This window comes from Callionymus lyra, chromosome 2, assembly GCF_982586985.1.
Source record: "Callionymus lyra chromosome 2, fCalLyr1.hap1.1, whole genome shotgun sequence".
Classification (NCBI taxonomy): domain Eukaryota; kingdom Metazoa; phylum Chordata; class Actinopteri; order Syngnathiformes; family Callionymidae; genus Callionymus; species Callionymus lyra.
Genome location: NC_141819.1, coordinates 13,711,171 through 13,855,349, shown reverse-complemented (window position 1 = coordinate 13,855,349; position 144,179 = coordinate 13,711,171).

The window sequence follows — 144,179 nt, the reverse complement described above, 5'->3', positions numbered from 1 at the left end:
TTTTCCGGAGGGGTCTCGTAACCTTTGTGAAATCCAATCATAGCCCTTTGTATTATCTTGGATCAAATGAGCAGTAGAGCTGGATGTCATCTGCAAAAATGTGGCAAAGAAACGTCAGGTAATCTCTGAATGATTTTACCCAGGGGTACCAAGTCCAGCAAAATTAATAATGGACCCAAAACAGATGCTTGAGGGACTCCACACAACAGATCGGTTGATTCAGACCTTATTTAATTAATAATTGTGCGGAAAAAGAGACCTTTTCACACAAACCAGATAATATACCAGAGATATTTTTAGATTCATTTTCAATGTATTCATCTGTGTGCACCTGAAATGCAGTGATCTTTGCGGTAGACAACCACTAGTCTTTAGAAACCTAGTGTCACCTCATGTACTTTGAAGGACAATGTTTTGACTCAATAATGCAAATTGTCCCCAAATGACAGGGATTTACGTGAGGCAAAGGATTATAAGCGAGACCAGGTCAGTAGGAAAAAAATACTTTTCCAAATTCCCTTTTACCTTGACGGACAATAATAGAAATCAGCTTTATTAGTGAACTGTGCAGAGGATAATCTGTATGCCTTAATGCCCTCTAGAATGAGCCCAAACACCTTCAATTGTTCCCTCTAATGAAGATGAGTGCGACACCGGAGAGACGGTGGAAAAATACGTGACCTCATCAGTCCCTTCAGATGTCAATAATCTTTTAGGATAATTGCCTGAAAATTTAATTGAAGCAAAATCTTGCTTAAGCATTCATCATAGTGGACGGACATCCCTGCCTTTAATTTGGCATTCCGATTAATTCGGCTAATTTAAAACTAACTGCTTTGTGCAAGTATAAAGGAACACAATTATAAGTTTTAAGTACATATAGCTTATTTCCATAAAACATTACTGCTTTAAAAACAGAGGGCTGCTCACCAAGGCATAAAAATGGTACTGGTTATTGCTGCGGATGTTTGAGACTATTACTTTGAATCAACAACGCGCCCTGAAGCTTGTTTAAGAAGCTTTGGAAAAAATAAGGAAGGAACTGGTTTTGAAGGCTTGTTTCTGTCTTTATTTTCATATATATTTGTCCTTGGGTGAATGTTTCAAGAGACATAGCAAACAGTGAACCATGAGTAACAAGTATTATTGCGAGTCCAAAATGAGCTGGAGTAGTATATTAATGATATAACAATAACAGTAACTTATTTCTGGCATTAACTGGAGATTTGAAAAGAAAAATAATCACGGGTGCTTTGATATCGAGTATGTTAGAAGACCTCCATTTCTTTTGTGACCATGTGAATGTGTCGGTCGATTTCTTGTTGATACATCCTCTCAAGTTTTCCCTTCATACGGCAGCACTGTGAGTAAATTACTGTTTTGTGTGGAGAGTGATGGAGTGGTGACCCGGTGCTCGAACGAATGGACAGACACCTTTTACTAAGTGAATCTCTTCAGCTCTGATCTGTATCTGAATCCAAAAAACGAATGCTTTTAATACAAAGACAGTAACGCTGAGTTCAGATCCATCTTCCCTTCTTTTCCCCGCACTTATCCAAGGTCGGCATCTTGAGTAGCAGCCCTGATGGTGTTCCTCTATATATTCTTGTGGAGGTGTTCCCACGACAACCGCGTTCAGGAAGCATCTTGACGAAATGACCAGACCTCAAGAGTTCAGCAGTGGAAATCTGAGATCATTCAAGACGCCGAAGACACGATCCTTCTCCTCCATCTTTCCCTCGCCCACCAGAAGACTAGAAACCTGTGTTGGCTGAAAAACTAGTTGAAGGGCAACTCATGTGAACAACTCTCCTGACTCTCATGTCTCAAATGTTGAAGTATTCCTCTCCAAGATAGAGTAAGTCCCTCATCATGACCATGTTTTAAAGGTATTACTTTATAAAGTTCTCGTCTGAAATCTGGTCGAACGAGAGGTAACATAGAACAATATGGTGGTCTACATCACCAGCATAGGAATGAGAATGATTTGACACCACGGACTGGAACCGGGGAGCTTAGTTAGAAGTTGTAAGGATGTTGATTTCAGATTGGTTCCACACGTATGACATTACCTAATTTCCTGAATCACTGTCATGTTTCAAATATTAAAGTCTTCCTCTCCAAGATGCAGTAAGTCTCTCATCATGACCATGTTTTCAACTTATTACTTTATAAAGTTCTCGTCTGAAATCTGGGCGAACGAGAAGTTACAAGAGTGGAGTCCATTATGACGTAATAAGGTCTTCACTCCTCCCCCAGCCAGCTTTAATCAAACCCGCTTTGTTTATATACAACAAGTGCCTTGGAGTTGGAGACTCTCGGGATTGATAGCGCGCGGTGACAAACCTTGATGTTTGACCAATCACAGCAGAGTGGGCGTGGTTATGGTAAACAAGATTTAATCTCCAGAAAAACCAAGTGCTTTCAGTGGGCGGGGTTTAAGGACATTTATGTAAATATTTCAATGAAAAGAGAGTTTTGTACAAACAGACACTGATGATACAATAGAGTCCAACATCTATTTAAGACACACTTGAAGTTAGTGAACTTTATTATTTTCCCTTTAAATACTTCAGGAGGCTGTTATACAGTCAACCAATGGCGAATTTCAACAGCTTCACTCTCTATACTTAATTATGTACAATGTTGGTTTCTGCTTTATCTGTTTAGAGTTTTTTTCTTCTTCACATTCCTCCAAACTGACCTGACGTTGGCAATATATTTGGAATGACAACAGAACTACAACGCCTCCAAAAGGCAGTCACAGTCAAGAGGTCGTGAACTGAAAAAACCTTATCAAAACTCCACACATAAAATTAAACAAACCCCACAGAGTCCGATCCTCGAAACGGGTCCACTCTGGAACACAAACCAGACTCTTGACTCTGGTTGAATGGTGGTTCAAAGCCCACATGAGAGTCACCAGAGGGGGCACTTTACGGCACTTCATCCGCTCTGAATCGTCGAGTCCTAATATTCCTCTTTTTTTTTCTTTTTTTTCCTCACAGTGTTTACGTTAGTTAAACTATGATGAACTCCCCGACTACAAGCATTTTCATCACAGGCTCGTACTGTATTTGTGTTTTTTTCTGTGGCGCTCCGTGCTTCTGCGCTTTTGGAGCTCGCTAAAAAGAGGAAATTAGTTAGATGAAGATGAGAAGTCAGCCAGGACGTACAGTAAATACCTTTGTGAAAGAAGCTGATTAAACAGCGCAACGGCATAATAAACGCGACCAACGCTGGGCCCGGTGAGAGGAAATGGAAAAATCAAATCAGTCAATGGATCCCATCCATATTTCAGAAGACATGATAGGCTTGCCATGTTTAACCAAACACACTGATGTTTGATTAACAGTGTTAATCATTTCCCATCTGCACCGGGCTCCTGTCTCTTCCCTTTCATTAAATCCCGAAACGAGTGTTGTGTGTTCACGTCAAAGAAGTATCGAGTTCTCATTAAAAGAAAAAAAAAAAAAAAAAAAATAGGTCTCCTTAAATCTTGATAAGTGTGTACGAAAATATGTTCCCTCCACTCGTACTCTCATGAATTCATAATCGCTTGGTAATCATAACAAATACAGAGCCAAACATCTTTCTTTGATGCTATCTTCAACTCAAGAAACTTCTAGACAAACACTTTCCATTCTCTCATTGTGAGCGCGCACTGTGGATACTTTACTCAAGTCGACGCTGTTGGAAACGTTTTGGGATATAAAACAGCACAAACAATGTTGCAGCAAAGTGCTTTTATCTTTGTTAAAATGTTCTGAAGCAGGCAAATTATCGTCACCACAAACTTCCTTATGAACTAGAAGTGGACGATTAAAAATGTCTGATTTAGAAACTGTTGGATTTGAATTCATTGCAGAAGACACTTGTTTTTGAAGGAAACAATGGATGGTCTTTATTCGCTGGAGTAATTGGTGCCTCTAATGGATCTTTGATGTGAATGTCTTAAAATGCAAGATCATTATTTTCTTATAGAAATAAAATTTAAGTCATAAAATATTTGTTACAAACTGTGAGATCGTGGAAAAAATGTGAACCACATGTGCCTTTAGTTTAAGGCAAACTTAACTTGAACCTTTCGTGTCAAGTCTCCTACTATATACAGGTAAATAAACAAAATACTTTAATAGCAACTAATGTGTTCATGTAAGTGTGTCTTAAATAGATGTTGGACTCTATTGTATCATCAGTGTCTGTTTGTACAAAACTCTCTTTTCATTGAAATATTTACATAATAAATAATATTAAGCCCCGCCCACTTAAAACATATCATATACACTAACCACGACCACTCTGCTGTGATTGGTCAAGCATCAAGGTTTGTCACTGAGCATCATCAATCCCAGAAGTTTCCACCTCCAAGGGACTCGTTGTATAAACAAAGCGGTGCGTGATTACATCTGTGCAGGAGGAGAAGTGAAGACATTAATACGTCATAATGGACTTCGCTCTCGTATCCTCTCGTTCGCCCAGATTTCACACGGGGGAGAACTTTATAGAGTAATAAGTTGAAAACATGGTCATGATGAGGGACTTACTGCATCTTGGAGAGGAAGACTTCAACATTTGAAACACGTGGGTGACTCAGGAAATTAGATAATGTCATACGCGTGGAACCAATCTGAAGTCAACATCCTTACAGCTTCTACCTAAGCACCCCGGTTCCAGTCCGTGGTGTCAAATCATTCTGATTCCTTTGCTGGTGATGTAGACCACGAATCGTACCATGTTACCCGTTGCGTTTCCCTTTTCGCACTGAGCTGATTTAGGTCTGTGGCTCGCTTTCAGTTTCGCCATCTAGTGTTTCCTTGAGTGCCATACGCTTGTGATTCGAGTCACCACTGGCATATGGGTCTTGTTAGCCCCTGGTATGCAACGTATATATATCTTTTTTGACACAATCTCTCTGATATATAATGGTTTTAAAACCGCGATCTATCATTTTTGTTATACTATTTGCCAGACGACGCTTTTTGTTCTGCATGAAATATTTTGTGTGTAAGTAAAGTTGAATGTTTTTACGATAAATACATATGTTGATACTAGAAAACAGACTTCCCACTTGCTTTTTATTAATCATTCTTCCTTAGAAATTGACTTACAATCCCAGGATACACCCATAAAGCACGCAATATTTTAGCAAAAACATATTGCAACTGTGTTTTAATTAAATTAAACTCAAACAGCATTTCTGAAGTATTTTATTCCATAGTATGACTTTATCTTCCATGAATAGAAATGTAACGTGTTCGACTCTGAGCAATCCTTAATATATTATTCTTCTACACCATTGTAAGCAGACACTGTTGTGTAACAATAATCCTCTATGCTGCGTAAATGTACAGCATTCATATCACACACAACAAGCCATGTCGTGTTTCAATCCCGAACGCTAACCTGATTTTTAATCCAAAGTGAGTCAAATCATAAAGCTGTCACCATCTCTTCAAACCAACAGCCATGCCGAGATAATGATACCTGACTTAAATGACAGCGGCGTGCTGCGCTCTTCCTGGGGTTAAAGTGTCTGTGACTCCAGGCACTTCGCAGCGTTTTTTGCTTCCAGCTCTTCACACAGTCTTGTTTGTGTAGACTTTAATAAAGAAGCGCATCACTTTATATGCAGCAGGAGGAGACAAACAAGTCGCACAATTCCAAGTACCCCCTTGATCTCGGAGTGGTTAGATAGTTGGTCAGAAATGGTTAGTTAGCAACGGAATACTAGGTGTTTGAATCCTTTGTTGGTCGATTATATCCCGGTGACGTCCATTCATCTCTTAAGGTTGGAATATGAATATCAAAGTGGTGCTATTTTTTTCTGACTCACGGATACAAAGCACAAATGTGTTTAATTAATGATGAAGAATTGTGTATTCATTTGGATTTCTATGGCAACACATTAGATGGCTGATGTGGCCATGAAGGCAGCGCAGATGCTTTTATTGGGTCTTATCTTATCTTTTTTTTTTTTTTAGCCAAACAGTCCATTTCAGAAGGAAAAAGCATAAAAGCATATTGCATTAAAACCCTGGAATAGACTCATGTATAGACACGTGAATCAAACCTTTTAGGACTATATGGACTCAAATGCAGCTGACCTCCCTATAGTATCTCCACCTCTTCATCTTGTCTTTCATTTCACTCACACCGCTGACCACGAGAAAAAAGAAGATGCAAGTACACAGATGTTCCTTTAGCAACATCCATGTGGATATAGTTTCATCTTCTATCAGCTGTAATACACGTATTACGTAACAAATGCTTCTATATTACTGTATATACAACAAAACCTCTGCAACTTCTCAATCGGTTCATTATCTTGAATAATACTCACCTATAGTTCAGCAAGAACTTTCCATTTTTCTTGTTGAATTATTGCCGATTTTATTTGGTCTTATCTTATCTTTTTTGGCTAAACAGTCCATTTCAGGAGGAAAAGCATAAACCCTGGAAGGACCAGCTTTAGTAAAGCTCAAATAGACTCATGTATAGACACAATCTTGTAGGACCTTATAGTATTTCTACCTCTTCGTTTTGAACTTATTTTCATTTTATTCATCTATTTACTCCACGTGGAAATCAGAAGGTTTTGGGCAAATCAGACTCATTTGCAATAAAGTGCAATAAAAATGGGTTCATATTCGAGGTGGTTCCATTGTGTGCGGTACGTCCTCGGTAAATTACTTGAGTTGAACCTATGGGTCACCAGTTTGTCATGGTAAACGTAAGCTGTTGGAATTGATTTCGGGAGCTTTCCCACCATTACTCCGAGGTGGCAAATGCTCAGCCACCGCCGCATTCTTGTGCGTCTTTCTATTAAGAAGCAGTGAATGCGGCGGCCACAATGGTCATGTGGTCAAAGTGGAGGCTGCGGTGGAAGCGGCTCAGACGTGGCCAAAGGTTCAGGGCTTTGGAATAGACTCATTAAGTCACAGCTGTTGTGTGGCGAACAATGGGCTCTGAATCTTCTCTAACATCCAAACATTGACACCAGCTAAAGAAGCTACTGAGAGAAAAAGAAGATAGAAGTACACAGATGTTCCTTTAGCAACGTCCATGTGAAAATAGTTTCATCTTCTATCGGCGGCAATACACTTATTTTGTAACAAATGTTGCTTCTATATTTCTGTATATAAAACAAAACCTCTGCAACTTCTTAATAAGTAAATTATCTTGAATAATACTGACCTAAACTTCAGCAAGAACTTTCAATTTGACTTGTTGAATTATTGCTGCTTGTATTGAAACTATTGGCAATTAATAAACTATTTAATTTTCTATTTCTTAATTTATATTTTGTAAAACATTTGTGGTATATTTTGAATAATTCACGTTATATGTGGATCAATGGTATTTTCAATTTAAAACACATTTTCTAATCAATATGATCATTTTAAATTGTTGTCTGAAAGTATCCAGAGATTTTTTAAAGGTGTGCTTACTTTGAAATTATTTATTACATTTTTCTTTGTGCGTTTGATGTCATAGTTTAGTATAATAAAATCTTTATTTTTAAAATGACACCTTGTCGTTTTAGGTCGTACACTAAACTTAATAAAAACAATAAAACCAAATAATAATAAAAACTATATTAATATATACAATATAATTCATAATAATAATGCTGATAATAATAATCATAAACATCATAATATTTATAACAACAATCATCAATAAATATTATAATAAAAAAACATAAAATAAAAAAGTTCATAATATAAAAAATATATTGTGAAAATATTACACAATTAATAAAATTAATTATATAAACCACAATAAAAATGTATAAGAAAACAAAAACTACTAGTACTAGATTTTTTTAAATGCACAACCAGTACAAGCAATAATTATAAACTATTTAATTTTAGAATATCCATAGTGCTTTTTATGAAATTATTTATGAATTTTTCTTTGTGTGTTTGATGTCATAGTTTAGTATAATATAATCTTTATACACTTCACATATTGAAAATAATAAAACCAAATCAAAAGTATAAAGTATTAAAAAATAATAGTAAAAATATCATTACAATTAATAATAATAACAAGAACAATAATGAAAAAAGATTATAATAAAAAACATAAAATAATAAAGATAATAATTAAAAAAATGAATATTGAACTAAAAATAGCATTTATATAAATATAATAACATAAACAACAATTAACATTTATAACAAGAAAAAAATGAATAGTACTAGATACTACATACAGTACAGAAAAGGGGAGTAAAAAAAAGAATAAAAAAAAATTACATTTTTTTTAAAATTAAAAGCGAAACCCTTCCTTCCCACTGAGCTTGCTATGTTAACCTTAAAGGATTTTGTAAGATGTATTTTGTGAACTGTCTACTCTGAGGTCAGCAGCAAGCCGTGTCCCACCCATGGCGTCGTCACAGTTGGAGGATGTCCACGGTCACAACGCCGCTGACCTCCCTGTGGTACAAGGATCCCCAAATCTACCAGTGTCCTCGTCCTCACAAAGCAGACCCCTGCTGCTGTAGCCCCAGTACTGCAATGCCAGCGCCGTCGGACTAGATTGGATTAGAGACAGCTCACTGTGCGGTGGAGCCCTGGCTCGACACCAGTCCTCTTTTTCATGTAAATGCCAGTTCATAGCTCCCAACACAATGGAACACAATAGAAGGTCCTTTTGTGAAAAAAAAACAAAAACAAATCCGAGATCACTTGAAGTCCTTCATTCAATTTGGTGTTTATACGTCTGACAAAAGATAAATCGTCCGAGCCAATGTTTGACCTAAATTCAATGAATCTTTACCGACTCAACTGGATCCAGATAGTAAAGAAAAATAAAAAGATCTTGAGGATTCACTGAGACTGAAGAAGGTTTCTCATGAGTGTCTTTATAAGCCAAAAACACAACAAAAAAACATTGTAAAGTCAGGAGTTGATTGACAGCCATTATTTGAGCCATTCTTTTTTTTAAAAAAACTCACAAGATAAGAAGCTCGACAACAGCTGAGTCGATAAACAAGAATAGAATCTGAGAGATTCATTGTCCGGACCGTTCAAAACAAGAAGAGCACAAAGTCTTTTTGTTTATCTCGTGTTCTTAAAAAACTCGTCTGTGCTTTACAAAGACCTTTGTTTAACTCCTAAGAGATTTATTGCATGATGAAAAATGATGTTTTTTTTTATGTCTGCTGCTGCTGTATCTCTTACATGAGCAGTCTTACATATCAGCGCTCAAAAAGTTGGCCAAAGAAAACCAAAATAACTTGTGTCTGTCTGGCTACCTGTGACATTGAAGCCCACTCAGGGTTTTCTCGCCGCACTAAACCGTGGATTTGTCCGCCGTTTCCTTTTCCTGTCCGTCCGGCAGTGGGTTTTTTGTTTTCTTTGGAGCTGACGGTTGACAACCGAGGATTCCGGAAGCCGGCCCCACCGCAGGCCTGAAATCTAAACCTGTAACAACAGAGTCGGAATTTATTCTGCTGGCAACAATGACGACTTTGACGTTGGAATCCGAGCCGGGACGGAAAAAAGTGTAACACAGTGTTTTAACCTCTGGAGAAAAGTATTTTTTGAATCAATCTGTCGACAAACGTGCAAATCTTTGGTGTCACATGTTGAGCCATAAAATGTCTTGTAATGTTGTAAACCTGCAAGTGGCGTTCTTCAAGGTGCTGTCAAAATATTCACCATATTAGTTAAGGTAAAATAGAAAAGTTTATATTTAAAACAAATCTTTTGGTTACATTACCTTAAAATATGTTTAAAAAGGTGAAAAAAGTTTTATTATTAACATTAACTATTGTCTATTGTAAATTTGCTAGCATATCTAACTTAACAAGAATGAATTGAACAGCAATGAATAGAATTATACCGCCAAAAAAGTTGCTAGAATTAACTTTAACTTGACTTACTTATTTACTTTTATAACAGACATTAACTATACTGTACTATACTATCTTTTTTCGCTGGTGTAATCGGTGGCTCTAATTGATCTTAGATGTGAATTCCTTATATCCAAGATCATGTTTTTTTCTTGATATTAAATTGAAGTCATAAAATATTTGTTACAAACTGTGAGATCAAAGGTAAAAGAAGCCAGTAACTTGTACCTTGTCGTGTCAACTTTCCCATTATATACGGGGAAAACAATTCAAATTAGAACTACACAGCACCGTATTTGCTTCTATCAGCTTCTAACCAAGCTCCCCAGTTCCAGTCCGTGGTGTCAGAACATTCTCATTCCTATGCTGGTGATGTAAACCACCCTATTGTTCATGTTACCTCTTGTGCACTCAGCTCATTTTGGTCTGATGTTCTCTTTCAGTATCGTCATCCATCGTTTCCTTGGTGTCATACGCTTCACAGGTACATGACTTTTAAATAAAATAAAATAAAATATTTTTGTTCTAATTTCTGTTCAAATCATATCAATTAGTTAAAAAACACAGGACCACAAAATAGCAAATCAAGTTTATTTAAAAGACACAAATCTAGGGACATGATATGGTAATAAAAAAATGTTCACTTAGTATTTAGTGGCCATAACTTAATTAAAATCCTTTAATTCATGGATCGTAGTTTACACCATTTAAATCATCAGTGTATTTAGCTAATGCAGGCGTGGCCAACCCGGTCCTCAAAGAGCCGCAGTGGCTGCAGGTTTTTGTTCCAACCGATCCAGCATGACCAGTTTAACCAATGAGGTTTTACCTCAACACCTGACTGACAATCAACTGATTAAACTCCTGATGAAGCTTCACGAAACAGTGTCATGTTGTTTAGAGGTCAGTTGGTGGCGCCCTCAGTTTGAAAATGATGTTTCATTAGAGCAGTTGTACAAAACAAAGGAAAATAGTGCAGAGACCGCCATCTAGTGGACTCTGAAAATAATGACACTGTTTCATGAAGCTTCGTCTACTACTCTGAACCCAACCCCCCTGGGTTCGATACCCGATCTGGTAATGCTGTGAATACTATTATTTTGTGGTAACAAAATACCTTCATTTTTTTAAATATTTGATGTGTCTGGGGCTCCATACAAATCAAAGCACGTTGTCTTGAATTTAAAAAAATGTACAACTGACCCAAAATCAACAACTACATTTGGTCTTTTCGGTCAAAAAATACCATCAACTGTTGCATTATAAAAACCCCAAACACTGCCATCAATGTCCTTCAACATAACTTTTTATCTTAACTTTGTATAATTGTTAAAATCCATAATCAATATTCCTTATCTCATCTCAAACACTGGTATCTTTAGACATAACCATGATCAACATCAGCATTAATCTACTTGATCCAACCCTCCCGTGGTCCACATATAATATTGAAGATTAAGACCCTGGGCCTTTAAAAAATCCTACATTTAAACATAATCTATTTAAATTAAAGTCATATACAGTTAAGCTATTATTATAACATGGGTAATAGCCTGAGTATAAATAGGGTAACAAGTCTAAAAGGGGCGGCTCAAGAATCAGCTCTTTAAAATATCAACGCCAGTCTCGAAGCAGTCTTTAAAAAAGCAATTAAGTGCCGAAAGAGTCAGAGGTTCAAGTGCGGTTCATAAAACCCGTGACTTCACACCTTGTCACCTCCAAAGTGGAGAGTAAGAAACCCAACGTTCGAGCCGATGGAAAGCCCGCTTAAATATTTATTTGGGTTTACACTGTTGCAGCGTTCCTCTCCTCTCCTCCCCTTCCAGAGTGCCATGAGATCATGAGTGCACATCTTCACATGACCCCTCCGTCACTCTACCAGCCCTCCTCCCATCCCCCCCTAATAAGTTCCACCTGGATCCTATCACCAGAAGTCACCAGAGCGGTTTGTCTGGGCAAAAATGTAATTAAACTTAGTGGTCTCACATGTAATTATCACAACAAAGTTCCGGGGCCTCGTGCACCCCGAGCACTTTGTTGTAAAAAGAAACTAATGTTTGTGTTTATCTTCTTAAATTAACCAGAACCGTCGCTGAGATGAAGTCGGACCTCCGAGAGTCGGAGTGAACAGATGTTCTTTCTTTATTGCTGGAGTTTGTTTAAAATAAAGCTGCATTATAATACAATTTAAAAGAATTGTTTTTTTCTTAAGTGATATTTAATATAGTGTTGCTTCTTATATCTGTATTGATTTCACTCTTACTGCAAATAAAATGACCAGAAACGGTTCCTTCAACTGAGAAAAATCTCTAAACTTAGGAAAATGTTGTCACAACACGATCTGGAGTTTATAATCCATTGCGTCTTCTCGTCTGGACTATTGTAACAGTTTATTTTGGTGTCTAAACAAGAAGCAGCTGTCTCGCCTGCAGTTCATACAAAACTCTGCAGCGAGAATTCTGAGCCGCTCTAGTAGAAGAACTTACATTTCCCCTGATCCTTAAAACTGTTCACTGGCTGCCAGTTTCTTTCAGGATCAACTTTAAAATTTTGGTTCTTACTTTCATAGCTATTCATGGTCAGACTCCTTCAAGAAACAACTTAAGACCTTTCATTTGTGGGTTTTGGGACTCCTGTGTTTGTCTTATATCTAGACCTTTTTACAGTTTTTAAATGTGTAGGTATTAATAAATGTGTATTGCTTTTGAATTTTAAAGCGCATTGCGACCCTGGTCTAGAAAGGCGCTTTACAAATAACTGTTACTTACTTACTTACTCTGATCTTTAGACTTTTTGTGAGTTTTCTTAAGCATATCTAAAGGAAAAAAAAAGAAGTTTTTGTCAATTTAACTTTATTAAAAATACAACAGATGGATGTAAAACTGTGTCTTCTGGCCGCTTCTCTTTCAGTTAAGTGCAGCGGTGCGTATGAGTCAAGCTGGTGGTGGACCATCTCAAATGTGCTGCTTGGTGTCAAATAAATGCAACCCCCCCCCACCATCCCTGTGTAACACACACTCTCTCTCTGAGCACAGCACCCGGCACAGCTGTCTCGCTCCTGTGGGAGAGCGAAGGCCAACTGTGCAGCCACTGAAATGAGCTGCTAATCCCCGTACAGGCTCCCAAACACATTACAATGCACAGAGACTTGGGTCCGGTGGCCTCAGTGTTAGCGTGCAACAGCTCCCGGGCCTCCCTGTGCATGCATGTCTGTGTTAAGGCGTGTCAATCTGTCGGAGTGCCAGCTGCATATATAGCGCTACAGCTGCACGTGAAGGTGAAAATGATTGCGCTGACCTCCGAAAATACCTAAACATCTCCTCCTTAAGAGCAGTTTTTTTTTTTTTTTGCAAATGAAAAACAATCACGCCAGCCGAGGCCAGAAAAGACTCACCGGCGAGAATTCAGAGCGAACGGAATTATTCAGCAGCACATACTGAGGTTAGATGTTGAGGATGTGCTGCAGATTACAAGTATTTGTGTCAGTAAACGCTACATTACTTGAGCAAGTTATTGTGTATATTAAGGGTTGACTAACTATTTCTTCTTCTTAGCTGAAGGATCGTTAATAGTCTATTTAAAGATCAACTAATGTGTTGATTTAAGTGTGTCTTAAATAGATGTTGGACTCTATTGTATCATCAGTGTCTGTTTGTACAAAACTGGCTTTTCATTGAAATATTGACATTAGAAAATGACCTTAAGCCCCGCCCCCTTTTTTCTGGAGATTAAATCTTGTTTACCATAACCACACCCACTCTGCTGTGATTGGTCAAGCATTGAGGTTTGTCACTGCGCGTCATCAATCCCAAAAGTTTACACCTCCATGGTCCTTGTTGTATAAACAAATGGGGCGTAATTACAGCTTGCTGGAGGAGGAGTGAAGTAATAAAATGTTTGCTTATATATGAGTTAAGCAACATGTGAAGAAAATGGTAAAATATTAGTTTTGCTTTATTTACGGAAGAGCGAGTTTCTACCTTTAAGTAAAATAAAGGAAAGATATAAAGTTTAGTTTGTATATCACACTGAAAATATTGCTTTGCTTTATTATATTTTGGAAATAATAGTAAATGGCTCTTATATATATATATATATTTATAAATAGCACTTTATTATGTTTTTTTTTAGCTTCAGAAGCGCTCAACACTTCAGGCTTCACAGCTTCAGCTGTGAGTGTCTTGCTCAGGGACACAACGTCTCAATCTCATCATGAGCTGGGATTGAACCAACAACTTCCCTATGCAAAGCCAGTTCCATGAAAGCACAAACTTTTATTTAAAGCACATGTGTGAAATAAATATAACGTTTTAGTTGTTTTAACTATGTATTAGAGTAGAATTAAAAGACATTTTCTAAAAGGCAATATTGGGATTGGAATAGTTTGACCTACAGACCTGAGAGGAACATCAACCCTCAGTGACAATAATAGGACAGGATAAGAACTGTCAGTGAGATGACCTCCAGTGGGAGGGGTCAACCCATTCACAAACTGTCTCCTCCTGCTGTTGTGTCCATGGAATGTTGCTTCATCAGTGGGCTATGCTACTTCCTGGTGTCTTTGCCAAAAAGGAAAGAAAATAACAAAATACAGCGTCTAAAAGATTACAATCAGAACAAATGGAAAAAGTATTAACTGATTTTAGTGTTGGTGTTGGTGTTGGTACATCACCAACATTTAAAAGTGTTCAAATTTAAATTTCAAAGCATTTAGAGTAAAAATATACACAAAAGACATTGTTCCACTTGTTGAAGTCGTCCAGTTAAGTCGTCTTTTCATCTTTTTGTGAAAATATTTGAAAGGACGCTAAAGTACCATTCAGTATTAATGTGCTGATGAAGCTTCATGAAACACTGCATGTTATTTAGAGGTCAGTAGGTGGCGCCATCAGTTTAAAAATGATGTTTCATTAGAACAGTTGTTCAAAACAAAGGAAAATAGTGCAGAGACTGCCATCTAGTGGACTCTGAAAATAATGACAATGCTTCATGAAGCTTCATCAGACCATCACTACCATTCAGGTCATTGCTAAGTGGTTAAAAATTAACTATGTCTCAGTTAGTGAAAAGATAAATGAAAGATACCAATTAAGTCAACAATTTCCTTTTTTAGAAGACATAACTTTTTAAATTTAGACATTCCTTAAAAGGAAACTTGAAATCTATTTTAATATATTTAATATTTTAATAAAAAGAGATGAGGGTAAATGATATGGATGGTCTGATGAAGCTTCATGAAACAGTGCCATGTAGTTTAGAGGTCAATAGGTGGCGCCATCAGTTAAAAAATGATGTGAGCTTTTATTAGAAACTAGCGGGAGACCGCCATCTAGTGGGCTCTGAAGATAATGACACTGCTTCACGAATGATAAAGTTAGATATATGATATTTTTGGAGAATATCAAGAGAAAAAAAACGTAATCATAAGAGGATCCAGTGCTGTGTTTAGAAAGTGGGATTAACCTCCGAAAAGAGTCTTGAGCAGTTGCTTCCGTTATCATTCCACTGTTTGCCTCTGAGTGACAGGAAAATAAATATATCCCAAAGTGTTCCACCATCTATTTCGGTGGAGCAAAGTCACAACTGTCCCATATGAAAGTGAAATGAATGAGAGTGTAATAGGGTGGACGGAAGGTCATGGCTTCAGGGGTTGTACGGATGCATAAACTCATCACCTGCTCCTGATGGAGGAGGAACGTCGCCACCGTCGCCATCACTATCAACCGCCGTGCCCTCGACGCCGCCTCTCGCTTCCCATCCTCGTCGCTTAGGCGCCAGGGTTGCAGGGAGGAGCAATTTTCTTTTTCAAAATGAGCTTCACACGCACGTGAATTGCACGTTTTGAAAGCAACTGATAAACCGAAGTCACCGGGACGGAGAGAAGCTAACGCTCGATCGTGATCTGAAATCGCTCGCAATTATCGCGATTGTTCAAGCTAGCATGGGAACAAATGGGTTAATCCTCTATCGCTGTGGAAGAGTTAAAAAACTGTCAACATCTTAAGTTCGCTAGATCGACCTTAAAAATGTCATTGACTCTTTTGTTTATTTAAGTATCAATTATTTAGCACTTACTCTTACTTACTTCCTCTCTCTTTGCGCTTGATGGATCTACTGACTCCTTTAAGAAACATCTTAAGACGTTTCTATTTGTTCAGGCTTTTCCTTGATTTTCTGGAACTCCTGTGTTTTTCTCAGTATTATCTTGATCTTTAAAGTATGTACTTTTTTGAGTATTGTTTTGATTGTTTAAGCGCTTTGTGACCCTGGTCTCAAAAAGCGCTATATAAATAAATATTACTTACTTACTTACTTACTTAAAGGGCAACTTATGTTGATTTAATTTTGTCTTAAATTAATGTTGAACCTTTATTTGTTTGGAGGGCAAAACAATATATTTAATGGAAATATTGTCATTAGAAAATGTACTTAAACCCCGCCCATTGAAAACACTTTGTTTTTCAGTACATGAATCTTGTTTAGTATAACCACACCCACTCTGCTGTGATTGGTCAAGCATCAAAGTTTGTCACAGCACGTCATCAATCCCGGAAGTCTACACCTCCAAGGAACTCCTTGTATAAACAAAGCGGGGCGTGATTGCAGCTGGCGGGAGGAGGAGTGAAGACGTTATTACGTCATAATGGACTGCGCTCTCGTAACCTCTCGTTCGCCCAGATTTCAGACAAACTTTATAAAGTAATAAGTTTAAAACATGGTCATGATGAGGGACTTACTGCATCTTGGAGAGGAAGACTTCAACATTTGAAACATGAGAGAGGGTCAGGAGGGATGGAGTTTGAAATTAGTTACTGTTTAACCAGCAGCAAATATTTGTTAAAAGCATAAAAATTGGTTAAAATATAAATTAGTTTGCAAATTGGATTCGGTAAAGACCATAAACCGACAATTTATCGTCTCCTCTCGGATGTTCTCCTGCCGGCAATAGAACACAACAATCTCAATTTATGCCGTTATGTTGTTCACTGAGCAAGACGAGGCTGTCAAATAAAATCCGTCACACATAATAAAGAATCTGCGAGGATCTCCTGCCACTTTGATTTTCTTTTTCTTTTTTTTTTTTCCCTTCATAACCCCGCGTGGGCTATTTTATTAAGCTACCTGTCCGTGACACCGCGTCCACTTCCTCCATCAGCAGATTCGAGAAGTGTGCCGGGTCATCTCCCTCGTGTCCTGACATTCAAATCACATTTAAAGCGTAAAGAGTGAATAAATCAAGAGCCCCGGATTCAGATGAGTTAATGGCGGTGTTTGACGAGCGGCCGCGGATTGATGCGTGTCCTGGGTGGGACAAACGTGCATGTGAGCGGCAATTACGGTAATGACGGCGCTGACGTACGTGCTGGTGTTGGGTTCAATTTAGTACACGAGCAGAACGCACTTATTGGATGGAGTCTGTTGAAAGAGCCTGTTGGTGTCTTGTCAACAGAATACTATTGTTACAGAGTAGAGTAGCTGCAGCAGGGTCGTCTACTCAGACCCCACATGTTGTGCAGCGGAACTCCAGGAGTCCGGTTGTCATTCATGAGCTCAGCTCTTGTGGTGCCCTGAATATGACATGGTTAAAAAAAACAATATACTACATGAATACACAAAATACTAATTAACAAAATACTTTATATTTTGATTTATGTTTTAGAATCCAAGCACTGACATTTTTATTCTTATTTTAGAGATATTTTTGTCCGATTCTTCTTTCTTTCTTTGGTAAAGGCCTGTACTCTGGGTACACAACTTATGTACTTACTATGTAATTGGATTTTAATAGTGTATTATGCATCAAGATTGATTTTTGGATCCCAACAACCCATTCATGAAAATAGGATCCATTTTCAAGGTTGGGTTCTCACAACCTGCCAATGGACAATATGACTTGTGAAACTAGATGATGACGCTGATGATGATGATGATGATGATGATGATGATGATGATGATGATAGTGATGATGATGAAGAAGATGATGATGAGGCTGATGATTACGATGATTACGATGATGATGATATAGATGATGATGATGAAGATGCTGATCCTGATGATGATAATGAAGAGGATTAGGATAATGATGATGATTATGATGATGATAACTGATGATGAGGATGATGATGAAGATGATGAAGATAATGAAGATGATGAAGATGATGATATAGATGATGATGAAGATGAGGATGATGATGATAAGGATGATGATGAAGATGATGATAAAGCTGATGATGTTGAAGATGATGATAAAGATGATGATGATGAAGATGATGAAGATGATGAAGATGATGAAGATGATGAAGATGATGAAGATGATGAAGATGATGATGCTTATGATAACAGATGCTAATGATGCTGATCCTGATGATGCCAATGATAATGATGATGATGATGAGGAAGAGGATGATGATAAAGAAGAAGGTGATGATGAAGATGATGATGATAACTGATGATGAGGATGATGATGATGATAAGAATGATGATGATGAGGACAAGAATTATGATGAAGAAGAAGGTGATGATGATGATGATGATGATGATGATGACGAGGATGAGGATTATGATGCTGATGATGATGATGATGATGACGAAGAAGATGCTGATGACGAAGAAGATGCTGATGACGAAGAAGATGATGATGATGATGATGATGATGATGATAATGACAACAACAACAACGATGATTCAGAAATAGCAGCAGTCACAATTTTTCATTTACAACATTATGGTTCATTTTTATTGTAGTGGACGCACTGAGCGAACCTTTGCTCTGCTGCAGCATCAAATGCACGACTGTAATCGAGCCTGTCAAAGGAACACTTCACTGTTTTTTCCCTCTCCCTCTTTAACCATGACAGAAAGAAAAATAATAACCATCGGTCCTTGTCAGAGACACTCATATTAGAGCCTTTGAAAAACACATGTTGTTTTTATACCACCCGTTGACAAGTGTTTCAACAGGGAAATAAATATATTCTCTTCAATTTCAAGCGCTCAGAGCAATGAAACGTTGTTAGCAAACAACAAGCTATTTATGAACGTTTGCCGTGTTTCAATTAAGGTGATAATGAAAAGTGGTGATTGTGTAGCAGGAAAAAAAAACAAGTGATGTAGTGTTCGGTAGAAAAGCAAACTCTTGTAACTGTTTTGCATTTGTGGAAAAATATGATGAGACACGACTTGATGCCTTCAGGAATCTCTCTTTTTTTTGTGTGAGTCATCTATTCAACTTCTTCATCTTCCCGGAGGATATTTGATCTGATAGCATCGAGAGAAGTGGAAAAAAACAAAAACTTGAAAAAAGAGAGAGACACCTGCTTCTCATCGTGACCTCTAATTGGATTCTTCCTGCTTTTAATTGAGAGATTTCTTCATGAGTTTCTTCAATTGTTCTGAGATCACGTTCAGCTTTTCCAGTGGTGTCTGGACATACAAGTTCTCGATGAAGGTCACACAGAAGTCATGGTTGTTTTGTGCATTTGATTGAACTTTATTTTGTAAAATCATGTTTTCCTTTTGTCATTTTTTATTGTTTTATTTGCTCAGTGCCCATTATTTTGTGTGGAAAAGATTGTTACATCGTACGATCAAAAAAAGTGTGTCCTATGATATTACAGTCCGAGAACTTCTCAGACATCTGAAGTTAAAAAAAAGAAGGAATTAATATAAATATATAAGATAAAAAATACCTCAAAAATCTCAAAGTACTTCAGTCCAGAAAACTCTTTTATTCACCGCCGTAAAACAATATTAAACAAATGATTATTAGATCGTACGATCAAAAAAAGTGCGTCCTATGATATTACAGTCCGAGAACTTCTAAGACATCTTAAGTAAAAAAAAAAGAAGGAATTAATATAAATACATAAGATAAAAATACCTCAAAAAGTCTCAAAGTACTTCAGTCAAGAAAACTCTCTCTCTAGTTCACCGCCGTGAAACAATATTAAACAAATGATTATTAGATCGTACGATCAAAAAAAGTGTGTCCTATGATACTACAGTCCGAGAACTTCTAAGACATCTGAAGTAAAAAAAAAAGGAATTAATATAAATATATAAGATACAAATACCTGAAAAAGTCTCAAAGTACTTCAGTCAAGAAAACTCTTTCTCTTATTCACCACCGTAGAACAATTTTAAACAAATGATTATTGGATCGTACGATCAAAAAAAGTGCGTCCTATGATACTACAGTCCGAGAACTTCTTAGAAATCTGAAGTTAAAAAAAAGGAATGATTATAAATACATAAAATAAAAATACCTCAAAAAGTCTCAAAGTACTTCAGTCAAGAAAACTCTCTCTTATTTACCGCCGTAAAACAATATTAAGCAAACGATTATTAGATCGTACGATCAAAAAAAGTGCGTCCTATGATATTACAGTCCGAGAACTTCTCAGACATCTGAAATAAAAAAAGGAAGGAATTAACATAAATACATAAGATAAAAATACCTAAAAAAGTCTCAAAGTACTTCAGTCAAGAAAACTCTTTCTCTTATTCACCGCCATAAAACAATATTAAACAAATGATTATTAGATCAAAAAAAGTGCGTCCTATGATATTACAGTACGAGAAGTTCTCCGACATCTGAAGAAAAAAAGAAGAAGGAATTAATATAAATACATACGATAAAAATACCTCAAAAAATCTCAAAGTACTTTAGTCAAGAAAACTCTCTCTTATTCACCGCCGTAGAACAATTTTAAACAAATGATTATTGGATCGTACGATCAAAAAAAGTGCGTCCTATGATACTACAGTCCGAGAACTTCTTAGAAATCTGAAGTTAAAAAAAAGGAATGATTATAAATACATAAAATAAAAATACCTCAAAAAGTCTCAAAGTACTTCAGTCAAGAAAACTCTCTCTTATTTACCGCCGTAAAACAATATTAAGCAAACGATTATTAGATCGTACGATCAAAAAAAGTGCGTCCTATGATATTACAGTCCGAGAACTTCTCAGACATCTGAAATAAAAAAAGGAAGGAATTAACATAAATACATAAGATAAAAATACCTAAAAAAGTCTCAAAGTACTTCAGTCAAGAAAACTCTTTCTCTTATTCACCGCCATAAAACAATATTAAACAAATGATTATTAGATCAAAAAAAGTGCGTCCTATGATATTACAGTACGAGAAGTTCTCCGACATCTGAAGAAAAAAAGAAGAAGGAATTAATATAAATACATACGATAAAAATACCTCAAAAAATCTCAAAGTACTTTAGTCAAGAAAACTCTCTCTTATTCACCGCCGTAAAACAATATTAAACAAGTGATTATTAGATCGTACGATCAAAAAAAGTGCGTCCTATGATATAACAGTCCGATATATTCTCCGACATCTGAAGTAAAAAAAAAAAGGAATTAATATAAATACATAAGATAAAAATACCTCAAAAAGTCTCAAAGTACTTCAGTCCAGAAAACTCTTTTATTCACCGCCGTAAAACAATATTAAACAAATGATTATTAGATCGTACGATCAAAAAAAGTGTGTCCTATGATATTACAGTCCGAGAACTTCTCCGACATCTGAAGTAAAAAAAGAGAAGGAATTAATATAAATACATAAGATAAAAATACCACAAAGTACTTCAGTCAAGAAAACTTTCTCTCTTATTCACCGCTGTAAAACAATATTAAACAAATGATTATTAGATCGTGCGATCAAAAAAATTGCGTACCATGATATTACAGTCCGAGAACTTCTAAGACATCTGAAGTAAAATAAAAGAAGGAATTAATATGAATACATAAGATAAAAATACCTCAAAAAGTCTCAAAGTACTTTGGTCAAGAAAACTCTCTCTCTTATTCACCGCCGTAAAACAATATTAAACATGTGATTATTAGATTATACTATCAAAAAAAGTGCGTCCTATGATATAACAGTCCGATAACTTCTCCGACATCTGAAGTAAAAAAAAAAAGAAGGAATTAATTTAAATACATAACATAAAAATACCTGAAAAAGTCTCCAAGTACTTCGGTCAAGAAAACTCTCTCTTATTCACCGCCGTAAAACAATATTAAACAAATTGTTATTAGATCGTACGATCAAAAAAAGTGCGTCCTATGATATTACAGTCCGAGAACTTCTAAGACATCTGAAGTAAAATAATATAAGGAATTAATATAAATACATAAGATAAAAATACCTCAAAAATCTCAAAGTACTTTGGTCAAGAAAACTCTCTCTCTTATTCACCGCCGTAAAACAATATTAAACATGTGATTATTAGATCGTACGATCAAAAAAGTGCGTCCTATGATATAACAATCCGATAACTTCTCCGACATCTGAAGTAAAAAAAAAAAAGAAGGAATTAATTTAAATACATAAGATAAAAATACCTCAAAAAGTCTCCAAGTACTTTGGTCAAGAAAACTCTCTCTCTTATTCACCGCCGTAAAACAATATTAAACAAATGATTATTAGATCGTACGATCTAAAAAAGTGCATACTATGATATTACAGTCCGAGAACTTCTAAGACATCTGAAGTAAAATAAAAGAAGGAATTAATATAAATACATAAGATAAAAATACCTCAAAAAGTCTCAAAGTACTTCAGTCCAGAAAACTCTCTCCCTTTTTCACCACCGTGACAAACAATATTAAACAAATGATAATAATTTCAAAATGTGTTGCTTTAATAAAATAAAATAGTAAAAATAATAAAAATAAATAATTTGTTACATCCTAGTAGGTTGATATGTTTGGATTAGATCTGTGGTATATGTTGGTGCTGGACCATGTTGAGCTTTAAGAGAAGGATTTTCAATTCTAAGTCAACGTAAGGAGGACAGCGCGGGAGAGAAGAGATCTCGCCTCTCGGAACAAGAGCTGCAGACTTCTGAATGAGCTGACGGGTGACGTAAGAGTCAGCTGCGTCTCCACCCGACTTCTTTCAAGAGGACTCATGATTTTCCACTCTGTAACCAGGGTGGACACACACACATGGAAAACAAACAAAAGACAAAGATAATGGAACGAAAGTCGCTCCAAACCCAGATTCCTCCCACATCCTAGGGAACTGATCAAGGAAAATTAAGGCTGACAGACACGAGGAGGACGTCGAATACGATTAGTTTTTATTGGTTATTCAACGATAAGATTGGATACAATATACATTTAGTGTCTTATATTTAGGATTCAGTTACAGGATGTGTATCTTAAAACCAGTTACAGCAATAACAGAGGGAGAAACGAACATTATTTGTGCTTCATTAAAGACCAACTTTAATTCATTCCAGTCTGTGTTTTTCCTGTTTCCTCTCGGATATTCAATAACTTACGATAGACTATTAAGTCGTAACCGAAACAGATCTTACGTCAGAGTTAAAATGGGACATTGCATAAGAAGGTTCTGTATTAATCTCTCCTTGCAAGTAAAACGGTTGTGACTCCAGACTCATTCTGATGTATTTTCTTGGTTCACAGCCTTAAGTCAGATTCCTAACCTGACGTTTAATATTGAGGGTTTTCTATTAGACTTTCATCAGCGGCACAGAAATAAACGACTTGAGGATACGACGTTATCGCAGAGTGTCGTATTAAATATTCCACTTAAATGCTTATTAAATGGATGGAAAGGCAACACCTGGCAATCGAGTTATTCCACCCTTTGATATTTGTCAAGTGTCTATTTCTCATGACTCTTTAAACCACATGAGGGTTAGATTAATTCAAACAATGCGACTTAAACCGCGGCTCCGAAAAATGTTAATACACGTTGGAATGATTGGAATGATTTGTATTACACATCACATCTGTTGTTTTTGGAGCAGTGACATCCAGGGTTTAGTTTTTTTTCTTCTCTTTTTTTTTTCATTTGTTTGTTTGATATTGAAATATTTCTCCAGTGAGTCAGTAAATGAACTCCAGACTCTGCCCTCTTGCATGTCATTTGAAGTGCATGCCCCGCCAAACATAATATGATGTGCACTCGCTTTTTTTCGAATCCACATTCCAGCGAGTGACAAAACGCCTCATTCTGTGGTCATTTGCGATAAAAGCGCATTTCTTTCCTTTTATCACAGCTCTTTGCTGTGAACAAATCAACGTGACACCAGTCTAACGTCTGAATTATTCATCGACGGTTATTAGGGATTTCATTTACATGCCCTAATTGGCGCCACTGCTGCTCATGTGCCTTTATGGTGATAGTTATGCTTACGCTGTCAAGTGTTTATTATGGTCGATGGATTCCTCAAACTTTGGATTTTATTTGCGAGCGCGTGACTCTGTGATGACTTAAATGATGTGTCAAAGCTCAGAATGCATTGATTACCGAGCGGCAAATGAGTTCACATCACAGAGGATTGTTTCTTTTCACTCTTTCACACAGTTTTTTTTTTCTGACACCACGTTCAAATGACTTAATTAAGCTTGAGATAAGCCCACGATGACATCCGCAATTACTGTACATTCCGCTGGACTTCTATGGATGAGTGTAAGTGTGGGGTTTTGATCCTAGAGTGTAGACATCGTACACACCAGGGAGTGATGATTATAATCTGGCGCCTGTTGCTGCTGGAGAGGTGGCTTTAAGCTCTGCTGCCAAGGTGGTGAGTGCTAGACGAGCTGCAGCTGCTGATAGAGCAACAGGCGTCGTGGAACTCAGGAAGGACAAAAAAAAAAAAAACAAGCTTCAAAATAAAATCAGACATGACAGCAAGAGTTGGATCATGGTTGGCTTTGACAACTTGGTGTTTTTTAGGAAGAACATGAATTTATTTGAGATAAATTAATTAAAAAATATGAAATTAATTGCTTTAAAATTATAATTATATTTTTATTTTGAATACATAGAATTTCTGTTGAAGTTTATATCAACAAAACCCATACTAGCAAGACCCTTGTTGTCTGTATGCCTTTTCTCTTTAAAACACATATTTGTTACTCTAAAGAAGCAGTATATAAAATTAAGAGTTTTCGGTGTCAGAATTTTGTAGCCGTGGTGTTGTTGCAAGAAAAAGGCCATATTTGTGTCTGTTTCTTATTTGATCTTACCGTTACCTCCAAAAGACTTTCAGTACCTCAGTCATATGAAACAAATATATAAAGTAAACATTAAAAGTATAAAGTTGTAATAAAGTGCATAATTTATTTAAATATAAATGAATAAATGAACGAATGAATGAAAGAAATCATTTATTTCTGACCTTTTCAAACAAAAAATGTGTTAATTATTAGTACATACAAAATAACAAAATAGCAATTAAACAAAAAAAAGCAGAATAATAAACATAACAAAACCCTGTAGTTTGGAAAAGGAGTAGAAAGAAAGAAAGAAGTGAAGTACTACAGCTCGATATGCAGAAGGGCTTCAAAATAAATAAAAACATTTTATAAATAATGTTCATATGTAGTTACAATTTAAGGATTTTCAAGCATCAAGCTTTGTCACGTCATAATAGACTCCGCTCTTGTAACCTCTCGTTCACCCAGAACTTTATTAAGTAATGAGTTCATGAGGGACTTACTGCATATTGGAGAGGAAAACTTCAACACTTGAAACATGGGAGTCAAGACAAACGTTTTTGAAAACCATATAGCGTTAAGCAAATATTTACAAGAGGAAATCCTCCTCCTCCATCTTCAACGGCCAAACTACGCCATCACCACCAACACACTGGAGAATAATTCCGATTAGAAACGAGTGAAGGGGAAAAGCTCCTACAGCATGAAAGACCCCAACCACCATATCGCTGGCCAGATAAGCCTCCTCCAGCTTATCAGCCGTTGAGTAATTTCAATTAAAGAGGTTTTGCAAGACAAGTGGTTAAATACCTCAGAGGGAACCTGTCACCACATGAGCGGTGGTTGTTCTTCCTGAGCGAGACGGCGAGAGGAGGGGCCCTTCAGAAAGAGCCCGACTCGGCCCCGACACGTGATCTATGTCATTGCATTAACTTCCAATCGCATAATGAACTCGCCGCGCAACCGAAGACACAAGTCCTCGCCGCACCCGGGAAGCAAGAAGAATGTCGGGATTAACGAAGAAGGAAAACCCAAAGGGATAGCGAGGGAGAGGCCTTTTTTTTTTTTTTTTTTTTTTGCCGAAACGGGAGATAGGACGATTCGGGAGCTTAGCTGTCGTCAAATGTTTTATTCAGCCATGACCGCGAGTAGCGCCAAACAGATTAGCTTGTTTACCACAGGTTCTCGTTTTCGAGCAGACAGATCAGACGTGGGCTGTGACACAAGGGGAAGTGTAGCATCGATGTCACACCAAGTGGGTAACAATGGGAGTCAGAAATAAAACTTCTCATTAGACTCTCACTCGTCCTATAATGACAGCAGACAAGGATCAGTGATGCCTTTGCTACATCGCCATGAAATGAAGAACCAGCCATCGTCAAATCTGTTGAAGGGAAAGATGGAGTGATGTAAGGGGGGGGGGGTGAAGGGTGAAGACTCTTTTCTTTGTTGGAGCTCGGGCGAAACTCTCGCCTCCCCAGGTCCCTTTGTTCTCGTCTATTACGTGGAGGGTGATGATGTTCCCCTGGGCGTGTTTCGGCGACAGAAGCCCGATCTGACGGAATAATCGTCTTCGGCATAACATCAACAGGGTGCTCGCGATTTTTTTGAGGCGACCGGGGGAAGAAGACGGAGCGACGTGGAGATGTAAACGGAGAAGAGTTAAAAATAAACAACGTCGTTTATGCCGGCTTGTATCCTAGATGGAGCATAACTGGTTTATAAAAAGAAGCGTGACTATTAGAATGATATTGCATGAGAAAATGTGTTGCTAGGCAATGTTTATGATACTGTTTGGAAGTGGAAAATTAAATGGAAGAATGTACCGCCAGGAAGAATCCATTTTTATAATATGGTTAAACCAGGGTATGTTGAAACTCTTTCGTCATTAAAGTCATAAAGTTAATTTTAAATGATTATACATTCGTAGAAGATTAACTATAACATTAAATATTAAAGTCAAATACTGTCAAAGGTATTAGTGCAAACCATAAGAACAACAATGATTACAATATTTTCTTTATTCTTTATTTAAAGATTAGCAAAAAAGCTAAATTCAGCTAAATGTTGACAAAACTGAAACTCTGGTGATTGCTTCTGATGATAAGGTTTCAGGGTTGAGTCAGTACTAGGGTGACTTAGGTCAGTCTGTCAAACTGAGCCTGAGAAACCTGGGTGTTGTATTTGACAACGACATGTCTCTAGTTCAACACAGCAGAAAACTAGCCTGAAACTGTTTCCTTCAACTGAGAAAAATCCCTTAACTCAAGAAAATGGTGCTTATAATCCATGTGTTTGTGTCATTTAGACTATTGTAAATTATTTCCCTGTCCAAACAAGAAGGAACTGTCTCGCCTGCAGTTGATACAAAACTCTGCAGCGAGAATTCTTACCTGCTCCAATAGGAGAACTCACATTTCTCCGATCCTTAAAACTCTTCACTGGCTGCAAGTTTCTTTCAGGATCAACTTTAAAATTCTGGTTCTTACTTTCAGAGCTATTCATGGTCAGACTCCTCCTTCCATCAGTGATGTGATCCAGCCTTACACCCCAGCTCGGGCTCTGAATTCTTTGGATCAGAATCTACTGATGGTTCCTGAACATGCTTCCGGACCAGAGGAGATAATTCCTTCCTGGTTAGGGGGGAGAAATAAATGATTAGCAAACCTAATCAATGATAACCTAATTTGTATTGAAGTCATGTTTTGTGTTGGTGAACTGTTGGGAATGTTGAGCAACTCCAGCTCGAACTACAAAACAGGCAGGGGACACCATGGAAAGCCCACTAATAATTAAAAAAAAGTAGAAGCAAGTGACTTAACGTCTGACCATTACACTAATTATTTCAAGATATGACCATTTTTATCTCAGGGGAGATTTGATTATTCACAGGCCTCCCTGGGATAACCACACCCCCTGATTTACATACAAGAACATGAACTAAAGAGCCTCTTTTACTTCACAGAGCTTTTGTTATCACTCAGACTCAGAAAGTGAGTGGCATAATGAGAGGAAAAGGCACAGACGGAGCGAAAGAAGGACGACAAAAATGAATGCGTAGAATATAAGAACAGTTTGAGATTACACTTGAACTCAAAATGATTTTATATTATTATGAGGAAAGTTATCTGAAGAATAGAATTATTTTTAAATTTTGCTTCTTCTTTTTAAATAATTAAAAAATCTCTAGAAGTCTCTGCATGTACTACTTCAAAGATTACATTTTCTTTTATCTTAAATGTCCAAATTCATTAAAAATATATATATATTTGTTTGTTTATTTAGGTATTTCTTTTATCTCAGGATGCTTGCAAAACATAAAATAAAACTTCCAAATTCCAAATTACTTTTAAGGTTACCTACGCACATCTAAAAATATTATTAATACAAACAACCTTTGACTCACACCGCAATTTTGAGTTTTCAATCAAACTCCTGTTGTTTTTGGACAGTGGGGGTAATCCAGAGAGAACATATAAACTCCAGAAGGTTGCCACAACCTGAAAGCAAATGGTAAAATCAGTATTTACTTGAGGTTCCAACTGAACATAAGCATGTTTTTTCACTCTTTTCTCTCTCATATTTTGCAGATCTGAGAGTGAGTTGCTCTGTTTATCATTAATTTGAATTAGATTAAGCGGAATAAACTGTAAAAACATTTATTTAATTATCGCTCATAGCAATATCTTTCATGGCACTCGACTATTTGCAACAAAGTAGACGTGGTCAGGGGAGTCAGACTACCTCTCTAAAATACCAAAGATACATTTCTTCCTCAAATATTTTAGTAATTTAGTGTTTTGTCTGTAAAAACTGACTACATTTCTTCATAAGGATCCAACATCAATTTAAAAGCCCATGAAATAAGCTTAATAAGTGACTTTTTCACGATTTTAATTGTGTACATCTCATAGATGGAAATATTGGGGATATGTGGATGGATAGAACCATGATAGAAAGATAGATGGATGATAGAAGGATGGATGAATCTATATAAGGATCGAAATATGGAGGGATATAAGGATGGATGGATAGAACCATAATAGAAAGATAGATGGATGATAGATGGATGAATGAATCTATATAATGATCGAAATATGGAGGGATATAAGGATGGATGGATAGAACCATAATAGAAAGATAGATGGATGATAGAAGGATGGATGAATCTATATAAGGATCGAAATATGGAGGGATATAAGGATGGGATAGAACCATAATAGAAAGATAGATGGATGATAGATGGATGGATGAATCTATATAATGATCGAAATATGGAGGGATATAAGGATGGATGGATAGAACCATAATAGAAAGATAGATGGATGATAGATGGATGGATGAATCTATATAAGGATCGAAATATGGAGGGATATAAGGATGGATGGATAGAACCATAATAGAAAGATAGATGGATGATAGAAGGATGGATGAATATATAAAAGAATGGAAATATTGAGGGATATAAGGATGGATAGAACCAAGATAGAAAGATAGATGGATGATAGATGGATGGATGAATATATAAAAGACTGGAAACAGGAGGGATATATGGATGGATAGAACCATGACAGAAAGATTGAAGTAAAAGATTGAAGTAAAAGGATGGATGGATGGTGTTTGGATTAAGGATTAAAGGATCATAAAAGAATGGCTTGGTGGATGTATAGATACATTTTTTCCATAGATAAACATGAAAATAAAAACAAATGAGTGTGAAAACATTATAAAGTATCGATGTAAAGAGTAAAGTATCCACTAAAGGAACTTATTTGAATGAAAATACAGAAGAATCCACCTGATCTTCCATGAAATAAGCTTAATAAGTGACTTTTTTCATGATTTTAATTGTGTACATCACATAGATTCAATCTAAACGATTGAAAAAATGTTTACAATTCGTCTTGTGATGCTGCGATTCATCCTGTCTCTGCATCGGCTATAAGAACCTGTTTGGTTGTAAAAAAGGTTCACGGCCACTTTGTTGGAACACGGTCAAGTCAAGTGTTGCGTACCATTGCAATTAATGATGCAGCTCTTGGCAGCAAAGTAGTAAATGACCACTGGGAGGGTCATTTCATCCCCCAAGATGAAGCCTACTCTGCTTCTCTAAAGAATTGATAAGGACTCTTTTCTATATGACCCACTTTCTTTCTAATGAGGGGTCATCAGATGCTGGATGCATTCAGGGGGAATATCCTGTCACTTCTGCGTGGCGATACTTCTTCTGCCTTATTGACCTACAGGGACGGAGTGTGTCCTCTCGGCGAGTGGCAGGTGGATGAGTTAGCGACACAGAAGCACAAACTACTGTAGGGCAACTTTTAATGGAGCCAATGAGACTTGTGTGTGTGTGTGTGTGTGTGTGGGGGGGGGGGGGGTTTGTGTGTATTTATCCGGCTGCTCCGTCCTCAACAACAATAAAAGATAGCGTGTGGCTGATGCTAATAATGTGAAAGGGAATGATTGACAGCCGAATTGTGATGCTGAGTAGCTGTGGCTCTAACTCACCATGACGTCTCCGAATACTCAACTGTCATTCCCTCCTCAGACAGAATTATCAATGCGCGGAAAAACAACAGCATCCCGGCTAAAATCCCACCGGCCACCTGCTATCTTGTTCGAATCGATATCATCTCAAACTATCACAGCTGCAGCTTGAGTGACCCTTCAAAAATGGCAGCCATATGTCGGTGAAAAAAAAAAAGAAAAAAAGTTTTTAAATCTCCATCAAGCATGTGTCTGAACCGAGTCCTGCACTGCACCAATATTTTTTTTGTTGCAGTGGGCTTGCAGCTGTCAAATTGGGCCCTCGGAGCGTTCAAAATTGGAGGTAGAGAAGTTAAAGAGTTTCAAGTAGGCTCAAATTTGCAAATCCCAGAATTAAAATAGGTCTTGACATGGAATAGCAGGGAGTTGTCACAGAGGATCATGAATATTCAAGCTCGTGACCCAGTTTGATAAGCTACAGCAGGACAGAAGGGTGCAGCGTAAAACCCATCCGAACTCCAACACCGCATTGTAGGGAAATGAACCAACGTGACACCTATTACATTTTTATCTGTTTTTTTTTTTTTTTTTAATGAACTGTTTAATAACTCATATTGTTCCCTGATCATCATAAAATCAGGTTTCAACAAACCTGGAAAAAAAAAGGTTTGACAGCAAAGAATCACATTTTTAAGTCTCCATTGCACTTGACTAGCTATGTATCCTGTAACACGTTTGCAAAAGAGCGCATGAAACCAATCAACCAATGATTAACACGAAGTGAGACCAATAAATTCTTTGACTACAGTTGAACATATAAATTGGATTTGTGCAAGTACAGGAAAAACACATTAAACAGGTTGTTGTTTGTTGTTAGCAAACTAACTCAAAAACGGATGTATAGGTGGGTTGAAGGATAAAAGGATGGGTAAATGAATGGTTGGATGGATGGGCAAATTGGTAGATTAATGCATAGTTGGATGGATAGATAAGTAATTAATGAACGGATTCAAGGAAATGTAGATGATTGAATTGATGGATGATAGAAGGATGGATGAATCTATATAAGAATGGAAATATGGAGGGATATAAGCATGGATAGAACCATGATAGAGAGATAGATGGATGATAGAAGGATGGTTGAATCTATATAAGAATGAAAATATGGAGGGATATAAGGATGGATGGATAGAACAATGATAGAAAGATTGATGGATGATAGAAGGATGGATGAATATATATAAAGATGGAAATATGGAGGGATATATGGATGGATAGAACCATGATAGAAATATAGATGGATAATAGAAGGATGGATGAATATATAAAAGAATGGAAATAAAGAGGGATATAAGGATAGATGAATCTATATAAGGACGGAAATATGGAGGGATATATGGTTTGATAGAACCATGATAGAAAGATTGATGGATGATAGAAGGATGGATGAATATATATATAATGAAAATATGGAGGGATATAAGGATAGATGGATAGAACCATGATAGAAAGATTGATGGATGATAGAAGGATGGATGAATATATATAAAGATGGAAATATGGAGGGATATATGGATGGATGGAACCAGGATAGAAATATAGATGGATGATAGAAGGATGGATGAATCTATATAAGGATGGAAATATGGAGGGATATAAGGATGGATGGATAGAACCATAATAGAAAGATAGATGGATGATAGAAAGATGGATGAAGATATAAAAGAATGGAAATATGGAGGGATATAAAGATGGATGGGTAGAACCATGATAGAAAGATTGATGGATGATAGAAGGATGGATGATGGATGGATGGTGTTTGGATTAAGGATTAAAGGATCATAAAAGAATGGCTTGATGGATGTATAGATACATTTTTTCCATGGATAAACATGACAATAAAAACAAACGAGTGTGAAAACATTATAAATGAAACTAAGTATCGACGTAAAGAATAAAGTATCCACTAAAGGAACTAATTTAAATGAAAATATAGAAGAATCCACCTGATCTTCGTTCTCAACACTGAACCTTCACTCCTGGCTCAACTCTTTTCCTGGCACCGGCGACTCGTAAAAAAAAACCTACTGCAGCTCCTGGTCGTCTGATAAATCTCACGCCACGTGTTAATAACATACAATCAAAATTTACGAGCCGGTGGTTAAAAACCTCTTATACGACATTTATTACAACACGTGTACACACATGATGTCATGATGGAGGCTTTTTAGATTCCCATGTTTTTGTGTCCGGCGCCCTAATTGAGCAGCCACTGGCGAAGACGTACGTCGGCGCCAAGTTGAGTTTGAACACCCTTCCTCTGAATCCTGGAGCAACATACTGAAGTACACAAATGAAAAGTGTTTCATTCTTCCCAGACCATAAGTTAATAAAAAATCCACTCTGTTGGCACCAGACTGTCTGACACAAACTCAAATTGATTCATAATTGGGTTTGTATAGATTTTTATCCAGCTTTTGCTGGTTACATTAGGGCTTGACTAGTCTCATTTTGCAGTGAAGTGTACAGCAAATGCACGCCGTGCTCCAGGTTCACTGTGCAGCGTGCATCGCAATAGCTCGCTCAAATAATAACAGGCTCTGAAGGACAATTTGGCTTCCTTCCCACTCATCAACGTGCATCTGCTGAAGGATGTATTTAGGGTCACCTTTTTTTTTTTTTTACCCACCCCCCCCCACTGACAGAAGCTTCTTTGGCAATTAGGATTTCCGGAGTCTGTCGAATAAGAGACAAAAGGCTTGGTTGAATTTTTACTTAAACACTGAATCTATTGACGAATGTTTGCTTATATCATCTGCACACATTAAACAGATAACATGCTTTTTTTTGTGTGTTAAATCCTTGTGCAAATAAAAGTGTTTTAGGACGTCATATAAAACTAGTGATGTTCTGAAGCTTCATGAAACAGTGTCATTATTTTCAGAGTCCATTAGATGGCGGTCTCTTTTACTTTGTTTTGAACAACTGTTCTAATGAAACATCATTTTTAAACTGATGGCGCCACCTATTGACCTCTAAACAACATGACACTGTTTCATGAAGCTTCTTTAGACCATCATGATTAAAAAACTCAATATGACGTTATATATATTTTGTGGATAAAATTGTATTAACACGGCAAGTGTGTAGCTTTTATTTGTGTATTCGTTTTATGCCCTGTTTTTGGTCTCAAATAGGAAAAGTTTCTTGATCCTGACACTCTCACACTGGTTCTGGTCTCAGCTGAGTCTGAGACTAGTAATGGGCTGATGAAGCTTCATGAAACAGTGTCATGTTGTTTAGAGGTCAGTAGGTGGCGCCATCAGTTTATAAATGATGTTTCATTAGAACAGTTTTTGAAAATAGTTCAGAGACCGCCATTTAGTAGACTCTGAAAATAATGACATTGTTTCATGAAGCTTCATCAGACCATCACTACCTGAGTCCTATTTTTTTAAGTAAATAAATCAACAAGAATCAGTCATGAGCTGGTGATGCTTCATGAACCATTGTCCTCATTTTCTTTTTTAAATAGGGGAGGTTCGTTGCTTAGAAATCATCTGACGTGTCAATAAAATAGTGAAATATTATGGAGTAAGTAGTAGCATGGATAGCTTTGATGCTGAGGCCAATGTTTCATGAAGCTTCACCAGCCCTTCACTGATACACAAAAGTACATGGAGGGTTTCTAAAATGTTTTCAAGTTGTACTGTGTTTGGGCTGTTTGGTAGTGATGGTCATTATTTTCAGAGTCTACTAAATGGCGGTCTCTGCACTATTTTCAAAAACTGTTCTAATGAAACATCATATCATTTATAAACTGATGGCGCCACCTACTGACCTCTAAACAACATGACACTGTTTTAATGAAGCTTCATAAAACAGTGTCATGTTGTTTAGAGGTCAGTAGGTGGTGCCACCAGTTTAAAAGATCTGATGTTTCATTAGAAAACAATTAAGGAATTAAACAAGGAGACCTCCTGAGGGATCAATAAAGTTTGACCTTACCTTACCTTACCTTAGAACCGTTGTTCAAAACAAAGGAAAATAGTGCAGAGACCGCCATCTAGTGGACTCTGAAAATAATGGGACTGCTTCATGAAGCTTCATCAGAACAAGAAATTCTAAAATGTCATTCAAGTTGTACTGTGTTTGAGCTATGTTTAGGATATATTGATTATTTTAATCTTCTAAAATGTGGCTGATAAATACAGGCATGGAAGAAGTTTTTCCTGAACTTTGTCTTTCAAACTGAGTGGCTTACTAAACCTTTTGTTAAAATGCTTCATATTTATGTGGTAGTAATACTTTTTTCACAGTTATGTGCAAACTGAGCAGTTTTAAATATGAAACTTCTGAAACTAACATGCATCGTCGCGTGAGTCGAGGTATATACAGGTTTGACAGAAGAAGTTCTGGAAATTATGAGGATATGGATGAGAGTTGAAGCAGAATAGGACAGTGAGGAATGGAGCCGAGCCATGTTTACATTCTGGAGATATGATGCAGAGTTATGGACTATGTGGGTGGACTTGATTGCGGTTAAGCAGACATGATTTGTGGCTCCTGTTCTCTTTTTCGAACTTTAATGACTGTATTCATGCCAAGTCAGGGAAAAGGTGAATGATCATCTTCATTAAAAAAAAAAAATCTTCACATGAAATAAAATAAAAAATCCCATTTAAATCTGATTTTCCTCATGTTGATCAGTGTTATTGTCAAAAGAGACACTGTGTCATGAAACAGTGTCTACATTTTAGAAGAAAACTAAATACAACTTTGTAATCTTTGTCTCTTATATACCAATTCAATGAAACCTGGCATCATTTTGAAAGTAAGGGTGCCATCTGGTGGTCTTCATGAGTGTCATTATTTTCAGAGTCCACTAGATGGTGGTCTCTGCACTATTTTCTAGTGAAACATCACATGATTTTTAAACTGATGGCGCCACCTACTGACCTCTAAACAACATGACACTGTTTCACGAAGCTTCATCAGACCATCACTAATTAAGACACTGTATCATGATACACTGTCTTCACTACAAACTGTTTCATGAGGCCTCATCAACCCATCACTAATGTTTATGTGTATTTAGATATATAGACTTCATGTCACTAGTAAAGGGATATCAATAAAAACTAATAATAATAATAACTATATGACATTTTTTTTGTGCAAAAGTTGAAATATCTTTATAAAAAATATCTTGTCAAAATAAAACTTATTTTTACTTTGTTCCTTCTGTCTTTTAGCATGAACACCCCTCGCAACATTCATTAATCTAGGGCTTATCCCAGCTAGCTAGGGGAAGAGACTAGGGAGACCTTGCAACGGTCACCAGTAGTAGAATGGGTCATGAAACAGTGTCATGTTGTTCAGAGGTCAGTAGGTGGCACCATCCGTCTAAAAATGATGTTTCATTAGAACACTTGTTCAAAACAAAGGAAAATAGTGCAGAGACTGCCATCTAGTGGACTAGGAAAATAATGACACTGTTTCATGAAGCTTCGTGAGACCATCACTAGTCACGAGCCAACCACAGTACACAAATACAACCCCACAATTTAGAAGGATTGATATCATTGGGAGGAAAGCATAGTGACTGGAATTGAAATCCAAGAGTTGTCTCAAATTGGATTCAAACCGGCAACCTTCCCTACATAACCATGCTGTACACCCCTCATAACTGTCGCCGTATATAATGTGGCCCCTGGGAAATGTAATTAGCCACCCCTGTACTTGACTTTTAGGATCTGCCCTTAGTTAAGTATTTATTTAAGCACTTAAGTACTTAATTGATACACATTAAAATGCACTCAAGACATTTTTTTTAGAAGCGTACGAAACGGTCTTCACGGCTCGAGCAGATTTACATCCATCCGATCGTTCCTTCCACTCGTCAATAGATTGTTTGCTGAAGTATTTTATAGAAGAAATAAATAATCTCTTTCTCAGTCGCCATCAATTTCCTTAAACTGCCTTAAACAGGACATTGGTGTGAAACACGCGACAAGAAGTTTGACGCGTTTCCCCGAAATTTATATCAGTTCCGACCCCCGACTTTTCGGTCTCACTCGGAGCAAGCGCTTTGTGATTAAGAAGGAGTCGGACCATCCATCAGACAGCGCTGTCCGTTCGGGCCTCTGTGGGGTCCGTCATACTGGTCTCAGCCCTAGCCCGGAGACACGGTCAATCTTTTCCGCCAGACAGCAAACCTTCCTCTGCGATTAAAAAAAAAAAGAAAAGAGAAAGAAAGTTGGGATTTATTGCGGACTTGCAACAGGGCCCGGACGTCTCCTCGGGGGAGCACATAAAACACTGAGGAAAACAGAGTGTGCGCGGCAACACGCATTCGTCTTTTATAGCTCGATGCTCTGATAATGATGTTTGATTTTCCATTATGTTCCGGTGAAAGGTGAGAGAAATCAAGACTCGACGCTGTGATGTCCTGACACGTCCGTGTCCATCTTCATAACGTTAATGTTTCCCAATTCCAATGAGATTACGCATCGTGAATAAGATAAGTTACACCCCCCCGCCCCCCAACTCGCTCCCCAGGTGCTCATCACCCCCGCCGCCGAGCAACACCGTTATAAAGAGGATGTACTAGAACTATCTGTAGGCAGCGCTGTTGTTTACTCGAAGCGGCTCTTGGGTTGTAAAAGCCCGAGTCAGCTGTCGTCGCTTGTACACCTTCCTCTCGGTCTCGTAGAGTGAGTATGTGCATATTAAAATCAGGGCGCTTCATTAAAAGACTGAAATACCCCATGTTTCGTCGGGAGAATCCCACAGCGCCCGCCTTTATCGGGGGTCCCTGGTTATTCACTATAAAGTAAATGAACATCATTCAGGCCCGTGAGATAATTAGGCAGCATATCACAGAGGAGACGCCACACGAAACATAAATTGAATTAATCAGCTATATATTGGTTTAAGGGGCTGGATTTATTTATTTATTTTTTTCAAACGCCCACAGTGGCCCCGGCGTGGCAAACACACAAAGTTGTGACATTTGCATTTTGATGGATTTAGTCTATTCGGGAAACAGGATAAAAGTTATTAGTGAATCCACCTACATCTCTTCACCTGATGAAAGCTTTTTACCTCACATCAAGGATTGCTTTTCAAATAAAAACGGTAACATATCGCCCCTGAGCTTCAAATCTCTCCTTGTCTGGCATGCATTTTATGAGCCAAAATAAAAGGCATTTTTTACTAATTATTTCCACTCACATTTCCCTGTTAAACCCCCTAAAGAGTGTTAATTTTGGGAATTTTTTACCCTCCAATAAAATCACATTTTCCTCCTCTGTTGTGTGCTAATGGCTCATGAAATGGTGGTTTAGTGAAGCTTGACTGCTTGAATAGAAAGATGGATGAAAAGAACTCTCATTCAGAACCAGGGTTTTGACTCCATATAACAAAAACGAAATGGAAATTTAAGAAGCAAAGACAGAACTTCAACTTTTCAAGAAATATTTGAGTTGAGTTAAAAGATCCAAATATATTTTTCTTATTTATATGGAAGCTACTTCTTATTTATATATAGACTTTAAATACATAGAGTCATGGTGATTTAAATAAAATGTTTGTATTTTTTTGTTCATCAGGAGTATTTTTATTGATTAAGCTTAAATTTAAATGTTAAAGGCTGATTTCAATCATAATATAATAAATATTTAAAGTGTTTCTGTCCATGATCTAGGCTATAGAAGTTATAGTTAGGTTAAGTTATCATTATATTAAGCAATAAATTAAATATTATTTCATAAATTATGGGACTTCATAGTCCCAAATCAGATACTAAACTTCCAATGATTTGTTTACGTTACTAACTAGATAACAATCGGGGTTAGCTTAACAGCAAGTCTGTGGTATCTTAACACAAATAAGATCTGAATATTTATTTATAATATATATATATATACATATACATATATATAGCTAGAAATAGTACAAAGTCAAAAATAAAACAATACTATTTTTTCATTTTAAGTCAGCCATCTGTCCTGATTTTGTAGATGCTAAGTTGGTTAGCATCATAGCTATTCTTTAGCTAGAACGTAGACATTATAAAACAAAAAGTTAAGTAAATGAAATACATAATAAATAAGTAATAAATGAAGAAAGAAAATATTAAAAATTAAGGAATAGAACCGATGAGCTAATGCACTTAACCCTTGTCAGGGTCAAGAGGACCCGAAGGCCCCAAAACAAATGTGTTTTTGGTATCCCTTGTGTTGTCTCTGGGTCAAGGTGAACGACCTCCACCACTGCATATGTATTTACGGAAGCCAGGGAGGTCGTTCACCTTGACCCAGAGACAACACAAGGGATACCAAAAACACATTTGTTTTGGGGCCTTCGGGTCAGATTGACCCTGAGATAACACAAGGGTTAAAGCTAATGTAATCCACTTTTCAAAGTTTAAATAATCTACTGTTAAATATCAATTTAAATCCCAAAAAATGGTTATTAATTACCATAGAAAAGGTTTTAAAATGCTACTGAAACAGACTCTCAATGTTTAACTACTTCATGGTTTCTTTAAAAGACAATGTTTCTTCAGTGCAAGTATGTTGTGTTTCTGATCATTTAATTTCAGTCTTTTTATAACATGTTTATGTAACATTTTATATAAAAAGTCCTGTGTGGGATTCATCAGAAGAGATTCGGATGCTTATTATTCCTACTATTCCAGTTCCAGTTCAATATTCCTGCAGCGTCACACAACAAGAGTCGAAAGCTGCTCGATTCAATCCACTTGAGTTCCTAGTTGTTATTCCCGCGGCACACGTTCGGATAATATTATGACATCTGCATGTTGAAATGCGCAGGAGTGCTCCATTTGTCTTGAAGGAACTTTTTAAACATCTTTGTTGCCAGGTACAATTATCTGGCAGTCTTCAGTCTAAACAATCTAAACAGATCCGGCCCAATTACTGCTGGAAACAGCAGCCTCTCTTATACCAGTGCATGTAAACACAGACTGCCAGCAATGATTAAACAGCAGTCGCATTTGAGGAAAAAAAAAAAGCCTCACAGTCCTTAAAGAAAACCGCTGCCACCTCTATGAAAAACGACAAGACTCCATTGATCAGAGTTCAAGAGCGAAAAACTTCTCCGCTCGGTTTGTAGGATGTCGAAAAAGTTATAATTCCACCAATTATTTGTGAGTTTTTTTTTCCTGGAGCAGGAGAGAATCCTAGCGAGCAGAGATGGAACACCGGTTGAAGACTGTGAAATATAGACTGGAGTATTCGGAGGAGACCTGTGAAAGCATAGCTACTCCCACATTTTTTATCCTATGTATCAACGTAACTGAACCATACCTGATAAAAATGTGTTTTTGTAGAAAAAATACACAATTGAAATTGTGTATCAATGGGTATTGGGTGTTATTTAAAGGAGAGAAGGTAAAAATACACGTTTTTAACTTTTAAAAACTTCACAAATCTTCATTTTTTAATGAGTATTTTTCTTACAAGCTCATGAACACCACAAACTGAAATGTCAATACTTATGTCTTTAAAACCTTATTCCTGACCGTAAGTGAAGACGTTCTTAATTTTGTGTTGAACTCGACAAAGGATACTTTTTTCATCTTCTAATCTAGAATAATAGTAATTTAATGGTAATTTTAATGGTTCATACCAGTTAATAGTAATATTACATATCACTATAAATGAAGAGATTCTTCCAATGCAATGATCAATATGTTTAATTCTTAAGTATAATGTTAAAAATTTTAGTTGGAATCAAAAATAATTTTCTTATTTTTATTCTATTTTACAAAACATACATTTTCACTAGAGTTATTCGTAAAGTGAAAGTGGTTTTATAAATTTTGTTCAATTGTGCTTTTTCTATTAGAGGTTGTTTTTGGTAGGAGCATCTTAACTCAATCAAAAGTCGTTAAGTTGTCGTTAAATGAGGACTTATTACATTATACATTTCTCCACAGTCTGAAATCTGAGCGAACGAGAGGTTACGAGAGCAGAGTCCATTATGATATAATAATGGTTTCACTCCTCCTCCGGCCAGCAGTAATCACACCCCGCTTTGTTTATACAACGAGTTCCTTTGAGGTGGAGAATTCTGGGATTGATGACGCACAGTGACAAACTTTGATGTTTGTTAGTAAACAAGATTTAAACTCCAGAAAAAAAAACTGTTTTCAGTGGGCGGGGCTTAAGATCATTTTCTAATGTCAATACTTCAATAAAAAGAGAGTTTTGTACAAACAGGCACTGATGATACAATAGAGTCCAACATCTATTTAAGACACACTTAAATTTAATTGGATGACTGGAATTTTCCAAAGATATGGAATTGTTCTGTCACGACAAGCCATGTATGGATAGTACTGCAGTATAATTTAAATAAAAATGTATTTTTAAAATGTAATAAAAATGACTAAACACAAAAATAATTAAAATGAAGGTAAACAGTAACTGTAATTGTAACTGTAACAAATACGATAATAATTAAACATTCAATGAATTTAATGGGGCTCCTCAATTTATCCTATTTCTAAAAAATAAATAAAAGAAGAAAGTGCTTTACAAAAACAAGAATCATGGACACAATAAATAAGACCATAGTGAGTAAGTAAGAGGAGGAATTCCGGAGGGTTGAATCTATTCTCTCCAAAAAGACAATTGCATTTTCATTCCTGTTCAACACTATTCTTTATTTGCTAAAAAAAAACAAAAACATCTAGAATTACCAGAATAATGAAAATCAAAGTGAATGTTTTCACATGTGGTTAGGGCAAATCTTTAAAAGCATATTTATAAATAATATCCAATAGCAATATTAAAAATATGTCCTTGGAAAAAGTGTTTTGTATCAGATTTAAATACATATGAAGGAAGGACACGATACGGGAGAGCATAGTGAGTAAGAAGGATCTTCTGAGTTTTTCACCCAGTGGTGAAAGATTCTCCCTTTTTAAAACCCATCGGAAAGCGAGTCTTGAGGGCAGATTCCCACTCCTCTAAATCAGGCAATCGTGCCGTGACGAGATTATGACCCATAATTTACGTAATCTGGTAAATTTGGGGTGACAATGCTCTCCTCGCCGTCAGTCTCAGAGTGAAGCCGCACTGTTCCCCAGACACAGCACCAAACAAATCTCCTCCGAGAAGACGGCCTGGCTGTCGTCCCGCGCTGTCGACGGCTGCCGATGGGAAGATAAAGCTCTGCCAACTGATTTCTTCCTCTGTGGTGACACTTCTAATTGGACGAGCGCTCGGGGAGACAACAAGTCTTGTCTTTTTTTCTTTTTTTTTCCTCTTCTTCCTGAAGTGGAAGTAAATGAACCTTCGGTATAATTGTGACAAGCTGCTGACCTCTGTGCCGGGGTCAGATTTCCTCTGGACGGGGGCCACTTCCTGCCCCTAAAACAAACTGCCCAATAAAGAATTACAACCATTAGCTCCCATTTACATGATGAGCTCCGTCCCGAGGGAATCGTTTCATTATCAGTTTCCTCTGTCAGATAAACATTTGCAAACAAGCTGTGATAGTGCGGGAACGACAGGGCGCTGAAAAGACGGCATGCGTGTCCAGATATCTGTCTGTTTGTTTGGACTCCTGGAGATCCTGGAGGGCGGAAACACTTTAAGAAAGACGACTGCATTTCCACTCCTGTTCAAAACTATTCTTTCTGTCATTCACTAAAAAAGTCATCTCAAATTACCTGAGATACCTGAGACACCTGGGCGGATCAGATACAAACTAACCGTTTTATTTGTTTATGTATATTTTTTAATCAACTAGTTAAACTTTAAACATGACTACATTTTTCTTTTTTTTAATAACTTTTATCCTCTGTTTTTTTTTTGTCATTTTTCTAAGTAATTTTTCCCCTGAGAAAGATAAATGTGCTTTTCTTAAGATCAACAAAAAAAATTAATCAAATTCAAAACAAAACAAAAAACTATACATCTTATTTAAATAATAATTTATATATTATTAAAGCGGATTTTATTCGATTTTCTTTTTTAGAATGTATTTCTCCATTATATTTCAGCTTTTCTATCGTCATCGTCATCCTCATCATCCTCATCATCCTCATCATCATCATCATCATCATCATCATCATCATCCTCATCATCTTCCTCATCTTCCTCATCCTCTTCCTCTTGCTCTTGCTCTTCCTCTTCCTCTTCCTCATCATCATCCTCATCATCTTCCTCATCCTCTTCCTCTTCCTCTTCCTCTTCCTCTTCCTCTTCCTCTTCATCCTCATCCTCATCCTCATCCTCATCATCTTCCTCATCCTCTTCCTGATCCTCTTCATCATCATCATCATCATCCTCATCATCATCTTCCTCATCCTCATCCTCATCCTCACCCTTTTACTCTTCATCATCATCATCATCATCCTCTTCCTCTTCCGCTTCCTCTTCCTCTTCCTCTTCATCCTCATCCTCATCCTCATCCTCATCCTCATCCTCATAATCTTCCTCATCCTCATCCTGATCCTCTTCATCATCATCATCATCATCTTCCTCATCCTCATCATCATCCTCTTCCTCTTCATCATCATCATCATCATCATCATCATCATCTTCCTCATCCTCATCCTCATCCTCTTCCTCTTCATCATCATCATCATCATCATCCTCATCCTCATCCTCATCCTCTTCCTCTTCCTCTTCCTCTTCCTCTTCATTCTCATCCTCATCCTCATCCTGATCCTCTTCATCATCATCATCATCATCATCTTCCTCATCCTCTTCCTCTTCCTCTTCATCATCATCATCATCATCATCATCATCATCATCATCATCATCTTCCTCTTCCTCTTCCTCTTCATCATCATCATCATCATCATCATCATCCTCATCCTCATCCTCATCCTAATCCTCATCCTCATCCTCATCCTCATCCTCATCATCATCATCTTCATCCTTCCTGTTTCCTGATTGATCGAGCCTGTCCGATAACATCTGACTCTTTCTAATCCTGGACTCAAACCAAAAGTTATTTTTAAATCCTGCGGCAGATGCTCAGTGATCCTCAGATCGCAGTGACCTTCAACCAAACTTTTTACGAAGAGGGCCACAATTGATGATGTGAATAAGAGTGAGGGCCAAACAGCGTGTAAAGCATCTTTATTTTTCATCCTGTTCAACTACATGCTTCACCTTGTGGTGCTTTTAATCGACTCCTGATCCTGTTTCGTCTTTAAAAAGTTTTATTGTTTAGATTTTTATTTTATTTTTTATTTTACATTGAAGTAGATCTGCTAACACTCAACTGCGGCATATGGCCCCTGTTTACCTTGAACCAAAAGTGGTTTTCTGTCCAAAGAGCTTCAAGGCTGCACATAGATAAGTTAATTGAGTAGTACAGGGGAAAAAGAAAATGTTTTTTAAAAGGAATACAAACAAAAGTTTATGTTATTAATAGCAGGGTAGTCTGTTGTTTATAGTTTCACTCCGAATACAAAGAAAATCTGAACAGAAACACAGTTGCCTATAGTTCAACATTTATCGAGATTCCTGAAAATAACCCTTAATATTCCAAAATAAAAAATATAATCTTATAACTGTGAGTATTATTCCATGATTAATAACATGTTTTGGACCATAAACGATTATACCACAAGCTACTAGAATCTGTAGGATCCAAATGATTAAAGAATTATATTTATTATGGTCAATTTAACACCATCTAAATCACTGCAAGAAAAAAACTTTTTTTACAGTTTCGACTTTATTTCAGTGCACTACTTTTGTATCTCCTACTTGAACCATGAAGTCATCTTTCCTCTGATGTGATTTTCAAAACGAATTTCATATATAATACCATTAAAAATTGAGATTGTTATCCGAAAGTCTTTGCATCTAAAGTCTGAATTTCTGGACAAGAATTAAAGAGCTACCATAAGTAGTGGTTTTGAGCGCCCCCTCTAGATTTATACGTTATTTCGATTCATTAGAAGCGACCGTAGAAAAATAAAGATAGTTAAAAAAATGGGAGTCATTTTATATTCCTTTTTTTCCTATATTCTAACATTTTTGACAGTTGCTCTCATGACATTCAATGTCCTCCATCAATATTAACATCCACCTGTACGAGTCTCACCGCGGGAAATGCTTTGAACCGGCTACAGTCTCCAAATGATCTCCATCGATGGGAATAAAGGGAATTAAGTCTTTCGTGGCTGTGGGCAATAAAACAATGGCGGCAAAATGAAGCCGAAGAGCTGAGTGGATTTGCAGTAAGTCTCTCTGGGTTGATCACAGCAAGCTTTTTAATATTTGATCCTGTTTGATCAATGGTTTGTGTGAAGAAAAACATTGATAAAGAACGGCTCACATAGAGAGAGAGGAACACAAACTGCATTTGTTTGCAATAAAGCTCAAGGTTTAGTCTCCTATTATAGTTTACACTTAATAAAAGACGCGAGAGCAATAAGAGCTGTTGGGTTTTTTAATCACAGTAGGATGAAACTTTTTCATCTCACACTTGTGTGGGTCTCAAGACCTTCTCTAGTAGTGATGGTCTGATGAAGCTTCATGAAGCAGTGTCATGTTGTTTAGAGGCCAGGAGGTGGCGCCATCAGATGATGTGATGTTGTTGTCAACAGTTGTTGAAAAGAAAGGAAAATAGTGCAGAGACCGCCATAAATATCCAGTTCTTCTAAGGTACTCGACAACTTCTGGCCTTATAAAAACACCACCTATGTACAATAATGGGGAATTGGTTTTCCTGTACACTGTAATCCCTACTAGCTAATAAAGTTTAATACCCAACCATTTATAATAACAATATTTATAATAAAAATAATTTAAACCCTGATAATGTATATCTTTATCAGCATTGTAAATTTCATAATTAATTTAAAGTGGACTTTGAGACCACTTAGAAAGTAATAATGATAATAATAATAATAATTCGATTTATTTAGCACATTTAAAACATTCAACATAACAATGTGCTTTACATTGACAAAAAAATAAAATGTGATTTATTTAAAGAATATAGAAATAGTAAAAAGTATATAGAATAGAATAGAAATATAATTTAAGAGTAAAACAGTGAAATTATTGAAAGAAAGATATTGAATCCGGTAACAAGTTTAAAGGCAACTTCACATAAATAAAAGCTGATTTTGAAAAGTGTACTTTCAGTATCTTTTAATATAACATATGAAAAGTACTTATATTTCAATATACTAGTAATGGTCTGATGAAGCTTCATGAAACAGTGTCATGTTGTTTAGAGGTCAGTAGGTGGCGCCATCAGTTTAAAAATGATGTTTCATTAGAACAGTTGTTCAAAACAAAGGAAAATAGTGCAGAGACCGCCATCTAGTGGACTCTGAAAATAACGACACTGTTTCATGATGCTTCGTCAGACCATCACTATTAATTCAGGATCTTCTATTCTAAATCTAAAGATACACTGAAGGTCACCTTGTATATTTGTGGATATTTACGACCCAAAATGTTGTTTTTTTTTAAATATTTTGAAGAAAATTGTTGGAATATATATTTCATTGTTTATTTAATTGTTCAAACACTTCATGGATGCATTTGTACCCACTTGATGCTTCGAAAACGTATCCATGAATCGCACCTTTGCTCACTAACGTGGGAGGAGATGATGAATTAGAGCCAGAGACTCTCAACAGATCTAATGTTTCTCCATCAAAGTATATCGTCACTAAAAAAAAAACCCAGATGAGTGGACTGCGATGAGTCAGCGGTTTCATCCGTAGCAAGACTCTTTTTTTTCTTCTTCCTCCTCCTGATGCGTCTCCATCCGACAAGTATTAAAGTCACTGATGAAACTGCTGCTCCGCCAGCATTAAAACTGTTGGAACGAATGAAGAGTTGCGACCCTTTTACACTTCATCTCACCGTTTCCTGACGGAAGCCGATCTCTTGCTGACTGACATCACTCGTCACGTGAAGATCTTTAGTCATATTCATTAATTTCTCTGTAATCATCACCTCCTGCTCGAAACACAACGCTTGATCAAATCTCTCCGTTAATTACAACCACCGTTTTTTTTTTTTTAATTGCTTTTGGAGCAGAATCTGTTTCCTAAATGTGTTCAATTTATGCACGTCTGCCCGTGAACTATTCTGTAATCCTTCATGTGTTTAATACCGACGTTCTGATTCATCTGCGCCTGATCCGCTCACACAAACATGTCCAGCATATTAGTTTAAGAGACTGCAGTATATATTTAAAAAAATAATGTTTTCTTAAAATAATTGTTGAAAAACCAGAAGGAAACAAGTCTTAAGATAATGGAATTGTACTCTCGGTCTCTGGTGGCCGAGTTTAAAATTGCTTTTTCCGCCGCCGTGTTGACTGGGACGCGGCGCTATTATTGGAAAGTATTTAAAATGGCATCAACTTATAAAGTGTGGAAAAAAATTAGCGAACGACTGGGAGGGTTCAATTTGTTCCGAGAGGATAAAAAGATGGTCTGAAATAAATGGCAATTAAACTCAAGCCAAGCAAAGAGGACGAGTGGTTCCTTTATTATATATTGTAGTCTCATTTGGAATTTTTTTTTTGCAGCGACGTCGCCCCTGACACCAACTTTTTTTTGAAGTCGGCATCACTCGTTGCCGCCATCAGTTAAAACGAGGCCGGACGTGTGTGACGCTGCCAAGATGTTGAACTAGCCGCGGAAAGATCGCGAGCGCATTAGCCTCCAAAACAAACCGTTCTTTGATAAATCACCTGTTAACATCCTTGTGTTTGGCAAGAGATGTGTTTGTGTCGGTGTCAGCGGGTGGTCCGCTGTACACTGGATTAATGGTCTCGCCGATCGAAAACCTCAAGCTCGTTTTGGAAGTCAGATCAGATGAAAAATGATCTGATGTCATGGTTGAAGTAGAAAATACAATAAATATATCATGATGGACTGAAATAATGTCGTGACTGTAAAGAAAGCTTTTTTTTTTTGTTGTTGATAATTTCTGACTCATAAATATTCCGTGAAAAATGGACTTGACTAGTGATGTGTTGATGAAGCTTCATGAAACAGTGTCATGTTGTTTAGAGGTCAGTAGGTGGCGCCATCACTTTAAAAATGATGTTTCATTAAAACGGTTGTTCAAAACAAAGGAAAATAGTGCAGAGACCACCATCTAGTGGACTCTGAAAATAATGACACTGTTTCATGAAGCTTCATCAGTCATGAGGAGCTGATGAAGCTTCATGAAACAGTGTCATGTTGTTTAAAGGTCAGTAGGTGGCGCCATCAGTTTAAAAATGATGTGATGTTTCATTAGAACAGTTCCAAACAAAGAAATCTAGAGCAGAGACCGCCATCTAGTGGACTCTGAAAATAATGATACTGTTTCATGAAGCTTCATCAGACCATCACTGGACTCAACTATCATTTTGATTTAATCTGCGCTCAACGTTTAATCATGACTTTTCGCAGCTTCTCATTTAAAACAATTTGTTGTTGTTCTTTTTTGAACACAAATCACTTCTGCTCTGTAAATATTTGAAGAGGAACAGATGGGACTGGATCCAGAGGTCATGTTGTCGTATCACAAATGGACTTACGATGGTGACATATGCGGCGGCTCTTTAGAGCTTATGACTCACATTATCTTGGGTGGCATGAGAGAGAGCCTGCCAGGCTGGAAACGTTCAGCTTCCTGTGGGCGATACAATAAAACATCACCTTGTCCTCACACTTTAGCAACACCTGCTTTCTTACACGACGACTTCGTAACCTTTTCCAGGCTGGTGGACAACATGGTCCGAGAGATTTTAACTCCAGTCACAAGAAGATTTATTGGCCAAACAATGTTTTTATAGAAGGAAAATCATTGTTGTTTTAGGACTAAATCAAAGGTTTGCAACAATATGTTCAAATTTAACTGAAGATTTCCACCATGAAGCTTCTTCAGACCATCACTACCTTTCAGTGTTTACAATATTCTTACATTTTTATTTTAATATATTGCAATATAAGAGTGATACAATTGATAAAGCATGTGTAGCAGCTCTGAAAGGGGAGTTGTGAGTATTAAAAACTGAATGATTTCAAATGTTTTTAATAGTGATGCTTTGATGAAGCTTCATGAAACAGTGTCATTATTTTCAGAGTCTACTAGATGGCGGTCTCTGCACTTTTTTCCTTAAACAACTGTTTTATTTAAACTTATTTTTAAAGTGATGGCGCCAGCTACTGACCTCTAAATAACATGACAGTGTTTCATGAAGCTTCATCAGAACATCACTACTTTTTACTTGGGTGGTTATTTTTTTATGACACTGTTCATTTAAAATGAAGATATTTTATTAGAGTTTACAAAGAGAAGTGTATCAAAGAATTGTCTTGAAAACAAAAACGACCACAAAACAATACTTTTCATCTATTATGTTTTTTTTAAATATATCAATTTTATTACAACATTTATAATCATCATATACATCAACAATGTAGGAGCGATTCACCAAAACATGCTCCTCTATAATTTAAAAAAAAAAGGACATAATAATTTAAGACATTCACATAATGTTTGACTAAAATCACAAAAAAAAAAGAATTCACAACTGAGAAATAAATCATCATTACAATAAGCACCAGTAAGTTTCAAATGAAAATTAAACTTTACATTGAATATGAAAAGGAATATTTACTTTACATTACCGTTGAAAAAAAACAAAAAACGACTGTATATATTTACAAAAGGGTAAACTAAAAAAAAACAAATACTGTGGAAACTTTCTTTCTTTGAAGCCTTGCCTCTCAAGAAAATAATAACTAGAACATGTACTTCAATTATAAAATAACAAACACTTTAGTATCAAGGGCATCATTTCAACAACCATTCAATGAAAACTTGGTTCAAAAATGCTTCGTGTCCTGGTAGTCTGGGTATTTCTTTCTGGCACACCAGGTCCATTAATTACCTTTTTTTTTTTTTTTAAGTGCTGTTTTTTGCAATGTTTTGAACACGTTTGTTATCTCATGAAATGGACCGAATACAGAGGTTAGCAATAGCATAATTAATCGGATTGTGTTGTGATTCATTGGAAAAAAAAACTTAAGTGTGATAAATGTTATCACATTTGTTTGTTCTGAATAATTGCCTGGTGAGATGAAGCTATAAATATCTGGGAATTTATAGCAAGTGATTTTGAACTTTTCCTCTGGGTGCTATTTTTCTACCAATGTCCTAAGACATAAAGCTCAGGAGGACTGGAGACTCATGATTGCCTCTAGGTGTGTGTGTGTGTGTGTGTGTGTGTGTTTTGTTGTGATAGACTAGCAGGTGTTTCCTTTTTGTCTTTCAACGCACGTGTACTGAAATCAACTTTTACCTTGTATGACCTGACAGCTGGGTGAAGGGAAAGGGATTGGAGAGAAGAGATAATGGACAGGATAAACCAGGGAATTAATGTGGATGCGAGAGAAGAAGAAGAAGAAGAAGGAGAAAGTGTGTTATGTAGAGTAGAGTATATTGTGTTAAGGGATGATGGAAAACAAAACAGAAAACCGCTGGAAGGTAAAGCCGCCCTCCCTGTTGTGTATAACTGTATAGAAGTGAAGAATTCGGCAGGAATTACACCTCAATCTTTTCAAATACAGCACAAAAAAACACTCAACGCAAGACTTTTTATTTAAGGGTCCAAAGCAAATGAGGTCGAAAAAAAGTGCCTCATTCGACAGGAATACATGAATGAAATAGAATTGGTGTTGAATATGAGAAAAAAAACCCTGATACAATACTTGTAGAATGTACACATGGCAAAATATGAATAGTTTATTCATGATGTTCTTTTCCTATAGAAATACAGACAAGGTCACATAAAGTCTCTTTATTTATCAGGAACATCTATCAAACTGTAGGCTCATGTGCAAAATCAAGCCCTTCAAGTCATTTTTTAATCACACAAAAGATGGTTTGCTCAAAATAAAGGTAATTTCAAAGAGATATCGTGACCTATGGACATAAACTACAATGGAAATCAATAATGGTAACAATTATATGGAAAATTCCCCAAAACAACTAGATGTGCACATTAAAATACATTTTTAATTTGAGAAAATATGTGCTTCTTTTTTTGTGTGATTAATTATGAAGACTTGCGAAAGAGGAAAAACATATCCAGGCGCTTTACAAATATAAATAACTTACTTACTGACTTATTAAAATGCATTATTGAAATGCATTACAATAATTAAAAAAGTTAATTTTCTTATGACATTAAAAGTGTTCATCCCTTGTGTTATCTCACGGTCACACGGAAACATTTGTTTTCAGGTCGGGTCACATTGACCCTGAGCTAACACAAGGGTAAAGAGAGTGTGTTTGAGTCTCTTGATCAGGAAGACTTTAACAAAGAGAAAGAGGGGTACGGTCAAGAGATTTAGAAAATGATGTGAGGGTTGTGAAGGACATATATGAGGACAGTGAAAAAGTGGTGAAAAAATCTTATATTAAACTTGGACAATATTAATTACATGTGGAAATCAACACTTTAAACGCTATTGATGGATAATTATTTTTATTGTGCTTCTTGTTTAGATACGTATGAAAACACATTTTAATTATAGTATAAAATACATCATACAAAATAGACCAAATGATTTGAAAAACTAAAGGAAAGCTTTTAACAACCTAACCAATAACAAACAATAATTTAAATAACAAATAACTCATAGTCCGTGACAACGCTTCTCTGTTACCTTTGCAGCTAGTATGATTCGCTAAGTTAAATAAATAAACCTTCAAAAAGTGAACCCGGATACGACGAATGACTACACAAACAGAATGTGAATCAGAGCAGATACAGTTTATCTTCTACAAGTTCCACAAACATACGAAATTATCACTGGCGATGATTCTTTTTTAACCAAAATAGAATCAAAACTAATAATAATAATAAAAAATCAAATATAAAAAGATAAAGAAATAAAAAAAACACCATATCTGTGGGAGTGCGACGCCGCAGCGCCCTCTATAGGCCAGCTGCCACTGGGTGAGGTGTTCGATAAACTGGATTCAAAGTGAGAGTAGAATAAGGTTAGGCATCAGCTCTTCTTGGTTCGTATAGTGATGGACAGATCAGGAGGTTGTAAGGAGGAGTCTCCATGGACCATGATGTTCGTTGATGATATGGTGATTTTTTCAGTATAGATAAGTCGTGGGAGGAGCCAGTGAAGTAAAGACATAGCGTGGTCAAGGGAAGTGAAGAAGAGAATGCAGACAGTGTGAAGAAAAGGATGATAACTTTTGATGGATGATCTGCGACAGAAGAATAGGAGCAAGTTTTTTTTTGTAGATGTGACTCTTGGTTCTGGACAAGAAAATGCATTGTGGGACAAAGAATGATTGAGATCAACCAAAAAAAGTATCATGGAAGTCATAAAGGCGGAATAACTCTTTTATTCCCACGCACAAAAGAAAAACGTCCTTAAAAGTCATTCCCAGTTTAATCCACAAATACGTTTTTTTTTCCCAGAATCACTATTTTTTCTCCGTAACTGATTACATGTTTATTCCTACATCTATTTGGTTAATTTGCAGTTTCCTGATTAACTGTTCCCCAAGTAATTATGCTCAACTAATTACATCATAAATCTTTAGTGTTTACTTTTCCCATCTAATACCTTTTTACTGAATATTGACTCGGTGACAAAGATGACATTAAACCGCAGATGAAATATGGCCCTGGGTCGAAAAAAACGGGTGTTCGCGGGAGATTTTCGGCTCCTGGGTGACAGGAATTGGCAAGAAATGATAGGTTGGGAAATGAGGGCAAAACCTCTGCTGCTCGGCGTACAAGCTCAGATGGTCAAGGAGGATAAAAGCTCCCAATGGGGGTCTCTGTGTGTGAGAAGTCATTTCGGGACTATCAGAAAAATGGCCAAAAAAAAAAAAGGAGGTCTGTCGGGGCTCATTTGCATTCCCCTGACACCATGTGGGGACCCCTGAAGGACCGGAGAGGACGTGAGAAACCCAAAATGATTCTCATAGAACTGCAGGTCTTTACCTGCTCTGCAGAACGGCGGAGAGATAAAAGCAAAGAGCCTTGAGAGTCTGCTGAGATTCTGCCATAAAAAAAAAAGGGTGATGGAGAGAATTGTATAGAACCAGGTATTTTGGGGGATATTAAACCTTAACTTTCTGGTCAAAAGACGTCTCGGGAAAAGTTGAGATCCGTGACTCAGAGGAAGTATTTTAAAAGCTAATGCTAAACCGAAGCTATCGATACCAAAGCTTTTATTTACCATGGACCGGTTACATTTCAGGATTATATTCACGGATCGACGTCCAGATAAAAAACAAGTACAAACACAATAGCATGACCTGCAAAAAACTCCCACAATTAATTACATTAAACACATATCATCATAACGCTGAATCAGAAAGAACTCCGAACTGGTTACAACAAGTTGTTTGTGTATTTGCATCGATTAATATTTGATTGTATGCTGATGATGGTGTTCTGTATGTGTGCAAGCTTTTAGAGTCTTTAGAGAGTTTAGAGTTTTTGTTTAAAGTTATTTATATACAATGAAGACTCTGAAAACAAGGTTTTGTCTAGTAATGGTCTGATGAAGCTTCATGAAACAGTGTCATGTCGTTCAGAGTTCAGTAGGTGGCGCCATCAGTTTAAAAATGACACATTTCATTAGAAACAAAGGAAAAAAGTGCAGAGACTGCCATCTGGTGGATAATAATGACACTGTTTCATGAAGCTTCACCAGACCATCACTACTTTAAGGATAATAATAATAGATAGATCTTTTTTCTTTCTTTCTCTGCAGCCCATTTAAATCCATACAGTAAACCTATCACTACATTTGACGTTATTCAAGGATGTTGTGGCTTCTTTTCTTCTAGAAAGACAAGGCTTAATAACGGTTGAACAAACTTTTGGATGTAATCACAGACATATTTTATTCATGTAATGATATACAATAATTGCAGAATACTTCGTTGTCAGCACTTCTCCAAACACAGCATCCGGTAACTGAATAGCTAAAGAGATAGAACTCGTCCTAATACAAGAAACTGAAAAAACTAAAAACGTGTCTGTCTTTCCTCAAAGACATTTTGTCCATAATGATAATTAAACAACTATTTATGTGTTCATTTTTTAAGAGGTGAAAAGCTAAGCTTTAGTCAAACGAATCAAATATGTGTCCGTTTGTTGGACTGTATTTAAATTCTTGTTATTCAAGTCATTTTTCCCCTAAATAAAAAAAATAAAAAAAAATAAAAATAACTATTCTTTATTATAGTTGAATCAATGAACACATGTGTTTATTTGTACACGTAAAGTAACATTTAAAAAACACAAAAATACAAATTGTATCAGAGCAAAGTAAACCTTGATTTATCAATTAATCACCCTATAATTTTCAGAGTTATAATTGTATAAAGATCAGTTGCAAATACATCAAATCCAAATTAATAAATATAATAATAAAAGCTCTAACAAAAAACATCTGAATCATTAATTCTGTTTAAATAATTTTGATTTATTATTAAATACATTATATTTTTGCATGAAAAAATTAAAATACTAAATTGTCATTTAAACTTATATTTTATATTTGTAACAAAGTAATCATCATTTTTTTGTCAATAATTTCAGAAATTTTCTTCTAATAATATCTATTTTTGTAATAAAACTAAACTTATTTAGCAGAAAAAAAAAAGTTTATTCTAAACATGAAGTAACATTTTTAGAAAAGTTTTTCTTTATGATTAAATAACCCTTTCTTACTTATCAATAAATAATGTTTTGATTGTTTTCTTTAGTTTCCTTTCATCATTTAGCGTGTTCATCATTTCATTTAATATTGAATTATTCCTTTTTTGTGTGTAATAAAATGTAAATACTTATTTGTAAGTAAGTAAGTAAGTAAGTAAGTCATTTTTATTTATATAGCACTTTTCCAGACCAGGGTCACAAAGCGCTTAAACAATCAAAACAACAATTCAATAAAGTATATACTTTTAAGATCAAGATAAAACTGACAACACAACAGGAGTTCCAGAAAATCAAGGAAAAGCCTGAACAAATAGAAACGTCTTAAGTTTCCTTTCATCATTTAGTGTGTTCATCATTTCATTTAATATTGAATTATTTCCTTTTTTGTGTGTAAAAAAATGTAAATGCCTATTTGTCCTTTAATCTTTAGTTTCCTTCCATCATTTCATTTAATATTGAATTATCTCCTTTTTTGTGTGTAATAAAATAAAAATGTTTTTTTGTCCCTTAATCTTTTATGGTTTTCTTTGTTCTTTTACATTCATCATATTCAATACATAACTGATCATATTCTATATTTTTATATATTTCTATCTAATTTTGTAATACAAATAAACAGATTGAGCAGAAATGCATTTGTTGGGTCTAATCCCCGTCACGGACACAGGAAGTCGCGATCAAAGATCAAAGGCCGGGGACACCCTGGAGGGGTCAGCCGTCCACCGCAGGACACATGTAGAAGAATTGCTTCTTGAAGAATGAGTCCCTCACGAGGGTCTCTGGCCGCGGCCCCCCTAATAACAGCCGCGGGTCTGCGGTCGCGCCGCCATGGTTCATGTATTACGCATTAATTGCAGACGTGCATGAGCAGCGGTTTCTAGAAAAGCTCCAGAAAACATCCATCTTCGGGAAACTTGAACTGCCGTCGGAGCCATTAGGGGTCACGTAATCCGCTGCTCGAGCAAATATTTTTGAAACGGGGAAAGAATGGAACTTTGACAGCTTATCACTTAACAAGAAGCCCAATCATTTTTGTTTTCTTCTTGTCTTTTTATCTGCCCGGGGAAAGTGGAACATGTGACTTTTATTACACAGACGTTCGGAGTACTTACACATGTCTGCACCAATGAAACACAACGTTTAAGATCATGTCGACTTCCTTTAAATACAGCCTTGTTTTAATGTATATTATCAAATGGCTATTATATAAACATTAAATATAATGTTAGCACACATCTATTGATAGAGTTCAGTTATAGTTCATACAAAGTAACTGCTAACTAAGTCAAATAATGAGTCCAGATTCATCTTAAATTACATTTATAATCTAACATTTGTGAATAAAGAGCTTAATAAATCATATATTTACTTTCCTTGTTCACCCAATAATAATGTGTTTAAGTTGAGTTTTTAAGTGCAATTTTAATTTAATGAATTACCTTTTAATAATATATATAATAATATATAAATATATTTGATTACCTTAGTCATGCTGTTGTAACAAATTTTAAACAAACAACCAAAATTCCTTCTTTTTACCTTAGATGTTATCTTTAAATAAACACTTGATTTCCAAAGTCAGTTTTTATTTTTTATTTTATTTTTATTTTTATGATTATTTGAATTGTTAATTAGCAAAAGTCTTAACTATTTTACTAGTTACATTAGTTTTGGTTCATTCATTTGTACTCAAACAGTTCATACAAAGTCATCTGTAACTGAGTCAAATCACTAGTTTAGATCAATCTGATTTAGGTTCATTAAAAGTTAGTTGTTTCTGAGAACTGTCTGTTAATTAAATTAATAACTTTTTTATTGAGACTTGTTAAAGTATTTTTCTAATAATAAACAATATATATATTTGATAACTTTAGTCATAGTGTTTGATCAACATACCATTTTTTTTAGGGATTTTTAAACGGAAAATCAAAATTCTTTCTTTATTCCATATATCTTTATATTATAAACACTTGTTTTGTCAGTAAATTTTCATTATTATTACTTTTTCATTTAATGATTATTGATTGAACTTTTACTAGTTGAATAGTTTATTCCTTTGTTGGTACTCAGTCATTACTAACTAAGTCAAACCATTAGTTAAGATGAATCTGATTTAAGTCCATTAACAACAGCTTGTTAATAAATCATGTTAATAACCTCAATGGCTGTTATTTAAACTCCTTTATCACTCAATGATTTTGCATTTAGGGTCGATAGTAGAAATGCACTTTTAATTTAATATTTAATATTACATTTTTGTATTTTTCCAATAATAAACAAAACATATAATTTGTTATTTTAATCATAGTGTTTCAATTTATAGATTTTGTTAAACAGACCAATTAGAATTACTTCTTGAAAACTTTTTATCTTTATAAAAACACAATGTTTTTATTTATGTTATTTTTATAAATGGTACTAAAACATATAATCCCTGTATTTATGTGTGTTTTTCTTCATATTTATATGGTTTATAAGCCCCTCCTTAAATGCTTTAGTTTTTCAGAAGATAAACTATCATAAAAACTTCTTATTTTTTATTATTTAAGACTGATTATTCATTTATTTATCCTATTTGATGTAAAATCAATTAATATTTACTCTTTTCTTTAACAAAATGAAGTGGATTAATAAATGATGGAACTTGAATGTCTCTATATGGAGTTTAAACTTTGATACTCGTTAAATATCTCTCTGATACAACTCAACTTCTGGAGAAAAACACTTGTGTCCACATTGAAAACGGAGGCCATTACTCACAGTCTCTCTCCGAGTGTCTATTTTGAGTTTGACCACTAAACTCAATGACTCCCGGGATGACTAATGTGTTGCCGGGATGGAGGCTCCGCTATGTGCGCCGGGGTCTCCCGGGGCCTTTGTGGCCCTCACATGCTGCACGTCCCCATTGAGACAGTAAAGAATAGGTGGCCACTAGGTGCGGACACAATGAAACAGAACTCAGACGCTGCAACAATGGCAGGAGCTGTCAGCGAGTGACAGAAACTGTAATTAATGATATTTCCTATTTTCACGGAGGAGAATGAGTGTTTGACACGAGCATTATTAATGAGCGCAGCCTTGTTGGAGGGAATAATGGCAGTTTATTAGCAGCGCGACAGATTCTACGGATTCTTCTCACACAAAGGCTTTAGACGTCTTGAAAAATGGAGACAATCTGCCCCGAAGATCCAACGTTCAATACAACAAAATCTTGGTATTGTGATCATATTCTTTTATCTGCTCCCCAAACCATCTGTTAGCAGAGCTGAAGGCAAACGTCTGTTTCTCCCACACATCTATCTATCTATCCATCCATCCATCCATCCATCCATCCATCCATCTATCTATCTATCTATCTATCTATCTATCTATCTATCTATCTATCCATTTATCCATCATCTATATATCCATCTATCCTTTTATCCATCCATCCATCTATTTATCCATCCATCCATCTATATATCCATCTATCCATTTATCCATCCACCCATCTTTTTATCCATCCATCCATCTATATATCCATCTATCCATTTATCCATCCATCCATCTATATATCCATCTATCCATCCATCCATCTATCATTTATCCATCTATACATCCATCCATCTATCATCTATCATCCATCCATCCATCCATTTATCCATCCACCCATCTATCCATCCATCTATCCATCTATCTATTTATCCTCCTATCTATTTATCCACCTATCCATCTATTTATCCATCTATCAATCTATTTATCCATCCACCCATCCATCCATCTATCTATCCACCCACCCATCTATCCACCTATCCATCTATTTATCCATCCATCCATCCATCCATCTATTTATCCTCCTATCTATTTATCCACCTATCCATCTATTTATCCATCTATCAATCTATTTATCCATCCATCCATCTATTTATCCACCCACCCATCTATCAATACATATAAACAAAATACCAATTATCTTACAATTAGACAAAACAGTTATACATCAGTCATAATAGAAATAATGTAATACAATTTGAAAGTAAAAAACAATGAATTTTAAACTTAAGTAAGCTTTTTATTTACATGAATACATTTGACTTAATTTCCCATCATCATTCACTTTTAACATCTTATGAATGAAATGGTTCATATAAATGTTTATTGACCTATGAATCGATTGTGCATGTTTGCTTGTTAATGGTAAATAATATAGAACCTAAATATTTGGTTCTTCACTTAATAAAACTGTACTCCTTTATTTTTTTATTTCTAAATAAATGTATTTTATTTATTATTGAAGATAATCTTTACAATAATATAGTTTATTGTATAGAATATTCTAAATATTCTATTCAGTGAAATAAAAACGTATTAAAGAAAAGTTTTTAATAACAAAATAAAATAAAACTTACTATTTAAATATGCTGAATATTGAATTACCCAACATGCTCCTGTGGCTACTGTGTCGTCACTAAATCTGGCTCCAGTTCCCACCAGTTTAATCGACCAAAAATGATTATATTTTAAGGAATTCGCCTCGAACTCGTATGAAAGAAAGTCTTGCCGCCGCATCTTCCCTCCACCGTCCTCAAATCCCACGTGACTCCACAAAAAAATGTATTAAAAAAAAAAACATATTTCTCTTCAGCTCATTGATTCCGCTCCAGCAAGTTCCCAGAGCATTATGTTTGTTTGAAAAGTTAAAAGAATCCGTCTAATTTCCGCGATACTTCCCAGGATCAGAGTGGCCACTTCAAGCTTTGTTGATGCTTCCAAGTGTGGCAGGGCAGCCCAGCTGCACGGGCTGATCAAAAGCGAGAGGGGGAATGTGATATTAGCATCAAGAGCCTCTCCGAGTGTGTCAGACAAAAACATGGAAAGAAACATCATTTTGCGACACTTCCTTCACCCATGTTTGCAAGTGAATTATATCTGTCAAGCAGCTGTGTGCATCCATACATGCCATTGATTTCTACTTTAACCAGTGTTATAAAGCCATCCCTCTCTTCCCCGCTCGCATCCGTTATTGGTAATATGCTAATGACATCCGCTGTGATTAGTGATTTTCTTCTAATCTTTATTCCCGGGTGGCCTTTAGCAATCATAGAGTTTGAGCTTTAAGATTTGCAGTAGCGGCTTCTCCTCGGCGCTCTCTCTCTCTCTCCCCCCTGCCCTGGCTTGATTTGCCATGAATGATAGCCCGATAAATGATCAATTGAATGACGTTTAGCGTTTAAGGAATTCATCTTTTAAAAAATAAATAAATGTATTTCCAAAAATAAAAAAGCCTGTTTTTGTCTCTCTTTTTGTAACCTGCGTTTTCGTAAAAGAGGAAGTTCATATACAAACTTGATTATGAATAATTTTTTCACTAATAGAAATCTTTCCACTCACTTGATTTAACACGTTTATTCATTCCCGGCATCAGCTGCGACTGTCAGGTTTGGTACGAAGGTGGTTTTGCAAAGTGATACTTGGTCCAAAAAACAAAAGGGTGTCCATCGGAGAAGTTGATCTGACATAAGAGACTAAATCCTTAATGAGACAATATTTACACGGTATTAACATGGGGTCTGAGAGCTGGTCAGGGGGCCCCTAAAGGTAGATTCTTGATAAGACTGGGTCACAGGGTAGGGTAAGGGTTTTTCTGTGTTTATAAATAATCATAAACATCCTTGATATAACTATGTATTTGTTGCATTCATTATAGTTTAGCTCAAATTGGTCTCCGTCTCTTTTTTAGGGTCTTGGTCTCGTCTCTGTATCCAATGAATATTTCCTCGGCCTTGTCTCAGGCCGGGACTGGGTGGACTCAGGGTTTCGCCCTAGAAAACAGTTCAAAGAAAATAATTAAAAACCTTTTAGATACATTGCTGTTGCATTTAAGTCAGAGCAAAATAGGTAAAAGAAAGATACTGTCTTCATGTTGAGTTTTGTTTTTGTCTTTGATATGTATATAAGGGGTCTTTAACTATATGTAGACTTGGTCTTGGTCTCGACCTCACACTGTCTTGATGTCGTCTCTGTATCGATCTCCAACTGTTTTGGTCTTGGCTGGGTCTTGTCCTCTGAATGTCTCGGCCTCGACCAGAAAACGTCTTGGTGTTGTCTTGGTCTCAACCTCCAAATGTCTTCATGTTGTCTCTGTCTCAACATATCTTGGTCTTGTCTCTGCCTCGTCCTCTAAATGTCTTGTTTCCTGACCTCCAACTGTCTTGGTCTTGTCTCAGTCTAGACCTCCAAATGTCTTTCTGTTGTCTCTGTCTCCACCTCCAACTATCTTGGTTTTGTCCCGACCTCTAACCGTCTTGGTGTTGTCTCTGTCTCGACCTCCAAACGTCTTGGTTTTGTCTCGACCTCTAATCGCTTGGTGTTGTCTCTGTCTCGACCTCCAAACGTCTTGGTTTTGTCTCGACCTCTAACCGTCTTGGTGTTGTCTCTGTCTCGACCTCCAAACGTCTTGGTTTTGTCTCGACCTCTAACTGTCTTGGTGTTGTCTCTGTCTTGACCTCCAAACGTCTTGGTGTTGTCTCAGTTTTGACCTCCAACTGTATAGGTGATGTCTCGGCCTCGACCAGCAAACGCCTTGGTCTCGACCTCTAACTATCTTGGTGTCGCGTCTGTGTCGATCTACAGCTGTCTTGGACTTGTCTCTGCCTTGTCATCTAAATGTCTTGGTCTCGACCTTCACCCATTCCTGGTGTTGTCTCGGTCCTGACCTCCAAATGTCTTTGTCTTGTCTCAGTATAGACCTCCAACTGTCTTGGTCTTGTCTCGGTCCTGACCTCCAAATGTCTTTGTCTTGTCTCAGTATAGACCTCCAACTGTCTTGGTCTTGTCTCGGTCCTGACCTCCAAATGTCTTTGTCTTGTCTCAGCCTCAACCTCCACATGTCTTAGTTGTCCTGGTCTCGATACTGTTTGGTCTCGGTTAACATGGAATAAGTTGGAGCTATAATCTATAAGTTTATCGACGTCACGTTTCTTTGTCCAGGATTTATTCAACAGTTCCAACAGTTGCGCAGAACTTTAGTGGGTCCTAAGTTACGCGTGTATTCCTGCGCTCCTGCGGAGATCAGGGTCGCAGCAAACGATTGAACAGTAAAGCCCTGAAAAACCCTTGAAAAATCTACTTTTAATCAAAGGGAAAACTGGTTACTCGTTCACTTTAGTGGCGACAAGTCAATTAAGCCCTTTGCTCAGAACATTTGCTGCGACATCCATCCCCACCCGCTGCGAAGCATTTCAAGAGCTCTGTCATTTATTCACTTCTTTAATAAGTTTGTGTTGAAGTCGCGCCATAAAGTGCATTTGAACGGGCGACACTACGGGGTGCAGTTAGCGGCGCGGCGTTTTGCATTGAAATGCACCTGCGAGCGCCCGCTAATTGGCAGCCATCTCATTTGGCGGCGATACCGCGTCCCATCATCTGCATGAGCGCGAAAGAAAAGCCCATTGTCGAGGGAGGGAGAGTCTCCGAATAAAAAAAAGGCTAATCGCAGAAGACAAGACTCGGAGTGCCAGGATGAAGCGGGAATGGCGTCAATTACGGCTCTGAAGGACGCCGTAATGTCCCTCGCCGGGAACTTTGATGAATAAAGTGCTAATGTGGACGGTAAAACTCCAGTTCAGGCTTTCTAATTAAGAGTGCCATCTGAGGAGGAGCGTGTGGAGGGATGTAATGGTGAGTGACCACGCGTGTTATTTACCTACGGCGTGTTTTATCTAGCAGTTCGCCGCTCGACGGGAGAGCGGACCTCCCGGTCTGCTGCTTTACTGCTGAGATATGGTCGAAGACACGCGGTCCAAGTCATGGACCGTGATAACAAATTATCGCCAGAGTGTCCATGCTAGGTTTCACAAACATCATCGTGGACGCTTCCAGGTCTGGTATATACTCGTGTCTCTTCACAGGGCGAAGCAATTGAACACACGCCCCCCACGGATGTGAAGAAGACCTCCCGCGTCCTTCAGTGATGGGGAAAAAGGGTATCATTCATAGTGTCCTCTGTTTTGAGGTAAATCTCACAGAGAGGTGCTAATAACAAACAGGAACTTGAGAATGGAGATGGCAAAAATAAACATATTTTTTGGAATTTGGTACGTGAAATCAGGGTTTTTTGCCATTTTAGGACAAATGTACAGTACTTGTAACTGTTCCTCGCTCGTAAATGTCCTTCTGCAAAAACTAGTAATCTGGTCATCGACTTTTAGATCAAACTTATTGACTAAAAGGGCCAAAATCTTCTGTTTAAGTTTCAGGCCAAACTGTCTTTTACAGGAAGGATTAAAATTGTGATTTTGTCTTTTCATTCTTGAAGACTAGATCTATTTTAAAGTTTAAACTAATGTGTTGATTTAAGTGTGTCTTAAATAGATGTTGGACTCTATTGTATCATCAGTGTCTGTTTGTACAAAAATCTCTTTTCATTGAAATATTTACATTAGAAAATGATCCTAAGCCCCGCCCACTGAAAACACTTATTTCTGGAGATGAAATCTTGTTTACCATAACCCCACCCACTATGTAGTGATTGGTCAAGATGTAACAATAGTCATTGCGCATCATCAAGCCATGGAAGTCTCCACCTCCAAGGGACTCGTTGTATAAACAAAGCGGGCGTGATTACAGCTGGGCAGAGGAGTGAAGCCATTATTACGTTATAATGCTCTCGTAACCTCTCATTTGTCCAGATTTCAGTGGAGTGAGAACTTTACAAAGTAATAAGTTCAAAACATGGTCATGATGAGGGATTTACTGCATCTTGGAGAAGAAGATTCAACATTTGAAACATGAGAGTGAGTCAGGAGAGTTGGGTTTCACGTTAGTTGTCCATTAATTTTCTGCCTGTTTATTTCAATTCACCAAACATTCCTTTTCTTTAACATCACATTTCTTTTTAATCTAGGACATCCATAATCTCTGTTTCTTATCTTAAACATTGGTATCTTTTTAGTAGTGATGGTCTGATGAAGCTTCATGAAACAGTGTCATGTTGTTTAGAGGTCAGTAGGTGGCGCCATCAGTTTAAAAATGATGTTTCATTAGAACAGTTGTTCAAAACAAAGGAAAATAGTGCGGAGACCGCCATCTAGCGAAAATAATGACACTGTTTCATGAAGCTTGGACCACATAAAATGAATAAGCTTGCACATGTTGTGGCATATCCCACCTGAGTTCTTGTACTGGTCTAGAGAAGAAACATCTCCATTTTAGAGAAGGTCCTGAAATCAATGTACCTTTTCCCACGAAATTCCGGTGATCTCAGCCACTTGTTCTCCGAACAGGTCTTGTCTAGAAGGTGATCTATGATTATGTAAAGGGTTTTTATTTTAATTCAGGCATTAACAAGTGCTGCAGAGACACAGCAAGTAACTTATTAACCTCGTCCTCCTTCATTCAGGAACAAGTAGTACTCTCCAAAAGTGTTTAACGTTAACAAAGTAGTTTCCAGCTCAAGGAACATGAATCTATGTCGTTGTAAAAAACATTGGATTTCTTTTATATCATCTTGTCTTCATCCATCCCTCAATGCCAAACTTTATAGCCTCACCAAATATAATCCACTGATCTCGTCACATGGCAATAAACACATTTCTAGTTCAGATTTTGGGAGCCTCAATACCTCAACCAATGAACACCATATTTAAAAACATTATTTCTGGTCCATTTAGGATCCATCATAACCTTTTAGTGTCGAAAAGTCTACTTTCGGTCAAAAAGGAAATTTGCAAATTATATATTTCTGCGACTTTCTTGCAATAAATCACCTGCTTTTCTCACTTTTTCCAACTATAACTTTTAACTAGACAGTTAAAACTTGCACGTGAAAATGTTGAACAGCGGTCACACCATTCTTTATAATTTAACAATAGTCTGTTTCGTGACAAAACATGTAATAAAGACGAACTGGGAGGCAGCATTAGAGGCAGTTAATGACATTTAAACAAATGAATTAATGATTGAATAAGCAGCATACATCTTTCATCATCATCGTCCATGTGCTGGAATCCACCAGGAGTCCATAGCAAATATAAATGTGCTTCTCGTCATTGTATAATTAATATTAATGTTTATTTTACTCCGATTATCAATCATTGTTAAACAGCAGTGATGGGTTGTTGAGGCTTTATGAAACAGCTGTTTAGAGAAGAAACTGTATCATGACACATTGAAAAGACCACTAGATGTCACTCTAATTTAAAAAAAAACAATGCCAGGTTTTATTAAATGAGTAGATCAGAGCGAAAGATTATAAAGCAGAGAGTGCCATCTAGTGGCCTGTTGAAATGAAGACACTGTATCATGATACATAACTAGTATTTAGGGACTTAATAAGTGCTTCAGAATGCAAGTTAATGCAGAAATAAAAACACTTAAAAACATCCATAATGCTTGTCTATAACGTCCATCTTGTATTGAAGCCTCAACATTAGGAATTGTTCTGAAAAAAAATGTCTATAGTCTACCAGTTTATATTTAAGATAGTTTTTAGCGATAGATAGTACGCCATCTTGTGCACTGATACTTGCAATGTGTTTGAATGAGGATAAACTTGTAGCTGGAGCTGAGAGACTGATAATTTCAACTACAAATGAACTTTAAATATAAAGACTTGCTTAAGATTTTCCAGAAAAAATTCTTTATGTTGAGGCTTCAATAAAAGATGGACGTTACAGACGAGCAGTATGGAGGTATTTGGATGTTTTTAAGTGTCTTTTTGAACAAAGAAGAAGACGGAGACAACTGAGCTTCAGTCGCTACATTAAAATGAACAAACATTTTTGTCTACAACTCTAAAAAGAAACAGATTACTCTTAAAATAATCAAAACCCTGAGAAGAAAATTAGTGAAATATGAATTTTTTATATCTTCAACAATGAATTATATTCTTTCTTTTAACCGAAGCTTGTGCAAAAATAATGAATAGAACATAAATTACTTAAAATTTGCTAGTTTACAGTTGATATTCACATGATTTTCTGAATAAATAAGATGTTTTTCTAATTTAGAAAATTGTAGCATTTGTTTTCCTTGAAAAATGCTTCACGATAAATTAGAGAAATCGAAGTTAATAACAGTAATCGCAGCAGTTAAAAGGACAGAAAAAAAAGAGTAGCTGAAGATTGTACAACAACAAAGTCCCCGGCGTGATTTCCATGTGATGTCATGTGACTATGATTTATAAGGTCCATTTGGCCTGTTTACATTTCCCCCGAACGTTCCCCCAACTTCTTATGAGCAGTAATTGTTTTAAGTCGGCAAATGAATAATGGCATAAATAAAGGGAAACAAAATACTCTCCATTACTCTAAACCTGCGGATCTGTTGAAAAATAAACTTGGGGAAAAAGAAGGTTGCAGCCGCCACTGCATCAGCGTGACGTGCCTCTTCTCACAGTTGAAAAATGGATTTAGTTAAGTGCAGGAAGTATTACGTTTAGCTCAGGGCGTTCTGTTGAGCTAGAACGCTAGAATACCCACCGCTCAGGTCCGCGGGATATTTGTTTACACCGAAGGAAATGAAACTATTTCCATTTAAGTGGCAGGATTATTGACCTCCTTTGCATCATTCCTCAATACATCTGATAGGTATCCTACTGTTACCATGAATATTTCTGCTTTTTCTGCACCGGGCTGGAAAAAAAACCAAAAAAAAAACCCTCAGCCGAGGAAATAAAAAATGTGCATTACATGAAGCATTGCAGAGAAATCCTGTTTCCTATTAAGTTTTCACATCTGACTGAGTTTTTATGCAGAGGTGCTGATGCAATTAGCCGCTCTCATCCTAAGCGTGTTCCAGATCATGCTCACATATCAAAGAGTCGGTGAAACACAATCTTGCCTCACTTCCAGTGGGACCCGGGCTTAATTCCGCTTCCTTTATCGAATAGAAAATGTTCTTTTTGGAACGGCCTGTGTTGTGTGCTGGAGGTCCAATCCAAACACTGGACCGCGGCGCTCGGGCCGCAAGAGTCGGTTAACTGATGCCTTAATTATTCTGGCACGTTTTTTTTATATTTTTTAAGCCTTAAGAAGATTATCCCCGGGAATCCCCAGTAGTGCCGAGATGATTATCAAGGTTTCCGTTCGGAATATGAAAAAGATGTCTTGTGGCAGAAACCGAGGATCCAGTTGGAGAAAACGCTCGACTTCCTTCCTGACTTGATGTTTTTATCTGATGACTTTCTTGGACAGTGAAGTGGGATCTTAATTCCCAACACCCGTGAAAGTTTTCTTAGCGTTCAGCCTTCTTAAAGTGACAGGAAGGGTTTTTTTTTTTAACTACAAAACACACAAGGAAATTTAATTTAGCTTAACATGTGCAATTTCTATCATTATTATGGTTACTTATCTCAACTCTAACATCAACTCTGAGCAGAAAGAATATACATTAAAAAATGTCTTGTTGTAAAACTATCCACGAAGAATACAGTTATTACATAATTAGTGAATTTCTCTGTGAGATGAATAAAGTATCTATCTAACTAATAATCATTGCCATGACATAATCAAATATTGGATCCAATTATTATTATTATTATTTTTTTTTCGTTAATAACTTGGTTGACAACAAGTCTATTATGAATTGTCTGACAGTTGTCACTAAAACTAAAACCATAATGCACTGCAACATCTTAAGGGTCAACTAATGTGAAACTCAACTCTCCTGACTCACTCACATGTTGTAAATGTTGAAGTCTTCCTCTCCAAGATGCAGTAAGTCTCTCATCATGACCATGTTTTGAACTTATTACTTTATAAAGTTCTCCCCCGTCTGAAATCTGGGCGAACGAGAGGTTACGAGAGCAGAGCCCATTAAGATGTAATAATGGCTTTACTCTTCATCCAGCCAGCTGTAATCACACCTTGCTTTGTTTATACAATGAGTCTCTTGGATGTGGAGTCTTCCAAGATTGATGACACGTGGTGACAAACCTCAATGCTTGACTTATCACAGCAGAGTGGGTGTGGTTATGGTAAACAAGATTGAATGTATTGTTGCCCTTGTATTGTGATCCAAGTATTTTTGGAGGTAACAAAATTTTGGTTGATTTATATAATATCTTCTTCTTTTGTTCGTAAGTTAAAAAGCACACAGACACAGCAATCATGCAATGGCGCAACAGAGATTTTATGACATTGCAGTTACACTTTTCTGACCCTAGGGGAGGCCAGAAACAATGTTTTCAAACCGAAATATCGTTGCTTTAACTAACGTTAGGCCATATTTTAGCTGATATACGTCACGGTTGAAATGTCCAATGTCAAGGTAAATATTTAACCATATTCACTCTTTTTGAACAGACTTTGTTGCTTTAAATAAGGAATTTCCCCCCAAATCATCGTGTCGCAGAAACACGATTCCAACGTCGCCTTTGTAGCAGATATTCCGGGAAAAACCGCTGCAATTCACCCGATATTAAATTGTCACCCACAGATGCTCCTCCCAATCGGCAGCTGGTGCGTCGTATATATCCGATAATATTTCACATTAGCCAGTAGCACGACATAATACCAGATGATTGCTTGTCTGTTATGCTATATGATGAGGAGTGTTGCGGGCCGCTAATGTGAGACGTCTCTGTTTACTACGGTGATGGATGGCCTTCCTGATAGAGCCTGAGCCACGTTTGGGGGTGTCACAGGAAAAAGATGACAGATGGGGCCAGCTGTTGAAGATATCGACACTTTGACCGGACGGTGAGGACATTAATCACAGCCGAGCCGACCGGCACTCTGGGAGGAAAAAAAAAAGGCCGACGTCTCGTATGAAGGTGTCGACGGTGGGATCGTCATTGACCGTTTGACGAAGAAAAAAGAGTGACATTAAAACAAGTCTTTAAATGTCAAACGTGTGAGATTATGGAAGAAACGACTAATCGATCTGATCAAGACAAATTGATTTTCAAAGAAGACGAATGGAAGAACTAATATCAGTCTCGTTTTCCCCCCAAAAAAGCAGCAAATTCCGCAGAAAAAAGGCAGTAGTACAAACTTGAGTTTGATAAAACAAAACAAAACTTTCAACTGTTTAAAAACTATTAAAATAATACCTTTTTAATTGCTTTTCCCTACTAGGTACATACATTCCTTCAAGATAATAACTAGTGGTGTGTATCACGATACAGTGGCAACAATACATCGTGATACTGTAGAACAAGGATATATTTGTAGTATTGTCGAGTACTTGACTCTGGTGTTGCAGAATTTACAGACCACATGACTCTTGACGAAGTCGTAACTGCTTTCATTGTTTTTAAATCAAAATATGTCCAAACGTTAGATTTAAAAGCACACTGTATCCTCTCATCCTCAGTCATCACGTGATCTTATGGGATTTCATTGTGGAGGATAGAATAACTTCTGCAATCTAGCGTCTCGAAGTTTAATTGCAATGTGAAAATGAACAAACACTGCTACTTTTTTGCCTGTCAACTGTAAATAAAAACAATTTAATTATTTGATTTAAGGCACAATTTATTGAAGCATTAACTATAAAATAACTTTGATACGAATACAAATTGTACACAAATTAATTAATACATTTTTGGGAATAAAACGGTAAAGTGCGGTTTAATATCGACACAGTATCGTATAAGAAAATATTGCAATGTATTGGCGTATCAATATTTTCTTACATCCCTAATGATAATACAAAACAAGTTAAGTTGTCATAATGTATCGTGATGGTAAAACTAGTGGTCACTCTACGAGATAATGCAGGTTAACTTCTTAAAACTCTGTATAGATGTGGCCCTCATGAGGTCACAGGTCATGTTGAAAGTTATCATTTTATTTTGTATTTCTTTCTAATATTCATTACTTGTCTATACATAGGACTTCGTTTTTTTTTTGGTTTTAGGACTTTTGTAATTTTGCAAACATTTTTTAAGTCAATATAAAAACAAACATGGATTAAAATAACTTTTATATGAGGTTTTAAAATAAATAAAAGTGATGTAAAAAAAAATACAATTTAAATATATTTAGCTCGATTCTATGTCTTGATTCTCTAGTTTTGGATTCTTTATTTTTGCTTGATGGCCCCTAAAAACAGCAACTGTATAAATGGTGGCCCTTGAGAACAACTAAAAACTCTAAGACTAGTTAAGACCAAGTATAGATTGTTTAGTAAATGTGAATTTAGTTCTGCCCGTTAATATATCTACAGTATTTTATTGAGTGACATCTCTGTTTCAAATGTGATGCTTTAACAAAACAATATCTCTTTGTAAAGCAGAAATTAGAAATTTGAACATCCTACGACTCACTTAGGAGTTTGTTACAGAAAATGTAAGCAAAAATAATAATAAAGCTGACATTAAGTGCAAAAATGAAAGAGAACAAAGTTAAATTGTTTTTGTCTACAGTTAACTTTTGTGCATTCGTTTGTTGATTTTCATGTTGAAAATAATCCTCCGGATGCTATTTAGCAGCAGTTATTCTTTCCTCCACAATGAAATCCCACAAAATCACTGCCATGACTGAGTACGAGAGGAAACAGTTATTATCAGCAGCTTTTAAAGCGAATGTTTTAACATATTTTGGTTACAAAACAAATAAAAGCAGTTGCAACTTTGTGGAGATAACGAGTTTTACTTTGATGATGAATTTTTGGTTGATTTGTATTATATTATTTTATTTTGTTCTTAAGTTAAATAAAACATAAAGACACAGTAGTGATGCAATGGCGCAACAGAGATTTTAGGACATCGCAGTTACCCTTTTCTGACACTGGGGGAGGCCAGAAACAACGTTTTCAAACGTACATATCGTTGCTTTAACTAACATAGCCATATTTTAGCTGGTCAGGGTTATTTACTTTTTTCATAAGACTAGTTAACACCACGTATGGATTGTTTGGTAAATGTGAATTTAGTTCTGCTCAGTAATATATCTATACACTATTTCATTTAGTTTGACATCTCTGGTTCAAATGTGATGCTTTATTTGATTTGATAAATTATTAAAAACTAACTGTCAGAGTGATGAATCCAATCATCCAAAGTTAATAATAATTCAAGACTTTTTAACATTATAGAGAAGGTTGAGGGCGAATCCATAGATGTTTGTCCACGTCAGAGCTTTAAAAATTCAAGAGATTGGCAGAAATCAAACGGTGGGGAAAAAAAAAAAAAAACTCAATTCGTGATGAAGTCGTTCTGAGAGAAAACATTTAGAGAAAAAGAAGAAAGAACAGCAGCACCTGCTCGATTAGCAAACAAGTGGATGTTGTCAGAGGCGCCTCATGAATAAAAGATCCGTTGTCTTGAACTATTAGCGCTCTTATTTCGCTTGATAAAGAAGTTTTGCTTCTGCTGTGCAATGTATCACAAGCGGTTTCCAAGATGACAGTGTGCGAGTAAATGAAAAAGAGAGGAGGGGGAGGAGGGAGGAGGGAGGAGAGGAAGATCACGCTGCATACAAAGACGAGTCATTATTTCAGCACTGCAGGGGAGACAGTTAAACACTGCTTTGTTCGCTTCACTTCGACTCTGTTGCAACATTACACGGAACTGTCCAAGTGTAAACCAGCATATACCTTTTTTTTTTTTTTTTCCTCACCCGGGTTTATGCATCTCAAGGGTACGACTGTTTGACTTCCCGCAGATGTGTTTATCCTCAGCACAGCAGGGGCGTCCATGGAAATCTCTGGATTTGTATCAGTCATTGTTGTAAACAGCCAATGGAGGAACTATACACAGACGTGGAAGAAACGATTAAAGTCAGCAACACGTCGTTCTTTATTGACCAACCGAATAAAAAATAAAAAAAGAAACATAAAACCTCGTCGCTATACGAAATATTCAATTAAATCAAAATGCCGTTCCGGGACGGAAGCATCTGTGGATTGTTCGGTTATATTGGCCTTTACAAAGTTTACACAAACATCTTCACTCCATTAAAAAGTCAATGAATAGACAGAGAAATAAGAAACAAACTTGGCGATTAACTCCAGCTGGCTTTGTTTAGAGAGAAACTTCTTGAATTATCTCGTATCACTTTTCAACTGATTTCAACACATTTTCTTTTAAATTTAATTTCATTAAATATTTTTTTGTTTTTGTAAGTTATTTTCCTGCTCAGTCTACTTTTTGTTCCCCGTCTTTACAGAGTCATACACACTTAGTGAAGGAAAATAATCCTTAAATCTCTTGTTTTATTTCAATGTATTGTATTTTTTAGGTTATTATTTAATTATTTTATAATGTCACCACAAAAAAACATGTGTTGTGTTAACAACACTAGCAATCAAAGTTTTTGATTCTGAATATTTTCTATATTTTCTTTTACTAATTAACTTGTCCAAAAGACTCATATTTAAAACGTAAACTAATATCCAGTATTAAACATAAATTAAAATATTAAAATATAAATGTATATTTCTTATATAAACGTAATTATTTAACTGCCCTTAAACATTCTCACAAAGACACTTTATTGAAGCGACAGATATCAGAGTGTATCTCTTATCCCTTGTGTTATCTCAGGGTCAAGGTGACCCGAAGGCCTGAAAACAAATACGCTTGTCTTATCCCTTGTGTTGTCTCTGGGTCAAGGACCCTGGTTTCCATAAATACATACACAGTGGTAGAGGTGGTTCACCTTGACCCAGCGACAACACAAGGGATACCACAGACACATTTAATTTGGGGGCCTTTGGGTCACCTTGACCCTAAGATAACACAAGGGTTAATCCCCTCCAGAAGCAAAGGTCTAAAGCAGGCAAGTATGGAAACAAATTCTATATAGTTTATTTGATTTATTTGGGCTTTTTTTAATTTGAAAATGTTTAATATTATCACTTTATATCTCATAATAGATCTAGAATGAAGTTGTTTTTTATTTTTTTACTCAACTCTTACATGAAGAAAATGTTGAAGTGAATGCTACACTAGCTAGCTTAGCTAGTTGTACGTTAGACTATAAGAAAAATAGTTTGAGGATTTGAGGAAATTATTTAAATCTTTAATTTAGTAACAAAATAATAATTTATTTTATCAATTTCAAGAATTTTTTCGGACAGGAAAACATTAAGTATTATGGAAAAAAGTAAGTAATTATTTGTAACAAAACAATACACAGTTAAAACACATGTTTTAAAAGGTCAGTCTGTGTAAAATGTCCTAAATGGAAAACACGGGATAGTTTAAATGAATCGCATCATCCAAAATAAATATAAAAGTACAATGTTCACTGAAATTAATCTTTTTTCTTGCAGGTAATTTGTGTCTCACGTGGTATGAATTAGTTAAAATTAAAGATAACGTTAAATAAATGGAAAGTAGAAATGTCATGGCTTCATGAACAACCGAAATATAATATATTATGGTGGAAATATTAAAACCATTTCAGAACCTTACATAGAAATTAATAAACGTGTATAGTTTAGCAAAAATCTTAAACTTAAGTCATAATAAAAATCAAAAATAACATCTTTAATCTGTGATTATCTCTTAAACATTTGGGAATTCTATCTAAAAAATATACTTTACATGCTAAAGTAAAATCTAAAGTAGCAAACCAACTCGGATTTATTTTTATTGGAGATTTCAAACGCGACTCTGTCATACCTGCACCAATCCTACCATCCCGTTATTCCAGAGTGTCTTCTTCCAGCAGTGGGAGGTGGAATCAATACGTGGAAGACTTTTCCCGTCTGGAATATATTCTCCGTCTGCAGCCACGTTGAACCCTGGGAGATAAAAAAGAGTAGGAGCGAGAGAAAGCCTCGCTGACAGCTGCTGTCTCCATGTTTCTCCATGTTGTAAAGATGTTACTGTACCGACACAGCCGCCCATTGTTCCCGCCGTAATTAAAGAGACCACAGCTGAAGACGCGAGGACACATGGCAAAAGGGGCTTTCCTCACTTATTCACCCGACTATCAATTGGCCGACTATAAAAGTCATTGGCCTCGAATATCAAAATAGTTTTCCTGACCCTTGAAATGTTAGTCGCCATCATTTTTTTTTTTTTTTAACCGACATTGTTCGCCTCGTACAGAAGCCCATTCATGGTGGAGTTGTAGCTCCGGTCGGCTCTCAGTGTTAATAGCAGTGTAATTACACATGTATGTATAATAGTTAATAGTGTAATTAAAAACGTTTATTGTTTCATTAATGTCAAACACTCCTTACATTATGGAAAATACAGTAGTTATCTAAAAAAAGGATAAAAATACATATCAGATTTAAAAAATATATATACGTATATATACAGTGCCTTGCGAAAGTATTCGGCCCCCTTGAACCTTTCTGCATTTCGCCACATTTCAGGCTTCAAACATAAAGATATAAAATTTTAATTTTTTGTCATGAATCAACAACAAGTGGGACACAATCGTGAAGTGGAACGAAATTTATTGGATAATTTAAACTTTTTTAACAAATAAAAAACTGAAAAGTGGGGCGTGCAATATTATTCGGCCCCTTTACTTTCAGTGCAGCAAACTCACTCCAGAAGTTCAGTGAGGATCTTTGAATGATCCAATGTTGTCCTAAATGACTGATGATGATAAATAGAATGCACCTGTGTGTAATCAAGTCTCCGTATAAATGCACCTGCTCTTTGATAGTCTCAGGGTTCTGTTTAAAGCGCAGAGAGAACCATGAAGACAAAGGAACACACCAGGCAGGTCCGAGATACTGTTGTGGAGAAGTTTAAAGCCGGATTTGGATAAAAAAAGATTTCCCAAGCTTTAAACATCTCAAGGAGCACTGTGCAAGCAATTATATTGAAATGGAAGGAGTATCAGACCACTGCAAATCTACCAAGACCCGGCCGTCCCTCCAAACTTTCATCTCAAACAAGGAGAAGACTGATCAAAGATGCAGCCAAGAGGCCCATGATCACTCTGGATGAACTGCAGATAACTACAGCTAAGGTGGGAGAGTCTGTCCATAGCACAACAATCAGTCGTGCACTGCACAAATCTGGCCTTTATGGAAGAGTGGCAAGAAGAAAGCCATTTCTCAAAGATATCCATAAAAAGTCTCGTTTAAAGTTTGCCACAAGCCACCTGGGAGACACACCAAACATGTGGAAGAAGGTGCTCTGGTCAGATGAAACCAAAATCGAACTTTTTGGCCACAATGCAAAACGATATGTTTGGCGTAAAAGCAACACAGCTCATCACCCTGAACACACCATCCCCACTGTCAAACATGGTGGTGGCAGCATCATGGTTTGGGCCTGCTTTTCTTCAGCAGGGACAGGGAAGATGGCTAAAATTGATGGGAAGATGGATGGAGCCAAATACAGGACCATTCTGGAAGAAAACCTGTTGGAGTCTGCAAAAGACCTGAGACTGGGACGGAGATTTATCTTCCAACAGGACAATGATCCAAAACATAAAGCCAAATCTACAATGGAATGGTTCACAAATAGACGTATCCAGGTGTTAGAATGGCCAAGTCAAAGTCCAGACCTGAATCCAATCGAGAATCTGTGGAAAGAGCTGAAGACTGCTGTTCACAAACGCTCCCCATCCAACCTCACTGAGCTCAAGCTGTTTTGCAAGGAAGAATGGGCAAGAATTCCAGTCTCTCGATGTGCAAAACTGATAGAGACATACCCCAAGAGACTTGCAGCTGTAATTGCAGCAAAAGGTGGCGCTACAAAGTATTAGCGCAAGGTGGCCGAATAATATGGCTCGCCCCACTTTTCAGTTTTTTATTTGTTAAAAAAGTTTAAATTATCTAATAAATTTCGTTCCACTTCACGATCGTGTCCCACTTGTTGTTGATTCATGACAAAAAATTAAAATTTTATATCTTTATGTTTGAAGCCTGAAATGTGGCGAAATGTTGAAAGGTTCAAGGGGGCCGAATACTTTCGCAAGGCACTGTATTTCAAAGTTTTCAAAAACATATATTTGACTGTTTATTATGTTGTATTTTTATTTAATTCTGAAAATGTATTTCTTGTTCTTGAAATATTAATAATTTTATATATATTATTTTAGTATCAATTTTAATATTTAATTTTCAGTTTTTTTGTATACTTTATAATAAATAAGTTTGAAGTAATTGTTAATTAATGTAATAATTAAGTTTTCACTTCTAAAATGTGGAAAAGATTAAAAGCCAGAATCGTTTAAAGAACAATATTTCTGATTTTAATTTGAAATACTTTTATAGGTTAAAGTGTCAATAAATGAAGCAAATTTTGTGTTAAATTTAGGAATTAAGATGATAAATAAAAAAGGTAAAACATGCTTAATGTTGATTTTATTTTTATGTTTTTATTTCCTGGACAATTATTTGGTATAATTTCGGTAAAAATGTAAATAAATGAAACAAATTTTGTGCTCAATTTAGGAAATAAGATGATAAATTCACTTAAAATTGACATTTATTATTTGTTCATCTAAACAACATTTCACCTAAGTAGTCAAATGTGCAAAATTCTGATATTATCTACAGATTTTCCCCGGATGTTCTCAGATGTTTTTATTTCCGTGACCCTTGTGTTATCTCAGGGTCAAGGTGACCCGAAGGCCCAAAAACACGAATGTTTCGACCGCCATGGCTTCCATAGATACATATGCAGTGGTGGAGGTCGTTCACCTTGACCCTGAGATAACACAAGGGATACCACAAACACATTAGTTTTCTAGGCCTTTGGGTCACCTTCACCCTGAGATAACACAAGGGATACAAGAAACACATTTGTTTTCAGGTGTCTGGGTCACCTTGACCCTGAGATAACACAAGGGATACCACAAATTGTTTTGATTGTTTAAGCGCTTCGTGACCCTGGTCTGGAAAAGCGCTATACAAATACTAATTACTTACTTACTTACTTACAAACACATTAGTTTCCAGGCCTTTGGGTCACCTTGACCCCTTAGATAACACAAGGGATACCACAAATTGTTTTGATTGTTTAAGCGCTTCGTGACCCTGGTCTGGAAAAGCGCTATACAAATACTAATTACTTACTTACTTACTTACTTACAAAAACATTAGTTTCCAGGCCTTTGGGTCACCTTGACCCTGAGATAACACAAGGGATACCACAAATTGTTTTGATTGTTTAAGCGCTTTGTGACCCTGGTCTGGAAAAGCGCTATACAAATACTAATTACTTACTTACTTACAAACACATTAGTTTCCAGGCCTTTGGGTCACCTTGACCCTGAGATAACACAAGGGATACCACAAATTGTTTTGATTGTTAAAGCGCTTTGTGACCCTGGTCTGGAAAAGCGCTATACAAATACTAATTACTTACTTACTTACTTACAAACACATTAGTTTCCAGGCCTTTGGGTTACCTTGACCCCTTAGATAACACAAGGGATACCACAAATTGTTTTGATTGTTTAAGCGCTTCGTGACCCTGGTCTGGAAAAGCGCTATACAAATACTAATTACTTACTTACTTACTTACTTACAAACACATTAGTTTCCAGGCCTTTGTGTCACCTTGACCCTGAGATAACACAAGGGATACCACAAATTGTTTTGATTGTTAAAGCGCTTCCTGACCCTGGTCTGGAAAAGCGCTATATAAATACTAATTAATTACTTACTTACTTACTTACAAACACATTAGTTTCCAGGCCTTTGGGTCACCTTGACCCTGAGATAACACAAGGGATACCACAAATTGTTTTGATTGTTTAAGCGCTTTGTGACCCTGGTCTGGAAAAGCGCTATACAAATACTAATTACTTACTTACTTACAAACACATTAGTTTCCAGGCCTTTGGGTCACCTTGACCCTGAGATAACACAAGGGATACCACAAATTGTTTTGATTGTTAAAGCGCTCTGTGACCCTGGTCTGGAAAAGCGCTATATAAATACTAATTACTTACTTACTTACTTACAAACACATTAGTTTCCAGGCCTTTGGGTCACCTTGACCCTGAGACAACACAAGGGATACAATAAACACATTTGTTTTCAGGCCTTTGGGTCACTTTGACCCTCAGCAAACACAAGGGTTTAGAAAAAAGTGGAGAATGGACTGAGAATTGTGCACTATTTCTAAGTTTTTGGCTAAACTGCTCATCTAAAATGTACATTTTAAGATCAATCATGAACTCTCCCTGATGGTTTTGTTATCCACTAATACTATGAGATGTTGTAGTTTGTCTGGCCTATATCTTCGCACACGTTCCTCTCCCTTCGCTCACGTTTCCTTCACTTTCCCGAGAGCCTTCGCCTGCAGCAGCTGCAAATCGAGCAATTTCACAGTAGCATGAAAAGTTGAAGACAAGCTTAGCAGCGATGTCAGGGGAGACATGGAATTACAGTGATCAATCCCTGTGACTATTTGATACTGATCTACCTAAGCTTTAAAAAAAACATCTAAAAATAAAATAAAAAAAAAGAAATCACTCGGCGAGCCACGAAAAGTGACCAGTGAGACTTCAAAACAGTGTTTTTCTAATTAAAGTCCAGATGCTAAGCTACATTCCATCAGCGGCAATCTGATGAAGCGCTCGCTTCCACATGAAACGGCCGTCGGTGCTGCTGGGACGTCAATCACCTCACATGCCTGCTTTTAATTATCGCCGCAGACTTCATGTTATTAATGTTTTCCAATATTCGGCGTGAGACAGTGCTGGGCGACGTGAGCTGTCGCGCCGGTAATGAAGTCAGACAATATTATTTTCCCTAAGAGTCCGAGTGAATGTTCATCAAAAATATCTGCTCAAAAAAGAAATTGGTTTTCGGAAAATTCAAACAGATGTATTTACGGGTTTACTAAAAGAAAACTACAAACACATCAGTGGAAAATAATTATCTAAGAGTTGTGTTGGCTGAAGGGAAAAAAAATGCTTCTTTCCGGGAATTGAACTAATACACTTTTACACTGAAACATTTAAAAGTTGGAAAAAGTTTAATTCAATTTATCTTAACCCTAACTCTTACCTTAACCCTAACTCTAACCCTAATTCTTACCTAAACCCTAACCCTTACCCTTAGCCTTTCTCTAACCCTAACCCTTAACCCTAACTCTTACCTTAACCCCAAACCCAACCCTAATTCTTACCCTAACTCTAACCCTTACCTGAACCCTAACCATTAACCTCACCCTTACTTATACCCTTACCTTAATCCATAATTTTATTATCTGATTTGAGTGTAAAAAATAATAATTAAAATGTATCTTCTTTCATTGTATAAAACTCAACTAACCTTATTCAATTATTCACAAAAACTCACCATTATAAACTGAATTAAACTTTCCTAATCAGGCATTTGAGTTATTTAATTGGATGCTGTGTTTAAAAAGTCAAGTTTTCTTGTCTTTCTTTTATGTTTTTTTCTGTCCCTGAATGGATCAGGTGGCGAATAGCCATAAAAGTACTGGAAGAAAATTAAGAAATATTCCTACATATGGTTGAAATCAGGCTTTAATTGAGCAAGTAATCAAAGTACATCATTGAAATATATATATATATATATATATTGCCAACAGACAAACAGGATGATCACATAACCTCCTTGGTAGAAGTTAAAATGGTAATAAGTAAGCAAGTATTAAACCATTGTATTACCTCAGGGTCACCTCTCGTTCACTTTGACCCAGAGACAATACAAGGGATAGTTAAAACTATTGATGAAGCTTCATGAAACAGTGTCATGTTGTTTAGAGGACAGTAGGTGGCGCCATCAGTTTAAAATTGATCTTTCATTAGAACAGTTGTTTAAAACAAAGGAAAATAGTGCAGAGACCGCCATCTAGTGGACTCTGAAAATAATGACACTGTTTCATGAAGCTTCATCAGACCATCACTAGTTAACAGTCATTTGTTTTCGGGCCACTGGGACCCAGAGATAACACAAGGGTTAAATAAGTGAGTTTTTTTTCTTGTCTTCTCTTTTTTTTCAGTCTCTGAATTAATTATAAAAAGTTGGCAGAAGTTAAAATGGTTGCAAGTTTTTAAAAAATAATATTGTTTCAATAATCATTTTAAAGGAATATTGTCTATAATGTTTGGCTTTATTTCTCTGTCCAGTTACACTTAATTTTAAGATAATTCCTTAAATTATATTTTTACATATCTGTAATAGTTCCTAAATTATATCAAAATAATTTAAAATGAAAAACAAATTTGACATTTCACATCTAAAACCAAACTCATTAAAATAAGTAAACTTGACTAAACCTTGCAATGATTTGCATATAAAAACTCTCCCACTTTGCTGAGTTTGCTGAACGTTACACAGATGCGCAAACTACTCCGTGGCTTTATTTATAGAAAGAACGAGTATCGCTGCCTGTGTTTTGTTGGTTTTAAATGAATCACACATCTGCGGTCGGGCTGCAAATTCCCCCAGATGTCTGGAACGGTTACAAGGTGGGCAATACCTCATAGTTGTGTGATTGGTTCATGCATCAAAGTTCATAACTCAGCGCCGTAATTGTACTTGGTGAAAAGACGAATGGAAAGCGGCTGAAAATGCTCCATTAGCACACATTTAGCAGGTTGATTATAAATCATCGGTGGTTTAATGTTTAAACTGCACACATCAAGTCGCCGTTTAGCTATAATCGCTCGGGAAAGAAAAAGATTTATCATATTTGAAAAACTTTTTAGAACCACTAATGACATTCAGGTATGCGAGTCGCTCCGACCACATCTTCCGTCGAGGCCCGACACTGTTGATGTACCAGATGGATAAACAGGAATAGTACTTGAAACATGTCCATGATATCATACCGTAGAAAAAAGGTTTTGGTGGCGTTCCGACTTTTTTTCTGGTTTCCATGGACGTCCATTTTTACCTGAGGAAGATTTTTAGTTTGTGGGGAAGATTTAAAAAATGTGTCGCTAATCTCACCTCACAGCATTGACCCAGATCCGAAAGAAGCGATTCCATCCTGAAGAAGACTAAGAAAATCTTGGAATTCTTCTTAGAAACCTCAGTCCTGTCGCTGGTAACGAAGATGTTGTTGGAATGTGCTGTTGAAGAAAAATATTTCGTTTAAAATTGTACTTTTAGGTTTGAAATCATGATGAAATACGATGAGGATTTTAATACATTTCTAAACCTCGTCTAATATATAGACTATTGTAGAGTTTCAATGTAGATTTGAATCTGATTTTCCTGGGATTGTATGTACGATTTAAAACAAGAACAATTTTAATTCAGAGATAATGTATTAAATCGATGCAAATATTATTATTTTTGACGGAAGCTTTGCAAATTAACTGAAACTACAGAATTTGCATTTCCAGAAGAAAATGCAGTGTAAATGCTGAATGTGAAAACTTGAATGTTTAAAAGTTTTAGTATTCAAAGTAAAAATGTGTGGAAACAGTTGAAATTATAATATAAAGAAAAAAAGACTGATGTGAAAACATGGAAATAAAGTGAGAAAGGTTGAGAAGGAAAAAAAAAGAAAAGAAGAAATACAAAAAAACAAGTAGAATTTGTAGTAGAAGTAGTAGTAGAATTATAAGTAGAAGTAGTAGAAGAATTAGTAATACAATTAAAAGTAGATTTAGTAATAAGACTACAAGTAGAAGTAGTAAATGTAGCAGTAGTAAAAGCAATAGTAGAATTAGTATTACAATTATAAGTATAAGTAGTAGTAGAATTAGTAGCAAAAGTATAAGTAGTATTAGAATTAGTAATACAAGTATAAGTAGTAGTAGAATTAGTGGTATAAGTATAATTAGTAACATCTAAAGTATAATTAGTAGTAGAAGAAGAAGAAGTAGTAGTAGAAATAGTAGTACAATTCTAAGTAGTACTACAATTACTAGCAAAAGTATAATTTGAGGTAGTAGTAGAATTAATAGTAAAGGTATAAGTAGAGAGTAGTAGAGTTATTAGTAGAAGTAGAAGAAGTAGTAGAAGTAGTATAATAATTAGTAGTAGCAGGAGAAATCTCCGAGGTAAAATATGTAGAAGTAGTAGTAGAAGTAGAATAAGTATTAGTAGAAGTGGGAGTAGAATAAGAAGTACTAGAAATAGAATAAGTAGTAGAAGTAGTATTAGAAGAAGTAGTATAAATAGTAGTAAGTAGACAAAGATGTTTTTAAAGTAACATTTTTTTGGTGTGAGTCGATGAATGTACCTGAAGGTCAAAGTGGAAGTAGTTGAAACATGAGTTGAAGATGTTTCTCATCTAAGTGAATGGAGAAAAAAGGGTAGAAAAAAAGGGATTGAAGATTCATTTCATTCAGGAACGAGCAGAATTGATAAAAGTTTGAATGATTGAAATCGGATAATATGTGTAGGAGGAACAAAATTTTGGTCAGAAGAGCAAAAGTGGATCTCAAGAGTGTGATGCCTTCAGCATTCACACAATAATAAACAGACAAATGTCAAAAATAGGCATCATTCAGTTTGACCCTGAGAAAACACATTTCATCGTCTTATCCTTTCTAAAAATCAACTTTTCGCAGCTAAGGGGCAAAACCATGCAGTTCATTAATGGTCCACTAGAGGCTGGTGGCAGAAATACCAAGTCACACGCACACCCATCCGTTAAAACTGATCCAGCATTAAAAACAGTTTTGTAGTTTTTTGTTTTTTTTCTCAATTTGCATAATAAAGGGTCTAAAATAGTGCTGGTCTGATGAAGCTTCATGAAGCAGTGTCATTATGTTCAGAGTCCACTAGATGGCAGTCTTTGAACTATTTACCTTTTGTTTTCAACCACTGTTCTAATGAAACATCATTTTTAAACTGATGGCGCCACCTACTGACCTCTAAACAACATGACACTGTTTCATGAAGCTTCATCAGACAATCACTTTACTGGAAATCAACTTTAACATGTATTCAATGTTAGCATTACGATTATTTAATAACATGAACTCAGCAAAAGTAAGTTCTTGACCTCATATAAACTTCTAGCGCTTCACGTATTTTGTATTCATGAAACTACAAAGATAAACAGGTCAGCAAAAAGTGATTAAGAGTCATCCTTGCTTGGGTCCGTACTTTCTTGGTCGGAAGTTTCTCAGAGGTCTCGATTATTTCCATAATTATTATTCATTTCCGCGTTTATTTTTAATCTTAAAAATGAATCTTTTCCTCAGAACGCTGCTGTTGTTCGTCGGTCGCCCGCGGGCAACGGCGCTGGCGATCGCATGCCCTAATGTGTTGTGAGTCACTTGTTTGTATGCGGCGTCGTCCGCCTGTGACAATAGTGATAAGAGCATTAGGGGAACTAAGATTCATGTCTGGCCGCTGTCTGTCGTCACCTCCAGAGCTAATGCAGCACTTAGATTGACTGATGGTTCAAAAGAACGACTCGTGTGAATCTGGCCGGCGGCGGGTCAAAGTCGACTCGTTTATCTTTTGTTTGCTAATGTCTGCTGCGATGCTGCTGGCCTATTTGTTTGTGTAGTAGTTTTAGGTTTGACATTGTGTGTGTTTTTAAGGCTTTTCCTAATCCAGTTATAATCACAGAAAAGCTTCAGATCATGTTCTGGTAACAAAACAAAAAGATCCATAAAATATATAAATAACATAAAAGGTTACTAGTGTTGGGTTGACAAAGCTTCATGAAACAGTGTCATGTTGTTTAGAGGTCAGTAGGTGGCGCCATCAATTTATAAATGATGATAAAGTGATGTTTTTTTTACAACAGTTGTTCAAAACAAATGAAAATTGTGAAGAGACCGCCATCTAGTGAACTCTGAAAATAATGACACTGTTTCATGAAGCTTGGACCACATAAAATGAATAAGCTTGCACATGTTGTGTCATATCCCACCTGAGTTCTTCTACTGGTCTAGAGAAGAAACATCTCCATTTTAGAGAAGGTCCTGAAATCAATGTACCTTTTCCCACGAAATTCCGGTGATCTCAGCCACTTGTTCTCCAAACAGGTCTTGTCTAGAAGGTGATCTATGATTATGTAAAGGGTTTTTATTTTAATTCAGGCATTAACAAGTGCTGCAGAGACACAGCAAGTAACTTATCAACCTCGTCCTCCTTCATTCAGGAACAAGTACTACTCTCCAAAAGTGTTTAACGTTAACAAAGTAGTTTCCAGCTCAAGGAACATGAATCTATGTCGTTGTAAAAAACATTGGATTTATTTTATATCATCTTGTCTTCATCCATCCCTCAATGCCAAACTTTTTAGCCTCACCAAATATAATCCACAGATCTCGTCACATGGCAATAAACACATTTCTAGTTCAGATTTTGGGAGCCTCGATACCTCAACCATTGAACACCATATTTAAAAAAAATATTTCTGGTCCATTTAAGATCCATCATAATCTTTTAGTGTCAAAAAGTCTACTTTCAGTCAAAAAGGCAATTTTCAAATTTTATATTTCTGTGACTTTCTTTCTTCATCAGTTTAAAAATGATGTTCGTTAGAACATTTGTTCAAAACAAAGTAAAATAGTGCAGATTCTGCCATCTAGTGGACTGTGAAAATAATCACACTGATTCATGAAGCTTCGACGGACCATCACTACTTGATACTAGTGACAGATTGATGAGGCATCACTGTATCATGATACAGTGTCTTTATTTTGAAAGGCCACCAGATGGAATTCTCAGATTTATAATCTTTGTCTCTTATCTACTAATTCATTAGAACCTGACATTATTTTCAAATAGAGAGTGCCATCTAGTGGCCTTTCAAAATGAAAACAGTGTATCATGATACACTGTCTTCACCAAGTAGCTGTTTCACGAAGCCTCATCAACCCATCACTACTTGATATAGACAAACATCTGAACCATTTATTTTCTTACTCTGATACTGGTAATCTGTTGATGAGGCATCACTTTATCATGATACAGTGTCTTTATTTTGAAAGTCCACTAGATGGAGCTCTCTGCTTCATAGTATTTGTCTGTAATCTACAATGAAACCTGGCATTATTTTTAAACTTAGAGAGTTCAAAATGAAGACAATGTACCATGATACAGTTCATCAATACTTGAAACATATAGACCAAACCATTCATTTCTAATCGATCTATATTTGACAGCAATTGGCCGTTTGCCCTCATAAGACCTTGTCTCGGCCTGGATTTGGACCGAGGTTTGACGTTGAAGAAGAAGCTGAGATACAGACAAACACAGGCTTCCTCTCATAAGAGGAGCTTAACCTCCACAATAGCCAACTCAGACAATTACTAGGTCAATTACTTTGACTTCTTCGCTATGTTCTTATTTAATTAGAACATTTATGGGTCAAAACCTTTTTTTTTTCTTTCCCTCGTCTTTGTAAGCCACCCAGGATGAAGTTGATCGATCATTGACCTAATTTGCCTCTTCCTCTTGAACAATACATTGTTCTTGTCCAGTTTAAGCTCGTTGTTTATCGCCTCATCCTGTTTGAGGAAAAAAAAGAAGAGCCAGCCGGTAAAATTATCATGCACCCTGTGGGGAGCCGTGTGAGTAAACAACGGCTCTAATTACCGTCTCGTGCCGACTTTGTTTGAGATACATGAATATACATTTAAATCTGTTCACATGTCAAGAAGGAGGCCAACGTTTTTTGGGGGTCTCAAACTCTTGTTTAGTGTATGTAATCATTGAAAGTGTAGAGAAGTACCAACGTTTGAAGCCTGTTGAGTCACTGTGAGACTCCTTTTATGTTTTAAATCACGTTCACAGTTACATAAAAAATGTAACATTGCTGCCAACATTTTCTTGCTGTGCTGCTACACACAGTAATGTTGACCTATTTTTATTAAGGTTTAATTCAGGGTGTCAAAATATGCGATAGATTTCTAGTTAATAGTTATTAACAACTGCTTTATGTTTTCATTGGGTAAATTATTTTATTTATTCTAACTTTCTGTTTAAAAACTTTTTGTCAAATAGTTATTTTTAAAGTGCCTTTCTAGACCAGGGTCACAAAGCGCTTTAAAAATCAAAAACAATACACAGTTAAAATTAAACTTTAGAAGGCAAAGACAACATAAGACACAGGAGTCCCAGAAAATCATGGAAAAGCACAAATAAAAATGTCTTAAGATGTTTCTTGAAGGAGTCAGTAGATCATCAAACACAGAGGGAGAGGAAGAAAATTCCAAAGTTTAGGAGCAACTAGCAACTAGCTTAGCAGATCAACAGACCTCAGAGCCCGAGCTGGGGTATAAGTCTGGATCAGATCACTGATGTAAGGAGGAGTCTGACCATGAATAGATCTGAAAGTAAGAACCAGAATTTTAAAGATGATGCTGAAAGAAACTGGCAGCCAGTGAAGAGTTTTAAAGATCATAGAAATGTGAGTTCTTCTACTAGAGCGGGTCAGACTTCTCACTGCAGAGTTTTGTATTAAGCAGGCGAGACAGATCCTTCTTGTTTAGACATCAAAATAGAGTGTTACAATAGTCTAAACTAGAAGACACAATAGTTCTTGAGTTGTTGGTAAAGTAGACATTAATTTCACTTTGCATGGACCTGATTTTCTCTGATTAAGAACCAGTTATTTGCAATAAAACGACTTCAGTGGGTCAGATTGCATACTGTGATTGTTGTAAGGGGCCGTCAAACCAAAATAAAGTAGCAAAAAGCCAAGGGATGACAAATGTAAAGGAAAGGAAAGTGTTCTCTCATGAAGTTATTAAATAAATACTCTTAATTAAAATAAATATACTTTTAAATGGATTTTTTTTAATAGTCACTCAAACTTGATTAAGGAGCAGAAAAAGAAAAATAGATTTAATAATACAGTACGAAATAATATTGGTAGTTTACGGCCAGAAACGTTTTTGCTTAAAAGACGTTTTGCGGACCAGCAATATTCAGCCCTGCTGGTGTAAACTTAAGGTTGCCAGCAACACTTGGGACTGACATCAAATACAACAGAATTGTTTTGATAAAAACCCTCAATTGTTCTGTGGGATTAAAATATTGATTAATTTCATTTATTAACAATTTTAAATTTCTCTCGACAGCACAAATTATATTGAATGTGTTGAAAATAAAATCTGTATTCATAAATATCTCAATACTATATATATATATTCAGGTGCTAGTTACACAGTTATGTCACTTAATATAAAGAAAAAACGCACAAAAAACGAAATTTAAAGGGCAACTAATATGAAAACCCAACTTTCTTGACTCACATGTTTCAAATGTTGAAGTCTTCCTCTCCAAGACGCAGTAAGTCTCTCATCATGACCATGTTTTGAACTTATTACTTTATAAAGTTCTCCAACGTCTGAAATCTGGGCGAACGAGAGGTTACGAGAGCGAAGTCAATTATGATGTAAAAATGGCTTCACTCCTCATCCAGCCAGCAGTTATCACATCTGCTTTGTTTATACAATGACTTCCTTGCAGGTGGAGACTTTTAGGATTGATGATGTACAGTGACAAACCTCGATGTTTGACCAATCACAGGAGAGTGGATGCGTGTATAGTAAATAAGATCTAATCTCCAGAAAAACAAAGTGTTTTCAGTGGGTGGGGCTTTAGCACATTTTCTAATGTAGAGTATTTTGATGTCATATACTGAAATCTTATGAAGTTTTTTGAGTGTGACTTGTCAAAAATCATCTCCAGATCATGATCTGAAAGGAGCACGAGAGACGAGCTTGTCACTCGGCGTCAGGTCGTCTCAAAGACTAATTCAGCCACAAGTTGTCGGCGATGCTCATCTCTGATTGCATTACGACAAGAACATATTCTCGTCTCGCCCCCGACGGTGACACGACAATGAGCGCAGCGTACTACCACCATGATTAACTGTGGCGCTGCATTTATTCACCCCCACCTCCCCACCGACACCACCCCCCGCGTCCTAATTATACACGTGTGGTTATCTGGTCGCAGAAGTTAGTGGGCAGGAGCAAAAGTGATCAGAGAAAATTGTATTTTCAATGATGAATTTGTCTAAATTGAATGTTGAAGTCAAATTCATTTCTATCTAATCAGCGGAAATTACCAGATAATAGATTGTCTGCCCCCCCCCACCCCCCTTCCTCCCTCCCTCCATTAGATGAGTGAATCGTTTAATAAAGTTGATGTAGTGTATAATGAATTTCATTGATAGCCTTTAACGGAGGCAGAACCTCGGCAACTGCATCCCAATAAAATATTTAAAAGCATCGTTTTTTTTTAAAGCTCCGGGGCCACTCTACTTTCTTCTCTTAAAGGGCCAGTTGTTTATTTTCGTCGAGTTTAAACTTAGAAAAAAAGGACCCAGATAGATAATTATTGTAAACTTAATAAAGACTTAGGAGACACTTTTGACCTAGTTGTGTTTTTTCCAGAAAGTCCAGACCAAAACAAAAAACTCTTGATAACTTTTCACTGTTTAATCATCATTGTATCTTCATGAATAGAAAATACTAGTAATGGTCTGATGAAGCTTCATGAAACAGTGTCATGTTGTTTAGAGGTCAGTAGGTGGCGCCATCAGTTAAAAAATCAAGTGATGTTTCATTAAAACAGTTTCTCAAAACAAAGGGAAATAGTGCAGAGACTGCCATCTAGTGGACTCTGAAAATAATGACACTGTTTCATGAAGCTTCATCAGACCATTAATAGAAAATACCTGAAGCACTCGATATACGGGCATTTGTTCAAGGTCAAAAACGGACTTTAACTCTTTTACTTGTTGGTAAGTCGAGGTAATTAGATAAATAAAATAAGAATACGAGGTTCAATCTCAGAGGCCGGACCTGTTTCCACTTCACACTTTCTTTTGAAACGTCAAGGTGAAGGTATTTTTAAATGACCAGAAAAAGTATTTCTTCACATAAATCCATGAATATCTTTCATTGAGAATAAAAAGATTAACTTGATGTCGTGATGCATGAATCTATTTAGAAACATTACATTTTACCTGTTGAAAACAGAGTAAAATAGTGCAGAGACCGCCATCTAGTGGGCCCGGAAATAATGACATTCTTTCATGAAGCTTCACCAAAGCATCATTATTAAATAGTGATGGATCGATGAGGCTTCATGAAACAGCTTTGTAGGGAAGACACTCTAAAATGATACAGTGCATTTTTGAAAGGCCACTAGGTGTCACTCTAAGTTTGATTTCAGATATAAATGAATTTGTTGTTTAGAGCCAAAGAATATAAAGCGGAGAGTGTTGCCAAGTGGCCTGTTTCATGATGCAGTGTCTTCACTACACAACTGGGTCATGAAGCTTCATCAACCCATCACACCTGTTGAATACATTTTGAGACATTTGTAGATAAGAATGTGGCTAACATAAAGGCATCAAGCGTTTTTGAATATTTTTACAGCATGTCCAAGAAAAAACTGTATTTAAGGGATATTAGGTCCTGTTGGTCTGGTGAAGCTTCATGAAACAGTGTCATTATTTTTAGAGTCCACTAGATGGCGTTCTCTGCACTATTTTCCTTTGTTTTAAACAACTGTTCTAATGAAACATTATTTTTAAACTGATGGCACCACCTACTGACCTCTAAACAGCATTACACTGTTCATGAAGCTTCATCACACCATCACTATTTTTTTTTATCAATTCTTAGAAATAAGAGGCAGGAAGAGTTTAGGTGGTGATTTAACTCAGAAGCTGCTGGCACAGTTTGGTTTTAGTGAGAAGATATGGTGCGTTTGGTTGATGACTTCCTGCCTTGCACACAGCTGCAACTTTAAATGGTGAGATGTTTTGAAAAATCTCCTACGAAGACAGATAGATGTCAAACTGTGTGACTGGAAGGTTTAAAGAGCAGACACTGCTAGTTGGACCTTTTTTTTTCCCGCTCAAGTACATCAGAGTTCACATTAAAATCACGGCAACTTCAAAACCTAACAAAACACATCATTAAAAAATGCCTAATATAAAGAGTAAATAATTAAATACACACACTTTAAGATACATTTATAAAGTAAACTATGTGAACCATCTGTTTTTATATTTAATGTATCGTGTCGAGTGACGGAAATTAAATACAGTAGCTTAGAAATGACTTTTTGGTCATTTTGTTTCATGAATTAATCATTTAAATGTGTGTAAACTTCCCTCAATTTATCGTCCAATATGTGTTTGTAATAAGATAAATCTATCAACAACAACGCATAAATGTGCACCGTATAAAATAATGCCAAAACTTTAGACTTGAATTATGAACATTAAATTATGAAATGTATGTGAACTTTGCACCAATAACAAACCTACCGATGAAAGGTTTAAAAAGTGAGTTACCTTTTTTTTAGGGTTGTTCTATAATCTATAAGAAATCATATGTCAAGGCTTTACCAGAAATTTGAATTACCCAAGAAGAATATACATTAGTGATGGTCAGATTAAGCTTCAGTGTAAATATGTTTAGAGTCCACTAGATGTTGGTCTCTTTTAGATGTTAAATGTAAAAAAAAAAAAAATTAAAATGATTTTTATATGATTCGGGAACTATTCAAAATTTGTAAAATATAATTTAAGGAATTATCTCAAAATTAAGTGTAACTGGAGGTAGAAATAAGCAAAGCAAATCATAAACAATATTAATTGGGAAACCCTTTAAAATGATTACTTAAACAATGTTATTTTTTAAATACTCGCTACTATTTTAACTTCTTCCCAGATCAGAATTTTCAATGAAGTATTTAGATTAACTTGTCAGTTAGTTTTACTTCATTCATTCACATAATGATAAAAAAGAAAAGAAAAACAAGAAAACTTACTTATTTAACCTTTGTGTTATCTCTGGGTCAAGGTGACCCGGTGGCCGGAAAATAAATGTGTTTTAAGTAAGTAAGTAAGTCAATTTTATTTGTAGGGCGCTTTTTCAGACCAGGGTCACAGTCTGAGGAAGCTTCATGAAGCAGTGCCATTATTTTCAGAGTCCACTAGATGGCGGTCTCTGTACTATTTTCCTTTTTCCTAACTGTTCTAATGAAACCTCACATCATTTTTAAACTGATTGCGCCACCTACTGATGTCTAAACAACATGACACCGTTTTATGAAGCTTCATCAGACCATCACTAATATAAATTATCAAAACAAAAGTTACTTGTCAAAAATAAATAAGATCTGCAGACAAGATAACTGGATTTATTTCAATTCTATGCATTTGTTTGCATCACATAGTTGCACCAGATTCAATACCTTGTGTGTCCAAGTCAACGTAACCACTCGTGTGCTGGACTCTGACCCAACAGTTGGACGTGGAGCCAGTAGAAACAACTATTACTTCCTGATCACTGACTCCCAGTTTTTAGATTGTCTGATTATTTCAAATGGACTGTATCAAAAGTTGATTCATTACAAACCCAGCTGCCCTCGGACGTTCAAAAACAAATGATGCTGATTATCTGTATTTATTGCAATTTGAGGAAAGTGACGATGGTTATTTTCCGTCGCCAATGTTTTCCGAACGTGAAGTTTGTATGTTTTGGTCAGTCTTTTGGCAGAAACCCTGATTTTCTCCCACGACTATCTGATCAGCCCTTGAACTTCAAGACAAAAAAACTATTAAATAAATAGGTTATGCATATTATTTATATTGTTACGTGTATTATTTTTACTCTGAAGCTGCCTTTTCAAACGAAAATAGATAAACAAGTGGTTTTAATATTTTAATAAAAATGCATCTGATTAAAAAAAATCAAGCAAAAATAAATGTACGTAACATTTGGTGTTATAACTATTTAATTTTCTCTTGTTTCTTTATTACAAAATAATAATAATAACAATACATGTGAATATATACTGTACATACATTATATATACATATATTAAAGGGCGATAAAAAAATACAAAATCTCACATTTTGTGATGAATTAATCACAATTAATAGCAAGAAATAGTGATTATTGGTTGGTTTTACTTCTAATCTTCTTACAAACTGATGAGTTTTCAGACTGAGTGTATTCCAGGCAAACACAAAACTATAATAATACCAAAATCTATGAATATAATTAACAAAAAAATTAGAATAAATTATAGGAAATGTTCTTCATTTTGCTCACTTTTGATTTTTCTACAGAATTGAAATGTTAATGCTGTAGATTATGGATGATGGGGTTAAAATATTAAATAAAAGGTAAAATGAATATAACGAGTTAGTTTACTTAATAAATCAAATCATCATTTCAGATGTTGCAGTGCATTTTGGGAGTTTTAATTTCGAGTGCCTGGAAGTTGTTTTTTTAAAACTAGAAACCATAACCAAACACTTGTGCCCTGGAACACATTTGAAGGAAAAAGGAACTCATAAGTGAACGTAAGGTTGAAGGACAGAAACCTTTAAAGATATTTCGATGCACTTTCATCTAAACTCACACTTGTAAATATTGGTTCCGTTACTACTCACTTTTATTCCGTGCACTTTGGTGTCTATTGTAAGTACTGCTGTGTAACTGCTTTGTTTAACAGACCTACTTGAGTTTATTGTGCTGTTGTTTGAGAGTATCAAGAGTGAGCATAATGAGCCGGCGCATGTTAGACCCTTGGGTGTTGACTTTTTTTTTGTTCTTTTACATTCCATCTCTCTTCGTTATGCAATTGAGTAGAGTTCTTTTTTTTTTTATAAAGAATACCGATTCTTCTGCCTGGAGGATTCAAGGATTTCTCTATTCGTCACGTACACGGCATAAACATGTTGTTGACCTAAATATACTTGAATGGAGAGAATAATTAAAGGGCAACAACACTTTAAGTGTGTCTTAAATAGATGTTGAACTCTATTGTATCATTAGTGTCTGTTTGTACAAAACTCTCTTTTCATTGAACTATTTACATTAGAAAATGATCTTAAGCCCCGCCTACTGAAAACTTGTTTTTTCTGGAGATTAAATATTGTTTACCATAACCACACCCACTCTGCTGTGATTGGTGAGGTTTATCACCGGAAGTATCCACCGCCAAGGGACTCGTTGTATAAACAAAGCGGTGACAATTTTGAAAAGACTCAATTAGAGTCTTTGTTGTTGAGGTTTTTTTTTTGTTGTTTTTTAATTTGAAGACATTAACCTCTGTCTCTGATTCAGGTCCATGTCTGGTCCCTTCCCCCACCTTATGCAAACCTGCTCCAGATTCTACTTTCCCTTCCCTCAGTTATTTTAATCTCTGGTGTTGCTCTACATCGTTGCAAGTTCATCACGCGTCAATGTCTTCGCTGTGCACTCTGTGACTCGTCTCGTCATCAATATCAGTTTTGTCGCGTCATGTCGTCTTTGCCTCACGATATGGAATCATCTGCCTTGTTGTAAAGTAAACCAGGTTTCTGTCCTCGCAACCTTCTCTACAGAGTCAGAATGAGAATCTCTTTATTGTCATTGCACATAGTGCAACGAAAATTCAAAGTGCCTCATCCAGACGGTGCAAATGACAACACATAATTTGAGTAAAACATCTAAAAGAATGGTTAAAAAGATGTATAAGACAAGATAAAAATAACCACAAAATACACAAGAAATAAAGATAATGTGTACAGATTAATAGAGAAGAAGTAGAGGTGAAAGGTTTTATAATATATTGTGGTTATTAATAGTGCAAGTTTAAAACAACGTATTGAAATTTTCAGATTTTATTAAAATGTTGTATCATTTAATTTTATATACGATGCTAACTAAAATACCCAGGGATCAGAAATTCTGGAAATCTGGTTTAAATATCATCAGAATTGAACGTATTTGAAATGTCATGGTGGTCTAGATCCTTTTTGTGTCCCCTTACAAAATACATTAAACCCTATAGAGCGGAAATTCTGGATATACTTCTTAGGTATGATGTATTTTGTTCTAAATTTAATCCAAATTATACATATTTTCATGCGGGTCTTCTTCTTAACCGGTATCGAAGAAGTCGGTAAACTGACTATAGTCTTCATTCTAATTCTTAAGTTATTTTGTTCAGCGGTTTGGGGGTCTATAACGATAAAGCCTCATGAAACAGCTGTGTTGTGAAGACACTGTATCATGATACAGTGTATTCCTTTTTTAAAGGCCACTAGATGTCACTCAACTTTTCGAAAATAATGCCAGAATTCTTGGAATCAGTCAATTAGAGCCAACGATTATAAAGCAGAGAGTGACATCTAGTGGACTTTCAAAATGACTTTAGACTTTTTTTTAATTGTCATTGCACAGAAGAACACAGCAGTGAAACTGGCAGTGAAATTACGTTGCTTGGCAACCGTTAAAAAAACAGCATATATTAATAAGTTAAAAATAGTGCAATGTAATACAAACATAATAAATAAATGTTTTAAAAAATGCTTAGAATTAATGTATATAAAGGTATAAATATAAATAAGTAAAAAATAGTGCAATATAGTATAAATAGAACAAATAAATAATAAATAAATAAATGAATGATACAGTGTCTTCACCACACAGCCGTTTCATGAAACCTCATGAACCCACAGACATTAATATCATGTGGACACACGTACACACACACACACACACTAGAGAAAAACACACATAGTAAATATGTATAACAAACAGAGTAAAGGTTGAAGAAATGATAATGAATTTTTTTTTAATAATATTGTTTAATTAACATTTCTAAATAACTGATTTGACAATTTTATAATTTCTCAAATACCTCACAAGGGCCACATCAGTTCCATCAGGTCTCTCCTGGTCTCTCCCAGCACACACACAGAAACACACACACAACAGCCATATTCTCTTAAACCGAAACACACACTTGACCTGATTGGAGACCAGACGTAGATTTAAACCAGACTTAATTGTTAGCGCCGCCGCGACTCGAGGAGAGCGACGACGTTTCAGCTCATATTGAAAAACGCGACCCAGCTTCATAACGCGAGCGGTTCCGACTGCGTCGGCGATCATTAAAAAAATGTGCTTTTTCTCCGTTCGCCGCCGGTAGAAAACACCGACGACATCCTGTCAACATCACACCTCGGGATGCTCCCCCTGCAATCCAGAGAAGATGATGCACCTCAATTACCCGTTCATTTTCAAGGTGACGAGGGCGGGGATCCGAAGAGAAACAGGAAGTGCATCGAAGAGATTTCGATGGCGTCCAAAAACGCACTTGGATCTTCCAAGAGATGACCACCGAGGGGGCTTAAGGTTTTTTCCCCCGGAGGACGAAACCTGGGCGACAGATGTTCTGCCGTTTTCATTACAGGTGGAACATCTGACGCGCCACGGCAAGGATCACCGAGATGTTATAATTAATAACGAGCGATCGCGGCCCGACGGGGATCGGAATAATTACCGGCGCTCTCCTGCTGCTTTACTATAACATATCGCCTCGCTCTATATGAGAGACAGGAAGTGACTCGACTATGTTTGCATCACAATCATCAAAATAAAGTTATCCATGATTCAAGTCTTGTAAAAAACGGGGACGACGAGCCATTAGACGAGGATTATTCGCGAGTGTTTTAAAAAAAAAATCCGGGGCGACTTGTCCCCTGAAAGTGACTGAACAATTTCCGAGCGGCGGACCCTTAATGCGTCTGTGTTGGCAGCCATATTAACGGAGTGAACAGGCCATTAAACAACGTCATTAAAGCAAAAAGCAAAACTCATGATGATGCCTCCCTTTAACCATCGATGACTCCTGGCTTACCGGACGAGGGGAAATAAAAACAACAAACAAAAATAAACAAGGATTATTAGTTGAAGATGAAAACACTCGGTTAAATGGGAGTGAAATCATTCAGACGACGAAGTAAAAAGGACGAGCGGTGTTTGTTTTTTATCGACGCGTTTATCCGCAGTAGTTAGCGTCCGGTCGATTTACTAGCTGCCGGTTTTCCATTGTGTCCTCTGCAATAACCTGTTTGGCGTGACCATCTAAATGCTAATAAGGTGGTTTAAGATGCGTTTGTTGGAATGTTTTGATTTATCTAATTATTGTAGTTCTGTCCAGACGACCTGAGTCGGCAATACAGAGAACGACCACACTGGTCCTGGATCGAACCTCGGATTAAACCAAATGTGATCTATAACTAGTTGTTCAGTTAGTGATACAGTAAGTGAATCCTAGGTCCATGAAGAAATGAATTTAAATTTGTAAAAGATGGTCTGGCTCTGTAATTAATGTATAAAAAACATATAGGATACAATGTAATTAATGATTAAATGCTGATATTTCATTAAGTATTTTTACAAATCCAGCATCACCTACTTTCTGCTCATAATAATCTTTAGCCATAGTGAGTAAAGTCTCTTCGGCCTCCCTTAGAAATCCCTACATAAACTTCAACTGGTCCAGAACTCAGCATCATCACCAGAACCCCCTCCATCCATCCATCCATCACATCACTCCTGTACTGCAGCAGTTCCACTGGCTGCCGGTTCAATCACGCATACGATACAAAATCCTCCTCTTTGCTTTCAAAATCATCCACCATCTCGCAAGCCAATATCTCACTGATCTCCTCCATGTCTACACTGCCTCCCGCTCCCTGAGATCCTCCTCTTCCTCCTCCACACACCTTTCAATCGCTCTTGCTCCCCGATTCTGGAACTCACTGCCACCTGAACTGTGAAACATGGATTCCATTACACTTTTTTTAAATCACATCTTAAAACGCACATATTCAGTGTGTTTTAATTATGTTTTTACCTTTTTATGTGTCTATATGTTTTAATTGTTCAATATGTTCTATGCTTGCTGTTCGGGTTTTATGTGAGGTGACCTTGAGTGCCAAGAAAGACAACTCGAAATAAAATGCAGTATTATTATTATTAGTGAGTTTTATAGTGAGTTCAAATCAGTGGCCTTTATCTTAAACTATACATTTTTTTGGTGATTTTTTAAATTACTTTTCTATTAAAACCACCGGTCAAGAAGGCCTGAAAACAAAGTTTGTCATTCACCTTGACTCATATACAACACATTCATCATCACATGATCATAAACTTTATAAATACTTAATATGCACGTTAAATACAGAATAATTATGTATTAAATGACATCATTGAATTAAAGATAAAACAAGATGTTATTAAACTAACAGCATTCATTTAAAACAAAAGCATTTAGATATTTTATGATTGTATCGTTACATTTCTTTCGTTTTTTTTACACCCAGAATTATTGGAGTTTTCCTTGAAATCTTAAGGAAATTGTAATAGTAGTAGAAATAATTACAAACAGGTGATTTCCTGATTACCATCTGGATCCTCCGAGCCAAACTGTAGCGCCATCTACTGACCATCTTGCTTTGAATCTACAGGGTTGTGCGAGCGAGTTCCAAAAATAGATTTATTTTTATTATGTTCTGGTCTTCTTATTACTATTTGAAGTTAATAATAATGTCAAAAATCCAATATCCAGGGGAAACAAAAATGTTTAATTTGAATTGAATTATGTTTATATACAATAGACAACAGACGTAAAAATAATGTAAGATTATCTCTGATTTCAATCTTTTACATCAAATAGAATTTTTACTTTTTGTGAAGGAAAAAAAACTTAATTTAAATGTAATTATAATGAAAATAAATATTTTGGGAAAAAGGAAGAAAACTCATGACAAAACACCTCATGACAAAACAAAATAACAAGTATAAGTATCATGAAATAATTATTTGGTTAATATTGTGATGTGGCATCGCTGACTCAGAAAGAAACCAAAACGAAGTCGACCTGAAGGCGGGAATGGTTTAAATGTCTCCTCCAGAAAAGTCCGCCCACAATTCTGTTGAGAACGATAAACTAAAATATCAAATATACTCAACCGTCTCTTTGTGTTTTGATACAGTTTAGTTTTTTCTGACTGCAGCTTCACACATTTGTGTACGTGGGTGTAAATAATCGGGTCGTGATGAAACCATAATTTTAATATACGATGTAACTAAAATTGTTAGGGTAATGTATCATTACATTAATACGTGCCTATATAAACCACATGTTTTTCTTCTATCATATACGTAAATAAAAATAAATTCAAAGAAGAGAAGGCCTGGCTGCAAACAACCAAATGCAATGATGTAACTTTTACAGCGAGAGTGTGTGTTTATTGTGATCATAGTTGGCAGAATGACCCGAAGTCTTTCTCATCCATTTTTGATGGACACCCAGTGAAGGGTTGACCAGAAGTGGCTGCGCTGTGGCTTTTAATTCTTCAACCAGTTCCAGAGATATTTTGCATCCGTGTGAACGTTATTTTTCTTCTACTCCAGGGGTGTATTGATCAAGTGGTGCCTCGAGGCAAACACAGTAGAAACTACAAATATGTTTACCTGGGATTCATTTATTTATTTCACATTTCAACCCCATTCGTAATCATTTTGACTTGATTTATTTTTCAACAACAATACAACATCAACGATCAGTGTATTTGTAAGTATTTATTAAGCTTAAATAACCCAAAACATGTTTTTATAAACATGATGTAATCATAGACCCGTAGAACATGTAATGTTAATATATATATTGTTTAAGTTAAGTGTAAAACTGCCTGAAAAACACTATTCAAATGGCATGTTAGTGATATAAACATTTTAATGGAATATTTTAAGCTTTATTACAGTGTTTATTTATTTATACATTTTTTGCACAATAAAGGTGATTTTGTCATTGGCAGATTAAAAACAGGTATCAGATTTTATACATACATGGAAATTTGTACTTAATATACTTGTTTTTAAAAATCCGAATAATCAAATGTCGTGTTAATAACAATAGCTTACAATGTTTCAAATAATTAGTTACTAATTTATATGTTTTTTTTGGAAGTCATTGTCAAAATAATAACAGGCATTAGATATTAGAATATATATATATATATATATTTTTATATATATATATATATATACACAGTATATATATATAGCGAGAGAGATATTTTCAAAATATGTATGTATAATATATTTATTTGAACTGCACAAAAACAAAATTCAAATGTTGTTTTAATAAGAATAGCCTGAGAAAAGTAAAGACAATTAAATTCTGTATATAAGGTTATTTTTACAATGTTATAAGTATTTCTTTGCACAATAAAGGTGATATTTGGAAGTTATTGCCAAAATAAAAACGGGTATCAACTTATTATAATATATATATATATATATATATATAGATATGAATAATATAAACATATAATATGCTTGTTTTAACTCCACAAAAAAACAATTCAAATGACGTGTTAACTAATTATTTGAGAAAAAACAACAATTTAATTCAATATATTAGGGTTTTTCACAATGTTTTAGATAATTATTCACAATTATTTACAATGGTCTTGCACAATAAATGTGATATTTGGAAGTCATTATCAAAATAAACAACAGGTATTTAAAAAAATGAAGTGTTTATTGGTTCCCTCCATATTGCAAAACATATTTGCAAAGGTTGCCCTGGAAAAAGCCATCAGATCCGAGGATGGGGGAACCAGCTCTGTAAGCATCAGATCATCACTGAGATGATGCAGTGACCCCTTGAGTGGATGGAAATGTCACTGGGCTATTATACCTGTTACCTCACCTCTGATCGCCGTCACAGTCCAGCAAACCAGAGCGAGAAACGGTAAATTGGTGTCCGGGACCCTCCCCACCCTGGACCCGGGAGTGATGATCGCTCATAAACAGGGCGAGTGTGTGTCGTGGTCTTCATAAATATAAAAGGAACAGGAAGTCAAACAGAGATGACTTCTCTGTAGGAAAAGTACGACGATGAACTCAGTGTATTCGTGGAGAATTAACCACGTTTATACAATTCTGACATGTTCGGCTTTCGTAGCAGCTTCAACGCCATCTTGACAAACGTCCACTGAAAGTTTGTGGTGATCTTAAATTTTTAAAAAAAAGTCACACACACGTGTGGATTCCAGGTGGCCTTGAAAATCCACAGCACGAAATCTCTTCTGTTTTGCCCAATTTATTCTTTAGTCACTCAGAACCGAGCCGAAGCCAATTGACTGGAAACATCTGGCGAATCAAAGTTTGCTTCCAAACCGGAATCAATACGCTTTAAGAAAGAGATCACTCACGCAGTGTTAGTCCTGTAGTTAGCGAGCGTTTCATTGGATAAACATGTGTCCGCCTTAAGGCCCCCCATATGTTTCCAGTGCGCTCGGCTTCAACTGTCATGTCCCCTCAGTTTTCTAGCCGCGCAACACGAATGCTAACCATCATAGTCCATATCGCGAAGGGATTTATCAGTCAAATAAAAAGTCATAGTCGATGAGTGAGTATTGATGGAGGGATGTTGTCACGCCGTCGCTCATAACCGTCATTTGTCAAGACTTAAGTAATAGTTATTTGTAAAGTACCTTTTTAGACCAGGGTCACAAAGCGCTTCAACAATCAAAATCAATACACAGTTAAGATATTTACTTTAAGACAACATAAGACTAATAGGTAATCCTTTCCTTCCATGTCAAATAAATAAATCTTACGTTAGAGAAAAACTTTTGACCAACTTTGTCTCCTTTTTCAAATGCACTTCACGACCAAATATCAAGATGTCGATTGCTAGCAACTCCAGCTACGCTAACGTGTATCATCTACAGCAGCTTTACAGTAACACGGACCAAGTAAATGTTGGTAATATATTTAGAGAAAGACTTTCGGATAAAAATAAATCGTATTGAAGTTTTTGATTCCCTTATTCTTTACTAGTTTACTGGTTTAATTTTGGAGTTAGCGTCACTGAACTGCGTCAAGAGTCGCAGGCTAATATTACCTATTACCAGAGAAAATACGAAATATTTTTGCAACAATAAAACATGTTTCAGACAGAAATAATCAAGAACATTATATATTTTCGTTCTGTGCCGGACGGTAACAAATGCCTCCCAGATCGAGGTTCGGATACAAATCGGTCTCCAGATCTACTACTTTTTTAAGCTTTAGTTTTGATGGTTGTTAGTAATTATTTAAATGAAATTACTCGAATCAAATATTTAAATAGACGATTCATCATCCCTTTATAAGTTATCGATAAATATAAGTGGTATCTGAGGAATCCTTTAAAAAATGTAATGAATATTGAATGAATAGTTTTATTTCAGCTACGCTATAAAATAGGTACATTTTGTGTAATATATTGGCAATTATTACCTGAAGACTTCCACTCACCACGAAACTTTTACACAAACTCTAATCGAAAAAAAGGAATAAACTGAAGCGAAGGCTTATTTTTGCCTATGCTGAGCGATCCATGAAATAACCCAAAATATCGATATACGAAGCAGAATCTGTGTAGCTTGTGTAGGACGTTTTGATAATGAAAAATAATTGTACTGTAAGTGTAGTAATCATTAATAATTAACTTTTTTTTTTCAAGAATAAAACAAACACACATTAAAATGTAGCAACATTTAAATCATATAAAACAACATAATAATTCAGCTCCAGTTTGGAAACTTGAATTTTTTATAATATTTTTAAAAATTTAAATGATTGAAACTTTAATACATTTCAAAAAAATATTAAATAAAAACCCCCAGTTTTTTGGGATAATGTGGATTATAAAATGAGATTCTAGATCAATTTTTGTCAAACGCTAGAAACACCTTTTGTACGCATTTTTAAATGTTTCGTGATCATGACCTTGAAAATGAGAAAGCGTGCGTCAGGATGAGTCATTCCTTATAATAATAATAATATTAATAATATATTTTATTTACAATGCACTTTACTATGAAGGGTGACAAAATAAACGCAGCGGAGAAAAACTGTAATACGAGAATACAAGTACAAAAAAGTATTAACACGTTAAAAGCCCATTGGGGCGAAATCTAAACACATGAATGAAATAATTAAAAAAACAGAATCTTCAATAGAACTATTTCGTTTTCATGTACAAACTGGAAAAGAATCGCAAACGCTCGCCACTACAATTACACAACTAAATGGACGTTGTAGTGCCAACTTTTCTTTTTTTTTTTCCTCCCCTTTTTTTTTTTGGGAGCCAAAAAGCCACAAGAGCGACTTCTCTGAGATTTACTTGGTTTAACCTCCTTGATTACAAGTCAAACAAGAGCGATCTGGCCGCATTCCTCTATAAACAAAAACCCCGATTTTCTTTTTTTTTTCTTCTCTTTGCTCCTCCGTTCGCTCTTAAAGTCGCACCCAGACACACACAAGCGGCAGTTACACCCATATATTAAAATACTTTTACGACAGCGATTTATTTTTCATGGCGAGCGCCGTAGCCATTAGGCTGGGATTCAAATGAGAGAATTGGCATAAACTGATGTCTCTCCGAAAACCCACCCCCCCCTCCTCCTCCTCCTCACCTCACCTCACCACCCACCCACCCCGGTACCGCCGCCGCCGCCATTGAGCAACTATTACAAGCACAAATGGGACTTTGCTTTATGGAATCCTGAAAACTGGGCAGCGAGTGACTGGTGGGCAGATGGGCAGTGGATAAAGTCTTTTATTCCCACCATTGAGGAGCCTCACACCTTGGATAATAGAAGCCAATCCAGTCCATCCCATAAAGAGGGGTGGGTGGTGGGTGGTGGGAGGGTGGGTTATCAGTTCCTGTCAGCGTGCCCTGCAGGGGTGAGGCCACAAATAACAAGGTAGTGAAAAAGAAAAGTGGTCCGAGGGCCAGCTCCCCCTCTCACCTGTATCCTCACTGCCAACGTTAGCATTTGCAGAGGCACATGTAGAAAAAAATAAAAAAAAAACTCACACACACGCGAGATGACGCAAGGTCACGTGACGCCTCAGAAAGGAATGTCAGGCAGGGTGACGGTTCCCCCCACGTTTTCTCACCAATTTGAGCGGAATTATCCTAAAAAAAAAAAAAAAAAAAACCTGCCACCGTTCGCATCATCCCTTCTTGCCTTTTTGGAAACGCTCCCCGGGTCAGTTGTTTATTCAATCCAGGATGTCTTCTCCTGTTTTACGCTCCTGGAAGGGACGAACCGTGGAGAATCACAGCCTTCCGCCCGATTTGACAGGGTGTCAGAACTCGGGCGGCGCCGTCGACATCCTACCTGGCTTAATTTAAAGAGTCGCCGCCGTTCGCTGTCAAGAAGCGCTAAGCTGTGCGGTTGAGAACGTGTTCGCAGATCAAGCTAATCAATAGCAGAACAGGCAGTGGTTGCTTTGTCTGGTGTTCGCACGGCCAGTTTACAGCCAATTAAAATAAAGGAGAAAAAAAAGAAGAAGTAGGTACTAGTTGTATTTTAAGTCTGTGAATTAAAGTCGGTATTTTTTTTTTTTTTTTGACGTAATCCTTTCCATGTCAAATAAATAAATCTTACATTAGAGAAAAAGTTTTGACCAACTTTTTCTCCGTATTTAAATGCACTTTGCGGCCAAATATGCAGTATTGCTAGCAGCTACGCTAACGTGTATCATCTACAGCAGCTTTACTGGAACACGGACCAATTTAACGTTTGCAATATATTTAAAGACAGAGTTTCAAGCAAAAACTAGTCATATAGAAGCTTTTGTTTCACTTGTTATTTACTAGTTTACCGGTTTTATTACAACTTTTTTAGAATTAGTTTGGAATTATTGATTCCCGGATCTTAACGATTGTTCCAGGAGTAAAATCGTCTTTTTTCCTATTTTATCATCATTATTTTACTGTATTGCAAATAGAAACTCGGGAACCCACGAATCTCGAAACTTGTCTCGACAATTCAAGTTAAAACGTTTTTATTAAAATAATTGATCTTTATTACATTTCGGATCATTTTTCCGTTAAGGCAAAAACATTGAATATTAATATTATTTTATTTAAATAATGTGGATTTTAAAATTAGGTTCTTGATCAGTTTTTAATCAAACACTAGAAAAACATTTTGAACGTATTTTTCTTTCCGATTTGAAATGTTCGTATGGTGCCCATAAAACTAGTTTGGAATTATTGATTCCGGATCTTGACGTTTCTCGATTTTTCCCGGACTAAAATCACCTTTTTCCTTATTTCAATATCATTTTTACAGTATTGCGAATAGAAACGTGGGAACCCATGAGTCTTGAGTCGACAATTCAAGTTCAAAAAGCTTCCAAAACAAGCCGTGATAGTAAAAAAATGTCACAATTTTGCGACAATCAGTGACTGTATTCCCTCATGTGGAGCCTGGACTCATATTTTACTGACCAAAAGCTCAAATTATAAGAAACTAGAGTCTCGACAGAACTATGTGAATGATTAAATAATTGTTATATCAATTTAAAAAATCCATAATGTATCAAAAATCTGGTCAGAATATTTAAATAGTCGTCCTAAAAATCACAAACTTAATAACTGTAATTACCTCATATTAAACATTCAGGTTTTCCCTGAAGCAACGTGAGGAACCAGAACTAAAATCTATTTGGAATATTTTTAGAGGCTTTTTTGCGATTAAAAAAAAAAAAAGACGATCAATTTGAATAAAACTTTAATAAGCAGTCGTGGATCAAACATTCCATCGAAACATGTTTCATTAAAAAATGATGCGGAGTTTGTGACTAAATCTAAACTCTTTAAAAATGTAAAAAAAAGTTCCATTTTATTAATTAAATGAATTATTATCTGTTGAAAGAGTTCTGGATCTCAAAAGGTCTGTTATGTGGTTAAATAAACATTAAATTAATATTAAAATGAACTGTTTTACGATGTAGAATTATCACACGTCTGAGAGAAAAAGGTAAATATATATTTTTTTACGTTAAAGAATTAAACAAATAATTATAGAGTAAGTGTTTGGTAACAGGTTTTGCTCGTGGGTCAAAGGGGAAAAAAAATATATTTGAAAAATGAATATAAATGAAAATATATTGTTAAACACATGCTTTGATTCTTTGTTGATATATGTGTTGTTAAAAAAAATGTATTTGCTTTAATTTATAATGTAAAAATCTCCTCTACCGTAATAACTGGATTATAGCGTCCCTCGAAAATTCACCTGACTTGACCGATTGTAGTATTGATTTATTTAACATCGTTCTTTCAGCATTAGCTAAAAAAAAAAGTCACCAATCACATCATGGTATTAATCTTCATTTGTAAAATTACTCCCCTAAAACTTTTCCTGGATTAATAACCCCCATTTTTTTTTCCCCTTTCTGGGGGTCACAGTATTTCAGCAGTGATGTAAAGCGTGATGGGTTTTTATCCAGAGCGAACCTCTCTCTCTGACTCATTTTCCCAGTAGGAACGATCCAGAATCAACAGTCAGCGTTAATGGCACCACAACTTCACTGGACGTCCACGGCAATTACTTACGGCCTCTCTCAAAAGAAAGCGCCGCCACCATAAATAAATAGCGCAACGATAACAATCAGCACTTTAAGAGGAATTTGGTACCTTTTTTTTTTTTTATAAATATTTTCATCACAAGCACCAAAATCGTGAGAGTTCCTTTCGCTAACTTTGCCTTATGGAATAAATGGGAACCATATGGTGCGATGACAGGATCACTCAATCTTCTGTGTACCTGAACACCACATTAATCATTTTCTTTTTTTTTTGGAAAGGGGGGATATTCTCCTCCTTTCATCACACAGGAATTTCCCCCAAATAGCCCCTTTTTATTTCTCACACACACACACATGTGGTGAATTTACATACACACACACACACACGTCGCTGCCCTTGTTAGGGAGCAGCAGCAGCGTTTGACTGGAGCAAAACAAAATGTTAAGGTTAGATGTCAGGTGAGACTTCCTTCCTGGACCCCCGACTCCACTTTGAAGCAACGTGTTTCGCATTAGCGGCGTTAGCATTAGCCCCGAAAAAAAACCGTGTAACAACAAACAACTTATTAACTTATTAAGATATTTCCACCTACCTTCTTGTATTTCATGTTTAAAAACCTTGAGCTCCCGTGCCTTTTTTTTATTTTTTTATTTTATTTTTTGGAGCAAAAAAAAAAAAACCTCCCGCGGGTTTGTGGCCAGACAAAGGTGACGGCAGCCCAAATAAAGGCTGACCATAGGTGAGGGAGAGAAAACGGAGAGAGAGAACCCGGGACAAAAGGGGAGTCTCGGAGAATAGTCTTTTAAGCAGCATCTGCTTGATGAATCAGACATGTCTTATTTGTTGGCTGCCCCTTGCCGGGGAATTTGCATTGATTATTTTCCCCCTCAACAGATACATTTAAATCAATGTGGCACAGCGCGGCCGTGGAATAAAAAAAAAAAGAAAAAAGTGTGAGAAACGTGTGCGAGAGCCGTAACCCCTCGGCCCCGGTTCAGGAGGAGCCACAGCTCCCCCTTCATGCCGGAGTGATGAGATCAGGATCTCAGGCAGGAACGCCGGCTCCTACGATAGCAATAACATTTTCTCGCAGCTAATGTGTCTTCATTACCAGCTACCATTTCTCATCTTTTGCACATGTGGGAGTTTTTTTTGTTGTTTTTTTTTACCTCCTGGAAAATATATGTCTGGATGTTCACACGTTGATCCCCCTTTTTTTTTGTCTTTTAAATAAAGAGTGACCTCAAATCCTTTTTTCTCCTTGAGTTGGAAGGTAAGAGAATGACTTACCGGTTACTTTCGGTGACCTTGAGGCGGTGGAGGTCAAAGTTGGAATCCTGGATGACAAATAAAATAAAAAAAATGTATATAAATGTTCAGTGATTCATAAACGTATTTTGAAACATTCAGCTCTAAAAACAATACTCAACATTTTGTAGCTTATATTAACTCAGTATTTTTTGCCTCGCAAATCCCACCTTCGAGTGTGATGTCACTTCTTGAATCCATTACCTTTGGTTGAGATTAACTAGAGTTAATCTTGGGATGATTAGTCTCTTATTAGTAAAAATCTGGTTGTTAACTCATCGTATTTCCTCTCCAAAACAAAAATATACCCAAAAAAATGTGGGAAATAACAACCCGTCAAACACTGCAATAAAGGTGACCCAGAGGCCCCGAAAAACAAATGTGTTTGTGGTATCCCCCGTGTTGTCTGAGGGTCAAGGTGAACGACCTTCACCAGTGCATTTGTATTTATGGAAGCCAAGGGAGGTGGTTGACCTTGACTCAGAGACGACACAAGGGATACCAAAAAACACATTCGTTTTCGGGGCTTCTCTGTCACCTTTATTGCAGTGTTTGACGGGTTTCTTTGCACCGTTTATTTTATTATTTCCTCCCGCAATTTTTTTGGGGTATATTTTGTGTATATAGTTGATCTTCATCTATAATCCTCTTCTAATTTTTGTTACAACTGATTCCGAAGATTTGCACAACCACAGAAAATTCCATGTATGTTAACAATATGTTCTAGTGAATAAAGCTGCACTTGAATGTTGACCCAGAGATAACACAAGAGTTAATTCCATTTTATTTTTTTTAAATAGGAAATATTTTATCGATATCGTAAACGGACAGTAGAATCAGGCTGATTTCCACGAGCTGTGACTCTGTTAGCTTCACGTCGTCTTCAGGAGTCCAGGTATGGAGGCACGTTGTCGACATTGATATAGAAGAGAAGGATGATATCTGACAGTCGATCAATAAAACACACCTTTGTAGCGAGTTAGAATAAAGCAGCTTCATGCATGAGTGGAACTGAGAAACTACTATATTGGCCCACAGATATTATATACTGTATATATAAAAACAATATTGTATTTTGTTATTGTTAGCATATGCCCGTATACGTCTCTTGAAAATAAGACCCTCGATCTCAATGAGAATTTGAACTGTATAAATAAAGGTTATTAAAATAATAATAAAAATACACAGTAAAAAAGGAGGTAGTAGCGTCATATACAGTTTTATTGGCAAAGTAATACATCAACAATTACCATTTCCATCTTTCTCTGGCTGTTTATGTGTTCTTTAGAATCAGATTGTTTTTTTTTGCACACAGGATAGGATCAGAATGATAATAGATGTAAGATACAATTTTTAAAAAATATCATTTTTAACAATAAATAAAAAATATATGCACAAATGGGTTCATCGGTGACCATTATTTTTTTGTCTTTTAAGGTTCTATGATGAAAATACTTTATATGAATTTAAAGAATACGTAGTAGTAATAGTAGAATTTAGTATTAAGATCTATATCAATGGATGAAATAATGATCATACCAAACAATATATATATATATATATATATATATATATTTATAGTAAAATAGTGTAATATAATGTCATTTATTCACGGTTTCTGTGAAAGTAACATTGTAACTAATATATATAATAACGATAACAACAAAGTAACAGTACTAATACTAATACTAATAGTTGAATTAGTTGAGTTCAATATAAGTTTTTGGCTCCACAACATGTCATTATGAGGACGATTGCAAATATTTGCATCAGAGTGTGTTTACTTTATTAACTACCAATAACATTTCTTAGTACACACGACATCTAATACATTTATTTCTAAAGAGTTTATATACGTTTATATATAATAATTATAATATAATAATATGGGTTTATATATATTCCTAAGCTTTGGAATAATCTTCTTCTCTCTCCGTGTTTGATGGATCTACTGACTCCTTTAAGAAACATCTTAAGACGTTTGTATTTGTTCAGGCTTTTCCTTGATTTTCTGGAACTCCTGTTGTGTTATCAGTTTTATCTTGATCTTTAAAGTATATACTTTTTTGAGTATTGTTTTGATTGTTAAAGCGCTTTATGACCCTGGTCTGGAAAAGCACTATATAAATAAATATTACTTACTTACTTACTATATACCGTTTCTAGTTTAGGTTCTTGTTTATAGTGAAACATATGCTTGTGTGATGAAGTTCAAGGTCATTAATACAATTTTTCGACACTTTTTTCCATCATAATTATGAATTTATTCATCTCTATGACTTTGAATATTATTCCATGCCTCGCCTTCCAACCCAGGTACGAGTCGACCACTGGTCGAGTGTTTCAACATCTTCGAACATCATCCAAATAACCCCGGCTGGGTTCGACCGGTCATTTTTTCTCCCCCCCCGACACACATGGAGGCGTCACTCATCCTCGTGACCCTCTCTCGCTCTCCCACTCTTCTCTTGATAATTTCTCCCGGAGCCTCATCCTCTCACGGCCCGAGATCAAAGTGTCCGTCACTCTCGGGCCCTTGGACGGCTGCTCCGGAGCCTACCACCATATATTATTCCACTATGGATGATGAAAGCGTCTCCGGCGAGGGGCGGGTAGAGATGACACTGTTACGAGGCAAATGCGGCTGGTGGGGGGGGCCCCGAGCGTGGAGCGCCCCCACCCTCTCAGCTGGGATTGGTTTGCATGACGGTAACAATCACACATGTGGAGGGTTGTCATGCTTCCAAACTGAGGAGTGGAATTAACTTTTTTTTTTTATCGTGAGCTGACGAATGCGTCAGAGAGCACCGGGATAAAAAAAGAAAAATTACACCGGTTTTTCGAACCAAATCTGACAACGTGGTCTCGACATTTTTAGGGAGCGTACGATGATGCAAAGTTTGCTCGCGGGCTCCCTTTGTGGGCAAAAGCCTTCTCTCCCCTTCGCATCTCCTGATTCTCTCTGAAAGCCACATCTCCACGTCTGACTAAAGTGTACGCCCGTCTCTCCCCGAGGGTGCGGTGGCAGTGGTGCAGAAAAAAGTGAACTGCCGAGGACCCCACTGTTTAGCAAACACTCCTACTGAGGGGAGGAATTAATTATTCAGAGCCGAGGACCACGGCAGCCCCATTTGATTGCGCCACAAAAGAAAGGTCAGAGCTTTTTTTTTTTTTTACGTGAGGAACCTCCTGGTTCTTCTGCACCCCGTCAACTTTCTGGGGCGACGACGGCGGCGTCCGAGAGCAAGACGGGGTAATAGCTCAATTAAAGCCCGAAAACAGGCCTGTTTTTCTCCGGGTACGAAGGGGTTAATGGACCACAAACGCTGCTTTCGACACGCATCGCTCCACGACGTGCAAAGAAGAAGGAAAGAAATTTTGAGAATTCAAAGTGCAGCGAAGGCTTTGGGGGGATACTGTGCCCGTGAACTCACCTGCTCCCGGAAAGGTCACGCAAAGTTGTGTCAAAAAGCGCCGCACAACCACAACCGAAGACAAAAGAAAGTTCTTCCATCGCCGTCATTAAACTTAAATTTTGATTTTTTTTACATTTAAAAAACTGTAATAAAGTCGTACGATTGATTTTCTTACATGGCGAACCTGAGACTTTTATTTTGAAAAAGAAATTGAATCAGAAATATCATTTATCTTTCAAAATAAAATCTAAATTAAAAATGTGATCAACCATTTCATTCGGAAATCTTGATAAATGGATACTCGTCGACCATTACTAATGGTGTTTTACTGTTTGAAGTTTCCTACAAAAATCTCTGGTCGCAACGAGTTGTATTTCCTGTTACGATGGTTTCTGATGAATAGATATTTGGAAAATTCTGGTTCAACTCCAACTTAATATGTCCCCAAAAAACCTGGGAGAACGTTGTAGTCGTTTCAGTTTTCCAGAACAAAAAACCTAAAAAAAATGAATTAAAAATGAATTTGGTTAGTTTAATTGGGCTAATTTCCATTTCCTGTTTCAAAATAAAACTGAATGGCGGTTATGTATTATGACTGCCCAAATAAAATCAAATAAAACATGTGTTTTTAAAAATTCAAATTTAAATATTTGAATGCATTTTTGGTGAAATCAACCCCCTTTGGCCAACTAAAGCACATTTAAAAAATAACCCTATTATATTTGTAATAACAATATAATAACAAATATTGAATAAAACATGTAGGATCACGATGTGTTTGTTGTTAATAACCTAATAACCTAAATATAAATGAATTATTTGAAGGGTAATTATCTTTGTTTTCACCAGATTATTGTGGTTTATTTACTAGAAAACTGTAATTATTTGAACTTTGTCGAGACAATATGAATTCCTGCTGCGTTAAATATCATTGGGTTCGGACTCCTTTCCTCGTGTGTGTTCATCTACATAATCCTATCAATTGCGACCATGAAAGGCCCAACTCTTTGTCTGAACTCCGAGCTTTTCTCTCTCCCGTCTTTTCGCGGCGAACTTCTTCTGTCGCCCGGACCGGGGCCGTGACCACGGAGCGTCGGCACAACGGGATCCGAGCGTGGAGAGCGAGGACTAATCCCAGCACCTCCGAGGCCCTCGTGGTCCACGACTGCAGGTCATAATCCCGAACAAACCCAGGACCCAGAGCGACCCGGCGGAGCTAAAAGATGGAAGCGGGGAACTGGAATTTTTTTACGAGCGTGCAACAGGGGCGCCCCGTCCTCCGATTGGTCGGAATGCGTTTAACACATAAAGACGCCATTGGAAGTTTCCGAACCTACGCCGGCCAATCAGGTAGGACCGAAATCTTCCGTTCCATGGAAACCAGGCCAGCACCACTGATGCAAACAACCGCTTCTTTTTCTTTTTTTTTTTTTTCCATTTCTTCTTCGCCTCTCCTCCCTCAAGTCGCTCACGCAATACTGCATATTTCAAAAAAGGTCAAAAAGTCAAACGACAACAAAAAGTGAAGACGGTTCTTTATGGAAACATTTATGGAAACATGCTCTGTATGTGAATGAGTTACACTCTACACGTATGTTTAAGTGACAAGATGTCGCACGTGTATCAAGAGAATCTTTTTTTCTTTTTAAATAACATCCCAGTAAACAAGGACAAGTTTTCCTCTCCGCAGTCACCTGTGTGCATTGAAATGACAAGTTTTGGGTTTGTTTGGAATAAATAATGCAATTTAATTCAAGTATTTCAGGTAAAATCAGTGAAAATAACATTGTATCTAATACATATAATAACGATACAAATAACAAATAACAAAACACAACAGTACTAAAACTAATTCTATCGTGATACTTGTAATAATGATAAAATTAGGTTTTAAACCATCTTACAAATAGTTAAAAAAACAAAACTAAATTAAATTATTTTCATTGTTATCAAACTGTAATAATAACAATACCAATGAAAATAATAATATCCAAAACACTACTACTAGAAGAAGAATAAGTATACGTATAGAAAATTAAAAAAAAAATAATAATAAGTAAGAATAAGTACAAGAATGAGAATGAAAATAAGAAAAGGAATAGAAACAGGAACAAAATTAAGAATAAGAATGAGAATCAGAATACAATTAAGAACAAGAACAAGTATAAGAATAAGTATAAATGTTAGAATAATAATAACAATAAGAAGAATAGGAGTAAGAATAAGAATAAGTGTAAATTTAACAATAAGAATAAGTGTAAATTTAACAATAAAAAAAAGAATAGGAGTAAGAAGAAGAAAAAGAATAGGAATAAGAATAAAATGAAGAATAAGAATAAAATGAAGAATAAGTATGAGTGTAAGAATAATACTAAGAAGAAGAATAGGAGTAAGAAGAAGTATAAATGTAATAATAATAAGAAGAAGATGAATATGAGTAAGAATAAGTATAAATGTTAGAATAATAATAATAATAATAAGAATAGGTAAGAAGAAGGAGGTAAGAAGAAAGGTAAGAATAAGATTAAGTATAAATTTAAGAATAAGAATAGGAGTAAGAAGAAGAAGAATAGGAATAAGAATAAGAATTAGAATAAGTATAAATTCAAGAATAAGAATAGGAGTAAGAAGAAGAAGAATAGGAATAAGAATAAAATGAAGAACAAGTCTAAGAACAAGAACATGTATAAGTGTAAGAATAATAATAATATGAAGAATAGGAGTAAGAAGAATTATACATTTATTAATAATAATAAGAAGAATGGGAGTAGAATAATAAGTATAAATGTAAGAATAAGTATAAACGTAAGAATAAGAATAGGAATAAGAATGAGAAAAAAATTATGAATAAGAATAAAATTAAGAATGAGAATAAGAATAGGAGTAAGAATAATAAAAAGTATGAGAAGGAGAAGGAGAATAAGAATAGGAGTAAGAAGAAGAAAAAGAAGAACAGGAGTAAGAATAAAAATAGGAGTAAGATGAAGAAGACATCATCAGTCAGAAGTAAGTCTCTGAAAATCGACTTCTCAAACTAGCACTTCCTGGTATGGACTCCCTGGAAGACACGTTTCCAAGAATGCGTCATATTCCCGTGTTCATGCCGTGAAATCTTCTAAGGACGGCGATCAATCATGTACAGAGATATTAACAAGAAACCAACAAAATCACTCAAAACAAACATCAAACACAACTTGTACTTAGCTATAATTGCAGAGCATAAATCATGCGAACCCTAACTGTGGTGCCCCCCCGCCACCCCCCCAACAGTGTGAACTAACTTACTGATTTATGTTCTGGGCTGAATGGATGGATACAGATATGAAATGGGAACAGGGCTCTCTTGGAAGATTTGTAGCAGATTCATCTCAGTCCCTCAGATCATTAATTTCTCAGGTAATAAAGCCCCATGTTGTTAGCGGGGCCCACTTCCCCTCGCCGGCCCCGGTGCTGGGATCTGTTGACAGTTCGCTCGCTGAAACCACGGAGCCATGCTGAGTGCAAAGAATCCAACTAAACACCCCAAATTAAAGTGGGGTTATATTGCCCCGTTATCTGCCCCCACGGGGTTTTCCATCAGACCCCGGGTCTGTCTCAGCGGAATCCATTAATTCTTGACAGATATGAGCTTTGGCAGACTGACACGTGACTGCTCGCTCTGAACGGAATGATTAACTACAGCCTCCATATATGATGCTGGGAACTTCAAATGCTTGAAAGGGAAATTTGAACAAACTATTCTTAATAGTGCAAAACAATAAATAATAAAATGTAATTTTTAAACTGGCCTCTTAAAGTTTTATTTATACAATTATTTACAATTGTTTTTCAGCTATTGTATTAAAATAAAGTCAATTAATTAGTGGTCAAATATTTACATTCATTTTTCCAACACTTTATTAGCTAAATATAATAAAAAATAATAAAATACAGAATAATACACTGTATATTTGTACGTTAATTTTTCCGACACTTTACGAGTTAAAAATCATAACTATAAATAATAATAAAACAGAGAATAATACACTGTTAATATTTGTGTACGTTACTTTTTCCGACAGTTTATTAGTTTAAAAAAATAACTATAAATAATGATAATAAAACAGAGAATAATACACTGTTAATATATTTGTACATTTATTTTTCCGACACTTTATTAGTTAAAAATCATAAGTATAAATAATGATAATAAAACAGAGAACTGTTAATTCTTCCGCCAGTTTATTTATTAAAAATAACAACAAATAATAATAAAATAGGGAATAATAAACTGTTAATATATATGGAAGTTAATTTTTATGAAACGTTATTAGTTAATAATAATAACTATAAATAATGCTAAAATAGAGAATAATACACTGTTGATATATATACGTTAATTCTGCCAACACTTTATTAGTAAATATAATAAATAACAAAATAGAGAATACTACAATGTTAATATATATATACGTTAACTTTTACGACACTTGGTTAAAAATAACAACAATAAATAATAAAATTGTGAATAATACAGCGTTACTATATATACACTTAGTTAATAATAACAATAAATAATAATAATAAAACGGAGAATATACACTGTAACTGCATATATACGTTCATTTTACCGACACTTTTAGTTAAAAAAAAAAAAAAGATGATGATAAAATGGAGAATAAGACACTGTTAATTTATTTTTATGCATTTTCATGAATTAAGTCAAATTATAGCATTCATCTTATTCATAAAAAAAAAAAAAAAAATGATCCATTTTAATAGTAATAAATGAGTCATTTCAGATAAAAGAAAATCCTGCTATGATTAAAAATGTAAAAATGTTTTTATTTTCTCCTAAATTTGATTATTCAGATAGAGTCTAATTTTATTTCAGACGTCTTGAGTAATTTAGGATACATTACTATGCACGGATCCACAAGAACATTTTTCAACAGACTAGATAAATAAGAAAAAAAGGGAGTCACATGACAAAAGGAAGCTGACAGTTTGCCAACGGCATTGGTCGAGCAAAACTGTGTCTTCTCTTCTATTTTTCATATTTGTAAAGAAATTATGTTCGCCCTGCTTGACTGTCTCACTTTACCTCAAGCAACCCTGGTGCACAAGTTATTCAGATGAAACACACATAATATATTGATTTTTACTAATGCAAGTGTGTCGTGTTCATGCATTGTTGTAGTAAGCACTCCCTCCCCCACACACACACACACACATTTCTGAGAAAATGCTAATGTCAGAACAAAACTGTGGTAACTGCACATATATATACTGCAGATAAATATATATACATGTAAAATAAAATTACATTTCATATAAGACTTTGTCTTTTTATATATAAATACGTGTTAAATTAAAATATATTTTCCATATTTATATGTCTGAAATTGAATTAAATTTAATATACTTGTTAAATTAAAATATATTTTCCATATTTATACGTCTGAAATTGAATTAAATTTAATATACTTGTTAAATTAAAATATATTTTCTATATGTATACGTCTGAAATTGAATTATATTTAATATACTTGTTAAATTAAAATATATTTTCTATATATACACAAGTCTGACATGCAATTATATATATATATATAAATAAAAAACCTTATATATTTATACTGTACAGTATATACATACACAAGTGAAATTAAAATATATTTTCTATATATATATATATATATATATATATATACACACACACACGTCTGACATAGAATTATGTTTTTATACATCTATATATATAAACATACACACGTCTTTAAGATACGTCGTATATTTTATAAAATTTAAATCTTAAATTAAAATATATATATATATATATATATATATATATACACACACATCTGAAATTAACTATATTTTGTTATCTTAATTATCAGATAAAGAATATAAGAATATTTCTCAATTGAAAAATTGTTTTCAATCATTACATCTCAGTATTTATTCGTTTTTTTCTCCTGAAATGACACATTTATTACCTTTAAAAGGAATATTTAGTCACATTTGACTGATCATAAGGAATGAATTTGACTTTATTCAGGGCGACAAACATTTATTACATGAAAATAAATGGAGGAATGAACAATGTTCAACCATAACTATAGCAATCTTATCATTTTGGAACTCGAGAAGAAACAGTGCTGGCCGTGAAACAACCACCAATCTTTTTCCTGAGAGCACGAACGTTTCATCATATTTCACATCAGAATATATCGCTCTCATGCTCACAGCTCTCTGGCAATCCGAAGGCTATCTGCAGTGCAAAGAATAGAGGGGGGGGGGGGGGGGGGGGAAGAAAAACACATAACAATCTAACCTTGATTGTCAAACACTTCACCGCCGTGCCAGCCTCATGAACTTCTATGAGGCAAAACAGCAACACAATCTTCCCACTCGCAAGCCATGCAAAGACCTCTTGAGCAATAAACTGATTCTGAGAGCACTCATCAATCTTTAATTCTTCCTCAAACTCTGCACGAGTTGCAGCCCCTTCCTAAAAAAAAACAAAAAAAAAACGCTGTAGAACCAAAATGAGGGCACATTTTCTGCAGACTCAAGGTTCACGTGAAGGACAGAAAGACTTGTTGATGGTTCATGAGGGACATACATGCTCCTCATGTACGAGGCAGGTTTGATCTGGACCATTTACTTGTTTTCATTTTTTTAGGAGCTCTAAATAAAAAGGCAATATTATTTTGCCCCGAGACAATATGTATGTTTTTTTTCAAAGTAAAGTTTCAAAGGAAGTAAACAAGACAGGGATCAGGACTTCACAATAAAATCAGGAAGTGAGACGAAAGAGATCATAAATGACAGGACATGACATAAAATATTATAATATACATTGAATATAAAAATGTTTTTTAATTACTCCTAAAATATTTACCCTCATTTTTTTAAAGATTGATATGTTTTGTACTCCGTCTAAACGTATTTATTTAGGGTATTAAGTTGTTTTTTAATTTCTCCTAAAATATTCATCCTTAAATTATTATATTTTTAATTTTGTTTTTAATTGTTCCCTCAAATATTAATCCTAAAAAGCTTGTTTGAATATAGAAATGTTTTGACTTTCCTAAAATTAAATGACAATGTACTTAACCCTCTTTTGAGTAAATAACTAAAACATAACAGAATTTATCTTACACTTTTACTTTAAGAAATATCTTAAGACGTTTCTATTTGTTCAGGCTTTTCCTTGAATTTCTCGAACTCCTGTGTTGTTCTCAGTATTATCTTGATCTTTAAAGTATGTACTTTATTGAATATTGTTTTGATTGTTTAAGCGCTTTGTGACCCTGGTCTCGAAAAGCGCTATATAAATAAATATTACTTACTTACTTACTTTTAACGCTTGTGTTGTCTCTGGGTCTAGATGACCCGAAGGCCGGAAAACAAATATGTGTGTGGTATCCCTTGTGTTATTGCTGGGTAAATGTGAACGACCTCCACCACTGTTTATGTATTTATGGAGGTCGTTCACCTCGACACAGAGACGACACAAGGGATACCACAAACACATTTGTTTTCCGGATTCGGGTTATCTTGACCCGGAGACAACACAAGGGATACCACAAACATATTTGTTTTTAGGCCCATCAGAAAGGAGACTGAATTGTCAGAACTTTTGATGTACTTTTTAATCTAAAATTGATTGGTGTATGAAATTTAGATCTTTTTTTTCTTTCTTTTCTTTAAGCTGATAGGACTACACAACTGTCGGCATGTTGGCATCAAAGCCACAAAACCCGGCAGCTGGTTGATCCTGTGAGTGGCTGCCAAATGGATGTGACAGTTCTTTCCAGCGCAGACGAGTGAATCCATCGAGTCTAGAGCAGAGCGATAAAAAATTAATTCAGACACCAAAAAAAATTAAGTGCCTCCGGAGTAAGTGTGTAGTGCGTCCCCGGAGGTCGTTCTTTGGGGCATTGAGGTGTGCGTTAAATGTGTCTATCCTGGGCAGAAGCCGTCTGCGTGTAATGCGACCTAAGTAACCGAACGATGGTCTGGTGCTTTCGGTCCCGCCATATGTCCCCCCCGACAGATCCATAAATTATATAAATATATATATTATAAACTAAATGATTAACACGTAGAGAAGGTGAGCCCGGCAGTTCTCGTGAAATTCATAAACCTCGCTCAGAGCGCAGAACAAAGAAGAACAACTTTGGGAGTAATTAGAGACCCTTTTTGGAGAGTGTTTTTTTTTTTTTTCAAAAAACTTTGTTTGGTATTTGGCAACCGAAATAGCCAAGGACAACAACCTGGGAGAATACGCCACGGGTCAATCCGGCCATCTGTATCATCGCGCGTGAGCCACAAATAAACATTTCTGTTTACTCGCCACAAAACTATTGAGCTCGCTGGATTGACGCCAGACAACCTTCGAGGCGCTCGGAGAATTCCACGTCTTCACCTGACTATTTTCATACCCGTTTGTTTTAGACTAACAAAGCACAAGATCTGAGGAAACGTTCAGAAACGACTGAAGTTAAATGTATTTTTTTTTAGCTTTCATTGATCTACATGTTGTATTATTAACATATAAACACTGGTGATGGTCTGATGAAGCTTCGTGAAGCAGCGTGAAATCATCACAATTTTTAAACTGATGGCGCCACCTACTGAACTCTATACAACATGACACTGTTTCATGAAGCTTCATCAGACCATTACCATTAAACTTGTATATATATATATATATTTTTTAATATGTGTACAAAATTGTAATCATCTCACCACAAATCTCATAGGATTTTTTTCAAGAGAGATTACATTAGAACAATTCTTCTACATTCCATGTTAAAATATTTTTCAAATCTTTAAAAAATAGTTTCCTTGACTTTTTCTAACGTTGAAATATTTGAAAAAAAAATAGTTTCCATTTGTTTCACTATTAAGTAGTGAAGTTCAGATGAAGCTTCATGAAAAAGTTTCATTATTTTCAGAGTCCACGGATGGCGATCTCTGCACTACTTCTAATGAAACATCACATCATTTTTAAACTGGTGGCGCCACCTACTGACCTCTAAACAACATGACACTGTTTCATGAAGCTAAATCAGACCATCACTACTATTAAGGGTTTCAGGCAGGATAATATTAAGGCACTGTGTCCATTTGCCAAAAACATCAAATGAACGACATTCGAGCTTGAGACCTTGGCTCCTGCAAGGGTTTGAGTGAAATCATCCGCCAACGAAAGGAGGAAGAGTAAATTGCATATTTGTTGTAAGTTATACATTTGTTTGCCCTTGTTTTGAACAACTGTTCAAATTAAAAATCACATCATTTTAAAACTGATGGCGACACCTACTGACCCACTCTATTGTGATTGGTCAAACATCCAGGTTTGTTACCGCACGTCATCAATCCGAGAATTCTAAAAACTCCAAGGGACTTGTTGTATAAACAAAGCAGGGCATGATAACAGCGGAATGCTACTGACCTCTACACACGATGACACAGTTTCATGAAGCTTCACTAGTTTATAAAATATTTACTTTTATTTTTTTAGATATCGACTTTCACTTACATCCCTTCAATTAACCATTTTTATTCTTTTAAATACATTGTCGTCCACAACCACGAAAAATGTCCACGTATGTATAACAATATGTACGGGCGAATAAAGCTGATCTTGAATTTTGGTAAATTCTAAGAGCTTTTAAAATGGACCAAACCCAAAGGTAGATGCAAGAAACACATTTCTTTAGCTTGATAATACATTATAAAAAAAAACATTTGCAAGGATGAGTTTCAAAAAAAAGAAAAAAAAAAAGCTTTTAAGTGTCAATCTATATTTTCTCTTGTCGACTCATCTTCATGAACCATCTGCAGGACAGAACAATGGTTACAGCTGACATTAAATATTTAGAGAATGTGTCTATGAACTCATGAGTCTATGAATATTGTATTAAAAATTGAGTATAAAAGCTAAATATTTTCACATCACATCGCTGTTCCATGATTTTAGCACGACGGGCGTGAATTATTTACGTGTGTTCGCAGTCAGGTACAATGCATCGTTCAGTGGTTAATAATTTAAAATGTATTGAGTTCTAGTCAAAAGGAATTATCCTTCATTGGAGGTGATGCATGTGACACAAATATAAATGATTTATTCATTCAAATACAATTAAAAACATGATGAATATGAGTCTTTTCATTTCTGTGTGAAGTATTTAATTGTCCGGCCAGGTTTTAGTTAGTGTTTGTTGTCGTTCGAGTTTGAGAAAATCCAATTAAAAACTGCCACAAAACAGTTTTGACCTTTTGTGCGGTAAAGTTACGAATATTTACCGAGCCTGACTTAAACAACCAAACATTTATGTGAGATAATGTTGACAAACGCACAACAGAACTCTTAAACTTCAACTATATTTTAACTGATTAATAGAAAAGTGAGATCAGATGACGCGTCATGGATGCATCTTAAGGGACGAGAGGAGACATAACGGATTAATTTGGGTTTTTAATTTAATATCAACCAGATTTTTGAATCCATTTTGGCTGACATTAGAGCTTTATAATACATTCTCTGAACTTAAATGTTACTCATAGTATAAGCTAATAAAAGGTTATATGTATTACATTTAAAATTAACTTAATTGAAAATATAAAATCAAAAGTTGTAACTGTATCTATATATATATATATATATATCTTTCAATTTTCTTATAGTTGCATCACTGACTCAACCACGAATCACCTTTGATCAAATCTTTGATCAATTCTTGTTACAGATAAGGTTTGGACATCATCAATAAATTAGCATTTAATTCAGAGTATAATTTAATTTAAGATTTGTGGCATTATTCTTGCATTTATATTCTTACTTTTTGAAAAGGGGAAGCTCTGGACAGTAAGTAAGTAATGGTTATTTGTCAAGCACATTTCTAGACCAAGGTCAAAAACAATATAAAGTTAAAATATATACTTTAAAAGGTCAAGACAACATAAGACAAACACAGGAGTCCCAGAAAATCAGGGAAAAGCACAAATAAGAATTATTTAAGATGTTTCTTGAATGAGTCAGTAGATCATCAAACACAGAGGAAGATCGTTCCAAAGCTTAGGAGCAACAGCCAGTCAATTAAAAAATACTGGAATTATATTTTCAGACTCATAGTAATATTAATGCACTTTACAGCAGTGAGTAAGAGTCTGTGTTTTCATATGGCTGGAGGAATACATTTTTTATAATAAACCCACCCAATAGGACCCTTTTTGCCATATTGTACGCACAGAAAAAAGTTACACATTTCCGACGCTAGGTGGAGCCAGACACAATATTTTCTATTTTACATATCAGGGCTTTAAGAAGGAAAAACACAAGCATCTTTTTATCCAAACACTCAAATGTGAAGATCAGTTTCATCATTTGTGGGTCAATATTGGAAAGGATAATGATGTTAAATATTTTAGGGAAATTATATTGACGACAATCATCTACCTGCATTTCAAATCCAGAATCAAAAACAAATCAGAGTTGGATCCGTGTTTTCCGCCAGCTCCTTACCTTCCTCTCCTAATGAGGATTTAATTAAAAGTACCAGCGTGGTACTTTCACCGCGTACATATAGGAGTGGAGCCGCTGCAGAAGCCGAGCAGGTGGCCAGGTTGATGACAATGAACCGACAGCATTGGTGGCCTAATTTCCTCATGTCAGACGCACCATATGGCTCATCTACTCGCCGCCACCTATTTCGAGTCCACGTAAATATGCACAAATCATCGTCTTCGCCATTAATTAAAAAAGATGCATCGCATTGCTCACTCCATCCCTCTATATACTCTCAAACATGTACTATTAAAAGTGAGAGGAAAAAAAAAATCCCTGGAGGTATTTAGGCGTTATGTATGGCATGTCCTTGAAACCATCAGACAGCTCTCACACACACACACACACACACACACACACACACACACACACACACACACACACACACACACACACACACACACACACACACACACACACACACACACACACACACACACACACACACACACACACACACACACACACACACACACACACCTCTTGATGCGTCCTCAACTTTAGCAGTGAGACAGAAACAAAGGCTCTCGCTGTTGTCGACTATTCATCTGGGAAAGTGTTCAATTAATCTTTGTGACCTTTGCGAAAACTTTTGCATGATTACAAAGAACCTTGGTTACACAGTCAACTCAAGACAGTACGGCAAACAACGTGTGAAATTGTTTGCCGGATGAAGGTCTGTCACGTTCGGTCCAAGGTGCGTTCACTGCCGGCTCGTTTACATTGGCTTATCTGCTGAAGCATGAGTGGTGGATGTGGGAACACACCAGAGTTCATTTTAAAAATAAACTTTTATTGATATAAAACTTAAGATAAAATCTCATTATCTGAACCACATTAGGATCAAGACTGAACTACCATTAAAACAATTCTAAGTGAACCCTGAAAAAAAAAAGATTTAGATTAAACTGATGAAGCCTTTTACTAATTTAAAAAAGCACCAGTAGGTGGCGTACTATTTTGTAACATGACTTGAGGTTCTATCAAACTGTAGATTAATTGGCTCGGAAAATGACCTTATGCTTCATGAACTTTGTCAGAATGAAAAATGTAGTTTTACCTATATTAAATTGACCACAAAATGTGATTTCCTGTACGTATAAATAATTAAGTTTCATGTAAAAACTCAAAGTTACACTGATCCGCTATATGCAAGTGAATCCTCCTTAACTTTACATTCTATAAATTTGACTTTAGTAAACTCAAAACAGGTTACAAAGCAAAATTAACGTATTTTTTGAGACCAATGTCACCGTGTGTCTTTTTTGTAGTAGTACGATCCTTTTCAGATGTATTGGCAAAATGTATGCCCATTTTAACGTAGCGACTGCTCACAGATATTGTCTCTGTCTGTGTAGCATGTTAGCATTCAAGCGTCTGCTGAAAACAACCTTAAAAAACAGACAATTTCAGGGATTTTTAGGAAAAAATTCTAATGTCAAGGCATCAATACAAGAAGAACGTTACAGACGAGCAGTATGAAGATACAGACGAAGACAACTGAGCTCCAGTCGCTACATTAAAATGAACAAACATTTTTGTCTATAACTCTAAAAACGAAGAATACTCTGGAAATAATCCCAACACTTAGTCGACATTAGGGTGAGTAGAAAATGAGTGAGGTTGATTTTGGGTGAGCCATCTCTTGAAGAACTTGTTGTAGAACTTGCGCTACTACACAATTATTGAAGTATAAATAAGTCTTCATTTACCTTTTTCACTAATCTTAAATAATGAGTAACTGATGACGCCCACTATTAGTTAATTAAATCCACATTAATAAAGATACAAAAGCACAAAACAAATTGGCAAAATTAAACTGAATGTTGAAGCAATGTGGGATAGTTTCCATTCCAAAATGTTTTTACTTTCAACAGCATTCAACCACAAAATCACCATCTTATCATAACAAAGTTATCTCAAGACACTATACAGTTGAAATAAGACTACAGTTGATTAAGGAAAAATAGATCCCAGCAATTCAACAAAGAGCAAGAAACAAAACACTGTACAGTGAGCTGTACAGTGAGCAATGGCGAGGAAAAACTTCCTTTTAGAAGGCAGAAACCTCGAGCGGAACCAGACTCATTGTTGACGGCCTGCCGCTTTGACCGGACGATCTTTCGGTGGCGGAATGTTCTGCATGTCAGGGTGAAAGATTATTCAGCAAATATCATAAGTTCACTGACTCGCAAATTAAGCACCTTATGCTAGTGATGGTCTGAGCTTCATGAAACAGTGTCATGTTGTTTAGAGGTCAGTAAGTTGAGCTTTAACTTTGAAAAAGACATCTAGACATCTTTATACGAAACATAATTATGTTCCAATTTTATAATAGATTTTATTTGTATTTCACTTTATATTCGGTGAACAAATCTCAAAGTGCTACAAGTTTGACACAAGATAAAGACATTTCAAACAAAAAAATACTATATAAAAAAAATACCGTTATGCTTAAATTAAAAGTTAGGTTTTGAGTCCTTTTAAAAAGAAAGTTTAAACTTCCTCAACCTTAAATCAATGGTGATCATCTGATTAATTAAACAAAGAAATATAAAATACATTTTGAAGAAAAATGTACTCATTAAAACTTAATTACTGGGGTATTTTGGGGAGTCTTACTATTAAAGTCATAAAACATGTTTTCTCTAGTGTCTTTTGGTGATATACCCTTTAATAGTTTGGTCTAATTTCCATCTCAGATCAACTCTAGTATTCCGCAGACTCCAGTTAGACAAAAAGATTATTTTGGAAAATCAATTTTTAATAATGTATTTTCCACAATACTACAAGAAACCGTTTGGGGATTTATCCGGTAATGATCTTAATCAATTTCAGGTCCATCTGACCCTCGGGGTTATTCACAAGTTTACCCTTTACAAACAAAGTGGGACTGGGAAGTAAATCAGGAAGTTTTCGGAGAGAAATAGTTTTTCTGCTCAACCCCCACTGTGGCCCCCCTACTGGTTCGTAGCAACGTTTTTTCAGCAGGGGACGAATTAAGCAGAAAATGGGTTTGTAATGACAACAAAAGCACATAGATAACAAGAAGGACAAGCATTCAACAATTTTCTATTGGGACATTTTTTTTTCATACATTTTCTGTCCTGCAGAAATGCAATGTTTTTATTGGAGTGTGGAATGCGTGCAGCATAAAATGGCACACTAGCGGGGGTCACCATTAAGTGACAAAACAATATCAGTGGGGAAACGTTTGCATCACGGAGTACAAATATGCAAGTTGTCAGGCATAGCAAGCCGGGCCTTTTCACTGTGACAGCAATCCCTTTAGGTGCGAGGCGAGCGCAGCTCACTGGTTTAGGGACAGCAAGAGATTCGGCGGTGGGGGTCCGGTGGGAGTGCGGAAGTTGCATGCAGTGAGGTGTGTGTCACGGCACCAGAGACAAAGCAACGATTACACACAATGAGGAGAGCAGAGTGCATGCTGACACTAATGCAGTCCGAGGGGAGATGCGACACAGAGCGTTTCTGACAAGTGTGCGAGGCCGTCACTCCCCTGACAGACAGCATTGTGGGTACTTCCCGGGATGTTTGTTTGTTTCTTCTGGGGTTTTTTTTCTATCCAATAACTTTAGAATAAGAACTTTATTAAGGAGAGAAATTGACATTTTGATAACTTCCTGACAACACAGTCTTTAAAATATGATGTTGAGATGTTTACTAGTTTCAAAATAACTGAATTATACATTATTCTAATGCGTATAAATATTTATCAACATCACATATCCAAACTAAACTCTTCAACCATTACAAATCATTGTGCAACACAAGGGATACCACAAACACCTTTGTTCTTAGGCCTACGGGTCACCTTGACCCAGAGACAACACAAGCGATACCACAAACACATTTGTTTTCAGGCCTACGAGTCACCTTGACCCAGAGACAACACAAGTGATACCACAAACACATTTGTTTTCAGGCCTACGAGTCACCTTGAACCAAAGACAACACAAGTGATACCACAAACACATTTGTTTTCAGGCCTACGAGTCACCTTGACCCAGAGACAACACAAGTGATACCACAAACACATTTGTTTTCAGGCCTACGAGTCACCTTGACCCAGAGGCAACACAAGGAATACCACAAACACCCTTGTTCCCAGGCCTACGGGTCACCTTGACCCAGCAACAACACACAGGATATTACAAACACATTTGTTTTCAGGCCTACGGGTCACCTTGACCCAGAGACAACACAAGCGATACCACAAACACATTTGTTTTCAGGCCTACGAGTCACCTTGACCCAGAGACAACACACAGGATATTACAAACACATTTGTTTTCAGGCCTACGGGTCACCTTGACCCAGAGACAACAAAAGGGTGAAGAAATAAATCCTGATAATATACAAATACAAATCAAAAGCATGGAAAGAAACAAGGAAACGTTTGCAAATGAGCAATTATATTAGCGTGTAATATTAGCTGTTCCTGACAGAAGAATCTAATTGTTGACTAAAAACACTTTGAGTGTGAAGTCTGTAACCTTTAATTACCTCTGACTCAGGACTAATGATGGGAAACTTTGACAGCACTTCGCAGATCTAGCAGGTGTTATAACTAATTTAACTTTTAAGTCATAATGTCTTGATGCGTTCTCGAGTGCAGTTTTCCACAAAACGACAGAAATTTGAAATTCAACTAGTGGGTATATTTACACTAGTGCGGCCTCATGAACCATGGTATCAAGTGAAAAAACTAACTACAAAAGCTTTTAGAGGACATTAAAACCCACGGCCTGAACCTGTCAATACTTCTCTCAAACCGTATTTTTTATCCGGCCGTTTTACTGCCGTTACAGATACTACTTAAAAAAAGAAGAATTTATTTGACAAATAATTATTTCCGAGTCATCTTAAAACATATCTAATACAGACAGTTTAAGCCTATACAGTGTGGCCACAAAAAATATTGACACTTCACCAAGGGCTGTACTCACTTTTGTTGCCGGTGGTTGGAGATTAATGGCTGTACATTTTTTTCCTTTAAAAATACCACAATATACACTGTTGTATAAACTTTACACAGACTACTTTCTACTTTTGTGTAAAAGCGTCATTTTGTCACTGTTGTCCCATGAAAATATATACTTAAATATCTGCAGAAATGTGAGGGGTGTACTCACTTTTGTGATACATTGTAGATATAACGTGCGAGGACAATTAGTTCACATTATATTATCCAAATATACTATATATATATATTTCAACAGCATTCAACCACAAAATAACTAGCCGATCTTTCAGTGACGGAATGTTCTGCATGTCAGGGTGAAAGACTATTCAGCAAATGTCATATAAGTTGAATGAATGAAGCTTCATGAAACAGTGTCATGTTGTTTAGAGGTCAGTAGGTGGCGCTATCAGTTTCAAATTAACAGTTGTTTAATACAAAGGAAAATTGGTGCAGAGACCGCCATCTAGTTATAATATATAACACTGTGGTCAATGTACTACTGTTACCAGAGCAGTGTCTAAAATCGCATACTTGCGTACTTAAACTTAGTATTTTCCATGCATAAGTGCATCTCAATTCTTAGTATGCGAAATGTAGTGCGCCATGCACACTAAATAGTATTAAAACGCCCACAAAACTGAGTATGGATCGATAGACACTTTCTACCCTTAGCGGCCGCCATCTTAGTGACATTGACGGTGTAAACGCAATTATATATATATATATATATATATGTATATATATAAAACTTACAGGTGAGTTCTCAGCCAGCAGTAGGAGGATGACACGTCTTCGGTGCTAATACCAGCGTAAATATCTCGTGAATATTTTATTTCTAATATTTCTTGATCCAAACAAAACTTGCTGCCAGCAGGTGTCGTGTTCCTACAGCTGGTTGAAATCATCGTTAAATAGTAGTAGAAGAAGAAGCTGTCAAGTCATTTCCTGTTAGTGAGCAGCGGCACCGTTTGATTTAAGCCATACTATCTGTCGAGAATGACTAGTTACTACGTACACTATCCTGATGTATACTAACCAGTGCACTAAGAGAAGTATGATAGTTGAGACACAGCACAATTCTCCCGCGACTCCCGTTGAAGAGGGGGATTGTGGGTAAGTGTGGGACGGTAAGCTGTGAATCAACAAAGTCTTCATCATCCTGGCAGGTTGCTCTCTTGACAATTTACCTTTTCCCCCCTCACCGCGAGACTTCGACTGAAATCTTTAGTCCAACACACAATTCCCTTGACCCGCCGAGCCTGCCAATAGAAATCCCTTTTTTCCCAGGTCTCTACGGAACATTAAGATGCGAAAGTGTGACGAGATCGCGAGAGGCCCTTTTTTTTTTTCTATCATTCATGTCGCCGAACCTCGTGTCGTCTCCAAACTGGTGACCTACTAAAACTACTTTCCAGCTGGTTTTTCGATAGGCACTCCGAGCAGCTGTTGAAGTTACAATTGGTTACGATCCTATGGCTTCATTTGCACTTGAAAGGAGGGCCCCGTGTCAGCCCCTCCGCCAGATTGCTCCGTACATCGTTCACGTACTGCAACCGATGATTAAGCCGACGCCGAGCGCTAATAAGCAGCAGGCATCACCCGGTGGACTCGCCTAATTGGGTCAATCAAAGATGATCTTTAGAATCTCACCGAGGAGACGGCGAGAGTTGTCAACGTGCCAGCAGTTTTTTTTTTTCGCAAGTCAGAGCACAGGCCGCCGCAAATGAACAGGCCCGTGGACATTGTGATGGGGAGCCTTTGATTTCAGAAAAGAAAAAGTCTCATGACAGCTCGGCGATGACATTGCATATCTCGTTGCCCCTTTTTTTTTTTCTTTTGGATCTGACGCCGCATACCCCGCAAAGTCTCGGCGCTCCGAGAGAGAGAAAAAGGAACGCTTTAGTTGAAATGTGAGGAAAGGTACTTGCATGTCCTCAACCCTTTCGGTTGGTGGAGTCCCACTAGACTTGTGTTTCTGGAGCCTCTTGTCCGACGCTTTGCATACTGATGGTGAGCCGGAGTGGAAGCACGCGGCGGCAATTTGAGCAGCGTTACAGTAGCTTTTTTTTTCATTGGGCTTTATCTTGCCTCTCCGGGATGAAATATTGCATCAGGATTTCACTCAAACTTTTATTTTCAAACCCTTTCCGGCAATTTATAGCTGACCTCCTTAAATTTCAATCAAAGTACCACGGCCTGGGTCACAGTGTCAGAGCATGATGAAAATAAAACGAATCACATCTTTGTATATGGGGATTATGGGTTCCAAGTTTTATCAATACCAAACTTGGCAAGGGGTTTACTTGCCTCTGGTACGGATTACCAGTGAATTACTGCGGTCGGCCGCGTGACCCTACGAGCAGGGATTGAGGACTGTAAGAATATTTGGAATTGCAATTTTTTGTTTTTTTCCTGGTAAAACATATTCACCGAAATCCTTAAAATTAAAGTGATCACCTTCTCCAAGGTGGTTATTTGTTTTCTGTTTGTTTACAAATAGCAAAATTTAAAATTATTATTATTATGTTATGAATGGATTTTTCTTAAATAGATGTTGGACTCTATTGTATCATCAGTGTCTGTTTGTACAAAACTCTTGTTTCATTTAAATATTGACATTAGAAAATGATCTTAAGCCCCGCCCCTCTCTGGAGATGAAATATTTTTTACCATAACAACACCCACTCTGCTGTGATTGGTCATCAAGGTTCGTCACCGCTTATAATCAACCCCCGAAAGTCTACACCTCCAAGTTACTCTTTATATAAACAAAGCGGGGAGTGACTACAGCTGGCGTGAAGGAGTGAAGCCATTATTAAGTCATAATGGACTCTGCTCTTGTAACCTCTAGTTTACCGAGATTTCGGACAGGGGAGTCCCTATTAAGTAATAAGTTCAAAACATCGTCATGTTTTAATTTGACTGCTCTGATGACAGTCATCCTCTGAACACCGTCATCAGTAAGCAGAGAAAGTGCATGAATGCTCCTCCCCAGATGCAACACTAATAGTCTCAGGGACTAATTTTTTCCTCGGGCTATTAGGCTGTTTAATGTTGAGTTCGGGGGCAGGAGTGGAGTGAAAAGATGACTGTTATTTTTCTTTGATCTATGTTCTTTATCTTTAGATTTAGATGGTGTCATCTTGCACTTTTTTATTGCACTTTGTTCTTGTTTTATGAATCTATTGTTTGTAATGCTGTGAGCTGGAAAAAACAATTTCCCAAAGGAGATCTCCAGAGGCATCAATAAAGTTTATCTATCCATCCATCTCTGTGCAAAAGTAGCAGAAATAAGCTCGACTTTATAAAACTCACCATACAATCGTATCCCTCCAATAAGTCAACTTCAAGGGTATTTATACCTCTATTTATTATAGTATTTTAAACTGGTAAAACCAACCTTTTACGGCTGAACTGAAAAAAATGAGAAAAATGTAATATAGCGACAACTCTAAAATAATACATCAAACTCATTTTTATATGTATGACAGTGATTTAAAGAGTGGAATGTTTTTTTGTTTTGGTTTTAATTCATTCACACACAGGCAACAAAGAGAAAAATTAATAAATAGACTAGATTAATAAATCTCATTCTCATTTGGCAGAACAACATGGCACGACACACTGTTGCTATGGCAACCTAAAATTTTCTCTGATAAAAATTTCAAAGCAGAAAAACATGAAGGGATTGAAGGCGAGAGATATTCCATTAGTTTGTTCAGCAACTTTGGATTTGTCCATTTGTTAATATTCTGTCATATAGCTGTACATAACGTGTGATCAGATCATACTGTGGCATTAGGGACTGTTGTATTCACAGTTTTAAATACTTGTATACATTCTCACAATCTACGCTAGTGGCAGTGAATGAATGAATGAATAAATTAATGAAATTTTGGTTGTGCGGTCAAAACATAGTTTTACATATACAAGTGACTATATGCTCTATCTAAATGAAACCTAATCACATTTATTTCAGTCTGAAAACATTTTAGTCTCTATATTTTAAATTAAAATGGGTGCTTTTAAAAAAAAAAAAAAAGTTTGACTGATTATTTCATATTTTAATAGACGCAAGGGCTTTTCTTTTGAGTTGCAGAGCATATCTTTCCTGGAAACAATAAAAAAAAAAAGACTTTTTCAAGAAACAATGAAATGATTTTTTAGGACAGCCTCTATATATATATTGCTGGAATCTTTTTCTTTCTTTTTTTTTTTTACCAGGTTTTCTATTACATTTCCTTCTTTCCTTTAAAGAAACTCCTGATTGAAGTTGATGGTTCAACTTGGTTTCATGGTTTGTTTCTTGATAATGGAAACAATCCAGGTTATTCTCCCAAACCTTCTTGTTGACCAGAAGAAAAAGATCATTGAGAAAACTAAGCAACTTTTTTTGCATACCTTCTGAACACCTCCGTCTGAAGTTGTTCCAAGCATATACAACTGGGACCTCAGGACAGACCCAGGACACACTGAGAAAACTTTTCCGCTTGGTCTTTGAATGCCACAGTGTTCTTTAGGAAGAGGTTTGTTGGGAGAGGAAGTTATGGGATTGAATTAGCGGTAGAAGGATTGATGGATAGTGACTTTTTCCTACAAAAAAACTTTGCAGTTCCTTCTTGGTTAGGTTTGCAACAAAGATCATTATTAAAGTGATAGTTCCCCCAAAACTCTAATTTCACTTATTATCTACTAATGTCGACTAAGGGTTGGGATTATTTTCAGAGTAATCTCTTCCTTTTTAGAGTTATAGACAAAACTTTTTGTTCATTTTAATGTAGCGACCGGAGCTCAGTTGTCTTTGTCTTCATCTTCGTCCAAAAAGACACTTAAAAACATCCAAATACCTCCATACTGCTCGTCTGTAACGTCTCTCTTGTATTGACAAAATATAGAGGCTAACATGCTACACAGTTAGGAAACACAAGAGTTTAGACATGAGAAGTGGTTCTGTAAAATAATTAAATAAGTCTATAATTTATGTTTGTTCAATTCTTTGAGGCTCAAGAGGGATGTTACAGACGAGCAGTATTGAGAATTTTGGATGTTTTAAGTGTCTTTTTGGATGAAGACAACTGAGCTCCAGTCGCTACTTTAAAGTGAACATTTGTCTATAAAACTAAAAAGGAACAGATTACTCTGAAAATAATCTTAGTCGACATGAGGGAACATGAATGATAAACCTTCATCATCATTGTAGAAATAAAGTTTACTACCCAACAAGTTTAGCTTTTTTCCCCCCCTCACACATTTTCCGCCTACGCATTCTAAAGCATATTTATGGGACGTCTCACACTTTCACTGCCCTAGAAGGACATTCTACGGCGAGACATCCATCAGCGGCACTGTTCCCACCAGCGAGCTAATTATGCGCGGTGCTGCCATGCGGTGACACACATTTTCTGAGTTAAATGCAAAGAGCACAAATTAATCTGGCCATTAAACTCAGTAATCTGGGAAGCAGACAGGAAAACAACTGATCTAATGTGAGCGTTCACCTCTGAGAACAACAAGCTCCTGTGAAATGAAAACAGACGGTAAAGATTTCAAGGCACTTCTATCCACCGTGGGCCCCGTTTAAAAGCGACGTACGACTGAAGCGCTGGTTCCATCAGCGAGAAAAAGAGGCAACACAGATGGTCCTGCTGTCCACTGGGGAAACATCTTTGAGTTTAAATATAACACACGGGTGATTACTTTAGGAAAAAAAAAAGGGGACCAATTAATTATTCTAGCTCTATTACTCGAGTAAAACTGACTTTTCAAAATCCTGCAAATGAAATGCAAACCAAAGGTGATTTCATTCTAATGGATGGCATCAACTGGAATCAAATAAATAGATAATTGAAAAACTTTAAAGTTAATCACAATATCCTGACAGAAATTGTGCAGACAATCAAAGGCTTTTTTTTTGCCTTGAACAAGTCTTATCCTGGAATCTAAAAAAGGAAATTACAAAGTCAGATATCACAAAGAAAAGATTGGTTTCATGAGGTAGTTGAAAAACAAGACTTTTTTTTAAATCACGTATTCACATTTTGGCTACACTTGACGAAATGGATTGCCTAAAGAAATCCTATCTTCCTCTATTGAAATGTATGCACAATACAGCCGATATCATAATTTAAATGTATGTGCTCAATTCAAATATACCTCTACTAGAGCTGGGTATCGAACTTAGGTTCTTTTGTGGCAACTACTGCAGTACCAAGTATATAAAAAAAAATGCTCTTTTGTTTCCAAGTTTCTATACCCAGGCTTGATCAAATTTTTACATTAAAGTTATTGCAACTCCGAGGCGAGTTTGTCACAAGCTTCAAATAATTTGTCACCACTTTTAGTCCATGAACTATGTGAGTAAATGCTATTTTCCTGAATAATGTTGCGCTTTTATGAGATTATTAGTGATGCTTTTGTGTGTCGCAGCTTTAGCCAAGTGTAGAGAGACATCTGCACTCAGATTTTGTTTTTGACACACAAGTTATCTGTCCTTGATGCAGCTCTTTAAAATGCCTTTCTGCATAATGGTTACTCTAAATCGTCAATATGTTACTCTGGAGGAGTGATTGACTCCACCGGTTCTCATTCTTGGGAGTCAAACAGGCTGCTGACGCTTCATATAATCGCGACTCTCAATGTGACGTAGCTGCTGATCCAGCGCTGGCTGTGGTTGTTCCTCCGTGTTTTGTTTTTTGTGTAGTCTTTACCAACTTCGATGCAGTATATTGTTGCCATGGTAACCCCACAGACTCGTAGTCGGAGTGATGTTTTCAGGGATGCGCTGATGTTGTGCTCATTTGATAATGCTCTAAACGTCAAATTGACCTAGAACAGTGCAGGGTTGGATCTACTTTGTGTATGAATAACTTTCAAGTAGTTATTTAGAGGTGGATTAATTCAAAACGAGCGCCACTGAAGGCCTGTGTTTGAAATGCACGACCCGCCACTGATTGAAAGAATCCTCGATACTTTGTCAAGTCTGTCGACTTCATGCTGCTGTAGCTTCACCTGCTGCTCGTTTTAACGACGCCAGTGTTTGTGCGCCACTGGTGGCTGGTGTTGCTGGATTGGGTGTTTTTCCGCATAACATTTAGACCCGTTTACAGTGTTTTTTCGGCACATTTCTGCCTCCAAGTCTCTGTCGTAATCCGGCAACCTAACGGACGAAGGTGAACGGAGAGTGTGACATACACCAACACCAGAATGAACACATTCACAGTAGCGTTCATCAGGCATACATCTTGTTCATGTTGGTCCAAAAATATAAACTACTGTATTTTACGCAATATTAGGCGCACCTTCAATGTATGGCCTATTTTAGAACTGTTTTCATAAATAGGGCGCACCGGATTATAAGGCGCATAGAATAAAAGATACAGTCAAACGTTTGACTGCGGTTGCTTTATGCATCCACTAGATAAAGCTGTGCTAAAGGAAATGTCAACAAAACAGTCAGATAAAGTCAAACTTAATTTAACTTTATTTATTGAGCGTGTGTATGACATGAACGCATTTGTATGACTGGTTGAGCGCGCAGCAGAGTGATTTTGCAAAAAAATTTTTGAGTCTACAACAACTAAGACTTACTCAAAACAGGGAAGTAATCTTACTCCATAGACGTCCGCCATGATGTTACGCGTGTCGTTAATACCACCCTGTGATGACTCAATGAGTCATGAAAGTGTTTGTAAACAAGTCACCCACCAGGTAATGTTCATATATAAAATGCTCTGGATTATAAACCACACTGTTGTTTTCTGAGAAAATTAAAGGCTTTTAAGTGCGCGTTATAGTCCGGGAAATACGGTAGTTCAGGCAAAGCACTGTCAGTACCGGTTTCGAAACATGTTTGTTACCCAGCACTAACCTCTCCTAATAATGTCACAGCTCAGTTTTTCTTTGAAAACAATTATTGTATCATTTAAAAATTGTAGGACATGTTAGCTTGAGATAAATCATTTGGTGATGCCGTTTTGAAGCTGCTGCAGTGAGAAAACAGAGCTGACCAACTGACAGTCTGCCAACCGCTCTTTAAAATTTTAAGGAAACCTTTTGTTCACCGTCTCAGTTAAAATATTAATCACTTTAAGACATGAGAAAGTTGCCCCGGTTTTCATTTTGTCATTTTCCCTCTCCCTCTAGCTATAACCTTTTAACTCTTTACCAAATTTATTTTTAATTTAAAAATATATATCTGTTACTTTTGCCTTTTACTCTGTCATGAAAATGTCCCCGTGTCAGACTGTGGTCCCTGTTATTTCCTCTGCTCAAGTGCAGGGATCATAACACCAAACCTCAAATTTTAACCCCCGAAAAAGGCGGAAAATAGCCTGTCAAATGCCAAAAGCGTTTTTTAGGAATTATTTCTGTTTTCCCCCTGAAGGATGTTGCCACCGTGGTCGATCTGCTCTATATTCACACCAACACTTTCTGCCTCACCGTGGTGGAGAGCTGCCTCTTTAACCTTTTCCTCTTCCCTTGCCTGGTGGTGACCTCCTCAATGTGCTTCTCTGAAAATATACTCAAATTCCTTTCCCTGAATACCAAATCTATCTCATCCTGCACATCTAAACCAGTGAGCCTCACACGTTAACATTGAGCAGGTGAACTGAGGATGTGCCCAGATATGTCCCTGACTATTTTCAGCATTGAAAGAGGGAAGATAGTCAGGGACAGAGAACAGGTGAGTGTGTTTCTATAGAGTTCATTCTTCCTCCTCTTCAATGTCGGATAGCATTGTTAAGGTATGGCCTCGCACCGAAGCCTTGTCAGCTTGGCACTTCCACGTTGTTTGTCCCGAGTTGTCATTTAACAAACTTGTCATGGCCTCTCTTTTACAAACATCACTCACACTGGACACACATAGACAGGTTCTTTTTTTTAAATAGTAACAACGGGGCCACATGTAAATACAGTGTTTTCACCTGGACTTTACTGAAATGACCAGGATGATCAAACTTGAAGCCGACACAATAAAAGCTTTTCCCTTGTTTCATAATTGAATGTACAAACAGAGTATTTACTAGTGATGGTCTGATGAGGCTTCATGAAACGGTGTCATGTTGTTTAGAGGTCAGTAGGTGGCGCCATCAGTTTAAAAATGATGTGATGTTTCATTAGAAAAGTTGTTCAAAACAAAAGGAAAATAGTGCAGAGACCGCCATCTAGTGAAAATAATGACACTGCTTCATCAGACAGTCACTAATATTTACCACATTTTGTTACACTAATTCCTAGATAAGGGGAAGCCTGAATAAATATTTTAAATCTTGCTTTTTCAGCCTTTATAGTTTTTTTTTAAACGTAATACCTATATTATAAAGCGATAGGGTTCATGAGTCTTCAAGTGTCATGAAACTATATAATGCAATGAAGAGACGTGTCGTGATACAGTGTCATCATTTTGAACAACCACTAGATGGCACTCTCTGCTTTATAATCCTTGGCTCTCAACCATATACATGTATATATAGACGCCGCATTGACTGAAGACAGGTGTGTAGCGCCGCCATCTTGGAACAGTGACACAGGCAGCAGCGCATTAACCACTACAGGGAAAGAGGTACGTCTCAATTTTAAAATACAATTTTTTACTGAATTCTTGATCTCGATTGTCAAACGGGTTGGTCCATTCAAATCGTCACTCATGTAGCTCTGATACGGGGTGCTTGGATATTTTAAAAGTATAGTAAATAATCTTTCTAATAATGTCTGTCTATCTGGTCTGAGGTTTGAAATACAAACCCGTGAAAAAAGCTTTACAAATGAGAGATTTATGATCACTTTTATAGTGTAAACACATCATTCCTCTATAGACGTAATGCACTGTAGGAGTGAGTGACACTGTACCGAGATGGCCACCCTGTTTATAGACCGTTCTAGTGGGCAGCAGCAGTTGATATTGCGTCTATGTATACATGTCTATTCTCTCAACTACTAATTTAAGGAAACATAGCATTATAAACTTAGGGTGCCATCTAGTGGCCTTTTAAAATGAAGACACTGCATCATGACACATTGTCTTTATTTGTAAGTAATAAATGGTTATTTGTAGGGCTTTCTAGACCAGGGCCTCAACATTGTTTCATGAGGTCCCATCAACCCATCATGTCATACATGATTATTTTCTTTATAACTAGAGAATATACAAAAGAACACTGATGAGATTAAGCTAGTTATTGAATCTTGTTTATAAAAAAATAAAACTTTACTCATTTTCAACTCACCCTCATACGTCAAAGAGTTACGATTCTTTTCTTTCAGGACTCGGGTCAGGAAACCCAAATGCAAAGGCAGGAGACAGGAATGATGAACGACTACTTAAATGACAAAAAGGCTAACAAAAAGAGCAGGCAGAAGGCACTGATAAAAAGGCACAAAACATCGGCCAACAGAACTGAATATATACTAGACTTCGGCAAAACAGAGACTGGCAGACGAAGGAGTGTTTTAAACAACAATCAAGGGGAACGGGGATCAGGTGAGACGAAGACACAGGGGACACGAATCAGGCCAATCAGATCAGGAGCACGAGAGGAAGTTAACAAGACAGGGATCAGGACTTCACAATAAAACCAGGAAGTGAGACGAAAGGGAACATAAATGACAGGACATGAACATTTTTAGAGTAATGTAAAATTTTTAGAGTCATGGACAAAAAAATATGTTTATTTTAACGTTGTGACTTTTAATGGAGCTCAGGTTTTTCTTTGTCGAAAAAGAAGCACTTAAAAACATCCAAATACATCCATATTCTCCTCGTCTGTAACGTCCCTCTTGTATTGAAGCGTCAACAAGAGAAATTGTTGTGGAAAAGTTTACGCTATATTTTAAATTACTTTGTAGCAAGAGCTTAAAGGCTCTTTTATCTGTTTAGCCATAAGTGCTCATAACCACAACAGGTACTACATATTTAAAGTCATTGAGATAAAATATATCTCAATGACTTTAAATATGTAGTGATGGGTTGATGAAGCCTCATCAGTGTAGTAAAGACGCTGCATCACAATACAGTGTATTCATTTTGAAATACCACTAGATGGCACTCAAAGTTTGATGCCAATTTTAGTTTAATTTGAAGACTAGAGCTATGTATTGCAAAGCAGAGAGCACCATCTACAGTAGTGGCCTTTCAAATTAAGACACTGTATCATAATACAGTGGTGAAAGAGGACGTGTAGAAGGTAATGGTGAAGGTTGTTTGTTTGATTCTATGTAAACAGCAGAATCAAAAAGGTCTGAATGGATTTAATGGAAGGTTTCTTGTTTGATGTTGCACTTTGTTTCATCTGGACTTCAACAGATACTAACAGAGGTATATAATAATATATATCTTACAGCTGATTACATCTTTGTGACCATAGTGACAAAATATTTTGTCATTTTGTTAATGTTTTTCTACTTCATTAGTGGCTTAGAGGTTTTACAATTTTAAGACATCTGCATGATTCCAAATACGTGAACTTGGGTTTTGCGGGGAGGAAATTAAATTTTTCAAACGTTAAAGTTGTTTCCTAAATTGGTTTGACTTTGGTTTTGACATAAAGTCATGTGAAATTAGCTCCTTAGGGGAAGTATGTGATGTTTTTGTGCTTCTATTTTTACACTTTTCTAATTGCTGAGTTTATTGACTACTAATAGTAGCTCATCATATCAAAGAGGTAAACTCACATTAATGATTCTGAACTTCACTAAGATGAAGGCTCACAGAACAACAGAGCAACACAACTAAATTATTTGTTAATATCGTCTAAATAATCATTGCAAATCTTCTGTACTTTTCAAATCTCTTTTATACTTTCTAAACAATAATTAGTATTAAGGTTTAAATATGTTCTTTTTGTATGTGCTCACAACACTCTTTGAGATTTGGTTGTGTTTTCCTTTGGTAAACTTATTTATTCTGAGTCATGCTTCGGGCCCGCTGTGGTCAAACATAAACACATACATCATCTCGACCTATTTAAAAAACATCCTTGGTGGTGCACCTTTTGAATGCGAGCGTGAAAAAGCTCTCATGTAATGTTCGGCGATAGCTCAACCAGATTAAACAGATTATCTCCAGAAAGCCACCCTGCACACGCCTGTAGAGCTCAACTGGTCATATGTCAGCAGATCCAGGAGGGATTTGTTAAGCAACTGTTGACGGTTCTTCCATCCAGTATTTTTGATGATGAAATTAATAGAGCTTCATTAATATGTTCATATTTAATCTTTGTACTTATCCAAGGACTACATGTTGTTCAGCGTAATGGGTAAACAAATTTAAGGTGCCATAAAGTAGATTAGATTAGTAGATTAGAAGAATACTTACTTTATTTCCTATGGTTCTGAATTAAGTATAATTTAGTTATTCATCAATTATTTCTTTCTCAGATAATCTCATCAGATATTAAAGGTCACAAAAGTTGCCTGTTAACCCTTGTTTTATCTCAGGGTCAAGATGACCCGAAGGCCGGAAAACAAACGTGTTGTCTCTGCGTCACAATGCAACACTTCCACCACTGTATTACTTGCACTTTGTTCTTTTGTTTGCACCTTGTTCTTTGTCTTATTTTAATAAAACTTCTGCACCTTCTATCGCCTGCTGTGTACTGGAAACACAATTTCCGAAAAGGATATTTCCATAGGGATTATTAAAATCTATCAAAATCCAAACACATTTATTTTCGGGCCTTCTGGTCACCTTGACCCTAAGATAACACAAGGGTTAAGATAATGGAATCCATGTTTCTCAGACAGTGAGCTAAAAGTTAATTTTCTTTTGCGGTTGAATCCACACACTCATAGAAGAAGACAGAAGCAGAAGCCACAGATTCAGTTGCAAATTCGTAGCGACGTCATCTTTTTATTTCTGCTGTATTTTCTACATCAAAACATAACCATGTGACAAGCCTGACTGAGGTGCTGTGGTTTCTTTTACCCTGACCTACTTTTTCTTGAATCCTATAGTACTGTTTTCATCTTATTCCACGTGAAAGAATGCCAGGGATTTTGTGCTCCCATGATCCTTTGTGACATAGCTCAGATGGTAAAGTGGTTGGTGGTGTGGCCTTAGAAGTTGTGGGTACAATCCTAACTCCAGACCAGATTGTGTCCCTGAGCAAGATGATTGCTCCTGATGGTTTGCTGCGTCGCAGCCTACTCCCATCGGTGTGTGATTGTAAGTAAGTAATAGTCATTTGAAAAGCTCCAGGGTTACAAAGCGTTTTAACAATCAAAAACAATATACATTTAAAGATAAAGACACATAAGACAAACACAGGAGTTCCATAAAATCAGGGAAAAGCCTGAACAAATAAAAAGGTCTTAAGATGTTTCTTGTAGACTCCATCAAACACAGAGGGAGAGGAAGATCGTTCCAAAGCTTAGGAGCAACAGTCTGGAAGGATTTCTCTCCTCTGGTCCGGAAGCGTGTTCAGGAACCATCAGTAGATTCTGATCCACAGACCTCAGAGCCCGAGCTGGGGTGTAAGGCTGGATCAGATCACTGATGGAAGGTCTGACCATGAATAGATCTGAAAGTAAGAACCAGAATTTTAAATTTCATCCTGAAAGAAACTGGCAGCCAGTGAAGAGTTTGAAGGAAATGTGAGTTCTTCTACTAGAGCGGCTCAGGTTTTGCTGCAGAGTTTTGAATCAACTGCAGGCGAAACAGCTCCTTCTTGTTTAGACACGGAAAATAAACTATTACATAGTCTAAACGAGAAGACACAAACGCATGGGTTACAAGTTCCAGATCATGTTGTGAAATGATTGTGTGCTGACTGGGTACATTTGTAAGTTGCTTTGGAGAAAAGCGTCTGCTAATTGCATGAATGTAAATGTGATGTAAATAGAACTACAGTCTGACGAGATTTGGCCGACATTGCTGAATCACTCCTACTTGCGCAAACATAATTTAAATATTTATAGAGTCGCCAACACATCGACTTTGATCTTCACCGTCTTACGGATCAGGAATATAGCAGGAATTATTGCATCATTCTGAAATGGTGGAACAAATGTGTTGCTTCCTCTACCCAGAGATACAGTATTATTTGCCAAACGCAAAATTAGCGTAAGCAATAGTGATGGTCTGATGAAGCTTAATGAAACAGTGTCAGAGTCCACTAGATGGCGGTCTCTGCTCTATTTTCCTTTGTTTTGAACAAGTGTTCTAATGAAACATCATTTTTAAACTGATGGTGCCACCTACTGACCTCTTAACAACATGACACTGCTTATGAAGCTTCACCATACCATAATTCGTAATCCATGCTATGTCTTAAAAATGGTTGATGTCCAGCGATAAAAACATTTGTTTTTTTCTACAGAGAATAGGAGCAAATAGTGAGTATGTTTGCAACCAAACTGACAAACCACAAAGCACCCAAATGAATCGGAGTAAAGAGTAATTGGCATAACCTCCATCATGCCCCTGATCGCTACCAGACTGTGTCACCATAAGCAAAAGCACTCCATCAATTCACAATTTGGTCTGTGAAAAGATCAAAGACCAAGAACAAAATATAAAAAAAAAAATATTTTATAATGTTTTAGTGTTTTTTATTTAGTAGCTGTCAAAGTGAACAAGAGACTGAGGCAGTCATTTATGAGCTATTTATTTTTGACAGATATTAATTGAATAAATAAATCTTAACATTTCCTCAATGGCATATGTAACATTATGACTCAAACTAGAGAGCATGAGTCACATCGAAGATGCCAAAGGGTGATATTTATTCCCCTTTAAAAATATGTCTTACAATCGTCTATAATCTCATATGTATTGAATACATTACTTTGTATCGCTTCCATTTCACAGTTATGTTTACCCCTCGTAAATCTCGCAATCTTACCGCCATTATCGGAAGCTAAAAAACCCAGAAAAAAAAAAACGATGAATTGTTTGCTCATCTATTCCCATTCCTCAAAAATGTCTGGCCTCCTGTTGGGCTTGGGTTCTTTGACCACCACCGCAGCGGCAATTCCTCCCACACAGGAGAGAATGGCATGACATTTACCAGAGCTGCAAGGAGGTAATACATTTTTTGAAATGGCAGGGTTGAAATATACAAGACAGAAAGGACCCATGCTGGGCCCCACAGGGACTCCTTCACACTCTCCTGCTAAACCCATTCAGATGAGGCCAGTAATTACAGGCACGGAGGCAGAGCTGAACTAATTCATACAAGGTGTAAAAGCATTTCGCCGACCGAATGTTGGTCAGTTTACATTTGGAGCTGCTGTTGGATTTAAACGTTGCTGTTTGGATCGCTGTAGTTGTGACGGTCCTACTAATTTACTTCGACCGTGGTGACCTCATTGTTGAAAGTGATCATTTTCATTCCCAACTCTGAGACTTTTAATTAGAGCGGACAGTTTTTTTTTCTTGGAAAATACAAGCCATTCACATAATTTGGATCATGGATTTATTTTTTCTATCTCTGGAAAGGTTTTTCTTGCGACGCAGGGAATGTAGAGCTTTTAAGGGAATTTAATGTGTTGATTTGAGCGTCTCTAAAATGGATCTTGGACCTCTTGTAGTAATGTTCAGATGAAGCTTCATAAAACAGTGTCATGTTGTTTAGAGGTCAGTAGGTGGCACCATCAGTTTCAAAATGATGTTTCATTAGAAAAGTTGTTCAAAATAAAGGAAAATAGTTTATGGCATTGCCCACCATCTAGTGGACTCTGAAAATACTGACACATGAAGCTTCATCAGACCATCAGTACTCTATTGTACTCATCAGTATCTGTTTGTACAAAACTCTCTTTTAATTGAAATACTTACTTATATTTATACTTATTATAAAATTATCTTAAGCCGCACCCACTGAAAACCCTTGGTTTTTTGGAGATTAAATCTTGTTTACCATAACCATACACACTAGATGTTTTTCACCTGACGTCATCCATCCTGGAAGTATCTACCTCCTAGGCACTCGTTGTATAAACAAAGCGATGCGTGATAACAGCTGGCTGGAGGATTGAAAATCTTTGGTCCTGGTCTTTATGTTGTTTAGTAGTGATGGGTTGTTGAGGCCTCATGAAACAGTTAATGACGCATCATGATACAGTTTGTTCATTTTGAAATGCCACTAGATGGCACACTTTGTTTTAATGACTCAAGGTTTAATTTAATGAATAGATCAGCGCCAAACATTATAAATAGATGTTCCATCCAGAGGTCTTTCACAATTAGGACACTGTATCATGATACCTGAGCAGCTGTTTCATGAAGCCTCATCAACCTATTGCTAGTCTATAGTCTTGGTCTTATTTTGGTTTCTGGTTGTCTGCATCCAGCCTAATCTTGGGCCTTAAAACTGGTCTTGAACACAAAGGAGCTTTGTCAATTTGCATGACACAAACTGTCACGGACCTCCTTACAACTAGTGCTGGTCTGATGAAGCTTCATGAAACAGTGTCATTATTTTCAGAGTCAACTAGATGTCGGTCTCTGCACTATTTTCCTTTGTTTTGAACAACTGTTCTAATGAAACATCATTTTTAAACTGATGGCGCCACCTGCTGACCTCTAAACAACATGACACTGTTTCATGAAGCTTCATGAACCCACCACTACTTACAACCCACTCTACAGATATCACACGACAGCTGAATATGGTTCTAATGTTTTTGAAGTACAGCATGTTATTGTGCACATTTTGAGCAGGTTTTTTTTTGTTGTTTTTTGCTCGTGTTGTGGTCTTGGCTAAGACACTCTACCAATGTGTTATCATATTGCAAAGATTGCAAGTGTCTCAAAGTAAAAATAAACTTTGTGAAAACTGTGAAAACTTTCTTGAACAATTGCTATTTCCAATACCATGCAATGAAAAACCATGGTATAAGTTCTTAAATTACTTTTTTTCCTGTAGTTATTGGCTTCTACAAGCAGTTGAACTCTTCTGCAGCCCAAAATAGTCGATTTATAAAACAGACCTAAAGATTAGGAGCGGAGCACCCACAGTCTAAAGTCTTAACGTCTCTTATCAATAAATGACATCTTCACATAATCTTAAAAAGTCTATTTTAAATGCAACCTTAATCCTACGTACACCATAAAACCTCTTTAACACATTGTATTTCAGTATAAAATCCTTAGATTGAAAAAAAAAAGAATGTTCTACCATTAAACTGCCTTTTTTTCTCTCCTAAAATGACATCACAAAGTTAAAACAAAATGACAAGGTTGGAATTGGTTTCTTAACCTGTCTTTATTAAGCAATAATCTTAACACAACCTCATTTTCTACTTTTGCAACTCTATACCTGCTGCCGGTGAGGTCAAGAATCAACTTCATCTCATGCAGCTTTTCCCCAAAATCAAACAGTAACATGTACTGTAGAGGGCTGGCTCCTGCCTGTGGTCCTCAGGGTGACCCTTCTCCGTGCTTGATGAGGTCTAAAATAAAACCAGGTGTTTTCCATTTCCCAGCACCACTTTTGAAGCCCCCTGTCTGGTAGCCTTGACACAGAGTCCAAACTGTTCCTTTGGAGAAGGGTCTTTTTTTTCTTCTCTAAGAAACCAGTGCCATACAAGGACCCTTCAACTCTATGGTCAAAATATTGAACAGTAATATAAGTGATAGTTCAGACAAAATTCTAATTCTGCTCATTTTCAACTAAGGGTTGGGATTATTTTCAGAGGAATCTGTTCCTTTTTAGTTTTTAGAGTTATAGACAAAAATGTTTGTTAATCTTATTGTAGCGACTGGAGCTCAGTTGTCTTCATCTTCATATTGGTTTAAAAAGACACTTAAAACATCCAGATAGGACAGGGAAGTAGTTGGTCCCTTGGTTTGGTCAACCCTTTGACACAATAACACTATAGGTTTACCCAGATGTTTCCATGGGTTTTACTCCCATGCACAGGAAAACAATGTTTTCAATTTCACAAAACATTGTTTTTTTATCCAACAGCTCCAATCAAAAGTGTTGATTTCTGATAAAAAAAGTTTATGTTGTTTTGAAAACTGTGAGAAACCGTGCTTTACGTCCTCAACAGTCACAGAATAATTATTTGACGAAGGTTTGCCAGATTGTACTGATGGTCTTCAGCCCAAATAAAACATAAAAGCTGCCCAACAGTTTAAAAACCGACCCAAAGTACAGCTGTTAATTGTGCAAAAGATTAAAGAATAAGATAAAAAAAAAAAAAAAAAGTTTCCCTCTGTTTGAAACTCTCGTTGAAACAAGAAGCCCAATTGGTTGGAAATCTCATCAACTTGACAACATCGCTTCCTGGATCATTGCATGCACTGTTGGTTTGACGAAGACAGATTTATGATTGCGAAGTTCTACGCAGAGTAAGTAAGTAAGTAATATTTATTTATATAGCGCTTTTCGAGACCAGGGTCACAAAGCGCTTAAACAATCAAAACAATACTCAAAAAAGTACATACTTTAAAGATCAAGATAATACTGAGAACAACACAGGAGCAGAGTTTGAAATACCAGGCTATGTGTTCATTATTTTAAGGAAATCATTACCCAGGAGGTACAGAAATCAATTATTCTGCATGTTATTGTTATTCAAAGTAATATTTATTTAAGAGAAAAAAAACAATAAACAACAAAAGGAGACCTCCTGAGGGATCAATAAAGTTTTACCTTACCTTACCTTAAAAAGAGCCTAAATTGAACACATGTTAAAAGTTTTAGTGATAGTTCACACAAATGTAATATTTCACCCATTTTCTCATCCTCATGTCGACTAAAGTCTGGGATTATTTTAACAGTCATCCTTTCCTTTTTGTAGTTACAGGGAGAAATGTATGTTCGTCTTCATCTTCGTCCAAAAAGACTCTTAAAAACATCCAAACGCCTATATACTGCTCGTCTGTAATGCCCATCTTGTATTGACAA